This window comes from Nerophis lumbriciformis, linkage group LG24 (assembly GCF_033978685.3).
Source record: "Nerophis lumbriciformis linkage group LG24, RoL_Nlum_v2.1, whole genome shotgun sequence".
Lineage (NCBI taxonomy): Eukaryota > Metazoa > Chordata > Actinopteri > Syngnathiformes > Syngnathidae > Nerophis > Nerophis lumbriciformis.
Genome location: NC_084571.2, coordinates 4132501 through 4240000, shown reverse-complemented (window position 1 = coordinate 4240000; position 107500 = coordinate 4132501). Strand labels below are relative to the sequence as shown.

The window sequence follows — 107500 nt, the reverse complement described above, 5'->3', positions numbered from 1 at the left end:
CCCAAAGTCCTGACTTAAACGTGTGGACAATGCTGAAGAAACAAGTCCATGTCAGAAAACTAACAAATTTAGCTGAACTGCACCAATTTTGTCAAGAGGATTGGTCAAAAATTCAACCAGAAGCTTGTGGATGGCTACCAAAAGCGCCTTATTGCAGTGAAACTTGCCAAGGGACATGTAACCAAATATTAACATTGCTGTATGTATACTTTTGACCCAGCAGATTTGGTCACATTTTCAGTAGACCCATAATAAATTCATAAAAAGAACCACACTTCATGAATGTTTTTTGTGACCAACAAGTATGTGCTCCAATCACTCTATCCCCCCAAAAAAAAGAGTTGTAGAAAGTATTGGAAACTCAAGACAGCCATGACATTATGTTCTTTACAAGTGTATGTACAAACCCTGTTTCCATATGAGTTGGGAAATTGTGTTAGATGTAAATATAAACGGAATACAATGATTTGCAAATCCTTTTCAACCCATATTCAATTGAATGCACTACAAAGACAAGATATTTGATGTTCAAACTCATAAACTTTATTTTTTTTTTTGCAAATAATAATTAACTTAGAATTTCATGGCTGCAACACGTGCCAAAGCAGTTGGGAAAGGGCATGTTCACCACTGTGTTACATGGCCTTTCCTTTTAACAACATACAGTAAACGTTTGGGAAATGAGGAGGCACATTTTTTAAGCTTCTCAGGTTGAATTCTTTCCCATTCTTGCTTGATGTACAGCTTAAGTTGTTCAACAGTCCGGGGTCTCCGTTGTTGTATTTTAGGCTCATAATGCGCCACACATTTTCAATGGGAGACATGTCTGGACTACAGGCAGGCCAGTCTAGTACCCGCACTCTTTTACTATGAAGCCACGTTGATGTAACACGTGGCTTGGCATTGTCTTGCTGAAATAAGCAGGGGCGTCCATGGTAACGTTGCTTGGATGGCAACATATGTTGCTCCAAAACCTGTATGTACCTTTCAGCATTAATGGCGCCTTCACAGATGTGTAAGTTACCCATGTCTTGGGCACTAATACACCCCCATACCATCACAGATGCTGTCTTTTCAACTTTGCGCCTATAACAATCCGGATGGTTCTTTTCCTCTTTGGTCCGGAGGACACGACGTCCACAGTTTCCAAAAACAATTTGAAATGTGGACTCGTCAGACCACAGAACACTTTTCCACTTTGTATCAGTCCATCTTAGATGAGCTCAGGCCCAGCGAAGCCGACGGCGTTTCTGGGTGTTGTTGATAAACGGTTTTTGCCTTGCATAGGAGAGTTTTAACTTGCACTTACAGATGTAGCGACCAACTGTAGTTACTGACAGTGGGTTTCTGAAGTGTTCCTGAGCCCATGTGGTGATATCCTTTACACACTGATGTCGCTTGTTGATGCAGTAGAGCCTGAGGGATTGAAGGTCACGGGCTTAGCTACTTACGTGCAGTGATTTCTCCAGATTCTCTGAACCCTTTGATGATAAAGAAAGGTTTTTCTTAAACTGTTCAACAATTTTCTCACGCATTTGTTGACAAAGTGGTGACCCTCGCCCCATCCTTGTTTGTGAATGACTGAGCATTTCATGGAATCTACTTTTATACCCATTCATGGCACACACCTGTTCCCAATTTGCCTGTTCACCTGTGGGACGTTCCAAATAAATGTTTGATGAGCATTCCTCACCTTTATCAGTATTTATTGCCACCTTTCCCAACTTCTTTGTCATGTGTTGCTGGCATCAAATTCTAAAGTTAATGATTATTTGCAAAAAAAAATTTTTTTATCAGTTTGAACATCAAATATGTTGTCTTTGTAGCATATTCAACTGAATATGGGTTGAAAATTATTTGCAAATCATTGTATTCCGTTTATATTTACATCTAACACAATTTCCCAACTCATATGGAAACGGGGTTTGTACATGTACATGTATACATATATATATATACATGTACATGTATACATATATATATACATATATATCAGTGACGTGCAGTCAGGGGAGGCAGGTGAGGCGGGGCCTCACGTGCCATCATGGAAAGAAAAAAAATTTTAAAAGAAAAAAAAATTATTAAATTGTTATATGTATCCAGTGATTATACTATAAAGTTATTTTCCATTTATCTTCACCAGTTTTAGATTATTTTTTATTCAAAATCGCTAAATTTTCACATTTGCCGTTCAAATACTGAGAAGAGACTTGCGGTGATCAACAGCCAGTTGAGGCACGTCACTGAGTTGAGCTTCACCATGGATTGCGCAATGACTCGGCTAACTGCTGGCCTGCTGTGCAGTGAGACATCCATCCATCCATCCATCCATTTTCTACCGCTTATTCCCTTTGGGGTCGCGGGGGGCGCTGGAGCCTATCTCAGCTACAATCGGGCGGAAGGCGGGGTACACCCTGGACAAGTCGCCACCTCATCGCAGTGCAGTGAGACAGTATTGCTATATGAACTATATTATACATTTCCATAGTTTAGTTAGCTGAGGTATATAATGTACAGTGTATTTTGTCAACAACTGTATGGGTAACTTATTTCTTGTGCTGAGCAATCATAAAACGGCTGCAAAAGACGCAGTGTGAGGCTCGCAGTAATCCCGCCTCCTGGTGGTAGAGGGCGCTAGTGATCCCAGGGAGCATTTCTGCGACTACTCGGCTGCAGAAGAAGTGACAACAAGCAGCAACAGTTAGCAGCGATCGTTTATTTTTTCCTCTTGCCTGGACTATTAACATGGAGGATTACATATCTAAAATAAAACAGTTTTCTAAACTGGACTTTCAATCGAAGCAGGAGGTAATACTTAAAGGAAGATCTCCATCGAGACAGAGAGACTTTTAAAACTGAAGAAAAAAAGGAAGACTTCTATAAACAAGTTATCGATGCTTTTGTTCAAAAGGAGAAGTGCATGGACTTCATTTATAAGTAAACGTAAGACCATAATAACATTTTTTTTTATTAAATGTGCTTTTTTGTGTGCTACAGTTTGTATGTGTAAAGTTAAAGTTAAGTTAAAGTACCAATGATTGTCACACACACTATGTGTAGTGAAATTTGTCCTATGCATTTGACCCATCCCCTTGCTCACCCCTGGGAGGTGAGGGGAGCAGAGGGCAGCAGTGGCGCTGCGCCCGGGAATCATTTTTGGTGATTTAACCCCCAATTCCAACCCTTGATCCTGAGTGCCAAGCAGGGAAGAATGCTGGTATGAGCTTTTAAACATAACCCGTTAACTGCTGCCAATCAAATGGTGAGTAAGATACTCTTTAGGGTCCATATGTTTGTAAATCTGACTGTGATGAAGTCAGTGCCTCACCAGCCATGAACCTCACCGCACGTCACTGATATGTATACATATACATGTACATGTATACATATTCATAGATACATATATATATATATATATATATACTGTATATACGTTTAGAGGCCTATATATGTGGACAGACACGTATACACGTGCAGGCACGCTCACACTATTTATATGCAGTATATATATTCATGTAATGGCGATGCCGATCAGTCCTCAAATGCCAATCGATGTTAGTCGAATGCTTAAAAAATATGAAGTGATTAAATATAATATTGTATGAATAATGTGAGGGCTTTAAATTGATATTTCTGGTTGTTACCCTTCAATACTTTCACTCTCATTCTTGTGGAGGTTTGACAGAAACACGTCAGAGATGATTGTCTTCATAAATACAACACCAATCGATATATTAATAAATGTTATATCTGTATGTCTGTGCACATACACGGTGAGAGCCGCGTCACTCGCATGCTTGCGTCTCAGTCCTCGATCGTCCGCGGAAGACCCAAAAATAAAGCCAGCGGGCGAGCGGTCGGCGAGTCCAACACAAGGAGGGTGGAGGGATACTCTCTTCTGGTCCACCAAGCATCCATGTCCTCAATGTCCTTATTAGTCCACGTGGGACTGCAAAACCTGACAGCGAGGTACCCGCCGCTATCGGGTTTACTTAATTCCAAGACTCTTGGGTCTATTTCTGATCTCCTGTAAGGGGAGAAGCCGTCCCCGCCATTCTGTCTCCTTCGCGTTTGCCACCCGCTCATCCCTAAGCATCCTCCCCTCTCGCTCGTTTTGATCCCCCATCCAAACTTGAGGCTGTGGCTAAAGTTAGACCAGGAGGCCGAGGGCTATATAAGCCCCCCGAGGGCGACAGACAAATGCGGCTTCACCCTCTCCTCTCTTTCTTCATCGTCCCAACTTCCGATCAAAGCTTCTCGAGATGGTGAGTAGCATCCTTAAGCCCGACGTGGACTCACTGCGCTTTGCCGCCGGATCACCATTCTTTTTGGTTGTGCTATACCTTGGAATACCCGAGTGAGGATGCTTTCGTGACGTTGCATTTTTAAGACCGAGCGCAAATATATGCACAGTACGCTCCGATTGCCAACGCTGATGTGGGTGTTGAAGCAATCAAAGTCGCAGACACAGCAATTAGCTGAAGTTGAATTGCTGTCAGAAAAACATGGAAGTATAAATAAGAGCAATTACGGAAGGAGAGTAAAGAAATTGGTAACAAGTATGATGAATAAGGAAGTTAAAGTAAATAAATGAGCAAGTAAGTACGCAAACAAGAGAAATAAGTATGTGTCAGTACGCAAATAAGGAAGAAGAGAAGGAATAAGTAAGAGTGTAAGGTCGTAAAAGTAAGGAAATCAATTAAAGATGCAAGTAAACAAGTAGGTGAGGATGACAGGAAATAAGTGCCCAGATAACGAAGTAAAGTAACAAAATTGATTAAAGACGCAAATTAATTAGTAAGCAAACAAGTAAAGTGAGTATGACAAGAAGTAGGTAAGCAAATATGCACAAAAAGAAGGTCACAACTAATATGTAAAAAATAAGTGAATAAGTAAGTAGGAGGTGAGAAAGCAAAAGTAAGAAAATGGGTTAAAGACAAGTCAATAAGTAAAGTGAGTAAGAAAAGAAATATGTACACAAATAAGGACGAGAAAGGAGAGAATTAATAATAAATAAAAGTAGGTACAATATAAGTAGGCATAAGTAAGAAAATCGATAAAAGACGCAAATGATTAGGTAAACAAACAACAAGTAAAGTGAGAATGAAAGGAAATAAGTGAGCAAATAAAAACAAAATCAAGGCGACAACGAATAAGTAACGAATAAGTAAATAAGTAAGTAGGTGGTAAATAAGCAAAAGTAAGAACATTTCTTAAAGACAAGTAAATGAGTAAAGCGAATAAGAAAGGAAATATGTGCGCAAATAAGGACGAAAGAGAGGAGAGAATTAATAAGTAATAAATAAGTAAGGAAAAGTGAGAAAAATAATTCAAGACAAGCAACGATAGAAGAAAATGTCAAGGAAATAAGGACAAGTTAGTAAAGTATGACAAAAAGTAAAAAGTAAAAATACAAATATAAATGTGTGATACATGTGTGCAAATAAGGAAGAGGAAAACTGATGAATAAGACGTGCCGGAAGTAAATACTATAAGTAAGAAACTAAAGTAAGAAAATCAATGAAATGAAGGATACAAGCAACAAGAAAGAAAATACAAGTCAAGAAAAAAAGGACCGGTCAGTAAAATATGACATTAAAAATGTGCAAATGAAGAAGAAGATAAGTAAGTAAATAAGTAGGCAAGTATGTGCGTATGAAAAAGTAAATACATTCAAGTAAATAAGTAAGCAAACGTAAATGTTGCATGTGATGAAGTAGAGGTGGAGGCATTAAGGTGGTCCACTATTGAGCTAACTAATGAACTAACTGATGAAATCATGCGTGTGTGTGTAGGCACCCAAGAAGGCAAAGAGGAGGCAGGCAGCAGGAGGCGGAGGTTCCTCCAACGTCTTCTCCATGTTCGAGCAGAGCCAGATCCAGGAGTACAAGGAGGTGAGACTACCCCCCACGCTCCACCCCCACGTCCCAAAACAGCCAATAGAAGCCCAGCTTACTTCGTTTCCTGCCTCAGCAGAATTAGTTAGTCGCTTTGATCAGATCCACTTTCACAGCAGTTGCTGTTTTGTCCCCGACACTACAACAAACTAGGCGTTTGGAGGAGAAGGAATATCTCACACCGTCTTTCTGTTTTTGTGACCTTTCACCTCCACCATCCCGCAGTCACTCAAGCAGCCCCCTCCATACCCTCATTCTCCTCAATACGATCTCAAGGGAGGCTATTAACGACCTTTAGGGCCTGCTGGGGGGTCAGTAGGGTCAGCGTGAGGTAGTCTGATGAGGCCGTGTGCGCTGCCAGACCCGTCCCACCCTAGGAATGATCGGCGCGACACAAAAAAGCGAGCCGTGCGTCCAAGATGGCGTCAAAGCTGAGAAGATGGATCACACAGCTGTTCCCTCGCGATCCCAAATTAACTCGTAAGGAAAGCCGGCACTGATGCAGGCGCTTTTTAGGAATGTAATTACTGTAAGAGCCCTCCGTCTCAAGTCATCAGATACTCTTCTTGACAAGCATCCGACTGGTTTTACTTTTCAAAATGGCGTCAAACTAATCTCCATCTCGTCCCACTGGCAGGCCTTCACAATCATCGACCAGAACAGGGACGGCATCATCAGCAAAGATGACTTGAGGGACGTGCTGGCCTCCATGGGTGAGTCACGAGCGCACGCGTCTTTCAGTCCCTGAGACTGAAGCCACTTTGTGTCTCCAGGCCAGCTGAACGTGAAGAATGAGGAGCTGGAGGCCATGATCAAGGAGGCCAGCGGCCCCATCAACTTCACCGTCTTCCTCAACATGTTCGGAGAGAAGCTGAAGGGTGAGGCGTCGCTCTCCATTGTAACTTTTACACTCCGCCTTTCAAAATAAATGTCTTCTCACAGGCGCTGACCCCGAGGACGTCATTCTTAGCGCCTTCAAAGTCCTGGACCCCGAGGGTACCGGAACCATCAAGAAGCAGTTGTGAGTTTGGATTTTTCACTGCACTTTCACGTAATGAATCGTCACCGTCTAGTACGGGGGTTACCAAAACTTTTCCATATTTTTGATATTCGTCCGTCCATCCATCCATCCATCCATCTTCTTCCGCTTATCCGAGGTCGGGTCGCGGGGGCAGCAGCTTAAGCAGGGAAGCCCAGACTTCCCTCTCCCCAGCCACTTCGTCCAGCTCCTCCCGGGGGATCCCGAGGCGTTCCCAGGCCAGCCGGGAGAGATAGTCTTCCCAGCGTGTCCTGGGTCTTCCCCGTGGCCTCCTACCGGTCGGACGTGCCCGAAACACCTTCCTTGATATTCGTCATGTTAAAAAAATTATTTTTAACTTTTAGGACTCCCCACAAATATATAAACAATATATATATATACACACACACAGAGTATCATTACTTAGCCATAACACAAAGCTAGAGTATGGATGTCGTGCTCAGATAATTGGGCATGTATTGATTGCCCTATATCAGGGGTGTCAAACTAATTTCAGATCGGGGGCCACATGGAGAAAAATCTACTCCCAAGTGGGCCGGACTGGTAAAATCACGGTACGATAACTTAAAAATAAAGACAACTTCAGATTGTTTTGTTTAAAAACAAAACAAGCACATTCTGAAAATGTACAAATCATGATGTTGTTAGGTTTTTTTTCCACTTACATGTTGCGGTTAATAGTATTCCATCTTTATTTGTCGTTATTTATACTTTCTGAATAAATTATGTGATAATGTTCATCAGTCAACTCATTGGTGTTAATTTTCAATCTATCGAGATAAAAAAAATAATATCAAAATCAAATTGCAGGATGTTATTTATGTAGTTGGTTCATTTTCCTTGACTGGTGCACTAACATCATGTGGTTTATTTTTTGTTTACATATGTAGCATAATCTACAAAGATACAAAGAATTGCTATTGCGACATCTAGTGGGCACATCTAGAACAGCACTTTCTTTCATTCAAAAATTTAGCAAACTTAGCAAACTCAATTCTCAATTCTAGGTGTAATATTTGATGTGAAGTAATTGGAGCCTTGAATAGTTCAATAATTCATAACGATGATTTTGATTTGACAGTAAAAAAAAATCCCACTAAATTATCAGGGATCCAAAAGTGCCCCCACTCATAACTGTTGAAAATAAGTCAAAAATATTTTTTATTTTTTTGCTTTCAATGGTTAAATATCTTGATCAACTACAGATCTAGTTGTCCATTATATTTTGTATACATTTTTTAATGTTTTTTTTGTTTTATGCCTTTTTATCAAGGAAAACTTGTTTTGTTTTTTATGGCAAACACCTGAAAAAATATTTCGAAGAGGAATATTTGATGTGAAGCATATGGAGCCTTGAATATGTCAATAATTCATAACAACAATGACAGTTTAAAATAAATCCCATTAAAATTCTCAGACATCCACAAAGGCCCCACTCATAAAAGTGTTAAAAATAAGTCATATATCACATTCAATTTTTTTTTTACTTTTAACGTTTACATTTTAAATCAACTTAAAATCTATCCGCCGGTTATACTTTTTTTTGTTTGTTTTATGCCCTTTATGGCAAACACAAAATATGGAGTATTTTCCCTAAAACAAATATTTCAAAGTGTAGTATTTGTTGTGAAGTAATTGGAGCCTGTCAATAATGGCTGTTTATTATTTTTTGAGCAATGATAGCTTTAAGGGAAAAAACCGCCTGTATGGCAGATATGTGTTATTAGAGTCAACATTGCAAACTTTACATTTCACCTGTACGCTTTTTTGTTCCACTTTTTTATGTTTTATTTTTTTGAAATAGTATTTTTAGAAAGTGGCACGGGCCTTTAAAAAAGTAGCTTTGGGACACAAATGACCCCTGGGCCGCACTTTGGACACCCCTGATCTAACTGAAAGCACAGATGTTCGCATTAGGAAGTCACGCACATTTTCAAATTGTAATAACTATCAAAACAAAATGATCAATGAAGCATTAGACTGCATAATTTTGGAGAAACTATCAATAACGAAATAAAAAATAATTAAAAAACCTGCGTATGTGCGGGGATTCACTGTAATGGAAACAGACTCGATCTGTTCCAAGATCAAACTATCACTATGTTTTTTTCCCACATTTTGTCATATGTGCTTTTCATTGGACATATTTTAGGTTTTTTTTGTGTACAATCCATCTATTATTGAACTGCATTTTGTGAGTGTGGAATATTTAATACATTTTCTGTATCCTCAGCCTGGAGGAGCTCCTGACCACTCAGTGCGACAGGTTCTCCAAGGAGGAGGTAAACTTACCGCCTATATTCCTTGTTAGCATTTAGTGTATCAACTAGTGATGTGCCGATCAGTGTCGGACGATTTTCATTAAAAAGTATGTAATTGCCATTTTTGATTAATGCCGATCACAAACGCCGATCCTTGTATTTATTTTTGTCCCCGGGCTGGCAAGCTAGCAACTAATTACGTGTCTCCATACAGTTAATCACTTCCACTGGTGCAAATAAACTGTGTTCCTTATTTGATAAGTATTATTATCACTGGAGGACGAGGCTAAACCCTATACACACCGAGTAAGCCAAGAGCAGGCATGCTAATAGCTAAGCGAGCTTGAAACAAGAGAAGAAATATGTGCTTAGTAAGTTCAAGAAGCCTAGATGGAAGTTTGGAAATTAATACGTAGATTAATAAGAGTTAGAGAGGATAAAATAGTTGTTGGTGTGACAGCATTGTCACAATCAGTACAAGGGTTGATCGAGCCATAAATTGGTGGTGTCAATGAGATTGATTTTATTTTCACAATATATTTTTTGTTGTTGTTTTTATTGTTTACAACTCAGGGAACAGGAGGACTTTGAGGACAAAAAAACAAATGATTTAAAATATAGTTTATGCTTTTGTTTATTAATTGTGTCCTGCTGACTTTGTTTCGATCAAACAATTATAATGTAATAAAAGAGAATAAGGAACGAGCTTGAATATTGTGTTGATATAAATACATTGAAAAATGGTTCAAGTCAATGTGGTGGGTATCGGTAACATGGTTATGTGTCATTTCGAACATGCATAAAATCACAAAATTTACAGTTTCTCATGACAGCATCTCTGAAAAGGAGGAGGAGGAAGCAGAACCTAATTGATCTTACCCCTTTTCATACTATAGCAATTTCTAACATTTGTTTGTACTCAATCGGTAACTAAATAAATGAGAAAATAAAAAAACATAGTAAGGAAATAATTATTATAAATAAACAATAATTAATGTCTTTATTTAATTTGTACTAAACAAACAACAAAATATAAAAAACAACAACTTTGTCTTATGCTAAAGGTTTTAAGTGTTGTACGTGCATACATATGTTTTAAATGAGACTTTTCTTTGTTGAGAATAATAGCAGGTTACAGTTTGCGTTTTTGCAAATGCATAAAACCCTAATATAAAAGTATTAAAAACCCCTGTTTTTGCTTCCTCAGATCAAGAACATGTGGGCCGCCTTCCCCCCAGATGTCGCGGGCAACGTGGACTACAAGAACATCTGCTACGTCATCACACACGGAGAGGAGAAGGAGGAGTAAAGAAAGAGAAGACCAGAAGAAAGACGACTATCCCTTCGCTTTTTCTGCCCTTTCTCCCCTTCCTTCCTATCTTCCTCCCCTTCGTTCCGCCCTCCGTGTTGACCCGTGGGGCGCCCACCCCTCCACCGCCACCGCTCTGGTTCAAAGCAAAGACTTGTCCAGCTCGACCGCGCCCCGCAGGGCTCGCGGGATGTCTGTGTTGGCTTACGGGGAACAGGGGATGCTTTTCAATAAAACGACAGTGTGACATCATTTCACCATCTTTCTGTCTTTGCGTCCACTCACCTCCATCCAGGGGCCTTCTCGCTGAGACGGGAGCCCACTGGCGGTGGGGGGAGCAGACCACCTGAAGGCCTCATTCCCCATTCTGAAGAGGTCCTTTTGGCTAGAAAACAAAGAAAAAGAAAGAATGTGTTCAGGTTAGAGATGATGGCCGTGTCAAAGTGACCACATGTCAGAGGGGGAGGAGAGAAAAAGGCCGAAAGAAAACGTCTTCGACTACTTCCCCTCCTCGCCTTCCGGCGTTGTCCACTCTTCCTCTGTAAGCTCCATGACACCTCCTCGCCTTTCCTCTGTAATGAATAAAAGGGACAAACTGTGAATAAAACCCCTTTCCTTTTGTACAATAGTGTCTGTGCTCAGTGGCTCTGTGGGGCAGGGATGTGTTAAATGCTAACAGTCAGATGTGGCGACACCTGGTGGAGTTTCTTGTAAATGCATGAATTTACCGTACTTACAATTCGGCCGATAAATGCTTTAAAATGCAATATCGGAAATTATCAGTATCGGTTCCAAAATTATCGGTATCGGTTTCAAAAAGTAAAATTTATGACTTTTTAAAATGCCGCTGTGTACACGGACGTAGGGAGAAGTACAGAGTGCCAATAAACCTTAAAGGCACTGCCTTTGCGTGCCGGCCCAATCACATAATATCTACGGCTTTTCACCCACACAAGTGAATGCAAGCATACTTGGTCAACAGCCATACAGGTCACACTGAGGGTGGCCGTATAAACAACTTTAACACTGTTACAAATATGCGCCACACTGTGAACCCACGCCAAACAAGAATGACAAACACATTTCGGGAGAACATCCGCACCGTAACACAACATGAACACAACAGAACAAATACCCAGAACCCCTTGCAGCACTAACTCTTCCGGGACGCTACAATATACCAACACACACACACACACCCCCACACACCTCAACCCCGCCCCCCCTTCAACCCCGCTCACCTCAACCTCCTCATGCTCTCTCAGGGAGAGCATGTCCCAAATTCCAAGCTGCTGTTTTGAGGCATGTTAAAAAAAATAATGCACTTTGTGACTTCAATAATAAATATGGCAGTGTCACGTTGGCATTTTTATCCATAACTTGAGTTGATTTATTTTGGAAAACATTGTTTAATGCATCCAGCGGGGCATCACAACAAAATTAGGCATAATAATGTGTTAATTCCACGACTGTATATATCGGTATCGGTTGATATCGGAATCGGTAATTAAGAGTTGGACAATATCGGAATATCGGATATCGGCAAAAAAGCCATTATCGGACATCTCTACTTACAATGGATGTTTCGCTAAACAGGCCGTGTATAATAGCGCTATTCATAAACACAACAAAACAGACATATTTATTGTATCAGGCAAGAGTATCCAAAGTGAGGCCCGCAGCCAGTTTTTTATTGGCCGCCGCCGCATTCTAAGGACAAAATAAAAACATCCATGATTAGAACACCACGCAAAAAAACTAGACGAGGCAATTCTGCAAGGCGCAAGCCTAAAATGCTAACGTTAGCATGCAGCGAGAATGCGTCAAGTACCAAGTCATATGACTATGACGCATATGCATGTAAAATTAGCTTTAAAAAGTTAGCATGCTAATGCCTGCAGTTTTATTATGCAAAACCAACTTTTCTTACACATCTGCATAAATCCCCAAAATTTGAAATCAAAACATGGAGGCATTGCGGGGATATTGATAAAACAATCTTGCCTTCCTTCATACTTACGCCAAACAAGCTGTTAGGAATGTGACGTCACAAATTGGGGAAACTGTCAACGGCATAAATGTACCCAAAGTGCCTTGCGCCCGTCCGCCATTGCAGTCCGCGCTCTAGTCAATAAGCTCCACCCTCTTGTTGTGGGGCAGACTGGCTCGTATATGCACATGCATCCTCTGCTGTTGCCATTTCTAATACACATTAGTGTATAGTTCCTACTTATATCTATAGACTCGCTATGGAAGCACTAAAAACTTCAAGAAAGATGACAGGGAGAAGACGCTGTCGAGGTGGAGGCAGTACATAAGAGCGCCCACAAATGGGCACATCCTGGTAAGAAAGCGTCTCGAAAACGGTCCGTAAAACATAATAAATGCACAATTTTAACCAAAGAACCACGTACATGTTATGAAGACCACGTATGTATGAAAAAACCATATGAGCCCTTTAATGTCTGAAGTACCAAGTTAATGGTTAAAAAGGTAGCATTTTAATGTTAGTATGCTAGAATGCTAATGTTAGCATGCTAACAGTTAGCATGTGACAAGTACCAAGTTCTATGACTGAGGTGTTCTTGTAATTTTAATCAAGAGTTGGAGAATGCACTTATGTATTTTAGGTAAATTTCACATATGTGTTACTTCTTATTATATGAAAATACTTGATTAGCGTTATTGGAATTGTTTAATGCCCGTATTACACTGTTATTTAAATAAAGTTTTGGGGAAAAAAACGTCTATCATGAGGCGACACACACACAAAAAATGACTGAGGTGTTCGGCTGTAGAATTGGCAAAAAAAAGTTAGCATGCTAGAATAACGTTAGCGTGCTAACCATAGACATCTTATAAGTAGAGTTGAGTCACTAGAGAAAAGCGCTATATAAATGTAATTCACTTCACTTCACGAAACATGTTGAAAAGAGAAACTTGAAATTGTGATGTATCATGTTGTATGCATGCATGTTCGAAATAAACTCAAACTCAAACCAATTTTTTTAAAATTCATCCTGTGAAAAAACTTGTTTGCGGGCTTGATCCGGCCCTCGGGCCGTACGTTTGACACCCCTGCCCTATATTGTATTGGTTTTATTATCTTTAAAAGGTGCTGTTTGCAACTTCCTAGCCGGCTAGCTTATGTTAGCATTAGTGGTTTAACAGAACACATTTGTTTGACAATTGTCAATATTTTCCACAACTACAAAGTTTATGTATTTTTTTTACCATTAGTGGTGTTTCAGGCAGTCACTCACCTGGTGGTGTCAACAAGTAGACGCAGGGAGGGTGTGCACACATACAAAAGCAGTCCAAAAGATGATAGAATATACATTTAATGACGGCTAACGCTAGCTGTCCAATTTGCTATTATTAGCTAACAAGACCTAAAGCTAATGCGCGTGCATGTGTTACGTACTTACGTAATTACGTCACTACGTAGGAGAAGCCTAAGCAGGGCGGGATATACTGTGTAAAATACATTGGAAAGGTGGCGCCCTCTAGGCATCAGTGTAAATGTTGCAAACAGCCCCACAAAATGTATCAAAGTGCCTCCCGCATCCTTCAATTTTTATTTCTGCGGCTTTGGGTGGAAAAAGTATGGACACCTCTAATATAAGTTATCACACATGACGACTTCTGCTTCTTTAAATTGCTAAAAATAAAACAAGGGACTGGTTATTTCAAAACAAGCACCGCGTATCTGTTACATGATGTGACTTCTTCCTCTTCTTTTATTTTGGAAATTAAACTCCTGAAGGTCACGTGAATAGACAGAGGCCAAGCTATTGTAATATATTATTATGGTTTATTACTCATCACAAATATCATCATTATTAATTCAATACATCACTTGTAGATGTGAAGGAATGAATTCAATTAGCTATGATTTTACCTCACTTTCACTGGAGAGTGACTTGTAAACTTAAAAAAAAAAATTAAAAAATGACCTAAAACAGACTTAAATATTTGCATTGGTGGAGTGGTTCGAATCGAACATAGAGCTTTTTGTCACAGATCAGAAATGCACAAAAGGACCTGAAGGAAACACACTTCTTGTTTTTCTTCTTTTCTTTAGTGAGTTTGGTAACCATGGCGCTGCTGCAGGGACGTATTGCTCATGTGACGACGGCGTCCTAGAGAATTATTTTATTTGTCCCGCCACGTATATGCGTATGTATGTATGTATATATATATATATATATATATATATATATACAGACGTGTGTGTGTGTGTGTGTGTATATATATATATATATATATAGACACATATGTATGCAGGCTTGTGTGTGTTTGTATATATATATATATATACACACATGCGCACTCATACATATATAAATATATATATATACATATATACACACGGGTGTGTGTGTGTGTGTGTGTGTGTGTGTGTATGTGTGTGTGTATATATATGTATATATATATATATATAGGAAGATCAGTTTGCATAGAAGTGTCCAGGTCTACACTACACGGGCGTGTACGGATTGGCATGGCGGCTAACGGGAGGACATGTTGGCTACACAAAGTCCCACAATCCTTCACTACAACGGGAGTCTCGGCCCCGACTGATGGGCCCTTGTCGCGACAACACGTCTACAGTCCAGTACAAGGAGCGTAAATAGTTAGTGACGCGTTAAAATGCTGACGACCGCACAAATAAGGAAGCAGAAAATAACGCTCACCTGTTAAGACCTTTGACTCCCACAAAGTTCGCGGTAGCATCGAAGCTTCCCGTCAACGACAACGTGCAAAAAAAAAGCGGGCGGTCGGCCAATGTTCCAGTCAACCAGGCGCCCGATACTCTCATATAGAAAAATAGTCCGATCCGAAATAATAATATTCATCATCCATAATATATTTGATTAAATTAACCAACTTTGTACATAAATACATTAGGGGTCACAGGTTAATGCTACATGAGCACACCTGGCACCACGGGGTCAGGTGGCGTTTTATGTTTTGAGAGCCACAGCGTTGGTGGACTTCAGTGTGACGAGCTCACAAGTGCAAAGGTCATCCTTCATCGTCTTCATTCTGACATTTGGCTAAATTAAAATGCATATTAGGGTTTTAAAAAAAAGTAATACTCATTGGTGTAATTTCCATGTTGTTATAAACACTCGTATGTCGTTACACGTCTGCTTCAGGTGTCAGCACTGAGGCCCGAACTAAAAACGATTTAAAAGACAAAAAAAAAAGTCCCACTCTTGTTTTTGTTATCTAAACACGCACACACTCCTCTCCAAAGCGCTTGTCTCTGGTCTTGTGTGCTGTGTGCGTCCCTCCAAGTCCACGCCAGCAGGGGGGGCCGCACACGCCACACTGACGCTACGCTACTAAAGGCACACACAACATCGAACAGGACAATAAATAGGTTCCGTCTTCCAGGAGTTTTCCCATGTAGTACAGCTGTGTGTGGGGTCGGGGGGAGGGGTCAACGAGCAATGCACACGACAAGCCAATGAAATGTCTTTGGAGGCGGAAAGGTGTTATTATTATTACTATTATTTACATCTTCTGTGGCACCTCAGTGTTCCTGGCTGCATTAGAATAAAATAATATTACTTAAAAAAAGAACAGTAATGTTGTGAAAATGAGATTAAAAGACGGAGAGAGGGGGCAAAAAGACCCCCTGTGGTGTTTTTTAAAATCACCATCCAGGAAGTCATCCCATTTTTTTTTATGCATGGCTCCATCTCTGATGGTCTTTTGTCACGCTGACCTTTTCTTTTCGCGGTCAAACTAGGCCGAATCCCGCGCTGCCGCCGCACCGTTTTTGTCCTCGGCCTGCGGGGCCCCCCCTTTGTCCTTTTTCTTGCCCCCTTTTTTCTTTTCCTTCTCCAGACGCTCCTTCTCCTTCTTCATCTTCTCCTTCTCCGCCTTCTCTCTCTCCCTCTTCTCCTTCAACTTCTTCTTCTCATCCTCCCGCTCCTTCTTCTTGTCCTCTTTGCTCTTCTTCTTCTTGCGGCCGTCTTCCCCGACAGGCGGGGTCTTGGCCTCGGCGACTTCCTTCTTTGGGTCGACGCAGAGCGGCAGAGGAGTGTTGTTGGCGGTGGGGGAGGGGATGGTGGGCGTGATCTGCTCGGAGACGATCCTCGGGGTGGGGGACAGAGTGTTTGGCGGGGGTGTGCTCTGACTTGGAGACGAAGCGTCCGAGGCCGGAGCGGGTCCACGAGAGGGCGTGCCGCTGCCGACCAAGGGACTCTGGACCTGGGGCGCCCTCTGTACCGCCCCGGGAGGAATGGGCGGTTTGTGGCTGGCCGAGTTGGATACGACCACAGGGGGTGACTGAGGTCGCCTCCCCTCAAAACTGGATGGGCCGGAGAAGGAGCTTTTCTTGGCTTGAGTGTGGAAAGGTGCTTTGGACTTGCGGAAGCCAGGAAGCGAAAGTAAAGACGAGGAGGCCCGGAGAGGTCCTGGCGGAGGAATGGAGCTGGCCAGAAAAGAGAAGCTCCCGCCAGAGCTGATGGAAGCGGCGCGGCGTTTGTGCTCAAAGATGGCTCTGGTGCCGTGGAGGCGGCGGCCCGGCTGGTGTGTCAGCTCACCTCTGGACTCCCTCCACTTCCGCACCTGGATGGTGCACTCCCGCTCTATCAGGCCCTCAGTGACCTGCATCAGAATGATCTGGAACAAGGAGAGCAGGAAGTGAGGAGACAGTTGGACTGGCTGAGACATCAAGAGGAGAACATAGTCCAGGGTAGGGTTGTACGGTATAGTGAAGTGAAGTGAATTACATTTATATAGCGCTTTTTCTCAAGTGACTCAAAGCACTTTACATTGTGAAACCCAATATCTAAGTTACAATTAAACCAGTGTGGGTGGCACTGGGAGCAGGTGGGTAAAGTGTCTTGCCCAAGGACACAACGGCAGTGACTAGGATGGCGGAGGCGGGGATCGAACCTGCAACCCTCAAGTTGCTGGCACGGCCGCTCAACCAACCGAGCTATACCGCTAGTACCGGTACTAGTATAGTATCCCGGTACTATTGAATCAAAAACGGTACTATACTCTGTTTGAAAAGTACCGGTTCCCAACGGATACGACGGCACACCATCACGTCATGACATTGCTTGTTTTACGAGCAGAAGAGCATGTTCGGCAGCGCACAATCACGGAATACTTACAAGCGGACACAGTGTGTAGACAGAAAAGGGAGAATGGATGCATTTTGGCCTAAAAATGTACGATAAAGGTGAAGCTATAACACTGTAACACCCTCAGGAAGAGGTGCTTTAAGACATGGCTAGCTAGCAGTGAACATCCATCCGCAGTCGGCAGTGTTTTAGCTACTTCTAAATCACTAATCCTCGCCTCCATGGCGACGAATAAAGTGAGTTTCTTACAAATATCATCCCTGCAGGACGAGGAATAGCTAAACATGCTTCACTACACAACGGAGGAGGATACAACAGCTCACTGGCGTCACAGATAACAAAAGCTTGCGCGCTTGAATGTAAACAAATGCCATGGGTGGATCAATACTGACATCCACTGCAATGATACCAAGTACAATAGCGTATCTAGTTGATACCACAATGATTACATCTATATTTTTCATCGTCAAAAAATCTTTTTCCCTTTAAAAAAAAAAGTATATTATGTTTATAAACTTTGTAAATATGTCCCTGGACACATGAGGACTTTGAATCTGACCAATGTATGATCCTGTAACTACTTGGTATCGGATCGATACCTAAATTTGTGTGGTAGCATCCAAAACTAATGTAAAGTATCAAACAACAGAAGAATTAGTGATCATTACATTTTAACAGAAGTGTAGATAGAACATGTTGAAACGGAAAATAACAAGATATTAACAGTAAATGAACAAGTGGAATGATAATCATTTTTTACAGCTTGTCCTTTATAATGTTGACAAAATAATAGAATGAGAAATGACACAATATGTTACTGCATACTTTAGCAGACAAATTGGGAGCCTTGTTTGCTCAGTTACTACTGAAAGACAAGTTGTCTTGTATGTTCACTATTTTATTTAAGGACAACATTGTTCTTCGATTGCAATAAGAAACATATGTTTAATGTACCGTAAGATTTTTTGTTCAAATAAAACTAATAAAGTAATTTTTTGTGGTCCCCTTTATTTAGAAAAGTATTGAAATACATTTTGGTACCAGTACCAAAGTATAGGTATCAGAACAACCCTAGTCCAAAGGTGTCCAAACTTTTTCCACTGAGGGCCGCACAATGAAAAATTAAAGCATACAGGAAAATGTCATCTTTAGGGCTCCCCTCAGGTTTGGTCCTGGGGACAAGGAAGGGTCTCAGTCATAAAAATAAGGCATATATTAATAAATATATATATATCCATCCTTCCATTTTCTACCGCTTGTCCCTTTTGGGGTCGCGGGGTGTGCTGGAGCCTATCTCAGATGTATTCGGGCGGAAGGCGGGGTACACCCTGGACAAGTCTTATATATTTTTTATTATTATTAAACGCTTAAATCGCCACATCATCTTCAGGTCTGTCTGTCGATATAAAGTTACAAAAACATGTTATATGCTATTTTTTTCAAAGAAAATCCTGTTTTTTTTTTAGCAAAAAAAAACCAAAATATGCAACATTTTTCTCCCCAAAAATTTCAAAGTAGAACATTTTTTAAGTAACTTGAGCCTTAAATAGGTAAATAATTCAAAGCATCAATTTGAATTTTTTTTGAGCAATGGCAGTTTTTAAGAATAAAATCCTCCTAAAATTATTGGAGATCCTAAACTCATAAAATTGGTCAAAATAAGTCACTATTTTATTTATTTATTTTTTTACCCTTAAATCTGTAGATCAACTTCAGATCTCTCCGTTGATTATAAGTTTATTATTTTTTCATGCCTTTTTGTTAAAGAAAACTGTTTTTCATATGCCAATATTTCAAAGTGGAATATTTGATCTGAAGTAAAGAAAAAACTGCTTTAAAGAAAAATACAATCTGCATGGCAGCTTTGTGTAATTAAAGTCGACATGGCAATTTTTTTTCATAACATTTCACCTGTTTGCTTTTTTTATTTCATTTTTTTTTTTTACATTTTATTGAATTAGTTTTATTTAATAGCATTTTTAAAATGTGACGCAGGCCACAAATGGTCCCCCGGGCTTTACTTTGGACACAACTGACTTAATCCATCACGCACCTCCTGGACCAGAGTGTCCTCCCTGATGGTGTCAGGGGAGATGCTCCTCAGACGCTCCATGGTCTCGTACATCCCTTGCAGCTCCCGCAATTTGTCCACGGAGCCCAGCATCTGTTTGAGCAGCACCAGGCCCACGCGGAACACGATCTTCACGCCTGCAGGAACAGGCTCTAGTCACCTCAAAGTACAAACTACATCAGCAGATACAATATATACACATATGATAGCAGTATTAAAATATTAAATACATTTATAAATAGTGAAGTGGATAGTAATAAACACTGGTCAAGCACCAGCCCTTTTGCCATGCTTAAAAAAAGTTCCTTTTATAAAAAAAAATATATATATATATAAATACAAATTACTCTCATTGTCAATAATGCTCCACAAGTATGTTTTTTAATACCGGACAGGGTATTTAGTTGAGCTATTCACCGCAACGCTCATGTGGCCACGCCCCCCTTTCTCTCCCTCCTGCAGTGCTGGTCGCCAGCAGTATGTCTCTTGTGCTTACTTGTCAAAACCTCCAATTATTGCCGGGAAATCCAGTTTGTGTCCTTCTTTCCTGGCCTCTTCCCGGTCCCATTGTTTTTGCTACTGCATTGATCAAGTCGCGCAACAAGCTTCCGTTCGCAATCAAATAACGTTAACAGAGATGGATGGACATGAAGACGATAGAAAATATATTTGCCAAACATTGAAACTTTGTGTAAATATCTTTACAAAAATTAAACTTATTACATAATTAAAGATGAGCAGGCAGCAGCTCACACATTCTCATACTTTCTGTAACACCCAGAAAGAAATGTCAGTCAGCTTATAAAATGTCTCGTGAAGAAGTCCTGTATTGTTTTTATTAAAATGTTTGCAATATTTCAGGGTTCCTTACAAGGAAACCTTACAATGTATTGAATCCATAAACTGGTATAAAACTGAGTAGATGTAAGAAATCCAACATTTTAACCAATTTTCCAGGGAGATTTTCCATATTTTGAAATGCAAATGTTGATGCTACTCTTGGACACACGTAATAAAGGTGTTTGTGAAATCCACTGATGTTTTTGCTGCTAAATAAACCAAAACATTAGCGCCGCATAAAACATTGTCGCTACTGGTCTGACATTTCCTACAAAAGCCTTGTCCAGCTGTTTACTATTCATTTCTAAATAACTTTTACTGCAAATGGATATCAGCTCCAAATATCGTCTTGACTACTGATAAACAGTATCGAGCCTAAAAAAAACATATCGGTCGATCTCTACTTTTTTAGTGCACAAAAGTGACAGAAACACTTTATCTAGCCCAATTTACACCAAGCAGAACAACCGCTCCACGAGACTCTAAGAAGACATACCTTCACAGAAGAACATGTCCCACACGCGCAGGACGCACGCCCACGGCAGCGTGCGCGAGAAGATGCACATAAACCATTCGGTCATGTAGAGGATGGGGTCAATCTTGAACTTCTTGAGGTGGCGGTAGGCCATGGGACACGTGCGGCGCAGCAGCGAGAAGAAGATCTCCCCATCCAGCTGGATGGCCTCCTGGAACACCAGATGGGGAAAATTCAGAGGGCGAACTCGGGGGGTCAGGTAAATCAACGTGTGGTGGATCGCCTCACCAGCCCGGCGCTGTAGTAGCCCGGAAGGTACTTCTCACAAATCTGGACGAGGCACCAGAAGGCTTGCTGTAGATCACAAGTGTGAGAAGAATCTTGAAGCAAAAATGTATCGTTCTTTATAAATATGTTCCCTTATTGATATAGGTGTCATGTGAGGATGACGATGCCAGTGTTTCTCCTACGTGCAATCGATCGTGGCAAAATAAAAGATGCCACACCTTAAAAATTAGTTGTCTATTTGCAAGGAAAACATTTTTTAAGGAATATATTGCATTGCATGAATAGATATATATAGCCTATTGTTTACGCACTATTGACTAGTGATGCTCCAAAAATTCAGCCATTGAAAAAAATACAGACCCAAAATAGCCCTAGGCCGAAAGATCACCGTAAAAGGATGTTTTGATGAAGTAAAAGCAAGACACATGCAATTGTCTGGAGCAGAGGCAGCATGTCTGCCATGTGGACGTACTTTAATATATCCCAGACATACCCGAGAAGAGCAATCTACACAAAATGTGGAATGTGCAAATATTAAGAAGACAGTGGTACTCTTTCAAAAAGAGAAAAGTGCCGTCAGTGAGTGTTTTGGGACAGTAGAGGTTTGCTGCAGCCTTCGCTGTTCATTGTGGACGTCGAGCTACAGAAGTCAAGAGTCTCCAAACACGAGTACGGTGTCCAACAACACCAAGAAAATATGCTAGATTTGCTGCTTGTTGTTTTTAACAAAGAAAAAGTCACTAAGAAGATTGGAGCAGTCTATAGAAACTTGAACAATTCTCAAAGTGCAGTCTGTGTTACATTGTACAGTAAGCAGCAACATTTAAAAAATAGAACTAAATTATATAATCTAAAAAAAATATGTTAATACTGATTACTAATAACTCGGGATAGGTACGGTTCACATTTAACCAGTACAGTACAAATGTGAACAAATTCCCGGTACCATGGAATCAATACCGGTTCTCAACAGTACCAATTTTCTGTACTTTTGTGTGGGTTAAGAAATATTGATTTGGATAAGAAAATTAATTTTTTATTGTAACATTTAAAAATGAGCTGATTCTGATAACTGTTGTGCAGTTGCTATATTTTGTTTTATTAAAACATTTCTGAGTCTTAATTACAGGTTCAAGTTCAAGACGTTGAATGACAGTAGTGTATGGTTTATGATGTGTTGGCTAGTCAGTTCAGTTTTTGCTGTCTAATCTTTTATTACGCCCTACAAAGTGTTAACACTGTAAGTACATGTATTGTTCTTATTACGCACCAGTTGCTAATCAGTAGCATGGTAATAGCAAAGTCAATGTATATTAGCATCAAGCTAGCATGTTTTGAAAAGTGGACCCTTACTTTACTTATGTTGGAGCATTTTTTTTAGTCAGTTTCTATGTTGGCATTGAAAATCGCAACATTACATAGAGGTAGTTTGGCTGAGTCCGCTCTCAGTGCTGCTGGAGTGATCGCCAAGTGCCGAAGTACAGTACACCGGCTGAGTCGGCAACAGAGTACGAAGTCACACGGATTTTACGTGAATTGGCGGGATTTGGTCGTTGCCAAAAAAGTACCAGATTCAGTACCCATCCCGACTAATAACAGATTTGTTTTTAAATGTATGTATTGATTTTTTTTTTAGCATTTTCAAAATGCATCATTGCTGAATTTGCAAATTAAAAGGTGACGTCATATTGACCCTGCCCTGGACACGCCCCCACCGCCATATGTGTATTGGCAATCTGTGAGAAACCCTGGACGCAGTGCAATTCCAAGATTGTAATATTGTACCGATGTTTCTAATTCTGAGTGTTTGGCGGCGGGTCCCCACCTCTGCAGGCATGTGCATGAGGAGGACAGCAGCTACGGGAGCCTGCGCCTGGCAGTAGCCCTCGTCAGGCCTGTAGATGGTGTAGGCCTTCAGGATGCGGTACAGATCCTGTTGTCTGCAGACAGAGCCATCAATAATGAATCATTAATGACTGAGCACAAAGAGCTTTTCAAACCGCTAACATGAGCCTAAAAGTTTAATCGCTTGAGATCGTTTCAAGGTTGGTTCTGACCCGTGGCCCCCGCGTGCAGCAAACATCTCGTGGAAGGGGAACTGCCTGTGAAGATCCTTCTCGATGATGTCCAACCACTTGGCCTCTCCTGGATCCCTCTCCAGCTCCTGCAGGGGGGAAAGAAAAGCGCCAAGTTCAAAAGCATTAGACGGCACAAATAGGAAGTTGATGCTGAGCAGAAGTGTGCCACCCTGCTGAGAGAACTGACAGGCAGGATTACACGTCCTGATAAGAAGCTTACTAAAACTTCCTGTGCCTCTCCAGCCACGCCGAAGCGACAACTTCCCTTTGCAGGACTTCCACTTTGACTTACACACAGCGGCCATTCGCCTATTCCAAGTTCTAGACAAAACCACACATTTACAAGCAGGTGGGGCTGTTTGTCTTTCTGGCCTGGGTGTTATTGTATATTTAATACAGAGCAATGACAAGTTCATGTGCATCAAGCTTCTGCTGTTGCCATTTCCTCTGTCACGACTTCCTGTTCCTGTCAGCGGCACGCCTGAGGGCAGGGCACTATCAGCTCCTCGTTTGTCATTCAAACAGCTCGGTGGGTGTGGCCGGCTTATGATTAATTATTCATTGGCAGCAGTTGTAATTATTCTCTGCAAAGAAAACATGACCAGAAAAAAACAACACATTTTGCTTGTCTATTTTGCCTTATAATAAGTTAAAATGTTATTTATTTTAGCAATCCTATATGACAAGGGTGTCCACAGTGTGGCCCAGAGGCCGCTTGCAGCCCACAGCTAGTTTTTTTAATGGCCCACGACACATTCTAAAAATACAATTAAAAAAAAAAAAAAAAGAAGTGCAATAAAAGAGCCATGTAAAATCACTAATGCTAATAGTAGCTTGTGTATTGTAAATCCAATTAGCATCAAGCTAGCGCATTTTAGAGGAGTGGAGGCTTACTTTAGGTCACGCGTTTTCTGTCTAGCATACAGGTAAAAGCCAGTAAATTAGAATATTTTGAAAAACTTGATTTATTTCAGTAATTGCATTCAAAAGGTGTAACTTGTACATTATATTTATTCATTGCACACAGACTGATGCATTCAAATGTTTATTTCATTTAATTTTGATGATTTGAAGTGGCAACAAATGAAAATCCAAAATTCCGTGTGTCACAAAATTAGAATATTACTTAAGGCTAATACAAAAAAGGGATTTTTAGAAATGTTGGCCAACTGAAAAGTATGAAAAAGAAAAATATGAGCATGTACAATACTCAATACTTGGTTGGAGCTCCTTTTGCCTCAATTACTGCGTTAATGCGGCGTGGCATGGAGTCGATGAGTTTCTGGCACTGCTCAGGTGTTATGAGAGCCCAGGTTACTCTGATAGTGGCCTTCAACTCTTCTGCGTTTTTGGGTCTGGCATTCTGCATCTTCCTTTTCACAATACCCCACAGATTTTCTATGGGGCTAAGGTCAGGGGAGTTGGCGGGCCAATTTAGAACAGAAATACCATGGTCCGTAAACCAGGCACGGGTAGATTTTGCGCTGTGTGCAGGCGCCAAGTCCTGTTGGAACTTGAAATCTCCATCTCCATAGAGCAGGTCAGCAGCAGGAAGCATGAAGTGCTCTAAAACTTGCTGGTAGACGGCTGCGTTGACCCTGGATCTCAGGAAACAGAGTGGACCGACACCAGCAGATGACATGGCACCCCAAACCATCACCCAACAATGCAAATTTTGCATTTCCTTTGGAAATCGAGGTCCCAGAGTCTGGAGGAAGACAGGAGAGGCACAGGATCCACGTTGCCTGAAGTCTAGTGTAAAGTTTCCACCATCAGTGATGGTTTGGGGTGCCATGTCATCTGCTGGTGTCGGTCCACTCTGTTTCCTGAGATCCAGGGTCAACGCAGCCGTCTACCAGCAAGTTTTAGAGCACTTCATGCTTCCTGCTGCTGACCTGCTCTATGGAGATGGAGATTTCAAGTTCCAACAGGACTTGGCGCCTGCACACAGCGCAAAATCTACCCGTGCCTGGTTTACGGACCATGGTATTTCTGTTCTAAATTGGCCCGCCAACTCCCCTGACCTTAGCCCCATAGAAAATCTGTGGGGTATTGTGAAAAGGAAGATGCAGAATGCCAGACCCAAAAACGCAGAAGAGTTGAAGGCCACTATCAGAGCAACCTGGGCTCTCATAACACCTGAGCAGTGCCAGAAACTCATCGACTCCATGCCACGCCGCATTAACGCAGTAATTGAGGCAAAAGGAGCTCCAATCAAGTATTGAGTATTGTACATGCTCATATTTTTCTTTTTCATACTTTTCAGTTGGCCAACATTTCTAAAAATCCCTTTTTTGTATTAGCCTTAAGTAATATTCTAATTTTGTGACACACGGAATTTTGGATTTTCATTTGTTGCCACTTCAAATCATCAAAATTAAATGAAATAAACATTTGAATGCATCAGTCTGTGTGCAATGAATAAATATAATGTACAAGTTACACCTTTTGAATGCAATTACTGAAATAAATCAAGTTTTTCAAAATATTCTAATTTACTGGCTTTTACCTGTACATGCTTTGTTGTTGTTGAAAATTTGCAACATTAGTTATTATGAGTCCGCCGTGAGTGGTGCTTGAGTGATTGTTTACGTGAGCCAGTGTTTAGTCTGTAACCAGACGTCATGTGCCAAGGTATCGGAATATGGCACGGTTTGATTTTACGTGAATCGATAACCGGTAGTACCGACGGAATAGAAGTACCAAATGTGGTACCTATCCCTGGACTTAAGCGAGTTTCCACTGTATTTCTCGAAGACAAGTAAAAAAAAAAAAAAACACGTTAGCTTGTGTACCTCGAACTTGCCGATGTTGGCATCCAGCAGCTCCTGGCTGTTGGACAGCAGCTGCCAGGCTTTGGAGCGGAGAGATGACGGAATCCCTTTCCTGCAGCGCATCTTCACCTGCAACAGAGGCAATGACGACACCTGTTATTACCGGTCATGTTGCCCCACTCTTTACTCTGAAAACGGCTGCTGTGGTGTGAAGACTCAAACAATGACGCCTGCATACCTTCTGGAAGCGATGTTTGATCCACTTATCCCAGTTGTTGAACATTTCCAGCCATTTCATCTCTCTCTGCCGGGCCACTTCAATCCGAACTTCCTTTTCACTGTGACAATGTACAATGCACGCAAGTCACTCACTTTAAAAACACATTTTTGTATTTTTATAGTAGTATCGAATAAGTAACGAAAATCGTGAAAATTCATATACTACTGAAATTCTGGCACCGTGACAACCCTAGTAGTGAAGGCAACTAGAGTAAATTTGTGTTATTATTAACAGAGTGGAGCGAACACACGGTCAGTGCATGTTTAGTCACAAATGCTCAGCAGCATGTGAGTCACACCAAAGGAAGCATGCAGGGGGGTCAGAAACGTTTAAAGAAGAAGCAAAAAAGAGATAGAGGGGTAAAGTGAGGACAAACAGAATTATTCATCTACATCCCATCGATCCATCTTCTATACTGCTTGTCCTCATGAGGATCACGGGTAAGCTAGAGCCTATCTAGCTGACTACGGGCAATCACAGAGCACATTTATAAAAATTAAAAAAAACTATCACTATCCCGCTTATGGAAAATAGTGTTCAATTGATATGCATGTTTTTGGAAAGTGGGAGAAAGAAACCAGAGAAAATCCACGCACGCACAGAAGAACATGTAAACTCCACACAAGAACCTGAAATGTGAAGAAGACACTGATAACTGTCAATGGCTTCGCAGTAGGATAATTGGATTAATATTTAAAACAAAAGATGACTGTTTGATGTTGTAAAATGTTAATAATTAGCTAATTTTCAATTTTAGTATAATTAAATATATTTGTTAAAATTAAATCGAAAATTGGGAGTTTGAACAGCTAGCTCGGTGAGCATCTAAAACAATCTCCAAAACTTTACATAGAGAAAAATTAAATGATGCAGGGGCTCTCATGATCAATTTTGTACAATAATGCTAAAAGCAATCCAACATAGGGTTGTACGATATGCCGGCACTAACAAAGTACCACAATACTAATAAATCAAAAACAGTAGAATATTGTCTGAAAAATACTGGTATTTTGTTTTTCATCTGCATGCTGCTCTGCGGCGGTGACATTTGCTGAGCCAAGGCGCATGTTGATTGTGTCAAGCAGAAACAGTGTTGAGAGGAAGAATGGCAAAAAAACGGCAATTCTATTGGTTATTAAAGAGGTTGCGTGAAGCGCAATATGGATGTATTTAAGCTTCAAAACTAACGATAAAGATAAAGGTTTAAATACAGAAGAGCCGCGCTTTAAAACATGCCTCACCAAAGGTGGCAATACTTTATTGCACTCAAACATAAATAAACATTTAAATAACAAACATCCAGATCTGCACAAGGAGTTTAAAGAACGACAGGTAATAATGTGGTTAACTAACTCCCCTGTTGTGCCCATTTAGAAACGTGGACATGCATACAGTTGGTTGGCTTGTTGCCAATTAGTCAAAATCGCCCACATAGAGTAAACTAATGCAAGTAAAAATTAACTGACTGAATTTTGTAACAATTTCCCACAATTATAATTGTGTTTTGTCTTTAACAATGTGTGTTTTACCTGCTGCATGTCTTGTCTATGTACAGTAGCTTTAGTCATAGTATTGATTTTAGTATTTACTAATTATTGTATTTGTCTTCAATCACAGATCAACCATAAAACATGAAGCATTTGTCAATAAAGCTTTCTATTCTATTATAACCTAATTCTAGATTATGGCAGGCTATATGTAATGTATAAAAGTGAAATTTGTTCTTTGAGTACAATAAGAAAAGCACAATTTGTCAATACAAACAAGTATCAAATAATGCCTTTTAACTTTTATTTTAATTTTATAAAATTGTTCTTTGAGTGCAATAAGAAACATCTGTTTCATGTATTGTAAGATTTTCAGTTGAAATTAAGCCAACAATTACAATTTTTAATGGTCCCTTTATTTTGAAAAGTATTGGTATACAGTTTGGTACTGGTACCAAAATATTGGTATCGTATCGGGGCAACCCTAATCTAATGTGGGTCAATGAATATATATGTGCCCAGATTCAATATTGATATCGGTCCAAAATCAGCAAAAAACAAGTATGATGATACATGCTTGCATAGAAAAAGTGTGATATCATGTGCGATACAAGCAGTCCAACAGTGTGTTTACTTGTACTAAGCTGGACAGCTAGTTAACATCTAAATGCCCTCCAATAAGCACACAATTTATTCTACTTTTGTCAATGAATTTACTAAAAGGTAAAGTAAACATTCTAGTTTATATATTACTAGGAGCTTGCAGCTACACAAGAGCAAATCATACAAGCTAGACATCCATAATAATAATTTAACAATATTGCAGTCTATACCGGCACATTTCTCAATATAAACAAGTATCAAATAATTTTAGTTGCATATTACTTACACATACAAAGTCTCCAAGGCAAAAGCGCATTGGAAAGTATCCAGTAACAAGCGTGTTCGCATCTTTGAACTTACTGCATCATGAGCTTAACGTCATTAATTATTGTGGCCAATATGTTTGGACAAATAACAATTACCACTCCACTTAAACTTAAAGACATCATAAATCCATTCCGGACAGTTTTCATAGCTACCATCCTTCTTGGTTTGTCTCATTTCACTTAATTAAACATTTTCTAACATTCCACACTACAAAATAATTAAATTATGAATGATTCCTGCTGATATCGTATGAAAACAATGTCGGTATTGGCCTATACTTAAGGCTCCAATATCGAATATATTTCCAATACTTTAAAACAAAAGTGGAAGTGTTGTATCGGGACACCCCTGTCACAGGCCGCACTTTGGACACCAAAATAAATAAATTACTCCATTAATGTTTTTGTTTTTATTTTTGGTTTTCCGTTGGCTCTTTGTGAAGGTTAGTTCAAGAAAAAAAGTATGATAATAACCATAGAACTGGAAGTTACTGCAACATAGCTTAGCAACAAAAGTGTCACAAGTGATTTTTGTCCTGGTTGCTAAGTACAATATAGTTACAATACAATAGTTTTGGGACTTTCTTTCTGCATTCTTCACCATATTTGTTTACATCAAACTTAGCTATTGTGTTGTTTTTGTCCTATTACTAGACCTTCACTTATTCTTTGTTTAAAATAGCGCTGGGTGAGATGGCTCAAAAGTCTATCACAATATAAGTGTTTTTTATCAGTCGAGATTGATTTTTTTTTTGCCAAAATAAGGATCAAGAGTTACCATTGATGTCAAAGAGAAAACGTGTGACAATAACCATAGAACTGGAAATTACTAGAACATAGCTTAGCGACAAAAGTGTCACACGCCTTATTTGTCCTGGTTGCGAAGTACAATTTGGCTACAATCCAATAGTTTTGGTACTTCCTCTCTGCATTCTTCTCCATGTTTGTCTGCATCAAAATTAACTATTGTGTTGTTTTTGTCCTATTACCAGACCTTTACTTATTCTTTATACACAAAGTGCCAAGAATGTTAAAAAGGTTATTAAAAACATTGTCTGTTGGGTTAATAATACAAGTGTGAAGTAGAACTGTGAATCATTTGGGCAACACACTCGATTCAATTCGATTCTTAGGGGTAACGATTTGATTTGGAATCGATTCTCGATCCAAAACGATTCTTTAATAAAAATCAACACTTTTTTTTAGTAACATTGGGTGCCAGTTCTATGATTAACTACATTCCTTCATAAAATAGATTAAACAGCTCTGATTAATGTATATATTACTTAAAACAAAACTGGTTTTGTTTAATAAAATTCTACCCAATCATGCACTAAAGTGGCTGGACAAGACAGATTTTGGGGAGAAAAAAATAAAATAAAATTGATTCGATTTTTTTTTAATCCATTAAGAATCGTTACCGGTACAAATAAGGATCACAATTCATTCAAAAATAAAAAAATGTTGACACCCCAATTGTGAAGGTTTTATGATTGCCACAGTTTTACCTTGGAACAGACAATTTCGATTGTAGCCTAAAAGACTGGACTGTGGCGTTGTATAAGAAATCAAGCAGTGTGACTGTGACGGCATCACTTACCCGCTTTCGCTGTACTGCGTGCCGCCCAAAAATCCGTACTTGTCAGTACGCTTGACCGCCAAGCCATTGATTTCCGAATCGGAGCCAATCGAGCTTCCGTCCTCCCCCAAGCCAGACAGGGACTCCAGCGTGCCCGACATTAGGCTGGCTGATTCCAAGTAGCTGAGGGTGTCGGGGGCCGGGCGCGAAGTGGCCATCGGGAAGAAAGGGGCTGGCTCTTGGATGAATGGCACCGTCGGGCTGGGGTGCCCGGCTCCGGCGGTGGGGCTGCATGGCGGCTGTGCTTTAATGGGACTCTGGGGCTTCGGGGACACAGGTGGAGGTGGACTCCGGGGCTTAGGGGACACAGGGGGAAGTGGACTCTGGGGCTTAGGGGACACAGGTGGAGGTGGACTCTGGGGCTTCGGGGACACAGGTGGAGGTGGACTCTGGGGCTTCGGGGACACAGGTGGAGGTGGACTCTTGGGGGCTTGTTCTTTCTGAGGTTCCTCCTCCACGGTCACTGTGGCGTCTCCGTCTGCGGGTTGGGCGACATCATCCCCACCTGGATGCGGGTTGTGGGTGACGTGCACACTGGGGTAGAGATTTGGGCCTGGGGTAAGGTCAGTGGAAGGGGACGCCGGTTGAGCGCTAAGCTCGCCGGAGGACAAATCCGGCGGAGCTGCGAGTGATGCTTCATTGGAGAGAAGGTCCTGACGCTCAACATGAGCGCCAGTCTTTGCCTCCTCATCCTCATGTTGTGCCGCCGCCCCCTGGCATACACAAGGGAGGGCACCCACCGGTGTCTCAGCAGCGACCTTCAAGGGACTCTGAGGTGGCAGCTGTGCGGAAGTCACGCCCTCCGGGTGCGGTGCCGGAGTAGTTTCAGTCAAACACTTGGGTGTTGACGTCGCCATGGCCAGGTCAGGAGTGCGGGCTGCCGGCGAGGATGAGGGGACAGAGGGAGTCGCGTGGGGGTCACCCAATGCGGATGGTGACGGGGACAAGGTTGAAAGTTCTGCCATGATCCGATGAGAGCTCTCCTAGATGAGAAAAAAACAACAAGTTGTAAGTTTTATCCAACATTTTGCAACAATTACTAATCTTTGGTTACTCAAACATGTAGCTAATGTTCATACCAGTCAGCTGAAGTCATTGCTGACTGTTTTTATCATTCAGATAACGCTTTTAACCACATGGCATGAACATAAACACTTACATAAACCAACAGCACATACAATACAGATGTGAATCTTTTGAAAGGCTCTTTAAAGAGAACGACGAGAACCGATTCCCCGTTGTGAGAAGTTCGTTTGGGAATCGTTTTTTTATGCACATGCAAATTTAGCGTCGGCAATTGCCCACTCTGCACGTGCGTGGCAACTGGACTTAAAATATGAGTCAGAGTTAAAGGAAACTAAGCAGCATTTGGATCAACTTTTCTTGTAAAAAAAAAAATATTTTTACGGATAAGAATATAGAAATATATGTGTATATACTGTATATGTATATTAGGGATGTCCCGATCCAGGTTTTTGCACTTCCGATCCGATACCGATATTGTTTTTGCACTTCCGATCCGATACCGATACCGATACTGACCGATACTGGCCTATCCGAGCATGTATTAAAGTTTAAAGTTATTTAGCCTACTTAGTTGTCAGAATCATGTTGAAAAGGGTTTTAGTACTCTTGATAACAACTAGCCAGCTGAATTAGGTCAGTTTGAATAATACACAATGGTTGGTAACAAGAAACTGACCTGTTTATTCAAGGATAAACACAAAATAGACAAAATTATACATGACAAACAGAAATGGTATCATTGAAACTAGGGCTGGGCGATATGGCCTTTTTTTAATATTGCGATATTTTAAGGCCATATTGCGATACACGATATATATCTCGATATTTTGCCTTAGCCTTGAATGAACACTTGATGCATATAATCACAGCAGTATGATGATTCACAGCAGTATGATGATTCTATGTGTTTTGATTGATTGAGACTTTTATTAATAGGTTGCACAGTGAAGTACATATTCCGTACAATTGACCACTGAATGGTAACACCCGAATAAGTTTTTCAACTTGTTTAAGTCAGGGTTCACTTAAATTGATTCATGATACAGATATATACTATCAGATATATACTATCATAATACAGTCATCACACAAGATAATCCCATTTAATTATTTATAATCCGGAGTGTGGAGGGGGGCGCCTGATGTAAGTGTCAAAAAGACAGCCAAAAGAGTTTGATATGAGAATAAATCTAAAGTTAAAATATAGGGTAGAAATGCACCCATTTGCAGGAAATGTAGTCTTGATTTTCAAAATGTTCTTTCAAGGCTTGCATGTCTACATTAAAACATTGTTCTTCATACTGCATTAATATATACTACTTTTAAACTTTCATGCAGAGAAGGAAATGACAACTAAAAAAAATCACAAATTTTTTCATACGGTGTTGATGTGGAAATTTTTGCCTCTGCATTTTGCTGGTGTGGACGTGTGGCACCGAATGGAGATAAGCGTCTCGACAGACATTACAATATTTGAACAATGATGACGAAAACTGTTTTCTCTGTCGTGTCCGTGTGTCGAAAATTGTTATGCGCTTATTTTTTTATTTGATTTTGTGCGTGGCATAGATTTGCCGTGCGCAGAGGACGTTTGAGCAGGCGCACACCTTAGCGGCTGCGCTAGCATAACAGCTAACGTTAGCCATGCTGCTACCTCTCTGCTGGGAGAGGACGTATACGTATGTGACGTATGACGTGACAGTATGTGACGTGTGTAAGAAGTTGCGCTTGCTGTCTGTGAGAAGGAGACAGAAGAAGGAGTGGGAAGAGCCTGTATTGCAATGCCAGCAGCTAAAAGCAACTGCGTGTGAATCCACAGACCTGTGGATGTGTTGAAGGTGTGCTGGAAAATGCGGAACGGAAATAGGGAGCAGCAGAAAAGTGGAATGTATTATTTAAATCTGTGCGTTGGAAAACACGGACCAGAGTTTTTTTAAAAACTGGATCTGGATCGGCATTTTCCCATGCTTTGCCGATACGCATTTTTTGGCAAATATCGGCGGCCGATCCGATCCAAATATCGGATCGGGACATCCCCAATATATATATATATATATATATATATATATATATATACACATATAGCCGTTTTTTTTTCTTCGACTATTTTTAATTGTATTTATCTATTGTATTTGGATTCACTATGATTAGTAGTTTCTACTATTTTTTTATTGTATTTATTTTATTTGTATTCACTTTTCGGGTAGTAGTTTAAGCATACACACATTTATTCTGTCCTAATTTTAATTGTAGTTGTATTTATACTTTTTTAAATCCATTCATTGATTTTATTATTTCTTATTATTTGTGTATTTTTTTCTACATTGTTAAAATACAAAAAAAAATTCGGTGAGGGAAATTTCAAACCAGTGATGTTAATGTCAAAGCATATAATTATGGGTCCACCTTCTGGCATGTTTACATCCATCCATCCATTTTCTACCGCTTATTCCGTTCGGGGTCGCGGGGGGCGCTGGAGCCTATCTCAGCTACAATCGGGCAGCATGTTTACAATGAAAACAATAAAATAATAAAATTAAAATAAATTAACATTTAAGAATAATTAGCACCAATAGAGTAATATTTGTGTGAATTTAATTACCGTATTTTTCGGACTATAAGTCGCAGTTTTTTTTCATAGTTTGGCCGGGGGTGCGACTTATACTCGGGAGCGACTTATGTATGAAATTATTAACACATTACCGTAAAATATCAAATAATATTATTTAGCTCATTTAGGTAAGAGACTAGACGTATAAGATTTCATCGGATTTAGCGATTAGGAGTGACAGATTGTTTGGTAAACGTATAGCACGTTCTATATGTTATAGTTATTTGAATGACTCTTACCATAATATGTTACGTTAACATACCAGGCACGTTCTCAGTTGGTTATTTATGCGTCATATAACGTACACTTATTCAGCCTGTTGTTCACTATTCTTTATTTATTTTAAATTGCCTTGCAAATGTCTATTCTTGGTGTTGGGTTTTATCAAATAAATTTCCCCCAAAAATGCGACTTATACTCCAGTGCGACTTATATATGTTTTTTTCCTTCTTTATTAAGCATTTTCGGCCGGTGCGACTTATACTCCGGAGCGACTTATAGTCCGAAAAATACGGTATACTGATCAACATCTACAGTATATCCATCCATCCAATTTTCTACCGCGTGTCCCTTTCAGGGTCACGGGGGTGAGGGGGGGACATCAAACATCAAACACTTTTATGTTAAAATACTGAACAGATGTTTACCTTATCCCAATAAACATCTGTTCAGTATTTTAACATAAAAGTGTTTGATAGTGAGGCATAAAAAGCCACAAAATGCAACGAGTCCATCAGACCCACAAACGCTGGCTGAGTAACAATATGAACGTTGCACGGAAAATTTCTCTGCCAGTTTCTGCATCCCACATGTATTCTTCTTTTGTGCTTCTGCACCTGCGGTTCCCACACAAGGTTGCAACATTGTTTGTCAACACTGTCTGCTCTCATTTTCTCGCACATTTGAACCTTTGATGTTCTGTGTACCTACACTCTGTCCTCCTCCTGTCTAGGCCTGCTCTGTGTGTGTGTGTGTGTGTGTGTGTGTGTGTGTGTGTGTGTGTGTGTGTGTGTGTGTGTGTGTGTGTGTGTGTGTGTGTTTGTGTGTGTGGTTCAATTTCCACACTTCTATTAGCCCCGTGTCCAGTAGACCTGGACATCTTATATGTAATAGAAATGTGTAGGGGGGGGGTGTATGGTGTGTGGTCATTAAATATGTATTCTGATATAAGTTCTTCACAGAAAATGAGCCAAAGTCAGTGAGTCTCAGTTTGAAAAATTAATTAATTGTATCATTTTTCTTTTAATAAAAAATGAAAACGGTAGTGATGGGTCCGGCAACACCGATGCATCGGCGCATGCGTTGAGCTCATAGAGCAAAACCCTGTGTCGGTGCGCGTATCGCCTTTAGAAAGTCACGTGACCGATCATGAGCTGTTTCGGTAATGTGACCGATACGCGAACTGTGTCGCACTGACGCCTCCTCTGTGCCCTGTGAGCGAGTCTTTTCTACAGCCGGAGAAATAATAACTAAGAAGAGAAATCGTCAAAAATTTAATACGTTGGAAAAACTGTTTTTTTTTATTATAAAAATGTGTAAAAAAATAAAAAAAATATTCCCAGTTCACAAGCATCCTCATTCACAACACATTTCCATGTTATGATACATGCTCACATTATTTATTGACTGTATCTAAAAAAGATAAAAATATATTTTTATTTAAATGAAGACATGAAATAATCCTAAATGAAATACAATGACTTGGTTTATATTATTGTATATACTAGGTCAGGGGTCGGCAACCCGCGGCTCTAGAGCCGCATGCGGCTCTTTAGCGCCGCCCGAGTGGCTCTCTGGAGCTTTTTAAAAAATGCATGAAAAATGGAAAAAGATGAGGGGGGAAAAATTTATATTTTTTGTTTTAATATGGTTTCTGTAGGAGGACAAACATGACACAAGCCTCCCTAATTGTTACAAAGCACACTGTTTGTATTAAACATGCTTCACTGATTCGAGTATTTGGCGAGCGCCGTTTTGTCCTACTAATTTTGGCGGTCCTTGAACTCACCATAGTTTGTTTACATGTATAACTTTCTCCGACTTTCTAGGACGTGTTTTATGCCACTTCTTTTTCTGTCTCATTTTGTCCACCAAACGTTTAACGTTGTGCATGAAAGGTGAGTTTTGTTGATGTTATTGTCTTGTGTGGAGTGCTAATCAGACATATTTGGTCACTGTACGACTGCAAGCTAATCGATGCTAACATGCTATTTAGGCTAGCTATATGTACATATTGCATCATTATGCCTCATTTGTAGCTATATTTGAGGTCATTTAGTTTCCTTTAAGTCCTCTTAATTCAATTTATATCTCATGACACATTATCTGTATGTAATATGGCTTTTAATTTTTTGCGGCTCCAGACAGATTTGTTTTTGTATTTTTGGTCCAATATGGCTCTTTCAACATTTTGGGTTGCCGACCCCTGTACTAGGTCATAAAATCAGTGTCAGTTGAGTCGGTCTATAGGTTGCCTGTAGGGATTTTTAATGTCCAGCAGATGTCAGTATTTAGTGACACAGTATCGACACAGTATCAATACAGTTTTGCAATGTGTCAAAGCGCTTCATGACGCCTCATCAACCTATCACTAGAAAACGGGGCCCACAGACCCGAACACCACACAAGGGTTAATAAATACTTAGGTCTACTGCGCTACTATGTGTTAATGTTGCTCGTTATGGTGGTGGTAAGGTGGAACTTGGTGGAAAAAAATTGGAGTATCACTGGACTTGTAATGAGGCAGGTAGGGAGCTACTTTCTTCAAATGTGAACACCCTAAAGAACAATACACCAGCAGGCAGTAATAATAAATGTCAGGCTGCATTTCCTCTTGCGCAAGCTTGGAACATAAATAGAAAGGATGTGACTAATTCGTCTTTTTTGAGGATATGGTAGTCAACTGTGCAGGAGGACAAAATGATAGCTTTAAGGCGGTCTGCATGAGCGTGTCAGGTGCGGTGTGGAGCATCAATAACATGCACGGCCATCAATGAAGTGTGCAGCCTCCAGGCGGCTACATGCTAAGAGCTAACAACACTTCTCCTCCACGGAGGCCTCCAACGATTTATGTGCGGCTAATTAAGCTGCCAACACGCTCCCGACGTGCCGGGCAGGCCCAGGCCGGGCAGCGTCCCCGCGGCCTCCGCCTGACGATGACTACCCGCCTGACCGGTCCACGGCAGCCTCAACAACCCCCCCGCAGCCACACTCACCCACTCCCGGCGTTTGTCACTCGGATCCGTCCGCCCGGGTCGCCGCGGTGTCCGCGCGTTGCCCCGCCACAGCCCCGGTATCCGCCAAGCCCCCGGGGCGGAGAGGAAAGCGACGCCGGAGAAGGCACCGCCGAGTACGGCGAGGATGTGGACGCGCTGACGTCCTGCGGATGGTGTGCTTAGCTAGCTAGGCTAGCTAGCTAGCATAGCCTGCTAGCCGGACGTCTGCGCTACTTCTTCCGAACACGCTGGATGTACAACCATTCCAACCCTGCACTCTGCTCACTGATACTCTTCGCTACTCATCCCCGACATCTTTTTCTTTGTTTAATTCATCCGAGCTCGGCGGTGCGGACACGGGACACATCCTTCACCCGCCGCCCGCATTTGCTACTGACAGCTACGTACGTGCTCACGTACAGCCGCGGGAGCGCGCACGCAGCCGCGCAGCATTGAATCGCGTTAAAACGTCCCCTTAATACACACAAAACACTAAAACAATTATCCATCAATCCATCCATCCATCCATCCATTTACTACCACTTGTCCCTTTCTTTTGGGATTTAATAGTTGTATTTGTTAACCATTAACCATATAGTAGGCGAAGTGATTAAGGAATGTTGCCAAATGATTGCACTTGGTTAGTTTGACCTGCAGAGGGCGGCAGATCCCTTTTTATTTCACGGTTAATAGTCCTTACCTTCCCGGTAAGGTCTATTCAGGTGTACTGGAGAGGAGGCTACGCCGGATAGTCGAACCTCGGATTCAGGAGGAACAGTGTGGTTTTCGTCCTGGTCGTGGAACTGTGGACCAGCTCTATACTCTCGGCAGGGTCCTTGAGGGTGCATGGGAGTTTGCCCAACCAGTCTACATGTGCTTTGTGGACTTGGAGAAGGCATTCGACCGTGTCCCTCGGGAAGTCCTGTGGGGAGTGCTCAGAGAGTATGGGGTTTCGGACTGTCTGATTGTGGCGGTCCGCTCCCTGTATGATCAGTGTCAGAGCTTGGTTCGCATTGCCGGCAGTAAGTCGGACACGTTTCCGGTGAGGGTTGGACTCCGCCAAGGCTGCCCTTTGTCACCGATTCTGTTCATAACTTTTATGGACAGAATTTCTAGGCGCAGTCAAGGCGTTGAGGGGATCCGGTTTGGTGGCTGCAGGATTAGGTCTCTGCTTTTTGCAGATGATTTGGTCCTGATGGCTTCATCTGGCCAGGATCTTCAGCTCTCACTGGATCGGTTCGCAGCTGAGTGTGAAGCGACTGGGATGAGAATCAGCACCTCCTAGTCCGAGTCCATGGTTCTCGCCCGGAAAAGGGTGGAGTGCCATCTCCGGGTTGGGGAGGAGATCTTGCCCCAAGTGGAGGAGTTCAAGTACCTCGGAGTCTTGTTCACGAGTGAGGGAAGAGTGGATCGTGAGATCGACAGGCGGATCGGTGCGGCGTCTTCAGTAATGCGGACGCTGTATCGATCCGTTGTGGTGAAGAAGGAGCTGAGCCGGAAGGCAAAGCTCTCAATTTACCGGTCGATCTACGTTCCCATCCTCACCTATGGTCATGAGCTTTGGGTTATGACCGAAAGGACAAGATCACGGGTACAAGCGGCCGAAATGAGTTTCCTCCGCCGGGTGGCGGGGCTCTCCCTTAGAGATAGGGTGAGAAGCTCTGTCATCCGGGGGGAGCTCAAAGTAAAGCCGCTGCTCCTCCGCATCGAGAGGAGCCAGATGAGGTGGTTCGGGCATCTGGTCAGGATGCCACCTGAGCGCCTCCCTAAGGAGATGTTTAGGGCATGTCCGACCGGTAGGAGGCCACGGGGAAGACCCAGGACACGTTGGGAAGACTATGTCTCCCGGCTGGCCTGGGAACGCCTCGGGATCCCCCGGGAGGAGCTGGACGAAGTGGCTGGGGAGAGGGAAGTCTGGGCTTCCCTGCTTAGGCTGCTGCCCCCGCGACCCGACCTCGGATAAGCGGAAGAAGATGGATGGATGGATGGATGGTTAATAGGGATAGGTTGGGTGAATGTGAGTGTGAATGTTGTCTGTCCCTTGTCCAGGGTGTACACCGCCTTCCGCCCGAATGCAGCTGAGATAGGCTCCAGAACCCCCCGCCACCCCAAAAAGGGACAATCTGTAGAAAATGGATGGATGGATGGATGATTGGCAACACTAAATTGGCACTAGTGTGTGAATGTGAGTGTGAATGTTGTCTGTCCAGCTGTGTTGGCCCTGCGATGAGATGGCGACTTGTCCAGGGTGTACCCCGCCTTCCGCCCGAATGCAGTTGTGATTGGCTCCAGCAACCCCCGCAATCCCGAAAAAGGAAAAGCGGTAGAAAATGGATGGATGATTGGCAACACTAAATTGGCACTAGTGTGTGAATGTGAGTGTGAATGTTGTCTATCTGTGTTGGCCCTGCGATGAGATGGCGACTTGTCCAGGGTGTACCCCGCCTTCCGCCCGAATGCAGCTGAGATAGGCTCCAGCAACCCCCGCAACCCCAAAAGGGACAAGCGGTAAAAAATGGATGGATGGATGGATGGATGATTGGCAACACTAAATTGGCCCTAGTGTGTGGATGTGAGTGTGAATGTTGTCTGTCTGTCTGTGTTGGCCCTGCGATGAGGTGGCGACTTGTCCAGGGTGTACCCCGCCTTCCGCCCGAATGCAGCTGAGATAGGCTCCAGCAACCCCCGCGACCCCGAAAAAGGAAAAGCGGTAGAAAATGGATGGATGATTGGCAACACTAAATTGGCCCTAGTGTGTGAATGTGAGTGTGAATGTTGTCTGTCTGTCTGTGTTGGCCCTGCGATGAGGTGGCGACTTGTCCAGGGTGTGCCCCGCCTTCCGCCCGAATGCAGCTGAGATAGGCTCCAGCACAGAGAAGGACACGCATTGAACTGAATGTGTACAAAGTGTTTTACATTCTAAACACACTATTACAAAAAAAACTTCCAATTGGATTCAAAGAACAAATAGGTGCAAAGTAAAGGGGAAACGTTGAAATGCTGACACTAAAACTTGGGATGCAAGATGTTTTGGGGTTTTTTCAGCGAATATCGACACAGAATGCTTCCTGCTTCTCAAGAACGATACCGATAACTGATTAACTTATTAATATCTTTTCAAATGTAATGTGTGCATATGTACCTATCTCTGCAACTGGCATAGCTTACAATGGCTTTCAATAGAGATGCTGGCGGTTTAGGTGGCTGATAAGTTTTGATGTGTTGAAGCGTGATGGGGGGTTTTTTCTTCTCACTGAGCGTTTGCAGAACATCAGGTGCAACTTGACAGTGAAGAAGTACCAAACGATCAAGGCCATGCTGGTTTGCGATGAGATCAGGGGAGGTATCGGAGTAAAGGAGCGCTTGATTTGCTCACCCTAACCCGCTTACAGCACTGTACTGCATCATTGTAGCTTTTTTGTTTTTGTTGCTGATATGCAGGCTGTTTTTTTATCTTTTTCGTTTTTTTTGTCCATCCATCTGTCCATCTTTTTCCGCTTTTCCAAAGTCGGGTCGCGGGGGCAGCAGCCTAAGCAGAAAAGCCCTGACTTCCCTCTCCCCAGCTACTTTGTCCAGCTCTTACCGGGGGATCCCGAGGCGTTCCCAGGCCAGCTTGGAGACATAGGCTTTGACAATGTAATATATCAAAAAGGCACCCGGCTCTTTTGATTTTTCAGTTGTGGCCCTCAGTGGAAAAAGTTTGGACACCCCTTATCCAAAAAAAACTAATCATGATTTTGGCATCAGTTTGAATAGTTGTTTTATGTGCCCTGATTGCCTGGCAACCAGTGTTTAGCTGGTATACGCTCCTGTCCGTAACACTAAAATAGTGGTCAAAAATGGATATGATGTTACTGCAGAGATGTCTAAAGTGCGGCCCCGGGGCCATTTGAGGCCCGCAGCTAATTTTTAAATGGCCCACGGCACATTCTACAAATATATATATTTTTAAAAATAAAAACATAAAAATGGTGAATTAAGGAGCAAACAGGTGAAATGTAACGACCAAAAGTTGCAATGTTGACTCTAATAACACAAAGCTGCCATGCAGGCTGTTTTTTTTCTTTAAAACTGTCATTTAATGAAGTCTAAAATCAATGTTGTTTTCAATTATTGATCTATTCAAGGCTAAATTACTTCACATCAAATATTACAATTTGGAATATTTTTGGGGGGAAAATATTGCATATTTTGCTTGTTTTGTCATAAAAACAAAGTTTTCTTTGACAAAGAGGTCATGAAACAAAAAAACTATATAAAATATTATAAACTTATAATTGACAAATGGATCTGAAGTTGATCTACAGATTCAAGCGTTAGAAGTAAAACTAATAATAATAATGAAAATAATGTATAGCTTATTTTTAACACTTTTATGAGTGGGGCCCTTCAGGATCCCCAAAAATTTTAGTGGATTTTTTTAAAAACTGTCATTGCTCAAAAAATAATAAGGAATCAAAATCAATGATCTTATAAATTATTAATGAATATTCCACTACAATCTTTGGGGGAGGGTGATATTTTTTTATTTTGTGTGTTTGCCATAATAAAACTAAAACAAACGAAAAAACAAACAAAAATAAAAAAATAAAAGACGATTCTGAAGTTGATCTAGGGATTTAAGCATTGAAAATAAAAAATAAATAAAGATTTATTTATGACTTATTTTTAACATTTTCATGAGTGGGGCCCTTATGGATACCTGAGCATTTTAGTGGGATTAAAAAAAACTGTCACTGCTCAAAAAAATATAATGAATGAAAATCAATGTTGTTGTGAATTATTTATCTATTTAAGGCTCCAATTACTTCACATTTAATATTCCACTTTGAAATATTCTTGTGGGAAAATGTTGCATATTTTGTGTGTTTGACATAAAAAAAGGAAGAAAACAAAAAAGCAAAAGAAAACTTTTGAACGACGGATGAATCCGAAGCTGAGCTAGAGACTAAAGCGTTGAAAAATTAATAATAATTTATGAGTTATTTTTCTACCCTTTTGGATCCCTGAACATTTTAGTAGGATTGTCTTTGGTCAAAAAATAACAAGGTATAGAGCCGTGGGTTGCTGACCCCCGACCGAAGTAAAGCTCTAATTACTTCATAATACTTTGGAATATTTTTGTTGAAAAATATAGCATATTTTGTATTTGACATAAAAAACGTGTTTTTTTTTCAACAAAAAGGGCATTAAACATTTTTAAAAAATCATACTCTATGTTGGCAAATAGATATAAAGTTGATCTAGAGCAGGGGTGTCAAACTCATTTTAAATCAGGGGCCACATGGAGAAAAATCTACTCCCAAGTGGGCCGAACTGGTAAAATCCCGGCACGATAATTAAAAAATAAAGACAACTTCAGGTTGTTTTCTTTGTTTAAAAATAGAATAAGCACATTCTGAGCACATTTTTTTTTTTTGCAATTGCCTGTTGCGGTTAATAGTATGCATACTTTATTTGTCGTTATTTATACTTTCTGAATAAATTATGTGATAATATTCATCAGTCAACTCATTGGTGTTAATTTTCAATCCATCAAGATAAAAACATCAAAATCAAATTACAGGATGTTATTTATGAGGTTTGATCATTTTCTTCGACTATACTAACATCATGTGGTTTATTTTGTACATATGTAGCATCATCTACAAAGATACAAAGAATTGCTATTGTGACATCTAGTGGACACATTTAGAACAGCAGTTTCTTTCATTCAAAAATGTCAGGATCATTTTTATACTTAGCAAACTCATCCTGCAGGCGGATAAAACCTGTTTGTGGGCCTGATCCGGCTCTCGGGCCGTACGTTTGACACCCCTGATCTAGAGATTTAAGTGTTAGAAAGAATAAATATGACTTAAAAAAAAAAAAGTATGCACTAAGACCCTCTCGGGTCCCAAACTTGAGGGGAAACCTAAAGGGTGAAAAAAAATCTCTATATTTAATTGGTTTTGAAAATGAAAACTATCTAAACGGTCCCCACAAGCTTTAATCTTTCAGTGTGCCAGCCTCAGTGGAAAAAAAGTTAGGACACCCCTGTACTAGTGTTGTGTGTTGTTTTTTCCGAATGTACTAAAAAGGGCAGTGTTTTCAAACAAATCAGCAATCCAAAGATCACATTTTCCTAACCGCCTCATTTTGGATCCTGTTTTGGCTCCTCGGTGAGATAAGTGTTGTGATGGTCTCCATGGAAAAAGCAAACACCGAAACCTAACAGAAAGGTCTGTCACTCAGAGAGGGAACTCCTCTTTGATGACTCAAAGTTTCCAGAACATTCCGAGAGGGGAAACCCATGGTGGAACACCACATGGACCATAAACATAAAAAAAAAAATGTTGTGAAATAGAGCTAAAAAAAAAAAATGTTATATATTATTTTTATTTAAGACGATAACTTGCTGTCATTACAGGAAATTACTTACACTGATGCTGTGCAAACAAATACTTATTGATGAAAAACATCTGAAATTGTTTACATTTGCCACACATTGATGAAAAATCACATTCATCACCTCTACTCTTAATGTCTCTGAGGTGGTTCCAAACATCTGGAATCAACTGCTGGCTTTTTGTGTTAATTCTTCAGAGGGTGTGGTTGTTTTTTATTGACAGTGGGGGGGGGGAGAGGCAATGGCGTAATAGCATCTTTAGTGTTAGTAAAGAACTATCTTGACATACAGATAAATAAAATAAACATTAACTCTAGGGGGGGGGTGAAAAAATAATGTGTCCATTTAAATTTAAATAGCGCCTTTAATGCAGTGCTTCTTAAATAGTGGTGTTGGCCCCCCTGAGGAGGCACGCTGTGAATTATCAAGGCAAAGGGGGGCATGAGAGGCAATGCCGTTATAGCAGCTTTACTGTTGGTAAAAAAAAAAAAAAAACATCTAATTTTTCAAATACAGATGGAAAAATAAACATTAACTTCAGGGGGGGGCGTGAAAAAAATGATGAGTCCTCGTAAAATTTGATCGTGAGCAAATTCCAAATGGGGGTGAGGGGGTTGGGGGTGAGTTGTCGAGTAAAAGGGGGGCGTGAGAGGCAATGACCTAATAGCATCTTTAGTGTTAGTAAATAACTATTTTGACACATACAGATAGAAAAACAAACTATAACTTGGGGGGGGGGGGGGGGGGGGCGTGAAAAAAATAATGAGTCCTAGTAAAATTTGACTGTGAGCAAGTTCCAAATGGGGGGGGGGGTTGTAGAGTGAAAGGGGGGTGTGAGAGGCAATGGCCTAATAGCATCTTTAGTGTGAGTAAAGAAATAACTATTTTGACACATACAGATAGAAAAATAAACATTAATTTCAGGGGGGCGTGGAAAAAATATAGAGTCCCAGTCAAATTTGACTGTGAGCAAGTTCCAAATTGGGGGGCCGTGAGTTGTCGAGTGAAAGGGGGGCTTAGAGGCAATAAAGTAATAGCATCTTTAGTGTGAGTAAATAACTATTTTGACACATACAGATAGAAAAATAAACATTAACTTCAGGGGGCGTGAAAAAAATAATGAGTCCTAGTAAAATTTGACTGTGAGCAAGTTCCAAATGGGGGGGGGGGGGGGGGGGGGTTGTAGAGTGAAAGGGGGGTGTGAGAGGCAATGGCCTAATAGCATCTTTAGTGTGAGTAAAGAAATAACTATTTTGACACATACAGATAGAAAAATAAACATTAATTTCAGGGGGGCGTGGAAAAAATATAGAGTCCCAGTCAAATTTGACTGTGAGCAAGTTCCAAATTGGGGGGCCGTGAGTTGTCGAGTGAAAGGGGGGCTTAGAGGCAATAAAGTAATAGCATCTTTAGTGTGAGTAAATAACTATTTTGACACATACAGATTGAAAAATAAACATTAACCTCAGGGGGCGTGAAAAAAATAATGTGTCCTAGTAAAAGTTGACTGTTAGCAAGTTCCAAATTGGGGGGGCGTGAGTTGTCGAGTGAAAGGGGGGCTTAGAGGCAATGAGGTAATAGCATCTTTAGTGATAGTAAATAACTATTTTGACACATACACATAGAAAAATAAACATTAACTTCAGGGGACCGTGAAAAAAATAATGTGTCCTAGTCAAATTTGACTGTAAGTTCCAAATTGGGGGGGCGTGAGTTATCGAGTAAAAGGGGGGCTTAGAGGCAATGACGTAATAGCATCTTTAGTGTTAGTAAAGAACTATCTTGACATACAGATAAATAAAATAAACATTAACTCTAGGGGGGGGGGTGAAAAAATAATGTGTCCATTTAAATTTAAATAGCGCCTTTAATGCAGTGCTTCTTAAATAGTGGTGTTGGCCCCCCTGAGGAGGCACGCTGTGAATTATCAAGGCAAAGGGGGGCATGAGAGGCAATGCCGTTATAGCAGCTTTACTGTTGGTAAAAAAAAACAAAACATCTAATTTTTCAAATACAGATGGAAAAATAAACATTAACTTCAGGGGGGGCGTGAAAAAAATTATGAGTCCTCGTAAAATTTGATCGTGAGCAAATTCCAAATGGGGGTGAGGGGGTTGGGGGTGAGTTGTCGAGTAAAAGGGGGGCGTGAGAGGCAATGGCCTAATAGCATCTTTAGTGTGAGTAAAGAAATAACTATTTTGACACATACAGATAGAAAAATAAACATTAATTTCAGGGGGGCGTGGAAAAAATATAGAGTCCCAGTCAAATTTGACTGTGAGCAAGTTCCAAATTGGGGGGCCGTGAGTTGTCGAGTGAAAGGGGGGCTTAGAGGCAATAAAGTAATAGCATCTTTAGTGTGAGTAAATAACTATTTTGACACATACAGATTGAAAAATAAACATTAACTTCAGGGGGCGTGAAAAAAATAATCTGTCCTAGTAAAAGTTGACTGTTAGCAAGTTCCAAATTGGGGGGGCGTGAGTTGTCGAGTGAAAGGGGGGCTTAGAGGCAATGACGTAATAGCATCTTTAGTGATAGTAAATAACTATTTTGACATACAGATAAATAAAATAAACATTAACTCTAGGGGGGGGTGAAAAAATAATGTGTCCATTTAAATTTAAATAGCGCCTTTAATGCAGTGCTTCTTAAATAGTGGTGTTGGCCCCCCTGAGGAGGCACGCTGTGAATTATCAAGGCAAAGGGGGGCATGAGAGGCAATGCCGTTATAGCAGCTTTACTGTTGGTAAAAAAAAAAAAAAACCATCTAATTTTTCAAATACAGATGGAAAAATAAACATTAACTTCAGGGGGGGCGTGAAAAAAATTATGAGTCCTCGTAAAATTTGATCGTGAGCAAATTCCAAATGGGGGTGAGGGGGTTGGGGGTGAGTTGTCGAGTAAAAGGGGGGCGTGAGAGGCAATGACCTAATAGCATCTTTAGTGTTAGTAAATAACTATTTTGACACATACAGATAGAAAAACAAACTATAACTTCAGGGGGGGGCGTGAAAAAATAATGAGTCCTAGTAAAATTTGACTGTGAGCAAGTTCCAAATGGGGGGGGGGGTTGTAGAGTGAAAGGGGGGTGTGAGAGGCAATGGCCTAATAGCATCTTTAGTGTGAGTAAAGAAATAACTATTTTGACACATACAGATAGAAAAATAAACATTAATTTCAGGGGGGCGTGGAAAAAATATAGAGTCCCAGTCAAATTTGACTGTGAGCAAGTTCCAAATTGGGGGGCCGTGAGTTGTCGAGTGAAAGGGGGGCTTAGAGGCAATAAAGTAATAGCATCTTTAGTGTGAGTAAAGAACTATTTTGACACATACAGATTGAAAAATAAACATTAACCTCAGGGGGCGTGAAAAAAATAATGTGTCCTAGTAAAAGTTGACTGTTGGCAAGTTCCAAATTGGGGGGGCGTGAGTTGTCGAGTGAAAGGGGGGCTTAGAGGCAATGAGGTAATAGCATCTTTAGTGATAGTAAATAACTATTTTGACACATACACATAGAAAAATAAACATTAACTTCAGGGGACCGTGAAAAAAATAATGTGTCCTAGTCAAATTTGACTGTAAGTTCCAAATTGGGGGGGCCGTGAGTTGTCGAGTGAAAGGGGGGCTTAGAGGCAATAAAGTAATAGCATCTTTAGTGTGAGTAAATAACTATTTTGACACATACAGATTGAAAAATAAACATTAACTTCAGGGGGCGTGAAAAAAATAATCTGTCCTAGTAAAAGTTGACTGTTAGCAAGTTCCAAATTGGGGGGGCGTGAGTTGTCGAGTGAAAGGGGGGCTTAGAGGCAATGACGTAATAGCATCTTTAGTGATAGTAAATAACTATTTTGACATACAGATAAATAAAATAAACATTAACTCTAGGGGGGGGTGAAAAAATAATGTGTCCATTTAAATTTAAATAGCGCCTTTAATGCAGTGCTTCTTAAATAGTGGTGTTGGCCCCCCTGAGGAGGCACGCTGTGAATTATCAAGGCAAAGGGGGGCATGAGAGGCAATGCCGTTATAGCAGCTTTACTGTTGGTAAAAAAAAAAAAAAAACATCTAATTTTTGAAATACAGATGGAAAAATAAACATTAACTTCAGGGGGGGCGTGAAAAAAATTATGAGTCCTCGTAAAATTTGATCGTGAGCAAATTCCAAATGGGGGTGAGGGGGTTGGGGGTGAGTTGTCGAGTAAAAGGGGGGCGTGAGAGGCAATGACCTAATAGCATCTTTAGTGTTAGTAAATAACTATTTTGACACATACAGATAGAAAAACAAACTATAACTTCAGGGGGGGGGGGGGGCGTGAAAAAATAATGAGTCCTAGTAAAATTTGCCTGTGAGCAAGTTCCAAATGGGGGGGGGGGGTTGTAGAGTGAAAGGGGGGTGTGAGAGGCAATGGCCTAATAGCATCTTTAGTGTGAGTAAAGAAATAACTATTTTGACACATACAGATAGAAAAATAAACATTAATTTCAGGGGGGCGTGGAAAAAATATAGAGTCCCAGTCAAATTTGACTGTGAGCAAGTTCCAAATTGGGGGGCCGTGAGTTGTCGAGTGAAAGGGGGGCTTAGAGGCAATAAAGTAATAGCATCTTTAGTGTGAGTAAATAACTATTTTGACACATACAGATTGAAAAATAAACATTAACTTCAGGGGGACGTGAAAAAAATAATGTGTCCTAGTAAAAGTTGACTGTTAGCAAGTTCCAAATTGGGGGGGGCGTGAGTTGTCGAGTGAAAGGGGGGCTTAGAGGCAATGAGGTAATAGCATCTTTAGTGATAGTAAATAACTATTTTGACACATACACATAGAAAAATAAACATTAACTTCAGGGGACCGTGAAAAAAATAATGTGTCCTAGTCAAATTTGACTGTAAGTTCCAAATTGGGGGGGCGTGAGTTATCGAGTAAAAGGGGGGCTTAGAGGCAATGACGTAATAGCATCTTTAGTGATAGTAAATAACTATTTTGACACATACAAATAAACATTAACTTCAGGGGGGCGTGAAAAAATGAGTCCTGGTGAAATTTGACTGTGAGCAAGTTCCAAATTGGGGGGCCGTGAGTTGTCGAGTGAAAGGGGGGCTTAGAGGCAATAAAGTAATAGCATCTTTAGTGTGAGTAAATAACTATTTTGACACATACAGATTGAAAAATAAACATTAACTTCAGGGGGCGTGAAAAAAATAATGTGTCCTAGTAAAAGTTGACTGTTGGCAAGTTCCAAATTGGGGGGGCGTGAGTTGTCGAGTGAAAGGGGGGCTTAGAGGCAATGAGGTAATAGCATCTTTAGTGATAGTAAATAACTATTTTGACACATACACATAGAAAAATAAACATTAACTTCGGGGGACCGTGAAAAAAATAATGTGTCCTAGTCAAATTTGACTGTAAGTTCCAAATTGGGGGGGCGTGAGTTATCGAGTAAAAGGGGGGCTTAGAGGCAATGACGTAATAGCATCTTTAGTGATAGTAAATAACTATTTTGACACATACACATAGAAAAATAAACATTAACTTCAGGGGACCGTGAAAAAAACAATGTGTCCTAGTCAAATTTGACTGTAAGTTCCAAATTGGGGGGGCGTGAGTTATCGAGTAAAAGGGGGGCTTAGAGGCAATGACGTAATAGCATCTTTAGTGATAGTAAATAACTATTTTGACACATACAAATAAACATTAACTTCAGGGGGGCGTGAAAAAATGAGTCCTGGTGAAATTTGACTGTGAGCAAGTTCCAAATTGGGGGGCCATGAGTTGTCGAGTGAAAGGGGGGCTTAGAGGCAATAAAGTAATAGCATCTTTAGTGTGAGTAAATAACTATTTTGACACATACAGATAGAAAAATAAACATTAACTTCAGGGGGCGTGAAAGAAATAATGTGTCCTAGTAAAAGTTGACTGTTGGCAAGTTCCAAATTGGGGGGGCGTGAGTTGTCGAGTGAAAGGGGGGCTTAGAGGCAATGAGGTAATAGCATCTTTAGTGATAGTAAATAACTATTTTGACACATACACATAGAAAAATAAACATTAACTTCAGGGGACCGTGAAAAAAATAATGTGTCCTAGTCAAATTTGACTGTAAGTTCCAAATTGGGGGGGCGTGAGTTATCGAGTAAAAGGGGGGCTTAGAGGCAATGACGTAATAGCATCTTTAGTGATAGTAAATAACTATTTTGACACATACACATAGAAAAATAAACATTAACTTCAGGGGACCGTGAAAAAAATAATGTGTCCTAGTCAAATTTGACTGTAAGTTCCAAATTGGGGGGGCGTGAGTTATCGAGTAAAAGGGGGGCTTAGAGGCAATGACGTAATAGCATCTTTAGTGATAGTAAATAACTATTTTGACACATACAAATAAACATTAACTTCAGGGGGGCGTGAAAAAATGAGTCCTGGTGAAATTTGACTGTGAGCAAGTTCCAAATTGGGGGGCCATGAGTTGTCGAGTGAAAGGGGGGCTTAGAGGCAATAAAGTAATAGCATCTTTAGTGTGAGTAAATAACTATTTTGACACATACAGATTGAAAAATAAACATTAACTTCAGGGGGCGTGAAAAAAATAATGTGTCCTAGTAAAAGTTGACTGTTGGCAAGTTCCAAATTGGGGGGGCGTGAGTTGTCGAGTGAAAGGGGGGCTTAGAGGCAATGAGGTAATAGCATCTTTAGTGATAGTAAATAACTATTTTGACACATACACATAGAAAAATAAACATTAACTTCAGGGGACCGTGAAAAAAATAATGTGTCCTAGTCAAATTTGACTGTAAGTTCCAAATTGGGGGGGGCGTGAGTTATCGAGTAAAAGGGGGGCTTAGAGGCAATGACGTAATAGCATCTTTAGTGATAGTAAATAACTATTTTGACACATACACATAGAAAAATAAACATTAACTTCAGGGGACCGTGAAAAAAATAATGTGTCCTAGTCAAATTTGACTGTAAGTTCCAAATTGGGGGGGCGTGAGTTATCGAGTGAAAGGGGGGCTTAAAGGCAATGACGTAATAGCATCTTTAGTGATAGTAAATAACTATTTTGACACATACAAATAAACATTAACTTCAGGGGGGCGTGAAAAAATGAGTCCTGGTGAAATTTGACTGTGAGCAAGTTCCAAATTGGGGGGCCGTGAGTTGTCGAGTGAAAGGGGGGCTTAGAGGCAATAAAGTAATAGCATCTTTAGTGTGAGTAAATAACTATTTTGACACATACAGATTGAAAAATAAACATTAACTTCAGGGGGCGTGAAAAAAATAATGTGTCCTAGTAAAAGTTGACTGTTAGCAAGTTCCAAATTGGGGGGGGCGTGAGTTGTCGAGTGAAAGGGGGGCTTAGAGGCAATGAGGTAATAGCATCTTTAGTGATAGTAAATAACTATTTTGACACATACAGATTGAAAAATAAACATTAACTTCAGGGGGCGTGAAAAAAATAATGTGTCCTAGTAAAAGTTGACTGTTAGCAAGTTCCAAATTGGGGGGGCGTGAGTTGTCGAGTGAAAGGGGGGCTTAGAGGCAATGAGGTAATAGCATCTTTAGTGATAGTAAATAACTATTTTGACACATACACATAGAAAAATAAACATTAACTTCAGGGGACCGTGAAAAAAATAATGTGTCCTAGTCAAATTTGACTGTAAGTTCCAAATTGGGGGGGCGTGAGTTATCGAGTAAAAGGGGGGCTTAGAGGCAATGACGTAATAGCATCTTTAGTGATAGTAAATAACTATTTTGACATACAGATAAATAAAATAAACATTAACTCTAGGGGGGGGTGAAAAAATAATGTGTCCATTTAAATTTAAATAGCGCCTTTAATGCAGTGCTTCTTAAATAGTGGTGTTGGCCCCCCTGAGGAGGCACGCTGTGAATTATCAAGGCAAAGGGGGGCATGAGAGGCAATGCCGTTATAGCAGCTTTACTGTTGGTAAAAAAAAAAAAACCATCTAATTTTTCAAATACAGATGGAAAAATAAACATTAACTTCAGGGGGGGCGTGAAAAAAATTATGAGTCCTCGTAAAATTTGATCGTGAGCAAATTCCAAATGGGGGTGAGGGGGTTGGGGGTGAGTTGTCGAGTAAAAGGGGGGCGTGAGAGGCAATGGCCTAATAGCATCTTTAGTGTGAGTAAAGAAATAACTATTTTGACACATACAGATAGAAAAATAAACATTAATTTCAGGGGGGCGTGGAAAAAATATAGAGTCCCAGTCAAATTTGACTGTGAGCAAGTTCCAAATTGGGGGGCTGTGAGTTGTCGAGTGAAAGGGGGGCTTAGAGGCAATAAAGTAATAGCATCTTTAGTGTGAGTAAGTAACTATTTTGACACATACAGATTGAAAAATAAACATTAACTTCAGGGGGCGTGAAAAAAATAATGTGTCCTAGTAAAAGTTGACTGTTAGCAAGTTCCAAATTGGGGGGGGCGTGAGTTGTCGAGTGAAAGGGGGGCTTAGAGGCAATGAGGTAATAGCATCTTTAGTGATAGTAAATAACTATTTTGACACATACACATAGAAAAATAAACATTAACTTCAGGGGACCGTGAAAAAAATAATGTGTCCTAGTCAAATTTGACTGTAAGTTCCAAATTGGGGGGGCGTGAGTTATCGAGTAAAAGGGGGGCTTAGAGGCAATGACGTAATAGCATCTTTAGTGATAGTAAATAACTATTTTGACACATACACATAGAAAAATAAACATTAACTTCAGGGGACCGTGAAAAAAATAATGTGTCCTAGTCAAATTTGACTGTAAGTTCCAAATTGGGGGGGCGTGAGTTATCGAGTAAAAGGGGGGCTTAGAGGCAATGACGTAATAGCATCTTTAGTGATAGTAAATAACTATTTTGACACATACACATAGAAAAATAAACATTAACTTCAGGGGACCGTGAAGAAAATAATGTGTCCTAGTCAAATTTGACTGTAAGTTCCAAATTGGGGGGGGCGTGAGTTATCGAGTAAAAGGGGGGCTTAGAGGCAATGACGTAATAGCATCTTTAGTGATAGTAAATAACTATTTTGACACATACACATAGAAAAATAAACATTAACTTCAGGGGACCGTGAAAAAAATAATGTGTCCTAGTCAAATTTGACTGTAAGTTCCAAATTGGGGGGGCGTGAGTTATCGAGTAAAAGGGGGGCTTAGAGGCAATGACGTAATAGCATCTTTAGTGATAGTAAATAACTATTTTGACACATACAAATAAACATTAACTTCAGGGGGGCGTGAAAAAATGAGTCCTGGTGAAATTTGACTGTGAGCAAGTTCCAAATAGCCCATTTAATGCAGTGTAGTGGGGTGGAGCGCCCTGGAAGAGGGGCACCATGAGTTGTCTGGTGAAAGGGGGGCGTGAGAGCCAATGGCGCAATAGCATCTTTAGTGTTAGTAAAGAAAGAACTACCTTGACACATACAGATAAATAATATATTTTCTAGGGGGGGCGTGAAAGCAATTCTGTCCCATCGGGGTGGCGTGACAAGAGCAGCACTGATATAAACAGTAATTGAATAACATATTCATTTTGGTCACATGACATCAGCAACCACTCGGGTGCCATTAGGCGTCTTTGGAGTTCTCCAAGGGGAAGGTATCGACCCATTTCTGCGTGCGCTCCCGACACTCGTCCCAGTTGTAGAGCGGGCGGTACTGGAAGTGGCGCAGCGCTTTGTCCGTGTTCACGGTGAAGGAGGTGCTGGCCACGCTCAAGGTGTAGCTGTTCAGGAGCGGCGTGAAGTTGCAGACGGGCCACAGGACCCAGCGCAGGACGTCGTTGAGCGCGGCCAGCAACCACAGCAGCGCCAGCGGCATGCGGACCCGCCGGAAGTTAAAGGTCGCCAGGAAGATCATGTTGAAGTCCTCGTAGCTCTTGTACGGGGAGTCGTCGTAGCAGAAGAAGGCCTCGCCGCCGACCTTGTCCAAGCGCTCAACGAGGGCACGGGCGGCCAGCACGTGCATCCACGCCACGTTGCCTGGCAACACAAAGGACACAGGGACACCCATCATCCAAAACCGATCCACGCCACTTTTTGTCTCGTCTATTCCGGTGCTAAATTCAGTGGTAGGGTACCTAAAGGGCGGAGCTAATCCAATTGCAGTTCACTGATTGGCTGACACAGAATCATCACTTGCAGGCCAGCAAGATACCAACGACTAATTTGATCAGGTTAGCTGTCTGTCAATATCTTCATGGAGAGGTGGCCACTTGTTCAGGGTCTACCCTAACATTATCAATAGTAGCCTCTCTTCTGGAATAGTTCCAGTAGAGTTTAAACATGCAGTGGTACGACCTCTACTTAAAAAACCCAGCCTCGACCCCTCTCTCCTCTCTAACTTCAGACCTATCTCTAATCTTCCATACATTTCCAAAATATTAGAGAAGGTTGTCTACAGTCAGTTGCTGCCCTTCTTAGAGGATAATGGTATCACTGAGCTGTTCCAGTCCGGTTTTAAAGCCCTCCACAGCACAGAGTCAGCGCTTCTAAAAGTTTTTAACGATATCCTCCTGTCCACTGATTCTGGTAAATATGTTGTCCTGGTGCTTTTAGATCTGTCTGCTGCGTTCGACACCGTCGACCACGCCACCTTAATCACTCGTCTTGAGAACTGTGTGGGCATTAAGGGCGCCGCCCTCAACTGGTTCCGGTCGTACCTAACCGACAGGAGTTTTTGTGTAAAAGTAGACAGTTTTATGTCGTCCACAGCTCCTTTACCACATGGGGTCCCCCAGGGCTCAATCCTTGCCCCAATTGTATTTGCGCTTTACCTTCTCCCCCTTGGTTCTATTTTTAGGAAGTACAGTATTGCATTTCATTTTTATGCCGATGATTGCCAGATTTATTTTCCCATGGCACAAAATAACACGGTTCAACGTCTTATTGACTGCCTGCACGACATCAAAGTCTGGCTTTCAGCTAACTTCCTGAGCCTAAATGAAGATAAAACAGAAGTTATGTTGTTCGGTCCAAGTCGCTCTCCCTCCCCCAACGTTGACCTCGGCACTCTGACCCCGTATCTCAGCGACTCTGTCACAAACCTGGGGGTAAAGTTTGACTCAGATTTTAAATTCGAAAAACAAATCAGCAGCGTCGTTCAAAAAAGCTTTTATCAATTACGCCAAATAGCGAAAGTGAAACCGCTTCTATCAAGACATGATCTTGAGAAATTAATCCATGCTTTTATCTCGACTCGTCTTGATTACTGTAATGCCTTGTATGTTGGCATTAGCCAGGCCTCCCTCGCCCGCCTGCAGCTCGTGCAGAACTCTGCTGCTCGTCTGCTAACACAGACCCGCAGACGTGAGCACATCACCCCTATTTTAGCGTCCCTTCACTGGCTCCTTTTATTTGTTTTTAAATGTCTAAACAACCTCGCGCCAACCTATCTCTCCGACCTCCTTCAGCCTTACTGCCCCACCCGATCCTTAAGATCAGCCGATCAGCTGCTGTTGACGGTCCCTGACACAAGGCTGAAGCTTAGAGGTGACAGAGCTTTCGCCGTTGCTGCTCCCAAGCTCTGGAACGACCTACCCCTGAGTGTTAGACAAGCCTCCTCTCTTCCTGTTTTTAAATCTCTCTTAAAAACATACTTTTATTCCATGGCTTTTAACACTGAGTGATATCCATCCTGCAATGGCGCCTCATAATACACCTGCTGTGATCCTGTTTTTATGTTTTTATTAATTCTATTTTAATTATTTATTTTTTATCGTGTTCTGTTTGTGTTGTGTTGTGTTTGCTCGGTACTCGTTTTATCTTTTAACCTGCTCATTGTACAGCACTTTGGCTACCCCTGTGGTAAATTTTAAATGTGCTCTATAAATAAAGTTGATTTGATTTGATTTGATTTAGTACCCTGACTTTAGCCTAATTCAGCTGGGCTAGGTTATAGGTTGGATATTTTGATCCATCCAGACATGTTATGGGTTTTCAACAACTCTTTTACTGTTTTACAACAATCAATGATGCAAAATGGACTTTTTAGTGATGGAAAACATAATATGATACCAAGTCTGACCTAGTAGAAGAGCCCATCCTGTGCGTGTATGCACCCCACTTTGTAAAAAATTTTAAATAAAAAGGCTTCACGACACTTCTTAAAATGAAGCCAGGACTTGTCCAACTATTAACAAAAGGCTTCACTACACAACTTAAAAGGAAGCCAGGAACTAGTCCAACTATCAAAAAAAGGCTTCACGACACATCTTCTAATGAAGCCCAGACTAGTCTAACAATTTTTTTTAAAAAAGCTTCACTACACGTCTTAAAATGAAGCCAGGAACTCGTCCAACTATTAATAAAAGGCTTCATTACACGTCTTAAAATGAAGCCAGGAACTTAATCAACTATTTAAAAAAGGCTTCACTACACAACTTAAAATGAAGCGAGGAAATAGTCCAACTATTAAAAAAGGCTTCATTACACGTCTTAAAATGAAGCCAGGAACTTAATAAACTATTTAAAAAAGGCTTCACTACACAACTTAAAAGGAAGCCAGGAACTAGTCCAACTATCAAAAAAAGGCTTCACGACACATCTTCTAATGAAGCCCAGACTAGTCTAACAATTTTTAAAAAAAAGCTTCACTACACGTCTTAAAATGAAGCCAGGAACTCGTCCAACTATTAATAAAAGGCTTCATTACACGTCTTAAAATGAAGCCAGGAACTTAATCAACTATTTTAAAAAGGCTTCACTACACAACTTAAAATGAAGCGAGGAAATAGTCCGACTATTAAAAAAAGGCTTCATTAGACGTCTTAAAATGAAGCCAGGAACTCAATCAACTATTAAAAAAAGGCTTCACTATACAACTTAAAATGAAGCCAGGAACTAGTCCAACTATCAAAAAAAACAACTTCACGAAATGTCTTAAAATGAAGCCAACCAACACTAGTCCAACTATTGTATTTTTTTTTAAAGGCTTCACTACACGTCTTAAAATGAAGCCAGGAACTCGTCCAACTGTTAAAAAAAACATTCATTACACGTCCTAAAATCAAGCCAGGAACTTAATCAACTTTTTAAAAAAAAGGCTTCACTACACAACTTAAAATCAAGCCAGGAACTAGTCCAACTATCAAAAAAAGGCTTCACAACACGTCTTAAAAGGAAGCCCAGACTAGTCTAACAATTTTTTTTTTAAAAGGCTTCACTACACGTCTTAAAATGAAGCCAGGAACTTAATCGACTATTTAAAAAAGGTTTCACTACACAACTTAAAATGAAGCCAGGAAATAGTCGAACTATTAAAAAAAGGCTTCATTAGACGTCTTAAAATGAAGCCAGGAACTTAATCAACTACTAAAAAAAGGCTTCGCTACACAACTTAAAATGAAGAGAGGAACTAGTCCAACTATCAAAAAAAAAACTTCACGAATTGTCTTAAAATGAAACCAAGACTAGTCCAACTATTTTTTTTGTATTTTTTTTTTAATAAAAAGGCTTCACACACGTCTTAAAATGAAGCCAGGAACTCGTCCAACTATTTAAAAAAGCATTCATTACACGTCTTAAAATCAAGCCGGGAACTTAATCTAGTTTTTAAAAAAGGCTTCACTACACAACTTAAAATCAAGCCAGGAACTAGTCCAACTATCAAAAAAAGGCTTCACAACACGTCTTAAAATAAAGCCAAGACTAGTCCAACTATTTTTTTAAAAGAAAGGCTTCATTACACGTGTTAAAATGAAGTCAAGAACTGTCCAACTATCAAAAAAAGGCTTCACCACAGGTCTTAAAATGAAGCCAGGAACTTGTCCAACTATTTTTAAAAAAGGCTTCACTACACGTGTTAAAATCAAGTCAACAATTGTCAAACTATCAAAAAGAGGCTTCACCAAAGGTCTTAAAATAAAGTCAGACACCCGTCCAACCATAAAACAAAAAGGCTTCACTACACACCTTAAAATGAAGCCAGGAACTCATCCAACCGTCAAAAAAAAGGCTTCACTACACGTCTTGAAATGAAGCCAGGAACTCGTCCAATTGTCAAAAAAAAGAGGCTTTACTACATGTCTTAAAATGAAGTCAGGAACTGTGTAATTATCAATAAAAGGCTTAACTACACAGCTTAAAATAAAGCCAGGAACTCGTCCAACTACCAAAAAAAGGCTTCACGACACGTCTTAAAATGAAGCCAGGAACTTGTCCAACTATTTAAAAAAAGGCTTCACTACACGTGTTAAAATGAAGTCAAGAACTGTCCAACTATCAAAAAGAGGCTTCACCACAGGTCTTAAAATGAAGCCAGGAACTCGTCCAACTATTTTTTTTAAAGGCTTCACTACACGTGTTAAAATGAAGTCAAGAACTGTCCAACTATCAAAAAGAGGCTTCACTACACGTCTTGAAATGAAGCCAGGAACTCGTCCAATTGTCAAAAAAAAAGGCTTTACTGCATGTCTTAAAATGAAGTCAGGAACTGTGTAATTATCAAAAAAAGGCTTAACTACACAGCTTAAAATGAAGCCAGGAACTCGTCCAACTACCAAAAAAGGCTTTGACATAGGTCTTAAAATGAAGTCAGGAACCCGTCCAACTCTCAAAAACAGGCTTCACCACATGTTTTAAAATGAAGCCAGAAACTCCTCCAACTATCAAAAAAAGGCTTCACTACATGTCTTAAAATGAAGTCAGAAACTGTCTAATTATTTTTTAAAAAAGCTTCACTACATGTTTTATAATGAAGCCAGGAACTCGTCCGACCGTCCAAAAAAGGCTTCACCGCACGCCTTAAAATGAAGTTAGGAACTCATCAAACCATCAAAAAAAGCTTCACCACGTCTTAAAATAAAGCAATGAACTCATCCAACTATCAAAAAAAGGCTTCACTACACGTCTTAAATGAGGCCAGGAACTCGTCCAACTATCAAAAAAGGCTTCACTACACGTCTTAAAATGAGCCCAGGAACTCATCTATCAAAAAAAGATAGATAAAATGACGTCAGGAACTGTCTATTTTTTTTTTTTTAAAGGCTTCACTACACAACTTCAAATGAAGCCAGAAACTTGCCCAACTGTCAAAAAAGGGCTTCACTGCATGTCTCAAAATGAAGCTAGGCACTCATCCAACTATCAAAAAAGGCTTCACTACACATCTTAAAACAAAGCCATGACCTCGTCCAACAATCAGTCATCTGCAAACGCAGAAGCTGCAAGTTTGATCATGTTGTTCTTCTTCAGCAAGTAGCATGATGCTGCTATCAAAATGTTAGCATTTTAGCTGTGTTGCTAAAGCGAGGGTACCCCTGTATAATAATGTTTGACTATAAAATGTGTAATTGATGGATTCACATGTGTTTATTTGTTTACAATGGATGCCCATTAGTTGCAACTTTTCAAATACGTGACGCTTGTAATGCCAACGTTGTAAAGCGAGGGTACGGGTGGGAGCAGGCAGGGTTCCCTGAAGGGCGTAACCACCTAATTAGACCTAATGAGGGTATTTTTGAAAGAGTTCTGGTTCAGTTTTAGTAGAGAACCACCACCCTGACTACACACTTACCACTACCGCTTCCTGCTTGCATCAGCAGACAACATCGAACTAGGTCATCATGTGTCAGCTTCCGTGAGTCACCAATGACGATCCTTGCAGGCCCGGACTATGTATATACCTGTTTTATGTTCCAGTCAAGTGCTGAGGAAGAGCTGTTGCGTGACTTCTGCTTTTTATTTTGGTTGCCAGACTCAACGCTCCCCTTTTGCAGCAGCTTGTTCTACCTTGTGCAGCTTATCTTCATTTAAGACTCACCAACGTAGACTCGCCCGTGTTCGGTGGTTTCCGGGACGCCAAGGACGATCACGCCCCCCCTCTTGACGCCCAGCCTGTAGAAGTCTTTGATCAGCTCGTGGCCCTCGCCGTAGATGCCCGTCGGCCTCAGCGAACACGTGTGCAAGCGCTCGCCGCTTTTCACCTACACAGGACACAAAACCTTTACCTTACTGTGATGACAGAACCATCATATGTATTCATACCATACATCAACCATGGGCCACACCTTATAATGTATTGCTTTTGTTTCACTCTGTAATCCTGCAAGTGTGCAAAGGCAAGGCGTGGAAGCGCGCAGAACACCTCTACAAGCATGCAAAGATGAGGCATGAACGCATGAAAAACACCTACACAAGCGTGCAAAGGCAAGGCGTGGAAGCGCGCAGAACACCTCTACGAGCGTGCGATGATGAGGCATGAAAGCATGAAAAACACCTACACAAGCGTGCAAAGGCAAGGCGTGGAAGCGCGCAGAACACCTCTACGAGCGTGCGAAGATGAGGCATGAAAGCATGAAAAACACCTACACAAGCGTGCAAAGGCAAGGCGTGGAAGCGCGCAGAACACCTCTACGAGCGTGCGAAGATGAGGCATGAAAGCATGAAAAACACCTAAACAAGCGTGCAAAGGCAAGGCGTGAAAGCGCGCAGAACACCTCTACGAGCGTGCGAAGATGAGGCATGAAAGCATGAAAAACACCTAAACAAGCGTGCAAAGGCAAGGCGTGGAAGCGCGCAGAACACCTCTACGAGCGTGCGAAGATGAGGCATGAACGCATGAAAAACACCTACACAAGCGTGCAAAGGCAAGGCGTGGAAGCGCGCAGAACACCTCTACGAGCGTGCGAAGATGAGGCATGAACGCATGAAAAACACCTACACAAGCGTGCAAAGGCAAGGCGTGGAAGCGCGCAGAACACCTCTACGAGCGTGCGAAGATGAGGCATGAAAGCATGAAAAACACCTAAACAAGCGTGCAAAGGCAAGGCGTGGAAGCGCGTAGAACACCTCTACGAGCGTGCAAAGATGAGGTATGAAAGCATGAAAAACACCTAAACAAGCGTGCAAAGGCAAGGCGTGGAAGCGCGCAGAACACCTCTACGAGCGTGCGAAGATGAGGCATGAAAGCATGAAAAACACCTACACAAGAGTGCAAAAGTAAGGCGTGGAAGCACGCAGAACACCTCTACGAGCGTGCGAAGATGAGGCATGAACGCATGAAAAACACCTACACAAGCGTGCAAAGGCAAGGCGTGGAAGCGCAGAACAAAGACACAAGCACGCAAAGGTGAGGCGTGGAAGTGTGCAGAACACCACAAATGTGCAAAGGAGAGTTGTGGAAGTGCGCAGAACAACTCCAAAATCGTGCAAAGGCGAGTTGTGGAAGCGTCCACATACACTTCCACAAGCGTGCAAAACTAAACCACAGGCGTGCAAAACTAAACCACAGGCGTGCAAAGTAGAAGCCTGCACATGCACCTCCACAAGCATGCAAAGGCAAAGTGTGGAAACGTGTAGAACAAAACCACAGACATGCAAAGGCAAGGCATGGAAGCGTGCGGAACAAAACCACAAGCATGCAAAGGTGAGGTGTGAGAACATGGAGACTAACTCCACAAGTGTGCAAAGGCGAGTTGTGGAAGCGTGCACATACGCCTCCACAAGTGTGCAAAACAAAACCACAGGCGTGCAAAGTAGAAGCCTGCACACTCACCTCCACAAGCGTGCAAAGGCAAAGCGTGGAACAAAACCACAGACATGTAAAGGTAAGGCATGGAAGCGTGCGGAACAAAACCACAAGTGTGCAAAGGTGAGGTGTGGAAGTGTGCAGAACACCTCCACAAATGTGCAAAGGCGAGTTGTGGAAGCGTGCACAACACCTCCACAAGTGTGCAAAGGCAAAGCGTGGAAGCGTGCAGACCACCTCCCCAAGTGTGCAAAGACAAGGCGTGAAAGCGTGCACAACACTCATAAGCGTACAAAGGTGAGGCATGAAAGTGTGCACAACATATTTCACAAGTGCGGCGTGGAAGCATGCAAAACACGTCTACAACCGTGAAAAACAAAGGCGTGAAAGCATGCAGAACACTTCCACAAGCATGTAAAGACAAGGTGTGGAAGCGTGCAAACCACCAACAAGTGCGAAAAAGCGAAGCGTGCAGAACACCTTCACAAGCGTACAAAGGTGAGGCGTGGGAGCATGCAGAGCACCTTTCACAACTGTTCAAAGGTGAGGCGTGGAAGCGTGCGGAACACCTCCACAAGTGCGCAAAGGTGAGGCGTGGGGGCATATAAAACACCTGGACAAGCACAGAAAAGCAAGGCGCGGAAGCGTGTTGCACACATGGTCACGTTGCAGAAAAGAAATTAAACAAAAACATTTTTAATCCTTTTTTAAAAACTACTTGCATGGCCAATTGTGCAAATTAGACGGTGACATTCTGTAGAATCCCCGCCCCCACAAATAGATTGTTGGATTTTTTTTTTGTAGGAAAAAATGTTTCTTCTTAAATATGTGGGCCAATAAAAAAATTTTTAAAACGGGGGCCGCAAATGGCCCCTGTGCCAGACTTTGGACACCCCTGCTGTCAACGCTGCCTAAACAGCAAAGAGGACTGTAATGATTTGGAGTGCATGAGAAAGTGGAAGGTAAACAACAGAGCAGCAACCGGACCAATGATGTAATGAGGTAAGGTCCAAAGCGATTACGCAATACTTTAAATGCAGCTACTGCCCTCTTGTGGACTTAAACGGAAGAGCGTTTGTCCTACCTTGATGCCGTTTGCTTCCAGGACAATCTTCTCGGCCTTGGCCTTGCTTTTGGGGTAGGCCATCGTGTGCTTCACCTGGTAAGGTGTGTTTTCATTGCCCCTACATGGAGAAAGTCACATGATCAGGACGAGAGAAGCAGATCATAACAGAGCGGCTTCATTCCCGCCATCATAACAAAAACACATTCCGCGGAGATTCCGCCCATCTTAAATCATGACTGTTTTCATTTCGGGTATGTGGAAAAATGAAGTAAACAAACATGACATTTTTTGCAGGGTGCGAGCCAGTCTTTCTTTGGAACTTTACCTCGCTTCGACTGAGGCAAGCGTCGAAGAGATGGTTTGATGTCAATAAATTATCATTAAATGTAAAAAACAAAACAAAGTTTATGATTTTTTTGTAAAGAGGAAAAGGGAGGAAACGATCAAACTGTCAATAGATGGAATTGATATTGAAAGGGTTTCTGAACTTAGATTTTTAGGAGTGATACTAGATGACGGTCTGACATGGAAATCTCACAATGCACATGTACGGAAAAAGATGTCTAAGAGTATTTTTATATTAAATAAGGTAAAATATGTGTTGGATTACAAGGCAATGCGTATATTGTATTGTGCACTTATATTGCCATATATCAGCTACTGTGTGGAAGTGTGGGGGAACACATATAAGAGTAACATAAAGGCATTGTATCAACTACAGAAAAGAGCTATCAGGATTATTCATAAAGCAGATTATCTAGAACACACTAACCTATTATTTATTAATTCTGGTTTGTTGAAACTACAGGAGCTAGTAAAGTTACAGACGTTATGTGTTATGTTTTAGGCTAAAAGTAAAGCATTAGCAGCAAATTTACAAAAAAATGTTTGTCATCACCTCTGAGAATGAAGAGCGTAGAAGAAAAGGTCTTCAAGGGCAACTTTAAAACAAATGTGTATATCAGTGGTGGGGGTTAAACTATGGAATTCTCTTTACAATGAGATAAAAGATTGTAGAAATATATTCCAATTGAAAAAAATATATAAAGACAGAACAATAAGATCATATGGACAGCCGTAAGTATCTACATTTTGCTTTATATTTATTATTTTACTTATTTTTTGTCTGGTTTTGTATTTGTTTTTTATCATCCCTTGAGGTGTATATTACTTTTTTTGTTCGGTTTGTACTTCATGAAGTTTTGCACTTTTTTTGTTTGTTTTCATTATATTTGGATGTATTTGTTTGGTTTGTATGCTTGTGAATCTGGGCTATCCATTAAGTAACACTACATATTATGTTGAAGGGGGCAGGTAATATAAGATTTTCCTCATCCTGTTCCTTCTCAAGCATTGGTGTGTACATATGTGTTTAGTTGCTAAACGTTTAATTGTCTATTGATCAAAAATGCACATCAATTAAGGTGATAAATAGAAATGAAATGAAAAATGAAATGAAAATTAACTTCAACACACGTTCGCCACATTTTTTACGCTTCATGGCCACTTCATTAGGCACACTGGCACCATCCAGTGAGCTCCGATATGAACATTCTGACACGACAAATTCTCTAAAGGCAACTTTTGAGTGATCAGAGAGGAGTTCATTAGCCAACCAGCTAAGTCCATTTCTTTTTTTTTAAGGTTGGCACCTACAGTATGCTGCAAACTTTATTTATTTATTCGTACAATATAAACAGTACAAAAGGTAACATTGTAAAAAAAAAACAAAAAAAAAAAACATGGAGACAATAAATTAGTAATGAGAAATACCTAATAAGAAATAAAAAAAATAGGTGCATTTCCCTGCAAAAATGTGATTTAACATAATCATGGATTATTTTCATTTTTATTTCCACCACCTTTGGACATTTTATTTAATTTATTAACAAATAATAATTAAGGTCGTCACAATTTTTATTTTTATTTTTTTTTACAAGAATCATACACACTTTTAGTATTTTGTAAGGAGGAATGTTAGAAAAGGTTTGATTAAGTGAAATAGGTCAAAGAGAGAATAGTAATTTTAATTTTTTTAAACACTAACCTATTTATTTTTTAACTGTCTGGAATGGACTTACACTGACTTTAAGTTGAAGTGGAGTGGTAATTGTCTTTTTTTGGCAATACCTAGTGGCCAAAATAGTTAATTGAGGCAGGAAGTTAAATGATGTGGACACGTTTGTTACTGAATACTTTCTACTACACTTCTGCCTTGGAAACTTTGTATGTGTAAGTAATATTCAACCATAATTATTTGATACGAGTTTATATAGACAAATGTGCTGTTTTATTGTTCAATGATTATTACCTATCTCTAGCTTGTGTGCTATTGTGTGCTTAGCTGTTGTGTAGCTGCTCGCTACTGGAAGCCTATAGTCTAGCATGTTCACCTTTTCCATATGGTGGTGTTATTGTTACTGCAGTGCTTCTCAGTTGTTTGTTACGCACCCATACATAATGCAAACTAACATACAAATAATAGGAATTGATGATTATTTTAAAAACATGGAACGATTTTAATAGAATCATTATTTTAAAATGTAAAATATTGTATACAGTAAATACAAATATGTTATCATTAATCCATTAAATTGAGAAATCATTTATTATTTATTTATTATATATTTTCCCCAGGTTTCCAGACTCTCGGGCAGCGCTTCTCAAATATTTTCTGTTACGCCCCCTCTCGGAAGAAGAAAACATTTTGCGCCCGCCCCGCTCTTTGCCATGACTCTAAATAGTACAATTTGTCCATACAATTGCTATAAGTACACCTTTGCATAACATTGTATCCTTATTAACACTAAATATGAAGAAAAAAAAAGAGAAATGAATATAGATCAACTTGCGACAAAGAATAACCTTAATAATATTGTTTGTATATATAATGTGTTAATATTGTTTCTATAGTAATATAAACATTTTATATAATAATACTGTTTTTAATATTGTGTTTTAGTCAATAACAGAAAAGTGCATCAAATTGCCTGAAATTCAAAACATTTTTTCATCCTTATTTAAACTATAAACATTTTTTTGAGCTGCGAGAGCCATTTGATACTGAAAAAGAAGAAAAATACCTAATAATATTGAATTCAATTTGACAATAACAATATATAAAACACTTTAACCTACAATACAAAAATGGATAACACAATTTATGCTGATTTTTTTTTTTTTTTTAATAAATCAAAATGAGGAAGTCAGGATTAATGTTTTGCAGTGCAGAACTTCACTACACGTTTTAAAATGAAGCCAGGAACGTGTCCAACTATTTAAAAAAGGCTTCACTACACAACTTAAAATGAAGTCAAGAACTGTCCAACTATCAAAAAAGGCTTCACCACAGGTCTTAAAATGAAGCCAGGAACTCATCCAACTAGGGGGGAAAAAGGCTTCACCATACGTGTTAAAATGAAGTCAAGAACTGTCCAACTATGAAAAAGAGGCTTCACCAAAGCTCTTAAAATAAAGTCAGACACGCGTCCAACTAAAAAAACAAAAAGGCTTCATTACACATCTTAAAATGAAGCCAGGAACTCATCCAACTGTCAAAAAATAGGCTTCACTACACAGCTTCAAATGAAGCCAGGAACTCGTCCAACTGTCAAAAAGAGGCTTCACTACACAGCTTCAAATGAAGCCAGGAACTCATCAAACTATTAAAAAAAGGCTTCATTCCACATCTTAAAATGAAGCCAGGAACTTAATGAAGTAGTAAAAAAAGGCTTCACTACACAACTTAAAATGAAGTCAAGAACTGTCCAACTATCAAAAAAAGGCTTCACCGCAGGTCTTAAAATGAAGCCAGGAACTCGTCCAACTGTCAAAAAGAGGCTTCACTACACAGCTTCAAATGAAGCCAGGAACTCGTCCAACTATTAAAAAAAGGCTTCATTCCACATCTTAAAATGAAGCCAGGAACTTAATCAACTAGAACTGTCCAACTATCAAAGAGGCTTCCCCAAAGCTCTTAAAATAAAGTCAGACACCAGTCCAATTAAAAAAAACTAAAATGCTTCACTACACATCTTAAAATGAAGCCAGGAACTCATCCAACTGTCAAAAAAAAGGCTTCACTCCACGTCTTGAAATGAAGCCAGGAACTCGTCCAACTGTCAAAAAGAGGCTTCACTGCACAGCTTCAAATGAAGCCAGGAACTCGGCCAACTATCATAAAAGGCTTCGCTACAGGTCTTAAAATGAAGCCAGGAACTCGTCCAACTAGGGGGGAAAAAGGCTTCACCATACGTGTTAAAATGAAGTCAAGAACTGTCCAACTATGAAAAAGAGGCTTCACCAAAGCTCTTAAAATAAAGTCAGACACGCGTCCAACTAAAAAAACAAAAAGGCTTCATTACACATCTTAAAATGAAGCCAGGAACTCATCCAACTGTCAAAAAATAGGCTTCACTACACAGCTTCAAATGAAGCCAGGAACTCGTCCAACTGTCAAAAAGAGGCTTCACTACACAGCTTCAAATGAAGCCAGGAACTCATCAAACTATTAAAAAAAGGCTTCATTCCACATCTTAAAATGAAGCCAGGAACTTAATGAAGTAGTAAAAAAAAGGCTTCACTACACAACTTAAAATGAAGTCAAGAACTGTCCAACTATCAAAAAAAGGCTTCACCGCAGGTCTTAAAATGAAGCCAGGAACTCGTCCAACTGTCAAAAAGAGGCTTCACTACACAGCTTCAAATGAAGCCAGGAACTCGTCCAACTATTAAAAAAAGGCTTCATTCCACATCTTAAAATGAAGCCAGGAACTTAATCAACTAGAACTGTCCAACTATCAAAGAGGCTTCCCCAAAGCTCTTAAAATAAAGTCAGACACCAGTCCAATTAAAAAAAACTAAAATGCTTCACTACACATCTTAAAATGAAGCCAGGAACTCATCCAACTGTCAAAAAAAAGGCTTCACTCCACGTCTTGAAATGAAGCCAGGAACTCGTCCAACTGTCAAAAAGAGGCTTCACTGCACAGCTTCAAATGAAGCCAGGAACTCGGCCAACTATCATAAAAGGCTTCGCTACAGGTCTTAAAATGAAGCCAGGAACTCGTCCAACTTTTTTTTTTTTTTTTTTTTAAAGGCTTCACTACATGTCTTAAAATGAAGTCAGGATTAACATTTTGCAGTGTGAAGATTTTCAAAGAGGGGTTAGAAGCATGATACTGATAAAGCAAGGACCGTGTTACCGGAACGTTAGTTTCCCTATTTGATGTCATGAGATGGTGTCCCTAAAGAAGTGTCCTGTGAGAGATAAACAGGGGACTCCCACAGACCACACGCGTCATTCATTTGGGAACACTCTGGATGAAATTGCCAAGGAAGTTTCGCCACAATTAGCACGTTTTTTTCCTGGACACGAGAGGGTTAGACGTTACGTAAAGCAGCTGACCCGCCAGAGAGAGCACGACCACAGCAGATGGAAAATAGCGAGGCACTGAGTCAGAGGAAGAGAATGCAAATGGAGCAAAGCGTCGTAATTACGGGCGTCACCTGACAAACGGCTCGCGGTTCATGTTGGGCCCGATCACCTCCATGCTGCTGGTGTACACCAGACTGCAGATGTTGTTCTCCACGCAGGCGCGGATCACGTTCTCGGTTCCTGACAAGAGACAGAGAAAACACCCCGGATGAAAATCAGAACCCTTTTATGACTTTCCTTCTGTCACATCAGACTTTGTCTGCAAAAGTGGCCATGCACGTCCAAAAGGTGCCAGATGATAGGATAGGATAGGTCTTTGTGGTCATTGCACAAGTACAACGAAACTTTGTTTGGTCTGACATAATCACTTCTCTAGAACAGACGAGCAGAGCTTATTAGGAATAGGAGTGGCTCAGCAGGTGGAGCGGCAGTCCAGAAACTTGAGGGGTTCCTGGTTCGATTTTAGCATCTGCCGTCCTCGTTGCTGCTCTTGTGCCCTTGGGCAAGACACTGGTGTAAATGTAGATTACCACCACCACATGTGAGGGTATGGGTTTCCCACTGTAAGGCCCTTTGAGACAATCGTGAATAAGTGCTGTGTAAATATCATTCATTCAGTCTTTCATAATAAATAGAAAAGGAAACATTTAATAGATAATGATGCTGTAGTGCATATGTATCAAACTCAAGGCCCAGGGACCAAATCTGGCCCGTCCTCATTTAACTTGGCCCATCATGTCATTCATTGTGTTCCGCCACATCATTTAATGTTGCCTACAATGTCATTTAATGTGGCCTGCAATGTCATTCAATGTGGTCCGCCACGTCATTTTAAATGGCCTGCGATGTCATTTAATGTGGCCCGCCACATCATTTAATGTAGTCCATCACATTATTTAACGTGACCCGCCACGTCATTTAAAGTGGTTCGTCACATCATTTAAAGTGGCCCGCCACGTCATTTAAAGTGGCCTGCAATGTCATTCAATGTGGTCCGCCACGTCATTAAATGGCCTGCGATGTCATTTAACGTGGCCCGCCACATCATTTAATTTGATCCGCCACGTCATTTATTGTGGTCCGCCACGTCATTTATTGTGGTCCACCACGTCATTTAACGTGGCCCGCCACGTCACTTAATTTGGTCCGCCACATCATTTATTGTGGTCCGCCACATCATTTAATGTGGTCGGACACATCATTTAATGTGGTCCGCCATATCATTTCACTTGGTCCACCACATCATTTAAAGTGGCCCGCCACGTCATTTAATATGGTCCGCCACATCATTTAACGTGGTCCATCACCTCCTTAAAGTTGGCCGCCACGTCATTTAATATGGTCCGCCACCTCATGAAAGTGGCCCGCCACATCATTTCATATGGTCCGGCACGTAATTTCAAATGGTCCGCCACCTCTTTAAAGTGGCCCGCCCCATCATTTCATTTGGTCCGCCATGTCAATTATTGTGGTCCGACACATCATTTAATGTGGTCTGCCATATCATTCCATATGGTCCGCCACGTAATTTAATGTGGTCCGCCACGTCATTTAATATGGTCTGCCACATCATTTAATGTGGTCCGCCACCTCATGAAAGTGGCCCGCCACATCATTTCATATGGTCCGTCACCTCAGTAAAGTGGCCCAACACGACATTTATTATGGTCCGCCACATCATTTCATATAGTCCGCCACGTCATTGAATGTGGCCGCCATGTCATTTAATTTGGTCCGCCACATCAATTATTGTCGTCCGCCACGTCATTTAACGTGGTCGGACACGTCATTTAATGTGGTCCGCCATGTCATTTCATATGGTCCGCCACGTCATTTAATGTGGCCGTCGCATAATTTAAGGTGGCCCGACACGTCATTTCATATGGTCCGCCACGTCATTTAACGTCGCCACGTCATTTAATGTGGTCTGCCACATCATTAAAGTGGTCCGCCACGTCATTTAGCTGGCCTACCATGTCATTCAATGTGGTCCGCCACATCATTTACCTGGCCTACCACGTCATTCAATGTGGTCTGCCACATTATCAAAGTGGTCCGCCACGTCATTTAAGTGGCCTGCCATGTCATTCAATGTGGTCCGCCACGTCATTAAATGGCCTGCGATGTCATTTAACTTGGCCCGCCACATCATTTAATTTGATCCGCCACGTCATTTATTGTGGTCCGCCACGTCATTTATTGTGGTCCACCACGTCATTTAATGTGGCCCGCCACGTCACTTAATTTGGTCCGCCACATCATTTATTGTGGTCCGCCACATCATTTAATGTGGTCGGACACATCATTTAATGTGGTCCGCCATGTCATTTCACTTGGTCCACCACATCATTTAAAGTGGCCCGCCACGTCATTTAATATGGTCCGCCACATCATTTAACGTGGTCCATCACCTCCTTAAAGTTGGCCGCCACGTCATTTAATATGGTCCGCCACCTCATGAAAGTGGCCCGCCACATCATTTCATATGGTCCGGCACGTAATTTCAAATGGTCCGCCACCTCTTTAAAGTGGCCCGCCCCATCATTTCATTTGGTCCGCCATGTCAATTATTGTGGTCCGACACATCATTTAATGTGGTCTGCCATATCATTCCATATGGTCCGCCACGTAATTTAATGTGGTCCGCCACGTCATTTAATATGGTCTGCCACATCATTTAATGTGGTCCGCCACCTCATGAAAGTGGCCCGCCACATCATTTCATATGGTCCGTCACCTCATTAAAGTGGCCCAACACGACATTTATTATGGTCCGCCACATCATTTCATATAGTCCGCCACGTCATTGAATGTGGCCGCCATGTCATTTAATTTGGTCCGCCACATCAATTATTGTCGTCCGCCACGTCATTTAACGTGGTCGGACACGTCATTTAATGTGGTCCGCCATGTCATTTCATATGGTCCGCCACGTCATTTAATGTGGCCGTCACATAATTTAAAGTGGCCCGACACGTCATTTCATATGGTCCGCCACGTCATTTAATGTGGTCTGCCACATCATTAAAGTGGTCCGCCACGTCATTTAGCTGGCCTACCATGTCATTCAATGTGGTCCGCCACATCATTTACCTGGCCTACCACGTCATTCAATGTGGTCTGCCACATCATCAAAGTGGTCCGCCACGTCATTTAAGTGGCCTGCCATGTCATTCAATGTGGTCCGCCACGTCATTAAATGGCCTGCGATGTCATTTAACGTGGCCCGCCACATCATTTAATTTGATCCGCCACGTCATTTATTGTGGTCCGCCACGTCATTTATTGTGGTCCACCACGTCATTTAATGTGGCCCGCCACGTCACTTAATTTGGTCCGCCACATCATTTATTGTGGTCCGCCACATCATTTAATGTGGTCGGACACATCATTTAATGTGGTCCGCCATGTCATTTCACTTGGTCCACCACATCATTTAAAGTGGCCCGCCACGTCATTTAATATGGTCCGCCACATCATTTAACGTGGTCCATCACCTCCTTAAAGTTGGCCGCCACGTCATTTAATATGGTCCGCCACCTCATGAAAGTGGCCCGCCACATCATTTCATATGGTCCGGCACGTAATTTCAAATGGTCCGCCACCTCTTTAAAGTGGCCCGCCCCATCATTTCATTTGGTCCGCCATGTCAATTATTGTGGTCCGCCACATCATTTAATGTGGTCCGACACATCATTTAATGTGGTCTGCCATATCATTCCATATGGTCCGCCACGTAATTTAATGTGGTCCGCCACGTCATTTAATATGGTCTGCCACATCATTTAATGTGGTCCGCCACCTCATGAAAGTGGCCCGCCACATCATTTCATATGGTCCGTCACCTCATTAAAGTGGCCCAACACGACATTTATTATGGTCCGCCACATCATTTCATATAGTCCGCCACGTCATTGAATGTGGCCGCCATGTCATTTAATTTGGTCCGCCACATCAATTATTGTCGTCCGCCACGTCATTTAACGTGGTCGGACACGTCATTTAATGTGGTCCGCCATGTCATTTCATATGGTCCGCCACGTCATTTAATGTGGCCGTCACATAATTTAAAGTGGCCCGACACGTCATTTCATATGGTCCGCCACGTCATTTAATGTGGTCTGCCACATCATTAAAGTGGTCCGCCACGTCATTTAGCTGGCCTACCATGTCATTCAATGTGGTCCGCCACATCATTTACCTGGCCTACCACGTCATTCAATGTGGTCTGCCACATCATCAAAGTGGTCCGCCACGTCATTTAAGTGGCCTGCCATGTCATTCAATGTGGTCCGCCACGTCATTAAATGGCCTGCGATGTCATTTAACGTGGCCCGCCACATCATTTAATTTGATCCGCCACGTCATTTATTGTGGTCCGCCACGTCATTTATTGTGGTCCACCACGTCATTTAACGTGGCCCGCCACGTCACTTAATTTGGTCCGCCACATCATTTATTGTGGTCCGCCACATCATTTAATGTGGTCGGACACATCATTTAATGTGGTCCGCCATGTCATTTCACTTGGTCCACCACATCATTTAAAGTGGCCCGCCACGTCATTTAATATGGTCCGCCACATCATTTAACGTGGTCCATCACCTCCTTAAAGTTGGCCGCCACGTCATTTAATATGGTCCGCCACCTCATGAAAGTGGCCCGCCACATCATTTCATATGGTCCGGCACGTAATTTCAAATGGTCCGCCACCTCTTTAAAGTGGCCCGCCCCATCATTTCATTTGGTCCGCCATATCAATTATTGTGGTCCGCCACATCATTTAATGTGGTCCGACACATCATTTAATGTGGTCTGCCATATCATTCCATATGGTCCGCCACGTAATTTAATGTGGTCCGCCACGTCATTTAATATGGTCTGCCACATCATTTAATGTGGTCCGCCACCTCATGAAAGTGGCCCGCCACATCATTTCATATGGTCCGTCACCTCATTAAAGTGGCCCAACACGACATTTATTATGGTCCGCCACATCATTTCATATAGTCCGCCACGTCATTGAATGTGGCCGCCATGTCATTTAATTTGGTCCGCCACATCAATTATTGTCGTCCGCCACGTCATTTAACGTGGTCGGACACGTCATTTATTGTGGTCCGCCACGTCATTTATTGTGGTCCACCACGTCATTTAATGTGGCCCGCCACGTCACTTAATTTGGTCCGCCACATCATTTATTGTGGTCCGCCACATCATTTAATGTGGTCGGACACATCATTTAATGTGGTCCGCCATGTCATTTCAATTGGTCCACCACATCATTTAAAGTGGCCCGCCACGTCATTTAATATGGTCCGCCACATCATTTAACGTGGTCCATCACCTCCTTAAAGTTGGCCGCCACGTCATTTAATATGGTCCGCCACCTCATGAAAGTGGCCCGCCACATAATTTCATATGGTCCGGCACGTAATTTCAATTGGTCCGCCACCTCTTTAAAGTGGCCCGCCCCATCATTTCATTTGGTCCGCCATGTCAATTATTGTGGTCCGCCACATCATTTAATGTGGTCCGACACATCATTTAATGTGGTCTGCTATATCATTCCATATGGTCCGCCACGTAATTTAATGTGGTCTGCCACATCATTTAATGTGGTCCGCCACCTCATGAAAGTGGCCCGCCACATCATTTCATATGGTCCGTCACCTCATTAAAGTGGCCCAACACGACATTTATTATGGTCCGCCACATCATTTCATATAGTCCGCCACGTCATTGAATGTGGCCGCCATGTCATTTAATTTGGTCCGCCACATCAATTATTGTCGTCCGCCACGTCATTTAACGTGGTCGGACACGTCATTTAATGTGGTCCGCCATGTCATTTCATATGGTCCGCCACGTCATTTAATGTGGCCGTCACATAATTTAAAGTGGCCCGACACGTCATTTCATATGGTCCGCCACGTCATTTAACGTCGCCACGTCATTTAATGTGGTCTGCCACATCATTAAAGTGGTCCGCCACGTCATTTAGCTGGCCTACCATGTCATTCAATGTGGTCCGCCACATCATTTACCTGGCCTACCACGTCATTCAATGTGGTCTGCCATATCATTCCATATGGTCCGCCACGTAATTTAATGTGGTCCGCCACATCATTTAATATGGTCTGCCACATCATTTAATGTGGTCCGCCACCTCATGAAAGTGGCCCGCCACATCATTTCATATGGTCCGTCACCTCATTAAAGTGGCCCAACACAACATTTATTATGGTCCGCCACATCATTTCATATAGTCCGCCACGTCATTGAATGTGGCCGCCATGTCATTTAATTTGGTCCGCCACATCAATTATTGTCGTCCGCCACGTCATTTAACGTGGTCGGACACGTCATTTAATGTGGTCCGCCACGTCATTTAATGTGGCCGTCACATAATTTAAAGTGGCCCGACACGTCATTTCATATGGTCCGCCACGTCATTTAACGTCGCCACGTCATTTAATGTGGTCTGCCACATCATTAAAGTGGTCCGCCACGTCATTTAGCTGGCCTACCATGTCATTCAATGTGGTCCGCCACATCATTTACCTGGCCTACCACGTCATTCAATGTGGTCTGCCACATCATCAAAGTGGTCCGCCACGTCATTTAAGTGGCCTGCCATGTCATTCAATGTGGTCTGCCACATAATTGATTATTATAATAACTTATTATAGATGATATATTTGACTTTTATATTGATTCATGGGGGGTGCATATGCCCATTGTCCAGGGTGTAGTGTTGTTGTGTCTACAGGGCTGGAGCTGCTCTGCAGGCAGTGCAAGCAAAGTTCAACTCCCAGGTGTTGTTGAAGGAAGGAGGGAGTTCAGAGCGTCCATCACTGAGGTGTCCTCGGGGATGTTTTCAGAACAGCCTTCTTCTGTTTTGAGCAGCGTCAAGGCCATTCGAGGGATTCAAATCATAGATTAGGATTGTTGTTTTTCCAAGTGAGCAGACATTTCCATGGCTCTCATATCCAATTTTTGCATTTGAATAAGCCTCTCCATGATGTGATCCAACTAATGATTCAGTTCACAAATCGCCAGTCTGTGATCCCACAGCTCGACTCATGCCTTCCATTGCCATGAACAGCCCAATCAGCAGATGCCCCGCGATCACGGTTCCAAATAGGTAGACGTCTTCCACGTCCTCGACGGAGAGCACTGAGAGGCACATGATTCTCCATTTCTCCCTGGAGTCTCTCACGTACCCCGCAGGAATTGTTCCATCAGGGCAGACATTAAATTGTCAATAAATACTTACATTAGTATGTTATTATTTACTACCATATGTTTTAATATTGATTCATTTTACATGTATTATTTGTTAGAATATTTACATTATCATGCATAAATTTTAAATGAATATTCAAATTCAATTTACCGATGACTATGAATAGATACAAACACATTTCTTTATAATCATTTGCTAGTATCTATACTAATTTATTATTTTTCTTTTAAGCAATCATTTATTTTCACAAAATCTACATGCATAATAGGGGTGTGAATCTTTGTGCACCTAATAGAGATGCGCGGTTTGCGGGCACAACCGCGGAGTCCGCGGATTATCCGCGGATCGGGCGGATGAAATTTAAAAACATAAGATTTTATCCGCGTGCGGGTCGGGTCGGGCGGATCAATTAGCTATTTTTATTTTATTTATTTATTTTTTTTGCGGGTGGCAGTTAAACCAATTCGGAAATATATATACATAGTTAAATGTTGTTACCCACATACGAAAAACGAGCAGGCACCTGCTGCACATGCCACAACAGAAGAAAAAAAAAGAAAAGAGATGGACACTTTTACGGAGCGGAGAAGGGACGCCTCGCCGGGGTCCGGGACCGAGGCCCCTTCCCCCGAGAGGGCCCCACCGGGAGCCGTAGCTGAGGCGATCCGCGAGAAGGGCCCGACGCACGTCCAGGGTCACTACCGCGCCCACCGCACCGACAACCCGCCTCGTCCGCCTTCGCCGCGGCCGACGTCACGCGCAGCAGGTAAGCAGCTTACCTGCCCGCCACCCCCGTGGCCGGGGGCTCGTAACATGGGTCACTCCGCGCGCTCCGCCCGCGCAGCTTACCTGCCCGCCACCCCTGTTGCCGGGGGCGCGTAACAGGGGTCACTCCGCGCGGCTCCCATATGATTGCGCACTGGTGTGCGTCTGGGTCGTGACAGCGTGGCACGCGAAAGACTGTACTGCATTGGATCAGTCTCCTTTCTTTAACAGGCAAAAGCTTTATAACCTCACCATACCTGCCAACTTTTGAAATCAGAAAAACCTAGTAGCCAGGGTCCAAGGGCCGCAGGCCCCGGTAGGTCCAGGACAAAGTCCTGGTGGAGGGTTCAGGGCTTCGCCCCCCGACGCAAAATGATTATTAGCATTCAGACAGGTTAAAATGTTGCTAAAACCATCACTTTTCTATCAGTCACAGTGACTTTTCAAAACAAAAATATTACAGCAAAAATCATATGGGTTGATTGACATGTTTATTCTGTAAGCTAACTTCAATAGTTTGAAATTATTTTGACAGTTAATGCCAGTTATCCTGTCAACCTTTCACAAGACTTCAATTTGTTAATTGAAAGTATAAACAGTATAAACACTTTTTACAGTAAACAAATGGTAAAACAGTACTAAACAATTCCATAAAAAAAAAAATTGGTGTCATTATTAACTTTCTGTCCAAGCTTGTATAATCTACTGCCTTGTTCAATTGTAAAAAATATTCTGTGCCTAAAATTCACATTTCTATCACAATTATCATACTGTAAACATGGTAAGCTAACTTCATTAAAATTAATAGTCCTGTCAATAGCATGGAATTACAATTCAAATGTAGTTTTTTTGTAAGCCTTTCAAAAGAATTCAAAATATGAAAAATTAATGAAAATTAATTTAAGCCATCAGACACTTTGAAAAGTGGCACATCACATCTCTAATGTAATCATTTGAACTTTTCAACAGAAATAGCACTGCAAAAATATTAAGGACATACTTCTGTATTTTGGTAGTTATGCTGTCAACATTTAACAAGATTTCTTTAACTTGGACTTGAAAGCATAAATAGTATAAACACTTTTAACAGTATGTCGTGCTGTGAAATACAGCCGACAGGATTGCGCACCAAACACGAGGCAAGGCCAAAGCGCATGCAGGTGCAGGAGAAGAAAGGACTTCTTTCATTTAAGGTTTGTGATAAACCATCAAACTCATTCGTTAAAAGGACTCTATAGTAATATAAAGCGAATTTTTCTGGACATTATCATGCAAGAAAAGTTTATTTTTGGGACCGCGATCACCGCGTAATGATTTTCAAAGGTTGCATTACAAACATGTAACTGTCCCATGTGATCAGCCAGTGCGATTGGAAGTCCATGCTCAATTATTGCCTCCGTAAATAAAACTTCGGCATTTAATCACATCCAAAGAATCTGTTTGGGCGACGAAAAACGTTGAAAGTTTTCCACTTGTATCGCTAGCAACGGCATTAGACTTGTGTTTTTTTGTCCCAACGTGGTCTTTTACATCGCTAATTCCTCCGTGTCCGATCGAAAAATCTTGTCTGCACAAGGTGCAATTCGCGTAGTTTTCACCCTTTTTTTTTTAAATTAATGAAAAACCGTATTTTTTATCACTGCACCCGTAACCCGGAATTGGTTGATGAAAACCGTACGAATTACGGGAAAACCGGAGTAGTTGGCAGGTGCCTCACTAATGCCTTGCATCGTCTATATTAGATATACCGGGCGGATGGCGGGCGGATGCAGTTCTGATCAAACGTTACATCGGGTGGATGGCGGATGGTTGACGACTTTCTGATGCGGTTGCGGATGAAATATTTGCCTATCCGCGCATCTCTAGCACCTAACGATTCGATTCGATTCAAATTCCTGGGATAAAGATTCAATTCGAAATCGATTGTCAATTCAACACAATTCTGGATTCAAACCGATTCTTTCAATTTATTATTCGGTCTAATAATTATAATAAAACCTTGTCAAAACAGGTTAGAACAGCTCCTTATGCTTGCATGGATATGGCCTAAAAATGTCTTTAGAAAAATAGATTCCTATGAAAAAAAAAGAAAATACTTATGAATTTATCTATACATTTTTGAAAATTAAAAAGAATAAGAATCATGAATCTATTATATTGATTTAACCCCTCCAAAATACATTTTTTATTCAGCAATCTGTTTTTTAATAGAACATTTCATAGAGTGTAAAAAGCCCAGAGAATTGACAGCAGATTTACAGATGTGATATAAAGCAATAATTCCCAACCACGTCAAATATAGCTGGAAATTTTCCAATTCCACTTATTTACCAAAATCCTTATTTCTATCCAGGCGTGTCCCTCTAGGAGTCGCTGGGGTGGCTGGAGCCTATTCTATTTCATTATTATTATGTAATCAATATTTAATGAATGACGGGCAAAAGACAAATACTCTTTCACTGGAGGGCAGAATTGAATTGCATTACCTTACACCAAGTGAAATATGTGCAATGGCTCAATAAGGCTGGAGGCTGCAGAGGAACATGCTGGAACGTTCTTCGACAGACTTAACGAGGGGCTGAGGGGATGACACCCAAGTGCAAATATTCCAACCACGCAAACAAAAATGGACCTAAACCACGCCCTCACCTGGCAAACATTCGCCATGGAGACGTGTCTTTGACAGAAAAGGGTTGCGACGTTGCAGTGGGTACAGGCTACGTCCTGGACTGCCAGATGTTAAATTATTTGGTTCGTTCGCCAGGTTCACAAACATTCCTGCAGCCTGGAGAGATATCTGCTGCCTTCAGGTGCCTCTTTGCCGGAAAACAGTCGATTCGTGTTTATACGGGAAGCGGTCACCAGGTGTGAATAATAGTTGAGGAACAAATGTTCCAAAGAAATGATGTAAAAAAACTGATAGACCTTTCCTCATGCCAAGAATGACATCATTGCTAAGGCGGTCATGATATTGTTGATGTTGTAAAGGGTGTCAAACTTGTTTTCATTGAGGGCCACGTTGCAGTTTTGGCTGCCCTCAGAGGGCCGACCCCTTGTAACATTAGTAAAATAAACATACATTTATAAGGATTAGCCACATGATTACCTGCATTTGATTAGTAAATGTATATTTTACCTATACTGAAAGAAAAATAAATCTGTGGATAGAGATGCTACCTCAGTAGAAACATTTAAGTCCCATCTCAAAACTCATTTGTATACTCTAGCCTTTGAATAGCCCCCCTTTTTTTAGACCAGTTGATCTGCCGTTTCTTTTCTTTTCTCCTCTGCTCCCCCCTATCCCTTGTGGAGGGGAAGACACACAGATCCGGTGGCCATGGATGGGGTGCTGGCTGTCCGGGGTCGGGACCCGGGGTGGACCGCTCGCCTGTATATTGGTTGGGAACATCTCTGCGCTGCTGACCCGTCTCCGCTCGGGATGGTTTCCTGCTGACCCCACTGTGGACTGGACTCTTACTGTTATGCTGGATCCACTATGGACTGGACTCTCACAATATTATGTTAGACCCACTCGACATCCATTGCATTCGGTCTCCCTAGAGGGGGGGGGGGGTTACCCACATATGCGGTCCTCTCCAAGGTTTCTCATAGTCATTCACATCGACGTCCCACTGGGGTGAGTTTTTCCTTGCCCTTATGTGGGCTATACCGAGGATGTCGTTGTGGCTTGTGCAGCCCTTTGAGACACTTGTGATTTAGGGCTATATAAATAAACATTGATTGATTGATTGATTGATTTTGCGGTCCAAAAAATAGCAGAATTTTACCATAAATATACAGTAAAATTGTAACACTATTTTACTGTAAAATTCTGGTGATTGAGCTGACAAATATGGTTGCTGTTTTCACAGTGTATTATTGTAAATGTAAAAATGCTACCACCGTTTTTTTCCTACGGTAGGATTCTGAAGACCGAGCTGTTTTAAAAAAAAAAAAATATTGTCATGTGTACAGTGTAAAATTTGATGGATAACTTGCTGTGAAATCATAAGGCTATAAGTAGATATCTACATCTGTTTTTACCTCAAAAATGTTTCGAATGTAATCCATCCATCCATTTTCTACCGCTTGTCTCTTTTTGGGGTCGCAGAGCCTATCTCAGCTGCATTCGGGCGGAAGGCGGGGTACACCCAGGACAAGTCGCCACCTCATCGCAGGGCCAACACAGATAGACAGACAACATTCACACTCACATTCACACACTAGGGCCAATTTTAGTGTTGCCAATCAACCTATCCCCAGGTGCATGTCTTTGGAGGTGGGAGGAAGCCGGAGTACCCGGAGGGAACCCACGCAGTCACGGGGAAAACATGCAAACTCCACACAGAAAGATCCCGAGCCCGGGATTGAACTCAGGACTACTCAGAATCTTCGTATTGTGAGGCATATGCACTAACCCCTGTTCTACCATGCTGCCCAAAAAAAAAAAAGTGTAATTGGTTTTAAAAATGTCTTGACATGTTTTGGTGTTGGATTGACTGTTTGCAATAAAAATGTCTCCTTTCAACACTCTGTCAACCGCCCTTCATTTCTGATTAACTTCTATGTCATCATACTTACTAATGAGTCACAGTAACAATCTAAATGTTATGTTATCACTGCACCTTAATCGTAATCTGAACACGGAAGTGAATCACCACCCACCTGAACAATGCACGGATCAGACGTTTGCTGCACTGATGTCGCCTTTTCTCAAAGCGAAAAAGAGTCTTTTCTAGAACCTGATATATCCATAAGTTAGACGATATATATGTATGTATATATATATATATATAAATATATATATATATATATATATATATATATATATATATATATATATATATATATATATATATATATATATATATATATGTCTTGATAAGGTTATCCAAAAAATAGTGCTCGATACCGTAGTAGAGCGCAATATATGTATGTGTGGGGAAAAAAAATCACAAGTCTATTTCATCTCTACAGGCCTGTTTCATGAGGGGGGTACCCTCAATCGTCAGGAGATTTTAATGGGAGCATTCGCATACCATGGTTTATATAGGGCACAGAGTGGGTGGGTACAGGCTGGCCTAGGGGCGTGGTGATTGGTTCATGTGTTACCTAGGAGGTGTTTCCGTCTATGGCGGCATGTTGTTACAATTTCGCTGCGCTTGTTGAGGGATGACAGGTCTGGACGGTAGATAATAAACAGTTTCTCTTTCAAGCATAGGTTGCATCTTTTATTACCACTATTGTAAGGTGTGCTGGATGCAAGAATTTCCCATGTTATTGAATATTCAACATTATTGTCTTTGAGGTCCCAAATGTGTTTGCTGAGTTCTGTGGTATTTCGCAGGTTTTTGTTCCTGAAAGAAGCCTTGTGGTTGTTCCATCTGGTTTTGAATTCACCCTCGGTTAATCCTACATATGTGTCGGATGTGTTAATGTCCTTGCGTATTACCTTAGATTGGTAGACAACTGATGTTTGTAAGCATCCCCCTATGCTTGAAAGAGAAACTGTTTATTATCTACCGTCCAGACCTGTCATCCCTCAACAAGCGCAGAGAAATTGTAACAACATGCCGCCATAGACGGAAACACCTCCTAGGTAACACATGAACCAATCACCACGCCCCTAGGCCAGCCTGTACCCACCCACTCTGTGCACCTATATAAACCATGGTATGCGAATGCTCCCATTAAAATCTCCTGACGATTGAGGGTACCCCCCTCATGAAACAGGCCTGTAGAGATGAAATAGTCTTGTGATTTTTTTTCCCCCACACATACATATACATATATATATATATATATATATATATATATTAGGGCAGTCAAACGATTAAAAATATTTAATCGCGATTAATCGTATTGTTCATAGTTAGCGCAAATTTTTTTGCAATTCATCACTTAAATATATACTTTTTTGTCATTAATAAGTGTACTCTTGAGAGATAATTTTTAAGTTTAAGTACAGTTTGTAGTATCGCATAATGTTTACATTTCAATACTTTTGCATGTAAGAAAAATGTATTTGTGTGATCCTGTATGACAATATATTATCTGTTGCATTATTAGATAGATAACGTTTAAAAGATAAATAATTGCATGCAGTACATGTCTTTTTCCCCTTTCAAAATAAAAAAAAAGAAAGAACGATAAACTACTTTATTGATGCATATTATTTCCAGGCTTTCACGGGCCATTCAAAATGATGTGGCGGGCCAGATCTGGCCCCCGGGCCTTGAGTTGGACACCTGTGATCTTGTTGGATCACTTTGGAGTCTTTTTCATCTTTTTTACGTGCCCACTGAAGCCTGAGGGGGCGGTGACGAGCAAGCATGAAAAAGCGACGACCTCAGTGTGCAAATGTTCGATGAATGACGTCTTATATGTCTTTTTAGCGTCCCTATGAGAACACGTATTGTGTGTACACTTTAATGTTCATGCGTATTACGTCATCACTGCTTTTGCATTAAAATTAGAGTTAGATCATATGGTTCTTTTCAGGGCCGATACCGATTATTAGTAGTCAAGGAGGCCGATAACCGATATTTTGAGCCGATATTCATTTGCAGTAAAAGTTATCTAAACCTGAATAGTAAATGTCAGTAAACAGCTGGACAAAGATTTAAGCTGTTTTTTAACATTATTTTTTAGGGAACGTGGGACCAGTAGCCACTAGGGTTGTACGGTATACCGGTACTAGTATAGTAGCGCAATACTAATGAATCATATTCGGTACTATACTGCCTCTAAAAAGTACCAGTCTCCGCCCCCTTTTTTTTTAATGGGCATGACGGCGCGTTACGACATTGCAGGTTTTATGAGCAGAGGAGCATGTTCGGCAGCGCACAATCACAGAGTACTTACAAGCAGACACAGTGTGTGGACAGAAGTACACAAACATTAGCTATGTGATGCTACATGCTAACATTACACTTAACATCATGCTAAGTTAGCTTAATCGCTAAAAAAAACAAAAAAAACAATCAAACTTCCAACTCCCTTGCCTGTCGCTGAATATATTTTAAGATGCGTAGGGAAGCCTGCTCTCTTTGTTTAAAAGTTTTATTAGGTGTTAATGACCAGCATTAAAATAATTATTTTTATTAAAGATATACAGTATAACACTGATTCCCAACAACTGTGCCGCAACATTTTAGTGCGCTGTATGACATCAATGTGTGCCACTGAACTTCCAATGACTAAAACTTTGAAATATTTATGATCTTTGCTCATATTTCTACAGTATGCGGAACAATTCAATGTTCTTCCACCAGATGGCGTTCACGCACAAAAGAAAACATGTTTGTACAAGTTGCAATTAAAGGAAATGATGATTTTGAAAAACATGTAAAAAAAAACAAAAAACGTCCAAGTTTCATACAGTTAACTTTATAAATCTTGTTTAAAGACGTGTAGCGAAGCCTCTTTTTTCCCCCTGCAACAGGACCTCGGCGCCTCACCTTTCACGTTGACGGCGTAGATGAGGTCCTCGGGGACTTTGTGCCAGACGTCCACCAGGCCGGCGGCGTGGATGATGACGTCGGCGCCGCGGCTGGCCGCCAGCACGCTTTGGTAGTCGGTGATGTCGCCCTGAATGACCGTCACCTTGGTGCGATCTGCGGGGAGGAAGCGGACAAAAGTCAAGCGGTGATGATTGATGCGACAGAAACATAATTTCCTGTCACGTGGGTGCAGTGGTGAGGTTCCGCCCCTCAGCAGTGTAGTCCTCCAACACCAGCTTGAACACTAAAAGCAGTTTTATCGCAAACGCGTCCTTGAACTTTCCCCAAAGATAACCACTGCACATCTTTATCATTTATGACTGTTAGTACCTGCTTTGACTTTATTGTTAGTTGTTACATTTGATCAGGTTTTACACAATATTGTCATTTGTGTTTTTGTTTATCTGTTGTTATTACGTTTGTTATTATGTTAATACGAGATATTGTTTTATTATTGTTACATGTTTGTATTGTTAGGTGTTATTACATTTGATAAGTTATAAAGTTATATTATTACGTGTTATTAATATGTAAGGCTGAAACGACGCGTCGACGTAGTCGACGTCATCGGTTACGTAAATACGTCGACGCCGTTTTTGTGCGTCGGCGCGTCGCATATTTACGTCACACTACTTTACTGTCATGGCGGAGCGCAAAGCAGACGATGCGAGCGAGGGGAAAAAAACACGCCAAAAGTCGTCAAAAGTGTGGGAGTATTTCAATAAACGGCCTAATAATGTTGTTGTATGCACACTGTGTCGAGCGGAAATGGCCTATCATAGCAGCACAACGGCTATGAACGAACATTTGAAAAGAAAACCCCCGACAGCGTTCTTGCCATCACCATCAACAAGTCAATCGTCCGCGTGCGTATACGTTGTCATCATTACACAAAAACATGAATGTGTCATTTGTATCTGCGTTGTAAATTCATAAACTAAAGCACCGTTTCGCTCTGAGAGGCGCGTTTGGCGTGCCTGTTCAGTGTTTACAAAGACGCGCTCCTCTTTAACGCTGTGGAGAGGCGGCGGCGGCGAGCGAGCGGCGAGGCGGGGCGCGCCGGGAGCGACGCCGCAATCGTGCCCAGGTGCGCGATCCGCGCAGTTGGAAGAGAAAAGACTTTGTGTAAAATTAAAAGATTGTAAACCTGGCAAAGCCGTCTGGCGTTCAGTCTGTCGGTCCTGAAAGAACCCCACGGCACAAGACGTGTCACAAATGCTAACGTTAATTAGTTGTGCAAATACCTTTTACAACATTAACAGTTACATATACTATGTACAAACGAACAATTAACTTTCACTTTAATCATACTATCATTGTTGTGTTTTTAAGCAAAATAAGCAATACTTTTACTTTTGTTGAAATGTTTACACTGTACACTTTTTTGTATTGGATGTTTAGCTTTATTTTTGCACATTTTAGCAAATAAGCAATACTTTTACTTTTGTTGAAATGTTTACACTTGTTACAGAATATTTCCGTTTTGCACTTTTTTGTATTGGATGTTTATCTTTATTTTTGCACATTTTAAAGCAAAATAAGCAATACTTTTACTTTTGAAATGCTTATACTATTCCAGAATATTAAGATTTGCACTGGATGTTTACTTTTATATTTGCACATTAAAAAGCAAATAAGCTACTTTTAATTTTGTTAAATGTTAAAAGTTTTAAATGTTTACATTGTTACAGAATATTTTGTCATGTTGTTGTCAATGTTGACTGAGTGGCCATACTTTTTTTTTTGTAAATAAAAGCCATGCCTTTTGAAAAAACTGGCCTACATTTATTTTTTCCTCTTCATTTTAAATAAAAAAAAAAATCGGTAAAAGGAAAAATAATCTATAGATTAATCGAAAAAAATAATCTATAGATTAACCGATTAATCGAAAAAATAATCTATAGATTAATCGATAGAAAAATAATCGTTAGCTGCAGCCCTATTAATATGTGTTTATTATTACATATTTTAGTTTTATTTTAAGTGTTATTGTGTTTGAGAAGTTATGTTCTATTTTACTTGTTATTATTACATGTTTTTGTTTTATTGTGGAATTATGTTTGATATGAGATAGGCTCCAGCACCTCCCGCGACCCAAAAAGGGACAAGCGGTAGGAAATGGATGGATGGAAGTTATGTTCTATCACTACGTGTTTTGTTAATTATTACGGTACATGTTCAATTACGTGTTTTTGTTTGTTGCCAGGAAGTTGTGTTATTATGTGTAAACGTGTTTTATTACGTGTTTTAGTATGTTGTTAGGGGTTATTATTACGTTCGATAAGTTACGTTAATGTGTGTTGTCGTGTTTTATTATTACGTGTTTTGCTGTGTTGTTAGGGTTATTACGTTTGATAAGTTGTGTTATGTGTTATCATGCTTTATTACTACGTGTTTTGGTGTGTTGTTGGGGGTTATTACGTTTGTAAAGTTATGTGTTATCGTGTTTTATTATTACGTGTTTTGGTTAGTTGTTGGGGTTATTATTACGTTTGATAAATTATGTTTATGTATTTTTGTCTCATCATTAGCTATTACTTTTACATTTGATGAGTCATTATGTTACATTATGTTATTGTGGTACTATTAAGTACTTTTGTTATGTTAGGTCTTATTGCGTTTTAAGGGCTATTATGTTATATTATCACGTTATTATTTTGTGTTGTTTATAAAGGTTTGATACGTTATTACGTGTTATGTGATTTTGTTTCATTGTTAGGTGTTATGTTTGATAAGTTATGTTCTCCGCGACCCCGAAGGGAATAAGCGGTAGAAAATGGATGGATGTTCTATTATTACGTGTTATTTTGTTTTATTATTACGTGTTTATTACATGTTTTTGTTTTCTTGTGAGGTGTTACATTGAAAAGTTATTATTTTCTATAGTTACATGTTAGTGTGTTATTACAGGTTTAGGGTTTATTGTCAGATGTAATCATTAGATTTGATAAGTTGTTACAGGTTTATTACTTTGTTCTATTGTTAGAGGTTATGTTTAATGAGTTTTTACATTATATTATAACGTGTTATTTTGTTATTACATGTTTTTCTCTGTTAGATACGGTAATATGTTCTATTACGTATTACATGTTTATTACTTGTTTTTATTATGTTACGTGTTACACCATTTTATATTTTTTTACATTCTGTTATTAAGTGTTGTAGTGTTTTATTGTGTATTCATTACATATTTTAGTTTGTTAGGCGTTATCACGTTGGCCAAGTTATGTTCTATTATGAGTTATTGTTTTGTTACTACATGCTTATTACGTGTTATCATGTTTTCTAAGTTATCATGCTCTATCATTACGTTTTATTGTGTTAGCACTAGAGATGTCCGATAATATCGGACTGCCGATATTATCGGCCGATAAATGCTTTAAAATGTAATATCGGAAATTATCGGTATCGGTTTCAAAAAGTAGAATTTATGACTTTTTAACATGCCGCTGTACGGAGTGGTACACGGACGTAGGGAGAAGTACAGAGCGCCAATAAATCTTAAAAGGCACTGCCTTTGCGTGCCGGCCTAATTACATTAATATCTACGGCTTTTCACACACACAAGTGAATGCCATGCATACTTGGTCAACAGCCATACAGGTCACACTGAGGGTGGCCGTATAAACAACTTTAACACTGTTACAAATATGTGCCACACTGTGAACCCACACCAAACAAGAATGACAAACACATTTCGGGAGAACGTCCGCACCGTAACACAACAGAACAAATACCCAGAATCCCTTGCAGCACTAACTCTTCCGGGACGCTACAATATACACCCCCCACCTCCCCCAACCCTGCCCACTTCATCCTCCTCATGCTCTCTCAGGGAGAGCATGTCCCAAATTCCAAGCTGCTGTTTTGAGGCATGTTAAAAAAAATAATGGACTTTGTGACTTCAATAATAAAAATATGGCAGTGCCATGTTGGCATTTTTTTCCCATAACTTGAGTTGATTTATTTTGGAAAACCTTGGTACATTGTTTAATGCATCCAGCGGGGCATCACAACAAAATTAGGCATAATAATGTGTTAATTCCACGACTGCATGAATCGGTAGCGGTTGATATCGGAATCGGTAATTAAGAGTTGGACAATATCGGAATATCTGCAAAAAAGCCATTATCGGACATCTCTAGTTAGCACGTTTGAGAGTTTTTAGTGTATTGTTAGGCGTTATTAAGTTTCACCATTACGTGTTTACTCTAAGATTGTGCTTTTTTCCCACAGAACATTTTTAGGGATGTAAATATTGGATTTTTTACCATAAGTATGTGAAACGTGAGATGTCAGTAGGACGATAACACATCCTGAGGCTACTCACAACCACTAGGGGGCGTAAGAGCAAGAATTCGGTCTTTGGGGGTTGCTATTATTGGCTATGGTCTCATAGTCCTCCATTGTCTATCGAAGGAATGTGCTCCTGTCTTCATTTGAGTGTCAAATTGTGTCTCTCGGTAACAGTCAGTCCAGGGCCAAGCCTTTTCTGTGCCTCATCGAGGTGCCCACGGCGCCTGAGGGGCCGTACGACGTGTTTGCCAACACACAATGACGGCTGAACAAAGCGGAATGAAAACATCTTGTTCACTCACGCAGCTGGCTTACCGGACTTAGGTCGGCCCCCGTTGCCGGGCAACAAAACATGCCTTTGACACAAGTGGCAGAGGGTGACAGGCCACAATTCCATGTCATTCGCACCGGGAAAAGGAAATGCATGGGAGTGGGACATCCTGGAGAGGATCTGCGCACAGTCACCACTCCACATGGAATACGACTGTTTTTTTTTTTTTTTTTACAGTTCACACTTACTTACACAGCTGGACAAGTGTGTCAAAATAATAGAAACAATAATTAGCATTTATTGTTGAACACCGTTATCATCTTATTATCTCTTTGACAGGAGGTGCCAAGAAGAATTAATCAATCAATCAATCAATCAATGTGTATTTATATAGCCCTAAATCACAAGTGTCTCAAAGGGCTGCACAAGCCACAACGACATCCTCGGTACAAAGCCCACATAAGGGCAAGGAAAAACTCACCCCAGTGGGACGTCGACGTGAATGACTATGAGAAACCTTCATGCCATCCAACTATCTTTGCAGGATTCAAGTTGCTTGTCAAAAGGGTAAAAGGTCACTGATTTAAAAAAAAAGCTCTAAGGGAGCGTCTGCAAAGTGCAACATTTCCCCCCAAATTCATGCCGCAAACTATTTTATTTGGTCGTCGTGGAGCGACACAATTCCTTTTTTTTTTTTTTTTAAGTGATTTTAGTTTCACGTTTAAGTCAATGTGGGTGTGCTTGTGATTATTCTCAGATTCAGTACAGTAATAAATGACATAATAAGTTACAGGTGTATTATGTATTCAAATGATTGTTATAGGTAGATGCTACTGATACACAAATATTGGTCATACATATGTATTTGTGTCTTTTTTTCACCTAAAAGTGCATTCGACTATTGCACAGGTGTCAAACTCAAAGGCCAAGGGCCTGATTTGGCCTGCCACAGCATTTTAAATGGCCCGCAAATTTTTTTTCCCAAGATGGCGCCGCTTTAGTGGCTGCTGTTGGCACGAGCTCTGTGCTCTTGTGTCATCCTTTTGTGTTTCCCTCTTGTTTTCATGTGTTATCACAGTGGTTCTCAAATGGGGGTACTTGAAGGTATGCCAAGGGGTACGTGAGATTTTTTTTTAAATATTCTAAAAATAGCAACAATTCAAAAATCCTTTATAAATATAAATAAAAACCTATCTTTTTTCCAAATAGTTCAAGAAAGACCACTACAAATGAGCAATATTTTGCACTGTTATACAATTTAATACATCAGAAACTGATGACATAGTGCTGTATTTTACTTCTTTATCTCTTTTTTTTCAACCAAAAATGCTTTGCTCTGATTAGGGGGTACTTGAATTAAAAAACATTTCACAGGGGGTACGTCACTGAAAAAAGGTTGAGAACCACTGTGTTATTATATATACAGGTAAAAGCCAGTAAATTAGAATATTTTGAAAAACTTGATTTATTTCAGTAATTGCATTCAAAAGGTGTAACTTGTACATTATATTTATTCATTGCACACAGACTGATGCATTCAAATGTTTATTTCATTTAATTTTGATGATTTGAAGTGGCAACAAATGAAAATCCAAAATTCCGTGTGTCACAAAATTAGAATATTACTTAAGGCTAATACAAAAAAGGGATTTTTAGAAATGTTGGCCAACTGAAAAGTATGAAAATGAAAAATATGAGCATGTACAATACTCAATATTTGGTTGGAGCTCCTTTTGCCTCAATTACTGCGTTAATGCGGCGTGGCATGGAGTCGATGAGTTTCTGGCACTGCTCAGGTGTTATGAGAGCCCAGGTTGCTCTGATAGTGGCCTTCAACTCTTCTGCGTTTTTGGGTCCGGCATTCTGCATCTTCCTTTTCACAATACCCCACAGATTTTCTATGGGGCTAAGGTCAGGGGAGTTGGCGGGCCAATTTAGAACAGAAATACCATGGTCCGTAAACCAGGCACGGGTAGATTTTGCGCTGTGTGCAGGCGCCAAGTCCTGTTGGAACTTGAAATCTCCATCTCCATAGAGCAGGTCAGCAGCAGGAAGCATGAAGTGCTCTAAAACTTGCTGGTAGACGGCTGCGTTGACCCTGGATCTCAGGAAACAGAGTGGACCGACACCAGCAGATGACATGGCACCCCAAACCATCACCCAACCATGCAAATTTTGCATTTCCTTTGGAAATCGAGGTCCCAGAGTCTGGAGGAAGACAGGAGAGGCACAGGATCCACGTTGCCTGAAGTCTAGTGTAAAGTTTCCACCATCAGTGATGGTTTGGGGTGCCATGTCATCTGCTGGTGTCGGTCCACTCTGTTTCCTGAGATCCAGGGTCAACGCAGCCGTCTACCAGCAAGTTTTAGAGCACTTCATGCTTCCTGCTGCTGACCTGCTCTATGGAGATGGAGATTTCAAGTTCCAACAGGACTTGGCGCCTGCACACAGCGCAAAATCTACCCGTGCCTGGTTTACGGACCATGGTATTTCTGTTCTAAATTGGCCCGCCAACTCCCCTGACCTTAGCCCCATAGAAAATCTGTGGGGTATTGTGAAAAGGAAGATGCAGAATGCCGGACCCAAAAACGCAGAAGAGTTGAAGGCCACTATCAGAGCAACCTGGGCTCTCATAACACCTGAGCAGTGCCAGAAACTCATCGACTCCATGCCACGCCGCATTAACGCAGTAATTGAGGCAAAAGGAGCTCCAACCAAGTATTGAGTATTGTACATGCTCATATTTTTCATTTTCATACTTTTCAGTTGGCCAACATTTCTAAAAATCCCTTTTTTGTATTAGCCTTAAGTAATATTCTAATTTTGTGACACACGGAATTTTGGATTTTCATTTGTTGCCACTTCAAATCATCAAAATTAAATGAAATAAACATTTGAATGCATCAGTCTGTGTGCAATGAATAAATATAATGTACAAGTTACACCTTTTGAATGCAATTACTGAAATAAATCAAGTTTTTCAAAATATTCTAATTTACTGGCTTTTACCTGTATATATTTTTTTGCCTTTTGGTTGAGGACCCTTTGGGACTGTGTGACAAGGGGTGGCACTTTCGTGACTTCTGGATCTGCCTCCCGGGAGCCTTTTGGCCATGGAGACCAGCTGCTGGGTCTCTGCCACACCAGAGTCCGTGTGGAGAGACTGGAGGAGATGCGGATGAAGAGACAGGACTGCGGAGCTAGCGCTGAGCGCCGGGACGGACAGGCTTCACAGTGTCTTGGCTGAATGAGCAGGTATCAGACACCTCGGTCTCCATAGACGTATCCTTGCTCATCCATGCGGACTGGACACTGGCCGAGTTAGTGGGCGGTCAAAGGTGGAGTCGGCTCTCTTGGTTGCTTTGTTGGGTCCGCTCCTGTCTCTGGCCATGCTCTCCCCACAAAAGCAGACGATGGCATGTAACACCGCAGAGGCCACCACAGTGTATATGTTTCTTTTACTTTTTATTCATAGCTCTATGTAGAAGTGGCTGGTTGCATCAGCTCTGCTCTTTTAATGTCTTTAATGTCCTTTGATGTTTCCCTCTTATGTAAGAGAGATGTGTGCTATGGCTATGAGTTGTTTTTTCCCTTGGCCTCAGTCTGGACCCCCTTTCCAGGGGCCTATGCTCAGACCGTTTTTTCTTTCTCCCCCCTCACCCCCAATTCTTTACCTGTATCTCACCTTTTTTGTAAGGGGCGCCGTAAGTTGGCAGACCCGTCAGTGATCCTGTTCTGTCTCCCTGTAATGTTTGTCTGATCTTGAATGGGATTGTGTTGAAAATGTTAATTTCCCCTCGGGGATTAATAAAGTATTTCTGATTCTGATTCTGAATGCCTGGAAATAATACACATACAGTAAAGGCCAAAAGTTTGGAACCACCTTCAATGTGTTTTCTTTATTTTCCTGACTATTTACATTGTAGATTGTCATTGAAGGCATCAAAACTATGAATGAACACATGTGGAGTTATGTGCTTAACAAAAAAAGGTGAAATAACTGAAAAACATGTTTTATATTCTAGTTACTTCAAAATAGCCACCATTTGCTCGGATTACTACTTTGCACACTCTTGGCATTCTCTCGATGAGCTTCAAGCACACATGTGAAGTGAAAACCATTTCAGGTGACTACCTCTTGAAGCTCATCGAGAGAATGCCAAGAGTGTGCGAAAAAGTAGTCAGAGCAAAGGGTGGCTATTTTGAAGACACTAGAATATAAAACATGTTTTCAGTTATTTCACCTTTTTTTGTTAAGTACATAACTCCACATGTGTTCATTCATAGTTTTGATGCCTTCAGTGACAATCTACAATGTAAATAGTCATGAAAAAAAAGAAAACGCATTGAATGAGAAGGTGTCCAAACTTTTGGCCTGTACTGTATTATTATTAAGTACTTAGTTTTTTTAGTCTATCTCCATTTCAACCAAAAAAGAAAGTACTACGTATATATGAATCGCATGCATCTTTTAAACTTCATTATGATCAAATAATGCAACAAAATTATATGAACATGCATCCATCCATCCATTTTCTACCGCTTGTCCCTTTTGGGGTCGCGGGGGGTGCTTGAGCCTATCTCAGCTGCATTCGGACGGAAGGCGGGGTACACCCTGGACAAGTCGCCACCTCATCACAGGGCCAATTCGTTTAAAAATTTTTAAAAAAAAAACTAAATATCTGCTTGACATAGGATTTCAAAGCAAGTTATTCATCAAACTGTACACTGTAAAAACGACAATAAAATTTGAGATTAAAAAAACTGGGGAAAAACTGTACTTACTGTAAAAAAAAAACAACTGTGGTTTTTATGTTTACAGTAATACACTCTAAAAACAACTGTAGATTTTACGGTAAAAAAACAAGTGCCTGCTATGTCGCCAGAATTGTATCGTACTTGTCACTTTTTCCATTTGCAGTGATATGTAACAAACAGTGAATTTTACAGTAAAATTCAGTTTGCTTTTTTTAATCGCAAAAGCTTGTTTTTTACAGCATATGTAAAAAACAATTATAATAATTGAACACTTAATTGTGCAACAGTATCATGAGGCAAATCCATATTTATTGATCAATCACTGTTGAAAACGAGTGTGACCCCCCCCTGTACAACTGCATGGTTTCTACTAGACTGTGTGTAAATGTAGCTGCAAACCAGGGGTAGGGAACATAAGGCTCCCGAGCCGGATCTGGCTCGGGAACCTATGGCTCCCGCGCCAGATCTAGCTCTTTTGATCAAATCAAATCAAATCAACTTTATTTATAGAGCACATTTAAAATTTACCACAGGGGTAGCCAAAGTGCTGTACAATGAGCAGGTTAAAAGATAAAACGAGTACCGAGCAAACACAACACAACACAAACAGAACACGATAAAAAATAAATAATTAAAATAGAATTAATAAAAACATAAAAACATAAAAACAGGATCACAGCAGGTGTATTATGGGGCGCCATTGCAGGATGGATATCACTCAGTGTTAAAAGCCATGGAATAAAAGTATGTTTTTAAGAGAGATTTAAAAACAGGAAGAGAGGAGGCTTGTCTAACACTCAGGGGTAGGTCGTTCCAGAGCTTGGGAGCAGCAACGGCGAAAGCTCTGTCACCTCTAAGCTTCAGCCTTGTGTCAGGGACCGTCAACAGCAGCTGATCGGCTGATCTTAAGGATCGGGTGGGGCAGTAAGACTGAAGGAGGTCGGAGAGATAGGTTGGCGCGAGGTTGTTTAGACATTTAAAAACAAATAAAAGGAGTTTAAAATGTATTCGGTAACGCACAGGGAGCCAGTGAAGGGACGCTAAAATAGGGGTGATGTGCTCACGTCTGCGGGTCTGTGTTAGCAGACGAGCAGCAGAGTTCTGCACGAGCTGCAGGCGGGCGAGGGAAGCCTGGCTAATGCCAACATACAGGGCATTACAATAATCAAGACGAGTCGAGATAAAAGCGTGGATTAATTTCTCAAGATCATGTCTTGATAGAAGCGGTTTCACTTTCGCTATTTGGCGTAATTGATAAAAGCTTTTTTGAACGACGCTGCTGATTTGTTTTTCGAATTTAAAATCTGAGTCAAACTTTACCCCCAGGTTTGTGACAGAGTCGCTGAGATACGGGGTCAGAGTGCCGAGGTCAACGTTGGGGGAGGGAGAGCGACTTGGACCGAACAACATAACTTCTGTTTTATCTTCATTTAGGCTCAGGAAGTTAGCTGAAAGCCAGACTTTGATGTCGTGCAGGCAGTCAATAAGACGTTGAACCGTGTTATTTTGTGCCATGGGAAAATAAATCTGCCAATCATCGGCATAAAAATGAAATGCAATACTGTACTTCCTAAAAATAGAACCAAGGGGGAGAAGGTAAAGCGCAAATAAAATTGGGGCAAGGATTGAGCCCTGGGGGACCCCATGTGGTAAAGGAGCTGTGGACGACATAAAACTGTCTACTTTTACACAGAAACTCCTGTCGGTTAGGTACGACCGGAACCAGTTGAGGGCGGCGCCCTTAATGCCCACACAGTTCTCAAGACGAGTGATTAAGGTGGCGTGGAACGCAGCAGACAGATCTAAAAGCACCAGGACAACATATTTACCAGAATCAGTGGACAGGAGGATATCGTTAAAAACTTTTAGAAGCGCTGACTCTGTGCTGTGGAGGGCTTTAAAACCGGACTGGAACAGCTCAGTGATACCATTATCCTCTAAGAAGGGCAACAACTGACTGTAGACAACCTTCTCTAATATTTTGGAAATGTATGGAAGATTAGAGATAGATAGATAGATAGATTGATGACTGCATCTGGCTCTCAGATAAATCTTAGCTGACATTACTTAACACGATAAGTAGTGAATAATTCCGTTGGTAATCACGGTGTTAAAAATAACGTTCAAAATATAAAACATTCTCATACATTTTCCGTTTTCTACCGCACCTGTTCAAGAAGCCGCATTAATGGTAAGAAGTATTTTATTTATTATTGGTTAGCTTCAGAATAACAATGTTATTAAAAAGAAGAAGAGACTTATTATACTCTAAAAATGTTGGTCTTACTTAAAAATGCAAGCATTTAGTTGTATTCAGTGTTAAAAATATTATATGGCTCTCACGGAAATACATTTTAAAATATTTGGCTTTCATGGCTCTCTCAGCCAAAAAGGTTCCCGACCCCTGCTGCAAAGGATCAATAGTTTGAGTGCCGGGGAGGATTTTGTACCAAATAAATTGTGGGACACATGTGTCCCTAGAAATACATTGTTAAAATTGTGAGTTTTGAGGAAATATTCAATGATTTGCAGAGTAGCATCAACAACAGTAATAAAGGATTTGATTTATACTGCACCATATATATTTCTGGAATGTGCTACTGAGTGGAGAGGAGACAAAATACAATTAAAATGTGATTAAAAACAAATAGTAAAAAGTATTCTCAAGTAACATTAATGAAAAAAAGTATTTTTACTAAAATGCCATTTAAAGTTTTTAACTTGTTTACAAACAGGTGTGGTCTGTGTAAAATAAATATTTCCGATATGTCATTTTCTCATTTTAAAGTATGTGATGAGCAAGCAAACCACACTAAAAGTTAGTATGAAGACGAAATACAATTATTTAATTTTAACACCCGCGACCCCGAAGGGAATAAGCGGTAGAAATGGATGGATGGACTATGAAAAGTACGTTATTTTGCGTGTGGCACTTTGTAGACGGTCCCGAGCACGTGTACTCGTGCATGTGTTGTTTGACGGTAAAAAGAAAAGACGATAAAATGTCAAATGTGAAATATAAATATAATATAATATATATAATTTTATATAATTATATTATATATTATATAATAATATAAATAAAGATGGAGACAGCAAACAGAGAATATGTCGGCTCAAAGTCCGCGCCTTCCTCACCTGTTCCGAGTCCCTCGAGGCTGTCGTCCGTGTGCTTGTCGAACACTCGAACCTCGACCAGCCGGTCCTCCTTCTCCAGCAGCAGCCTAAGCAGGTGTCGGCCCAGGAAGCCGCAGCCCCCGGTCACCAGGTAGACGAGTGCGGGCCTGGCTCGGCTCATGGCGGCTTTACGTGTCGACTCCGTTTGCGGACACTGCGCAGCGCTGCTGAATGCTGCTGCGTTTAAAGACCTCAGGCCAAACCAGTACTTCATTTTTTTTTTTTTTTTTTTTTTTTAAACCTTCTATTTTTTTGAACGCTGGTGACTCCGCAGCTGTAACCGACCGGTACACGCAAACACACAAAGATATTGTTTCACTGTTTAATGCATAAAAGACGTTCGGTGGCGTCACGCTTTATTTGCGTCTTTCGAAAACTCACTCCTGTTTGGAGATGACGTCATACTTGTAATGAATAGATGCCCTTGCGTTTATAGACTCACATGTGCTGGTTAAATATAGAACTAATGTATGGAGACTATACTTTTGGTATGGGTGCGTTTACGGACATGCCGACGTAAACTAAGCATATAAACTTCATGTGCAAAATAATTATTTAAAAGTTATCACAAACACTAATTTCTTCAGGTAATAAAAAGATAATGACAAATCCGACAGCATTGACAACAGCATATTGTAGAAGTACAATTCAAAGATGTACACAAAAAACATGGGCGAAATGGGAGCAAAAAGGTAGATAGTACTGCATATAAAAAATTACAGTTGGTACAAAATGCGGCTGCTAGACTTTTGACAAGAACAAGAAAGTTTGATCATATTACGCCTATACTGGCTCACCTGCACTGGCTTCCTGTGCACTTAAGATGTGACTTTAAGGTTTTACTACTTACGTATAAAATACTACACGGTCTAGCTCCAGCCTATCTTGTCGATTGCATTGTACCATATGTCCCGGCAAGAAATCTGCGTTCAAAGAACTCCGGCTTATTAGTGATTCCCAGAGCCCAAAAAAAGTCTGCGGGCTATAGAGCGTTTTCTATTCGGGCTCCAGTACTATGGAATGCCCTCCCGGTAACAATTAGAGATGCTACCTCAGTAGAAGCATTTAAGTCCCATCTTAAAACTCATTTGTATACTCTAGCCTTTAAATAGCCCCCCTGTTAGACCAGTTGATCTGCCGTTTCTTTTCTTTTCTCCTCTGCTCCCCTTTTCCTTGAGGGGGGGGGGGGCACAGGTCCGGTGGCCATGGATGAAGTGCTGGCTGTCCAGAGTCGGGACCCGGGGTGGACCGCTCGCCTGTGCATCGGCTGGGAACATCTCTACGCTGCTGACCCGTCTCCGCTCGGGATGGTGTCCTGCTGGCCCCACTATGGACTGGACTCTTACTATTATGTTGGATCCACTATGGACTGGACTCTCACAATATTATGTCAGACCCACTCGACATCCATTGCTTTCGATCTCCCCTAGAGGGGGGGGGGGGGGGGTTACCCACATATGCGGTCCTCTCCAAGGTTTCTCATAGTCATTCACATCGACGTCCCACTGGGGTGAGTTTTTCCTTGCCCGTATGTGGGCTTTGTACCGAGGATGTCGTTGTGGCTTGTGCAGCCCTTTGAGACACTTGTGATTTAGGGCTATATAAATAAAGATTGATTGATTGATTGATATACATATATATATATATATATATATATATATATACATATATATACATATATATATATATATACATACATACACAGGACTGTCTCAGAAAATTAGAATATTGTGATAAAGTCCTTTATTTTCTGTAATGCAATTAAAAAAACAAAAATGTCATACAAACCCCGTTTCTATGAGTTGGGAAATTGTGTTAGATGTAAATATAAACGGAATACAATGATTTGTAAATCCTTTTCAACCCATATTCAGTTGAATGCACTACAAAGACAAGATATTTGATGTTCAAACTCATAAACTTTATTTTTTTTTTGCAATTAATAATTAACTTAGAATTTCATGGCTGCAACACGTGCCAAAGTAGTTGGCAAAGGGCATGTTCACCACTGTGTTACATGGCCTTTCCTTTTAACAACACTCAGTAAACGTTTGGGAATTGAGGAGACGCATTTTTTAAGCTTCTCAGGTGGAATTCTTTCCCATTCTTGCTTGATGTACAGCTTAAGTTGTTCAACAGTCCGGGTGTCTCCGTTGTGGTATTTTAGGCTTCATAATGCGCCACACATTTTCAATGGGAGACAGGTCTGGACTACAGGCAGGCCAGTCTAGTACCTGCACTCTTTTACTATGAAGCCACGTTGATGTAACACGTGGCTTGGCATTGTTTTGCTGAAATAAGCAGGGGCGTCTATGGCAACATTGCTTGGATGGCAACATATGTTGCTCCAAAACCTGTATGTACCTTTCAGCATTAATGGCGCCTTCACAGATGTGTAAGTTGCCCATGTTTTCGGCACGAATACACCCCCATACCATCACAGATGCTGGCTTTTCAACTTTGCGCCCATAACAATCCGGATGGTTTCTTTTCTCTTTGGTCCGGAGGACACGACATCCACAGTTTCCAAAAACAATTTGAAATGTGGACTCGTCAGACCACAGAACTCTTTTCCACTTTGTATCAGTCCATCTTAGATGAGCTCAGGCCCAGCGAAGCCGACGGCGTTTCTGGGTGTTGTTGATAAACGGTTTTCGCATTGCATAGGAGAGTTTTAACTTGCACTTACAGATGTAGCGACCAACTGTAGTTACTGACAGTGGGTTTCTGAAGTGTTCCTGAGCCCATGTGGTGATATCCTTTACACACTGATGTCGCTTGTTGATGCAGTACAGCCTGAGGGATCGAAGGTCACGGGCTTAGCTGCTTACGTGCAGTGATTTCTCCAGATTCTCTGAACCCTTTGATGATATTACGGACCGTAGATGGTGAAATCCCTAAATTCCTTGCAATAGCTGGTTGAGAAAGGTTTTTCTTAAACTGTTCAACAATTTGCTCACGAATTTGTTGACAAAGTGGGGACCCTCGCCCCATCCTTGTTTGTGAATGACTGAGCATTTCATGGAATCTACTTTTATACCCAATCATGGCACCCACCTGTTCCCAATGTGCCTGTTCACCTGTGGGATGTTCCAAATAAGTGTTTGATGAGCATTCCTCAACTTTATCAGTATTTATTGCCACCTTTCCCAATTTCTTTGTCACGTGTTGCTGGCATCAAATTCTAAAGTTAATGATTATTTGAAAAAAAAAAAAAGTTTATCAGTTTGAACATCAAATATGTTGTCTTTGTAGCATATTCAACTAAATATGGGTTGAAAATGATTTGCAAATCATTGTATTCCGTTTATATTTACATCTAACACCATTTCCCAACTCATATGGAAACGGGGTTCGTATATATATATATATATATATAATATATATATATATAAATACATTTATGTATATATATTATCTATATATATTTTGTATGCATGTATGTGTTTATATATGGATATATGTATCTATATAAATACAATATAAACAATATATAAATATTTCAAATATTGATTTTATATAAATATAAATATACATATATAAGTAAGGATATAAGAGGAAAGTGACGCGGGTGCCTCCGTCATACCTTGCTTCAAGTTCTTTCTTGAATTCAGCCTTGTTTCTCATTTTCTTTATCAAAGTGCTGGCACTCGCTAATTTCTGAGGCCTCATGGTGGAATATTTTGCAGTAAAAAGTACACAGACCTAGTCTCCAACGCGGTGACTTTGTTTCGACACTCCATTCCACGAGTTGATATGCATTCCAGTCAACTCTTTTAAAACATACTCTTCATATTTATGGCCTAAAATTAAGCATTTTCAAGCATAAAAATTGCCAAATGAAGTAAGATGATCAACACTTCTGTAGTATTGGCCACTAGATGAGACCACTGCTCAGTATCAAAGGCACTGATTGGCTAAGCCTCAGACAGCATTACTATATTGGACTGAACAAGTGTAAAGGGTGATTATGAGGGTGTTATTTTATTTATTTATTTATTTAAAATTTTAAGGCACTTATAATGTTAAGAAAGACATATACAATATGTTTTTTAATGCTCTAACTATGAAAATTTAACATTACAAATCCCATAAAGGTCAGGCCCGGAACCAATTACCTATGATAAATAAAGGTTTACTGTAGTTCGCACTGTGCAATGTTTGGCCGTACGATAACGTAGACAATATACACTGCAATGTTTTGGCAAAAAGTTGCAATGAAAGCTGAATCATAGAAAAAGAAAACTGGTGATGGTACAAAGGTGTACCGTACACTATGTATGTATAAAAAATAATGTCATATTTATTACTTGTGTGCAAAGACTTTAGTGGCCAATTATCTACACACGTCACATATATCATGTTTATATATAATATGCATTTAACATTAGTGATGGATGTGATCAATTAAAGCGAGGTTTTCGAAGTGTGAGCGAGTGGCCATTTTCGGCAAGTTCTAAAAAAACTAAAAAAAAATACATCACGTGACAACTTTTGAGGAAGGCCACAGTTGTAGCAGAAGCTGTCAGGTACGGAAATAAACACAGGTCTGGCTATAAGAATAAAAAATAAAAATAAAAATAAAAATAAAAAAGGTTTTTAAAAAAAAGGGCAAACAGGTGAAATGTAACGAGAAAAAGTTGCAATATCGACTCTAATAACACAAAGCTGCCATGTAGGCTGTGTTTTTTTAAAGCTGTTATTGCTCAAGAATAATAATGAATAAAAATCAATGGTAGAAATTATTGAGCTATTCAAGGCTCCGATTACCGGTACTTCTCATCAAATATTCCACTTTGACATTTTTTTGTGGGAAAATGTTGCATAGTTTTTGTGTTTGCCATGTAAAAAACAAATATTTGACAAAAAAGAGAATAAAACACACAGGAAAAAAAAAAATATATAAAAAATTTAAACTTATCGACGGATAGATATGAAGTAGAGATGCGCGGTTTGCGGACACAACCGCGGAGTCCGCGGATTATCCGCGGATTATCCGCGGATCGGGAGGATGACATTTAAAAAAATAAGATTTTATCCGCTCGCGGGTCGGGTCGGGCGGATTAATTAGATTTTTTTTTTTTTTTTTTTTTTTTGCGGGTGGCAGTTAAACCAATTGGGAAATATATATACATAGTTAAATGTTGTTACCCACATACGAAAAACGAGCAGGCACCTGCAGCATATGCCACAACAGAAAAAAAAAAGAAAAAAGAGATGGACACTTTTACGGAGCGGAAGGACGCCTCGCCGGGGTCCGGGACCGAGGCTCCTTCCCCCGAGAGGGCCCCACCGGGAGCCGTAGCTGAGGCGATCCGCGAGAAGGGCCCGACGCACGTCCAGGGTCACTACCGCGCCCACCGCACCGACACCCCGCCTCGTCCGCTTTCGCCGCGGCCGGCGTCACGCGCAGCAGGTAAGCAGCTTAAGCTAATCTGTTTGGGCGACGAAAAACGTTGAAAGTTTTCCACTTGTATCGCTAGCAACGGCATTAGACTTGTGTTTTTTTGTCCCAACGTGGTCTTTTACATCGCTAATTCCTCCGTGTCCGATCGAAAAATCTTGTCTGCACAAGGTGCAATTCGCGTAGTTTTCACCCTTTTTTTTTTTTTAAAATTAATATTAGATATATAACAACGGGCGGATGGCGGGCGGATGCAGTTCTGATCAAACGTTACATCGGGTGGATGGCAGATGGTTGACGACTTTCTGCCGCGGTTGCGGATGAAATAAATTGCCTATCCGCGCATCTCTAATATGAAGTTAATCTAGAGATTTAAGCGTTGACAGTATTAAATATATATATATATATATATATATATATATATATATATGTCTTAATAAGGTTATCCAAAAAATAGTGCTCGATACCGTAGTCATCAGGAGAAAATCTCCTGATGATTGAGGAAACCCCTCATGAAACAGGCCTGTAGAGATGAAGTAGTCTTGTGATTTTTTCCCACACATACATATATATACATATATATATATATTTACTTACTATTTATTTACTTCACATGAAATATTTCACTGTGAAATTTTTTGGGGGATAATATTTAATATTTTGGGTTTTTGCCATAATAAACAGGGTTCTATTTGACCAAAATGGCATAAAACATATCTCTTTTTTTTTTAACCTTAAATCGACATCTAGGCCTGAAGTTGAGCTAGAGATTCAAGCGTTGAATAATGAACAAAATAAACAATATGACATGACTTATTTTTAACATTTTTATGACCAAACTTGAGAGGAGCCTGAAAGGTTAAAAAAATCTATATATTGTATTGGTTTTGAAAATGAAAAATATCAAAATGGACCCCGCTTGCTTTCATTTTTCACTGTGAGGCCCTCAGTGCAAAAAGTTTGGACCCGCTTGTGGAAAAGCAGCAGGTTGCATAAATTACTTTTGCAAGAGAGGACCTTGAGTGCAAAAACACCATGATGTGTTCTGAATACTTATTCATGGTTTTATGGCTGACAAATGTCAACTTGACTCGCTTTGGGTGAAAAGGACCCTTGACATGATCTCAAACTATTTCCTCGTGTTCTTACGTTTGTGCATTTGGACCGCCGTTCGGGTTCACATCACGCCGCAGGTCAAAGTTCAGTCATGGCGCAATGCCGCTTTGCAAACACTACAGTGAGTTCACACTGTGGGTAAAAAAAAAAAAAGAGAAAAGGGACACTTAGACAGAAAAAGTGTGGCAAAGTAACAATGGTGGCGTGACTTACCTGTCTGCTGCACATGGCAAAACATCCTCTTGAGCTGCTGGTGCGTCATGTGACGTCAGCAGGAAACACAAGCCACTTCCTGCCGGTTTCTTAGGCACAAAGACAAGAGCTTTTGACTTTATTTAAAAAATATTTTAATGCACCATTAATAAAGGATCCAAGGCATTAATACAAGAGAAATAATATTAAGGAGGAAGAATAAAAAAAAAAAAAGGATGGAAGTTTTATGTACATGTGTCCTCGTGAAGAGGGAAAGGAAGGAATTTATTTACAGCTTGGAATCAAGTGTGTTTCTACGAGAAACAAACACTTTCGGACATTATTTACATCACGTCATCCTGTCAGGTAAAAAAAAGACGCTCGCGGTCACTTTTGTCGCTGACAAGAAACAACATTTTCCTGTTGGGGAGACAAAAGCAGATATCTTTTGCTACTGAAGAGTCAAACTTTGGACCAGCAAACCTGTCATGTTTGCCTTCTGGTCTACGCTGGAAATGAACTAGGAAAAAAATAACCTCTTTTATAACTTTTTTTTTTTTTTTTTTTTTTTTTTTAAAGGAGACACGACCAACTGCAAAATAACAAAAATGTGCCTCTTAAAAACATTTGTGCAAACACTGTGACGACAACCTGCAGCAGTTGGGGAGAAAAAAAATAAGGTGTACTGGTAAAGCTCAATAAATGAGAATATGTAAAGTTTTTTTTTCAGGAGTTCAAATCAGGCTGTATGTTGGCTGCACAATCACGTGGTCGACGGTTTGAATTTCCGTTTGTGCATCTCTGTGTGGACTTGGCATGTTCTCCATGTTTCTCCGGGTAATTCCGCTTTCTCCCACATCCCAACAACATGCATCTTTTGTCAACATAACATACATACATACACATAACATGTATGTTATGTTCATAATTGTTAGTCTTGTGAACATAACATACATACACATAACATGTTACAATGTTCACAACATGTATGTTATGTTCACAATTATTAGTCTTGTGAACACAACATACATTATCTTAATGTAATGTATGTATATGTTCACAATTCGTTTTGTAAACCAAACATACATACATACACAACATGTATGTTATGTTCACAACAACATGTATGTTATGTTCACAATTATTAGTCTTGTTAACATAACATACATACATACATACACACACATAACATGTATGTTATGTTCACAATTATTAGTCTTGTTAACATAACATACATACATACATACATACATACATACATACACATAACATGTATGTTATGTTCACAATTATTAGTCTTGGTAACATAACATACATACATACATACACATAACATGTATGTTATGTTCACAACAACATGTATGTTATGTTCATAATTATTAGTCTTGTTAACATAACATACATACATACACACACATAACATGTATGTTATGTTCACAATTATTAGTCTTGTTAACATAACATACATACATACATACACATAACATGTATGTTATGTTCACAATTATTAGTCTTGGTAACATAACATACATACACACACAACATGTATGTTATGTTCCCAACAACATGTATGTTATGTGCATAATTATTAGTCTTGTTAACATAACATACATACATACACACACATAACATGTATGTTATGTTCACAACAAAATGTACGTTATGTTCACAATTATTAGTCTTGTGAACATAACATACATAATCTTAATGTATGTATATGTTCACAATTATTTGTTTTGTTAAAAAAACATACATTATTTTAATGTATTGTATGTATGTTATGTTTGCAATTATTAAGTCTTGTCAATGTAACATGCAGGTTAACAAAAAACATGCATGTGATAACAAAAATATACTAAATTGCTGAGTGCTTTTTTGTACTTTGTTATAACGTTTGATAAGTTACCATGTTCTATTTTTACATGTTATGTGTTTTTATTTTGTTGCTCGAAGTAATTAAACATATTACATGTTATTACATGTTTATTCAAGTTTTTGTTTGTTAGGTGTTTGATGAGTTATGTTCTATAATCATGTGTTCTTGTGTTAAGTGTTGTATTCTTCAGAGTTATTACAGCTGGTAAGTTAAGTTTGATTAGTACATGTTATCATAGTATTACATGTTTTTGTTTTATTGTTGTCATTACGATTAATGTTATGTTCTAATACTTGTTACTATAATGGTAATACATGTTTATAAGTGTTTTTGTTCCGCTAGGTTTTATTACGTTTGATTAGTACGTGTTTTCGTGTCATGTTCTAATATAACGCGTTATTAAATGTTTATTACGTGTTTTTGTTTGTTAGGTGTTATTTTATGTTCGCTAAGTTATGTTATTACGTGTTTTTGTTTGTTGTCAGGGTTATGATTTCATTAGATGAATTATTATGTCATTATGTGTTTTTGTCTCACTGCTCGGTGTTATTTTTACGTTTAACGAGTCATTTGGTTCGGTTAAAAATGAGCCCTGTGATTGGTTGGCGACCAGTCCAGGGTGTGCCCCGCTTCTCAGCCCAAGGCAGCTGGGATAGATTCAAGCTCACCCGTGGCCGCAATGAGGACGGGTGGTATGAAAAAAAAAAAATGGATGGAGGGATGGCTCATTTCCAAAAGTGAAACTGGTATATTCTCTAAAATGGATTTCTTAATTATTTTGATAATACAGCAAATTAAAAAAAATAAAACCCAAATTTTCTGTCTCATAAAACATGAAAATATAGCAAAACCACTGCTTTGCACACTTATCAGCAAATTAACTGTAAAAACTTCCATCCACCCATTTCTTTTACACCACTTGTCCTCATTACGGTTACAGGTGAGCTGGAGCCTACCCCAAGAACATTTCAGGCCACACCCCAGACCAGACGGCAGCCAATCACAAGACACAAATAAATCCCGTTCACACCTATAGAATATTTAGTCAGTATTTAAGTGGTTCTCAATTTTTTTCTGTAACGCCCAAAGGAGACAGACTTGTATTACTATTTGAGAAGCACTGAATTAAAGGGGTTGTTTGGAACTTGCTCACAGTTGACATTTTCTAGGGGATAGAATTTATTTCACGCCCCCCCTAAAGTGAATGTTTTTGTTTCTATCTGTATGTGTCCAAATAGCTATTGACTAACACTAAAGGTGCTATTACACTATTGCCTCTCACGCCCCCTTTGCAGGGGGGCCTGACCCACTATTATAGAAGCACTGAATTAGGGGCTGTTTTGAACCGAGTTACATTTTTCGAGACACAAGAATGTTCACGCCCCCCCCCGCATCCCCCCCTTAAGTTAATGCTTTGTTTTTTTATCTGTATGTATCAAAAATATTTATTTATTAACAATAAAGATGCTATTATGTCATTGCCTCTCATGCCCCCTTTCCCTCAACACCTCACGCAGGGGGGGCGCCCCAATATTTAAGAAGCACTACATTAAAGAGGCTAATTGGAACTTGCTCAGTTAAATTTTATAGGGGACATCATTTTTGTCATGCTCCCCTAAAGTGAATGTTTATTGTTTGCTATTACACCAATGCCTCTCACGCCCCCTTTGCTCCAACACCTCACGCAGGGGGGCCTGGCCCACTATTCAAGAAGCACTGCATTAGGGGCAGTTTGGCACTTAGTTACATTTTGCTAGGAGACAAAAAAATGTCCACGCCCCCCCAAAGTTAATGTTTATGTTCATGTTTCAAAATAGTTATTGTTTAACACTAAAGATGCTGTTACGTCATTGCCTCTCACGCCCCTTTTTCCCCGACACCTCACACAGGGGGGCCTGACCCACTATTCCCGGGCGCGGCACCGCTGCTGCCCACTGCTCCCCTCACCTCCCAGGGGGTGAACAAGGGGATGGGTCATGTGCAGAGGACAAATTTCACCACACCTAGTGTGTGTGACAATCATTGGTACTTTAACTTAACTTATTACAGAAGCACTGAATTAGGGGCTGTTTTGAACCTACAGTTACATTTTTCACGCCCCCCCAAAGTTAATGTTTATTTTCTTATCCGTATGTATCAAAATATTTACTGATTAAAACAAAAGATGCTCTTAGCCCATTGCCTCTCACGCCCCCTTAGCCCCCCCAACACCTCACGCAGGGGTGCCCGCCCCACTATTTAGGAAGCACTGCATTAAAGGGGCTAATTGGTACTTAGTTACAAAAAAAAATTCCACGCCCACCCGACCTCAGAAGTCAGTATTTTTTTTTTTATCTGTATGTGTCAAAATAGTTATTGACTAACACGAAAGATGCTATTACGCTATTGCCTCTCACGCCCTCTTTCTAGGGATGTTATTTTTTCACGCCCCCCGCTCAAGTGAATGCCTCACACGCCCCCTTTCTTCCGACACCTCACACCGGGGGTCCCACCCACAATTTAAGCAGCACCGCATTGAAGGGGCTGTTTGGAACGAGCTCAGTTACATTTTTTTAAGAAACATAATTTTTTTCACGCCCCCTTTCCCCAAAGTTAATGTTTATTTTTCTATCTATATGACTCAAAATAGTTAACACTAAAGATGCTATTACGCCCATTGCCTCTCACGCCCCCTTTCCCCCGACACTCCACGCAGGAGGGCACTTCCCATTATTTAAGAAGCACTGCATTGAAGGTGTTGTTTGGAACTTGCTCAATTAAATTTTCTAGGGAGATGCTTTTTTCACGCCCCCCACTCAAGTGAATGTTAAGTTGTCTATTACTTCACACCCCCCACTCAAGTGAATGTTTATGTGTCTATTGCTTCACACCGGGGGCCCCACCTACAATTTAGACAGCACTGCATTGAAGGGGCTGTTTGGAACGAGCTCAGTTAAATTTTTTTAAGAAACAGAATTTTTTTCACGCCCCCTTTCCCCAAAGTTAATGTTTCTTTTTCTATCTATATGCGTCAAAATAGTTATTACCACTAAAGATGCTATTACGCCCATTGCCTCTCTCGCCCCCTTTTCCACGACACTCCACGCAGGAGGGCCCGCCCCATCACCAAAAATGATTCCCTGCTGCACACTGCTCCCCTCACCTCCCAGGGGGTGATCAAGGGTGATGGGTCAAATGCAGAGAATAATT

The 107500-nt window shown here is 40.7% G+C and overlaps 3 protein-coding genes across 3 annotated transcripts; 1 reads left to right on the top strand and 2 right to left on the bottom strand.

The window, feature by feature from the left end:
• The first annotated feature begins 4157 nt into the window (after positions 1 to 4157).
• Positions 4158 to 11132, top strand: mylpfa (myosin light chain, phosphorylatable, fast skeletal muscle a). The gene is made up of 7 exons (XM_061981365.1): positions 4158 to 4265; positions 5796 to 5894; positions 6535 to 6610; positions 6671 to 6775; positions 6840 to 6918; positions 9170 to 9218; positions 10405 to 11132. Exons 1-7 carry the CDS (start codon positions 4263 to 4265, stop codon positions 10504 to 10506), a joined length of 513 nt encoding a protein of 170 aa, XP_061837349.1. The 5' UTR covers positions 4158 to 4262; the 3' UTR covers positions 10507 to 11132.
• A 3174-nt stretch (positions 11133 to 14306) lies between these two features.
• tbc1d10b (TBC1 domain family, member 10b) lies at positions 14307 to 37735 on the bottom strand. The gene is made up of 10 exons (XM_061981349.1): positions 37329 to 37735; positions 30438 to 31459; positions 26380 to 26479; positions 26163 to 26270; positions 23347 to 23453; positions 23115 to 23229; positions 21290 to 21355; positions 21023 to 21212; positions 19669 to 19823; positions 14307 to 17145 (listed from the first exon to the last, which is right to left on the bottom strand). Exons 2-10 carry the CDS (start codon positions 31439 to 31441, stop codon positions 16264 to 16266), a joined length of 2727 nt encoding a protein of 908 aa, XP_061837333.1. The 5' UTR covers positions 31442 to 31459; positions 37329 to 37735; the 3' UTR covers positions 14307 to 16263.
• Positions 37736 to 52991: 15256 nt separating this feature from the next.
• On the bottom strand, positions 52992 to 96353 carry hsd3b7 (hydroxy-delta-5-steroid dehydrogenase, 3 beta- and steroid delta-isomerase). The gene is made up of 6 exons (XM_061981350.1): positions 95685 to 96353; positions 83180 to 83335; positions 67777 to 67885; positions 62287 to 62386; positions 59496 to 59658; positions 52992 to 53716 (listed from the first exon to the last, which is right to left on the bottom strand). The coding sequence occupies exons 1-6, from the start codon at positions 95935 to 95937 to the stop codon at positions 53304 to 53306; spliced, it is 1194 nt and encodes a 397-aa protein (XP_061837334.1). The 5' UTR covers positions 95938 to 96353; the 3' UTR covers positions 52992 to 53303.
• Between the last annotated feature and the right edge of the window lie 11147 nt (positions 96354 to 107500).

What these genes read in the sequence shown, in the direction of transcription:
- tbc1d10b (XM_061981349.1), bottom strand. Translation starts at nt 31,441, where the DNA reads ATGGCAGAACTTTCAACCTTGTCCCCGTCACCATCCGCATTGGGTGAC. An exon ending in CCAACATCGGCAAGTTCGAG is followed by an intron (nt 23,454 to 26,162) that starts GTACACAAGCTA and finishes TCCCCCCTGCAG; the next exon opens with GAGCTGGAGAGGGATCCAGG. An exon ending in AGGACACTCTGGTCCAGGAG is followed by an intron (nt 17,146 to 19,668) that starts GTGCGTGATGGA and finishes TCCTTGTTCCAG; the next exon opens with ATCATTCTGATGCAGGTCAC.
- mylpfa (XM_061981365.1), top strand. An exon ending in AGATCCAGGAGTACAAGGAG is followed by an intron (nt 5,895 to 6,534) that starts GTGAGACTACCC and finishes TCCCACTGGCAG; the next exon opens with GCCTTCACAATCATCGACCA. An exon ending in GGACGTGCTGGCCTCCATGG is followed by an intron (nt 6,611 to 6,670) that starts GTGAGTCACGAG and finishes TTGTGTCTCCAG; the next exon opens with GCCAGCTGAACGTGAAGAAT.
- hsd3b7 (XM_061981350.1), bottom strand. Translation starts at nt 95,937, where the DNA reads ATGAAGTACTGGTTTGGCCTGAGGTCTTTAAACGCAGCAGCATTCAGC. An exon ending in CCTCGAGGGACTCGGAACAG is followed by an intron (nt 83,336 to 95,684) that starts GTGAGGAAGGCG and finishes TCCTCCCCGCAG; the next exon opens with ATCGCACCAAGGTGACGGTC. An exon ending in CTACGCCGTCAACGTGAAAG is followed by an intron (nt 67,886 to 83,179) that starts GTGAGGCGCCGA and finishes GTCTCTTGTCAG; the next exon opens with GAACCGAGAACGTGATCCGC.